Here is a 143813-nt window from a genome sequence, read left to right on the forward strand (position 1 = left end):
TTCCTATCATCATTAGCATGACCACATGCCATGATAACATCTGGCTTTCATCGTTTCTGACACCAATGGCCATGCTGGATGGGAATGATGGGAGCTGAAATCCAGAAACATCTGGATGGACATTCACCGGCTGCCCCATCCCTATAGTAGAAGTTAAAACTCCAACTGGTGAGAGAATGGACCTGTGACCAATGCATGTGCCTAAACTCTAAGGGATCACACAGCATGCAGCCTGCCATTTTATCTACTCCTGCTTCAGAGCTGCACTTTGAACTATTGGTACCCCACTGCAGAGTAAAGGGATGCGGGTGGCGCTGTGATCTAAACCACTGAGCCTCTTGGGCTTGCCATTTGGAAGGTTGGCGGTTCAAATCCCCGTGATGGAGTGAGCTCCCATTGCTCTGTCCCAGCTCCTGCCAACCTAGCAATTTGAAAGCATGCCAGTGAAAGTAGATAAATAGGTACCACTCTGTCGGGAAGGTAAACGGTGTTTCCATGCACTCTGGCTTCCATCACGGTGTCTCCTTGTGCCAGAAGCGGTTTAGTCATGCAGGCCACATGTCCCAGAAAGCTGTCTGTTGACAAACACCAGCTCCCTTGGCCTGAAAGTGAGATGAGCGCCACACCTCATAGTCACCTTTGACTGGACTTAACCGTCCAGGGGTTCTTTACCTTTACCTATCCCACTGTAGGACCACAATCTTTTCCTGAGGTGTTTGGAGAGTAAACGAATGCCCAGCGCATAAGGCCCAGATGACGCTGGAATGATGCCACGATGCGAAACGGTAGCAATGTGCAAATAGCCAATCTAGGCGCAGTAAGCAAGGCTGGTAGTCGGTTAATGGGAACTGTTTAGCCCAATGACTTTATGGCCTGCGTTCCAGGCACTGCACCTCAGGCCAAGCCAGATATCATATCACGTTTCCGCAAAGTGCTACTGCTTGTGCATTTGCTTCTCCTTCATTAAGTGCTACTGCAAGACGGGGAGTTAATAGCATGAAATAAATATCTAGCCATATTACAGACCTGCTGCCGTGAGCAAGCGTTTGCCCTTTCATCCTATCAGCTGGGAGGTGGGGTGTGTGTGTGTATGTGGATTTGCTTTGGGAAACACAATATTGCTCTAAAAACATCTTATCGTGCCCTTTTAATATAATGCCTGGGGGAAGGAAGCCACACTGGCAACCGTGAAGTGTTTGGCAATACACCCGTCTAAATGCTCCTATAACTATTATTATTATTATTCCATTTCCCCCGCCCCTTGGCTCTGCTGGAGGGGGGAATGTTGATGGATCATCACAGGAACATAGGAATAAGCTTTCAACCAAGGCCATGTTCACATCATACATTTAAAGCACTATGATAGCACTTTAATCAGCCAGGGCTTCCTTCAAAGAATTCTGGGAAGCTTCCTTTGTTTAAAAAGTTGAGAGCTGTTAGGAGACCCCTGTTTCCCTCACAGATCTGCAACTGGCAGAGTGGTTCAATGGTCAATCCCTCTTCCCAGGGAACTCTGGTGTTCTTCCCAAGTTTTCTGCTTAGCCAGCATTCTGTGGCTGTGTGCTGAACATGATCAGTCTTTACTGGGCTATTTCTGGAGTTCCTGCAAACTTGGGGTTTCCAGCAAGCCTGCTGAAGCCTTCCTCCTATGCATCGGAGGTGCTATTTTGGCCACCTGAGCAGTACTGCTCCCTGGATTTCTGGAGGTGGAGACTGTGGAGGCAGATCACTAGGGGAAGGTAGGGCAAAGCCCTATCATTATTCTTTCACACCCTAAGATCCAAAGCTAGACTACAGCTGCCACCTTCATACATTTCCTCTCATTCAAAAACTCCCAGGTGGCTTTTCCATCTCTTTCTCTTGGTGTAAGCAGAACTGGGGGGGGGGGGGGATCACAGCATGGTGCTGTGGTCTAAACCACTGAGACTCTTGGGCTTGCCAATAGGAAGGGTGGCAGTTTGAATCCGAGCGACGGTGATGAGCTCCTGTTGATCTGTCCCAGCTCCTGCCAACCTAGCAGTTCGAAAGCAAGCCTGTGCAAGTAGATAAATAGGCACCACTGCGGCAGGGCAGCCTCCATTTTGTTTTGTTTTTTAAAATTAAACAATTTGGATTGTCATATTTCCTTCCCTCTTGAGAAGTGGGCTCGTTTGCTCAGCTGAGGGTTTTTTCCAAAGGGCAGATTGAAAACCTGAGGTATGGGGACAAATATGGCGAAATGACCAATTGCTGACATTTCTGAAGCACCAGGAACTAGCAGGGAGTATATTGTGGGACAAGGGTGGTGCTGTGGTCTAAACCACGGACCCTCTCTTGGGCTTGCGAATCAGAAGATCGGCAGATCGAATCCCCGCGATTCTAGCAGTTTGAAAGCACGCCAGTGCAAGTAGATAAATAGGTACCACCTTGGCAGGAAGGTAAACGGTGTTTCCATGCACTCATGATGGCTTCCATCATGGTGTTCCGTTGCGCCAGAAGCGGTTTAGCCATGCTGGCCACATGAGTCAGAAAGCTGTCTGTGGCCAAACACCGGCTCCCTCGGCCTAAAGCAAGATGAGCGCTGCCACCCCGTAGTTAGCTTTGACTGGACTTAACCGTCCAGGGGTCCTTTCCCTTTTTTGCCTAATGCTGACACCTAGAAGTGGACATATCTAGGGGTTGGTTAGGCTGGCCCCCGCAAAGGATGCAGACCCAGGGAGGCGCAAAAATTGTCCCTCTTCACCCTTGTCTCAGAGTGCCTGATGGCGGAGGAGAGGAGGAAGGGCAGAGGAGACACAACCTCAGTGGCAGCGGAGGAAGTCACTGGCGGAGTGCGAAAAGAGACAAAAAGCAATTTTTTGAGTTTCTGGGCCATGGTCTCTCCCAGCTTTAGAGGCTGTGATGCCAAGAGTGCAAGGAAGCCAGCCTAGGTTCACCTCTGCCTAGACATTCTAGGTATCCAACTTTTCTCCTCAGTGGTTGGGTCTGAAATATTTGATGCTTGTGTTTGAGAATAACTTTTAAGTGCCCCCTCTATATTTGCAAGGGACGCGGGTGGCGCTGTGGGTTAAACCACAGAGCCTAGGACTTGCCGATCAGAAGGTCGGCAGTTCGAATCCCCGTGACGGGGTGAGCTCCCGTTGCTCGGTCCCTGCTCCTGCCAACCTAGCAGTTCGAAGTGCAAGTAGATAAATAGGTACCACTCCGGCGGGAAGGTAAACGGCGTTTCCATGCGCTGCTCTGGTTCACCAGAAGCGGCTTAGTCATGCTGGCTACATGACCCGGAAGCTGTACGCTGGCTCCCTCGGCCAATAAAGTGAGATGAGCACCGCAACCCCAGAGTCGGCCATGACTGGACCTAATGGTCAGGGGTCCCTTTACCTATATTTGTAAGGGAGGAGGATGGGGAGAATACCAGAAAAAGTCACCTCTGCCTCCTAACTGCTCACCACCATACAAGCTCCAACATTTACCAGCCACCACTGAGCAGAGGGAATGATGAGATATTTTATTCTTCAGCTTGACTTTTTCTTTTTTAAAGAGTTCTTAGCTCCGGCTAAGTCTCCAAAATGTCTGCGCCCGACAGTTATTTCTCCAAAGTTATTATGTGTTCTTTTCTGAAACAACTGATAAAACCAAACTTTTAAAGTAGGGGGGTCTTGATCTTTTAGATCAATTAACCAGGTCAATTAACCCGATGCAGGATAGGTTTGCGGAGAGGCTAGATTAATTGTGCAAATTAATGGAAAACGTTGATGTGGGTGAGAGTGTTCTGAAGAGCAGTATGGGGGGAAAATTGTGATAAAAGAGGATGTTTTAGAGCTAACTGCCAAATTACAAGCTTAATTAGAGCCATATGCCATTCCTAGAGAGTTCAGAAAAATGTGTGGGAGATTGCAGTCCAATACAACTAGCAAGCATAGGGTTATTTTGTGCATGAAGGGGATAAAGGACCAGAGAGTTGTATTGCTACATATACTCCGCTAGGTCACGTCCACTCTCCTCTGGAGAGGAAGGAAGTGAAGTCTTTCTACTTCCTTTCTCCATCTCTCTGTGCATCATGTAACGAAGAAAGGCATGTGTAAGCTTGCTCCTGAGTTTACAGCACGTGTTTGGAAATGTATTCTGTATTTGCGACCCAACAGTGTTCTGCCTGTGTTTCTCCTTGAAGCTGCATGGAACAACACATGTATCAGACCTATTAATCTGCAAGGAAAGCATTTTAAACTGTGTGGTCTGTTCCTTTCAATAGGGGTAGAAAGCTGGGAGCATTGTAAAAGGTATAAAAAGGTCTAACAACATATATTCAGGCATCTGAAGGCAGTCCTGTTTAGGGAAGTTTTTAACGTCTGATGTTTTATCTTGTATTTAGTATTCTGTTAAAAATGTTGTTGTTGTTGTTGTTTTCCTAATGTTCTATTGCTGTTCAACATTTTTTGAGTTTAATAATCTGCTACTGACGCTCTCTGTATGCAAGCCCCACATTTTGAATCCAGGCATCCAGACGTTTATTTTTGTTGCTCACCTGCACACGTGGCTCCATAGGGATACATAATTCCCCACTAAATGAAACTCTTAAACATTTGAGAAAATTTAAATGATGGAATTTTAAACAGAAAAATTCACCCTAGATACAATTGGCCCCCTTATCTGAGTATCAGAAGACTAACAGTGTAAGATGTTGTTGTTTTTAATAGGGGGGGGGGGATTTTGTATTTTTATGTTGTGAATCACACTGTGATGATCAGATGAAGAGCAGTACACAAATGTAATTAATGATGATGATGATGATGATGATGATGATGATTATGAAATTACAGATCTGTCAAACTAACCAGTCCCAGGTTAATTGACAGCACTGCAGAACATCCCAGGTCCCACCTCTGGCATCTTCAGGTAGGGATGGGAAAGACACCTGTCTGAAACTCTAGAGCAGGGGTGTCAAACTCAAATTCATCGGGGGCCGTATCAGCAGTTTGGTCACCCTCAAAGGGCCGGTTGTATCTGTAAGACTTACAGTACAGGAGAGAAGGGTTCAGGCAGCCGTTGGATCTGTCACATCACAGGATGGCATGCGCTCAATATAAAAACAAGTGGAGGTTTCCTGAATGCATGTAAAGTGGAGGTTTCCTGTGTAGAACGGCCGGCGCCGCTAGAGGGCAGACGTTCTCTGGCTTGTAGGCTGCCGCGCATGCGCTGAAGAGGCGGCTTTCTTGTGTCAAAAAAAAAAGCGAGAATAAAAGGTGAAGGCTGGCGGCCGGCGGCAGCTACACTGGCCACATGACGAGGTCTGGCGGGCCGGATTCGGCCCGCAGGCCTTGTGTTTGACACCCGTGCTCTAGAGAGATGCTATTGGTCTTAGAGAGATGCTGCCAGTCAGTTCAGGTGCTACTAAGCTTAGATTGTCCAATGGTCTACTTCTGTATAACACAGCTTCTTATGATCCAAGGAGTGAGGAACCTGTGACTCTCCACATGTTAGGAACTTAGGAACCTGCCTTATACTGAGCCAGACCCTTGGCCCATATGCCTTGATAATGTCTACCCTGACTGGCAGTGGCTTTCTAGGGTTTTAGACAGAGTTTTCTTCCAGTCCTGCCTGGAGATGACAGGGATTGAACCTGGGACCGTTTGCATGCAAAGCAGATGTTCTACCACTGAGCTATGACCCTTCTGCAAATGTTGAACTCTAGTTGCTTAAGTGCAGCTCCTGTTATCCTGGGATTCTGGCTGCGACCGATGGGAGTTCGAGTCGAGCATCAGGGTTCCCCATCCCTGGACAATTTAGTTGACAAATAACCTGGATTTCCAAAAAAGGAATAACTCAGGGAAATCAAACAATGTTGGGACAAGAGGATTGGCAACTGATTAGCGTACTGAAAGCAGACAGTAAGGAATGGTCATTTATTTATTTTACAACAGAGGGAAGGAAGCAGCGGGGCGTTCCAGAGATCAGTATTTCTGAATGGTGCTAGACAACATATTCATATATCTAGACAGTGATAGAAACACACGATATATAAGCTTGTTGCTAATGGCTCCTTAAACCAAGGTTACAATCACAAAAATGGAACATTTAGTTGCTGTGATTGATTCTCAGTTAAACATCTGGCTAGTTCGGATGACAACCATGAGGTAGGTTAAGAACTCGGAGAACTTAAAGAAAAGTCACTTGATCCAATACAAATATATTGGCCTATTCTGACCTCTCTTTCTTAATGATGGCACAGACTATTTAAAATGTGGCTGATAGTCAGGTGCAAAATGCCTGGCGCCTGCCTAATTTCGAACGCTGTTCCTAGAACAGCGAACCAGTGGCCCTCCAGATGTTGTTGCACTATAACTCCCATTATCCAGAACCATGGGTCATGCTGGCTGCAGCTGATGGGAGTTGGAGTCCAGTAACATATGGACTCTGTCTTTGTCATAAATGATCTGGTGTCAGAGGGAAGCAGTGAGATAGTCAGATCTGCAGACAACACTAAATTATGCAGGATGCTGAAATCCAAAGCAGACTATGGAAAACTCCCAAGGATTCTTCTAGTCTGAATGAATGGACAACAGCATGGCAGATGAGATTAGCTAGAAGGAAGTGTAAAGTGCTACACAAAATTAATAATAATAATATTAATAACCAGAAAATGAATCTGATATAAAGAAATAAGTTTTAGGATAGTGGATATTTCAGTGCAAACAGCAATTCAGGTGTTCAGGTTTTTTTTAAAAAAGGGCAGTTGTTGGGAATGATAGGGAAAGAGATTGAAAATGAAACTGCCACTATTGGTAATGCTTTTATATAAATCTACAATGCATGTTCATATAGATTACTATATACAGCTCTCTGGTTGACCTATCTCAGCAGCGATGTTTAGCAGAGCAGAAAAAGGAGAAACTGAAATGATCGAGGGGCTGGCACACCTTTTGCATTTTTAAAAAAAGAAAGGCTAAAATGTCTAGTTACTTTATGGTTTGGTGGGGAGAAAGGTTTATATCATTACAAATGGGACCAGGAGAGCAAATAAGGCTTTTTCTCATATTCAAAAGGCAAAGGGAAACCTGACCATTAGGTCCAGTCGTGGCTGACTCTGGGGTTGCGGTGCTCATCTCGCTTTATTGGCCAAGGGAGCCGGCGTACAGCTTCTGGGTCATGTGGCCAGCATGACTAAGCCGCTTCTGGCGAACCAGAGCAGCGCACGGAAACGCCGTTTACCTTCCCGCTGGAGCAGTACCTATTTATCTACTTGCACTTTTGACATGCTTTCGAAATGCCAGGTTGGCAGGAGCAGGAACCGAGCAACGGGAGCTCACCCTGTTGCGGGGATTCGAACCGCTGACCTTCTGATCGGCAAGTCCTAGGCTCTGTGGTTTAACCCACAGCGCCACCCACGTCCCATTTTCTCATATTAGATGGACCCAATAAAGATGATTGAGAGCAGGTTCAGAACTGAGAAAAGGACATACTATTTCACATAATGCACAGCGAACTGGAGAATGCAGAGACAGCGACTCACTAAAATGGTAAAAAAACAACACCGCACATTATCAGGCAAATTCATGAGAAATAGGTCTATTAGTGGTTCTTGGTGTGATGGTAGTTAAATGTAGCCTGCATGTTTAGAAGGAGTATACCTCTGAATACCGGGTGCTGGTGGGACATACAACGGATGGATGTTGCCTTTGTGCTCTGCTCTGCTTGTGCAGGTGATAAATGTTTGGGCACTGGAAGAAATGCTTCTCTTGTATAAATAGCAGTGGAGGGGAAGCTACCCATCTACCCCGTGGGGAGGCGGGTTTAACCCTTTCCTCCTTGCACACAGCCTCGAAATAAATCTCTCTGCAGCTGCTGTCTGCATTTCCAGGAAAGCTCCCATTGGCACCAATGGAGGCTTCCCTAGAAAAGCAAGCAGTGGGGTAGAGGGATTTTTGTCCAGGCTGTGGCAGGGAGGGAAAGAGTGAAACCCTTCTCCCCACAGGGTGGCTTCCCCTCAGCCTGCTGTTTACTTTAGAGTCTCACGATTTACCTCAGGTCTAGTGTGGTCCCAAGTTCCCCATGCCCGTGGATGTGCCTCAACAGGGAGTTTCTGAGTCGCCTCACCCGTAAGGGGAAGCTGTATTGCCACAGCAACTTGCCGTCAGGTGGCAGCCAGCTGATGATTCGATGCAGGAGATGGGCAAAAGAAAGATGGGGGCAGACGAAAGCACAGATGTCGCGGGACTTTTTCTTTTCCATTCTCTTCTCTCTCCCTGCTCTGTGTCGTTTTTCTCTTCACAGACATTTCAAGTAGCACCGGGTGGGAGAAAAACAGCCACCGGGGTTGGATAGTGGACCACTCTGGATAAGACGCTGGGCCCTCGCCTCCCGCCTCACAAACGAAAGCAGACTGCTTGTAAAACAGGGGTATAAACTCACCATACAATACATATAATGGGAAACATACCACACTTATAAAACATTAAGAGAGGAGGTTAGGGGTGATGTTGCCTTGCATTTCAGAGGCATATCAGAACTCCTAAGCGTAATGATGTTAGGATATATGGTACCTGAGATTCCCACCTTCCCACGTACATTTTCCTACATTTTCCTTTGCTCGTGGGGAAATCCCTAAAAATGCTTGTAGGAATTCTGCCGCACGTGTTTACAGTTAGGCTACTGACACGCGCAACCACGAAACCGTACTGTTGTCAACTCTGGGACTTCCAGAAATTAAACAAGGTTGTGGTAGGTTTTATTGCCGGGTTTGGGGTGGGGTAGCTAAATCATGGCAGGCGTTAAGATGCTAATAACATAGGCAGGCTCTCTAAGATGGAAGACACACCAGGGACTGTTGCGCTGCTTAGATCAGCCGATGCTGACAGGGTTGGTAGAGGGGAGTGGATTAAAAGCAGGATGCTGGCATCAGGGAATTTTTTTGCCATGGTGAATGTGTGAACATGGGGTTACAGGGCGGGTTAATGAGTAAAAGTCACAGAATCCAATTCTCTCTAGTGGCATCAGTCATGAGGACCGCAAGCTTGGCATCTTGATCCCATCTTATCCCACGCCAGGTGAAAGTGTTGGAATTTTGCGTAAGTTTTGAAGTGTGGCCTAAACATACAGACCATACATTTAAAGCACCCCCAAAACATTTGTTAAAAAACCCGAGGCATTTTTGTTGGGGATTGTAAGGAAAGGCCAAAAACGCTGAAAAACATCTTCATGTATGCAACAACGGCCACGAGAGTTCTGGTAGCACAAGGATGGAAGACTGAAGAAACCCCAACTAAAGAATCATGACAAGAAAAATTGACAGACTATGCAGAACTGGCAAAACTGACACATAAGGATAACTGTGACTTTAAAGATGAATGGGAACCCTTTAAAAAGTATCTGGAGATGCAACAAAGTGAACTGGACTCCTTGGCAGGTTTTGAATAAACATTCACAAACCTTTTATTGATAATAATCAGCTAAATAGTTTGAGGATCTATACAACTTTGTAACATGCAGAAAACAGCAGTCTCAGAGAAACCAAAGACTGGAACTGAGGGAAGTCGGGGGGGCGGGGCGGGTATTGTGTGGGAGGGTGGGGGGAGGGAGGAAAAATGGGGGCAAAACAAGGGTGATATGTTTTTGGATAATATGTCTTGTTTAATTTCGATTTTTTTTTTAAAGCACCCCCAAAAGAATCATGGGAATTGTACTTTGCCCCTTGCAGGGCTACAGTTCCAAGCACCCTTAACAAACTACAGTTCCCAGGATTCTGTCGGGGGGCAGAATGCACTCTAAATGTGCTTTACATATATGATGCGTATGAAGCCTTTAACCTTATCAAAACCTTATCACTAGGAATCTCAACCTGTGTGGTACCCAATTTCAATTATGTGTTTGCATACAACTATTTCCTCCTCTAAAATGACCAGCTACAAAGGACTTCTCCAATTTCAGCAGTGTTGTAGAAGAAAAAAAACTCAGGTTCAGTATTACCAATCAGGAATGGGAAAAGCTGTACTGGTTGAAATTTCCTCAGCTACTATTAGAGGGAAGAACTTTCAGAGGAAAACGGAAGCTCCTTTCTTGCTTTCCAGCCCACCAGTGTGTCTGTATTTTAAAGCTAAGCAATAAAAAGAAAATTGCGACAGTGCCATTGCTTTGACCCACCAAAAGGCACCGCACAACATGCATTTCAGGTCCTGACCTACCCAACGGTCTAGTAGGGGATCTTTGGAACTTGTTTTTCGAAAGCTTTTTAATGATAAGAATGCTGCTCACATTTATTTTCTTTGAGATTTAATGCCCTCATTTCAATGAATGTGCCCCATACAGAAAAAACTTTCTCCAGATATTTAGAGCAGTCAAACTAGTTCTTTGAAAAAAATCACTTAAGTTGACCAGCAACCAAGCCTATTAAACACAGTATAATCAAAAATCTGTAATTAGTGGCAAAACATGAACATCAGAAGGTGATGTTCATAGTATGGGGGGGGGGGGAGATTTCCTATTATAGTGACATATTTATTCAAAACGAAATTAAAAAAGTCCTTCATCACCACTGGTTTTCAGTGTATCTGAAGAAGTGTGCATGCACACGAAAGCTCATAGCAATAACAAACTTAGTTGGTCTCTAAGGTGGTACTGGAAGGAATTTTTTTATTTTGTTTTGACCAAGGCAGACCAACACGGCTACCTACGTGTAACTATATTTATTAAAGGTGTTAAAAGCTCTGCTAGTTACTTGCTTTTTTATTTTGAAACATTTGAATAGCTTGATTTAATTACAAAATATGCACAGTTCTAATTTTAGATCATGTTTTTGATTCGGCAATTCCTATGTTTAGCAAAATGTTGCCTTAAATTTTGTTAACTTATGGAGAGAGGGGAGGGAAGGGGGGACGGGACACAACCTATTAAACAAAGTTACCAATTCCATAAAGAGGGAGATTTGAATTAAGCAGACTACTGCCCAAAGAATGGGTACCTGGAAGTCCAGTTGAAATGAAACAAACATGTTTGGGATCAGTGTGTCTCACAAATGTCTAGAATCAAGTGATGTAATTCTGCAAATTCCAAGCATTAACTCCTTATGTTCCATGCAGAATGTAAAACAAAATGTCTTTGTGAAGCATTTCCTAATAAAAACAGTTCCTTTTCTTGTTTTATATCTGAATTGTTGAAATTCAGTTTGTAATCAAATTAAGATTAAGGTATGTTAGAGTTTAAATGCCTCATTAGAGCAAAAAATACTATGTTTTATATAATGGGTATTTTAATGCAGTGTACATGTTTTCCTCAAACTCACAGCAAATGTTTTGTAATTAGAAAGTTACTTTTTTTAAATGTTGATGAATTTATACCTTCCGGTGGGTCAATTTCAAAACAGTAGAACTGAAAGCAATGTGCTAGAAATTAAGAGATCTTTGGAAAATCCGTTAAAGGTAGCTAAAATATAAGCAGGAATATCTGATTTGTGGTTTTTTGTGTGTGATTTCATGCTCTTTATTCAGCTCATAGTGGTGAGGAGGAATCAGAGTATCTGATTTGTAATAAATTTGCACCTTTTCCCATTGTTATGATAAACTCCTAATGTCTTATTGTGAAGGTGGTGAGAAAACAGTTTTGATAATAACAGCCATGCCATGTTTATGAAATATGGAAATAAGTTGTTGACACCTGAAAACCAATGGGGACAACATGGAGAGATGGTATTACGAATAGATATAAAAAGAAACCAGGAAAGAAAACATCCTAATGGAAAATGGTTCAAAATAATAACTTCAGTAGAAAAATCACTCAGGGTTTTCCACTTGAAGGCACTCTCATTTAAATGGACTATTCTCTTTCAGCTGTCTAGAGTGACTTTCAGTAATGTAATCAAGTTAAAATAACTATGAAAGGAATAGAGGAAACCCTGAATTAAACTGAGGACAAGAGTGAAATCTGTTTATTGGTTGTAGTATCCAAAACTGGAGTTCTGGTTCAGTTAGTGGCAACATTGCTCTTTAAGGAAGTGGGGGGGGGGAGGATTAAAGGAAAGGGGAGGAGGGATATTAATTCACTAAAATATGCAGTGATCAAATTTTAAGCCTCCATCTTTTCTGTGCTACTTTTTTGCACTGAATGACTACAGATTGACTCTCCTCGAAAATGCTTTAGCTGCCTCTTCTCTGAGCATTCCCTAAATATCATGTATTTGGAGGAGACATTGATTTTTCCCCCTTCAAAACTGAAGTCTTTCCTCTTTGGTTGGAAAAAATAAGTATTTAGGCATCTTAAAAGGTCAGCAAATTTATTGCAGCATAAGCTTTTGCAATTGGCATCTATATATGGATTTTAATTTTTTAATTTTTAAGAAACAGTTTTACACATTTGGGTCAAAATGTTAAGATTGTTTTAAGGCTGTTTACTCTGACTTCATAATATATGCAATGACTTCAGAATAAATGCATGGTGCACACACATTAAGATAAACCAAAACAATCAAGAATATTAAATGAGAATGTATAAATGACTTTTATTTTAAATTAGGATATGTATTCCTCTAGTGTGTACTTTTTTTGTCTGTACATTTAAAATCTGGTGTGTATTTTTTAAATACAGATTAGTAACTTGTGTTTGACAAAAGCAATTAAAGATAGCTTAGATTATGCAGTTGAAAGGACCAACAGGCATGTAGATAAAATTCCTCTTGATTACAAGCAACTGTTCTTTAAAGGGAGGGAACAATGAATGATAGAAAAATATTTGAGATTTTAATCAGGAGGGTAAGGCTGGTTTTGGTAGTTATTTCAAAGATAGGATCTCCGTGTTTTCATGCTGTAATGTGCATTTAAAAGGGTCTGCCTACTAGAGCAGAGAGAATATATAAACTTCATTCTATTCTATATTTTTAATTGGGTTGAGAAAGTTGCTAGGTTTCAAGATTTCTCCAAACAATCTTTAATATTTGCATGTTCATAGACATTTCTGAAGTAAAACAATTGTAGAAATAAATGTTTTTAGGGAAGTTGCAAAATTGTTCTGTTCTAGAATTGGATACTCATTCATAAATATCTATACTAGTTAAGGACAGAAAAAGTGCATCTATCCATCGAACAATAACCCCCAAGAGAAAAAGTTTAAATATTTCTTAATATATCTTTATCTCCAAGCCTTGGAACGATTTTGTTTGTTTGTTCTTTTTAAAACTAATCAAAGGAGCGTTTTCATTTTAAGCACATGACCTGGGCTGCAATCGAAACCTGATCTGGTCGGTCACTCTGACTTTCTTAAAGGCTCAAAAACAAATAAATGGCTACGGAAGATCTCCGTGCAAGGAAAACACGTGGCATTTAGGGGATTATGCTTCTATTTACACACAACGTGGGTCTTGCTAATAATGTATCTCCGGAATGTTTTAAAAAGATCAAAGTCCAGCGACTACCATTTCCCCCACTTAAATGGCTAAGTACCTATTTTTCTAGAGCAGAATTTAATTTTAGCAGTGGTGGCGTGCCTCACATTTCTCGTTCGATCAGGAGAATCGATCTTTCCCACTCACTTCACGTTTGTGATATGTGTGTGTGTGCATTTTAAAGGAATGTTTGTTCTTAAGAAAAGAAAAACGGGAGGGGGGGGAGAGAGGAATCAGAAACCTGATGATGCTGATAACTCAAATCCTTCCATTCACAACTCTGCGCAATGCAAGCTTCCGAACGAAATAGTTCTGCTCCAGCCGGCTTTTCTTTTCTCTTTCTTCCTTTTTTTTTGGCCATGCACACGCGGACACTCCCCCAGCAGCCATTTAAAGGGCCAGCACATTCCGGCGAGACCACCTCTCCCGCCCCATCCCCCACCTTGCCATTTCCCTCCCACCCCCTCCTCCGCCCCCCAGAGCTCCCTTGGATTGGTGGGTTGTGACTGGCATGCTTTAAAGATTCCTCCCCCCACCACAACCACCTTCCGCCCCCCATCCCTCCTGGATAATGGCAGGGACCAGCGTTGCAGAGGGACAATTGGCGCCTCTTCACAGCCAACTTGGCTATTACGCACACACACACACCCTTTAATTTCACCCCCCTCCTCCTCTGGAAAGGAGGCATTAAAAGTGAGGGGGAGGCGGGTGGAAAAGGGCTGCGAGCCACCATCTTCCCCTTTGTCCCCCACTCCCTGCTCAGGAAACCATCCTTCGGCTGCTGATCCCTGGCAGAAAGTGACTGAAATAGATTTTGGCGACTTCGCGCGCCTCGCCAAAGGCGCACCGCTAGCTATCCATGCCCCGTTTTGCACAGGGGGGACTTACTTCCGAGTAAGCGTGCCGTAGGATCGGGCCGTTAAGAAATAAGGGGGGGGGTTTCCCCTCAGATCTCCAGGGTTTTAAACTAGAGCATCGGGGCAATAAAACCAAACTTTACCCCCCTCTCTTTTATTTCAATAAATTGATCCAGATCTTCCCCCACCCCAAAAAGAACGCGCATGGAAGGATGACTTTAAAAAGAAGGAGGAAGAGGAATCGGGGGAGACGGGGCGCACATGTTGCCTCGTGCGAGACAAGGGTTAAGCGGAAGCAGCCGTCCAATCGGCGCCCTTTTGGTTGGTGGAGAAATATATATTTAATTTCGATGGCTTCCCACCGATGTCCATTCATGGAACCAAATGCCTGCTAGCGCAATATTGCAGGCACCGTGTCCAACAGCCGCCCTCGCCCTTTCCTAGACCCTAAACTCCTCTTGCCCTTTTGCTGATATGTGAGGTATTTATTGACTAACCAAAACAAAAACAGGAGACCTACAAATGTTTAGGAGGAAAACTACTAATCGAAAAGTTGCAAGGCAAAGGAGAGCGGGCAGCATTGCGTTTGCATTCCATCTATTTGGAGCGAGCTGCTGCCTAGTGAGTACACAACATTATCATCATCATCATTATTATTTCAGAAAGTTCTAACAGGGTTGATACATGGTTATTATTGTGGTTATTAAATCGCTTTTATGCTTGCGGAGGAGAAGCACCAGCTGGATGGCAAGAGGAGGAGAAGTGCCCATTTCAGATTCGTGCGTTTACAACGCACCCGCCACATTTTCTTAAGAAACGCTAGCGTGACATTTAAAGTTCGCAAACGTGTGAACCTTTCTTTCTGGCCCGCGGGATGCACAAATGAAGATCGTGTGCTGCGGTATCACAGCCACCCACATGACGTTTCCATTTTATATCTTATCTATCTATCATCTGCATATATCTATTATACTGTATATATCTATGTGTGTGTGTGTTGGGGATTCGACAGTAGTTCTACAATTACTATTGCACTAATAATGCCTCCCCAACTCTTCCCACAAACCAAATTCCAATATGGCTCTCGTCCATGCTCACCACCCCCCACGATCGCATCTGGTCATCTTCGCCTTTTTTTCTCTTCAACCCCCCCCCTTCCTAAGGCGATCCCCAAATCGCGCGGATGGGCAGAGCGAAGCTCCGGGTGCACCGCGCGCGCTTAGCTTGCGCGCCTGCTTGCTCTCCTTCCTTCCTCCGCCCTCTTTCCTCGGGGCGAGCCAGAGCGCCCTTTGAATTAAGTTTACACCCAGAAAATCTCATTCAAACTCTTTAAGAAGAAGCTCATGGCTCACGAGGGGGAGGGGTGGGAGAACCGGCTGGGGGAAGAGGGGGGAGGGGGGTCGCGATGGGGGTTGGGTCTCGTCGCAGCCCTCCAGCAAAAGCGGTGGGGTGGGGAGGAGGCGAGAGAGGTGGTCCTACTACACAGATTTGGATTCTACAAGGAAATGGAGAAAACGGGTTGTTGTTTTTAAGAGGAGGGAAGGAAAGATGTGCAAAATGTAAATAAAATATTTGCAGTTGGGGGGGGGTAGAAAAAAAAAGAGGGCGAGCAATGGAAAACTGCCGCGCCTCTGCACATGAGCGCGTCTGTCGGTGCGTGCGCGCCCCTCCCCTCGCAGGGGTGGTCCCTTTTTGGGGCTCCACCACGTGGCTTCCTCTTGCAAACATTTTCACTCATTTTTCCAGGTCGATTTTATTTAGGGGCGGCGCCAAAGGCTGCCTTCAGCCTCAGAGACGTCCTATGTGGTGTGTGTGTGAGTGTGTGCGAGTGTGACACATGAGCTGCGACTCAAAAGGAGTTGGGGGGCCGCTGGAAAAGGAAAAAAAAAAAAAGAGCCATTTTCCCAAGACCGCCATAGCAAGTTGCATCCAGCCCCACCAGCCCCATTGATTCCGTAAAACAGGGAACATTTCCCCCCCTCTTTCCTCTTAGATCACCCCCACCTTTCCTCCCCACACCCAAAATAACAGGATTTTCCTACTTGCTGGGCCTACAAGATTGAATAAGAAACTTTTTTTTCAAAAAAAAAAAGAAGAGGTAGGATATTTTTTTTAAAGAATCTGTTGAAAGTTTCACACCCACCCCCCTACCATCGCCCTCCTTTCCCCACCCCGGTGTGTGAGATAATATATTTTCCCTCCCACCTCCCGTGACTCCCTCCCTTTTTGGACCTACCCCACATTTTGTGCAAAACGCACCAGCCATGAACAAGCTGTATATTGGGAACCTCAACGAGAACGTGACTCCGGCGGATCTGGAGAAAGTCTTCAACGACCACAAGATCTCCTTCAGTGGCCAGTTCTTGGTGAAATCTGGCTACGCCTTTGTCGACTGCCCAGATGAGCAATGGGCCATGAAAGCCATCGAAACTTTTTCTGGTAAGCCAATGGATCTCTCTTGTCTCTTCTCCACCCCATCCCCCCGCTCTCTCCTTCTGAAGCCGTAGTGGGTTTAGGTTTTTTTTTTTGTTTTTGTGGGTTTTTTTGTGGATTTTTAAAAAATTTATAGATCCAAACACATTTCTTTTTTTAAAACAACAACAGCAGCAGTTAACTACCTAGCGCTCCCAGTTCTGGCGACCCTCTTTTCCCTTTCCAAGATCCACACAATGTGGTTTTGCAAAGATGCGTTCAGTCACACTTCTCCGGTACTCGTGCGTCTTCCGCCCTGTTTCTTTTCTACCTCTGGAGTGTCATCAATGAAAGTTCACTTTCGTTTCGTATTTCTCCCCCATTACCCTCCCATCCGCAACTTGGGGTAGTTGGGGACACACACACACACAGCTTTGCTCCCCCCCCTTCCCCCTGTCTATCTGACCCCGAGTCGAGAACCATGTCTTGTGTGTCTTGCGTAATACACAACTTGTAGGGCCTAGGATTTCTCCATCTGCTTCCAGTGGATTTCTAGATTCTTTTATTTGTTTGAATTCCTCCTCCCTCCCACCCAGAATATTTCCTCTTCTATCATAGTGGATCCCCCTTAAACCGTCGCCTTTTTTTTAGCATTCACCTTTTTATATATATATATAAAAAGGGTAAAATTTGGCAGACCCCCTCGCAACGTGAAAACGCGCACACCAAAAGGGCGAGGATGACAGTTTTCTCTTTTGCTCCCGGGTAGTCTTTGGACGCCCCCTTCCCACAAATCAGCCCCCGCTCTCTCTGGAGATGAAAGGGGGGGAATCAAATCAAAATATTAAGCCCCTTTCCCTTAATTCGAGGTTCCATGATCAACCCCCCCCCCCGGCCTCGGTGGTTCGTCTTGCAAGGCCATTTGGGTTTTGCCATGGGATCAAATTCTCTATTTCTGTCCTTTAAAAGAGTGTGAGGTGCTTTGTGGGATGGGAGAGGGGCTCCTCTGGAAGTGGGAGGTGGGGAGGGAAGACGGGAGTTGTTGGACTTTGGCCATTTTGATTTTAAACTGGGTTTTCCTGGGGCATGTGATGTGTGTATTAGCGCGAAGGTCGCCATGCTGCTAAGAGATTGAGAAGAAGCAGAGAGGAACTAGCAAGCAAAGCTGATGTTGCCTTTTGCTGGGGGAAAATCTCTTTTGCCCTCTTACTCGAAAGGAACACATCAGAATTTAGTTTCCCCATTCTTTTCTAGATTCACGTTCTTCCCAGCTGAATACAGTTTTCATGGATTTTCTCATTTATTTTTTAAAAAAAGATACAGCCGAACAAGTTGAGGTGGAATAAATCGACGGAGGAGGCCTTGCAAATCTTAAATATGCCTTTCCTGTGATTAAATAGATCTTCCAGCATGTGAAGGAGGAATGAATTGAATGTGCAAAAAGTAGGGTCATGGGGAAACCTCCATTATTGGTTTCTTCCATTGTTTAGTCCCCTCAATTTGAAATCCAGTTTTTTGTTTTATCCAGAGGAAAACGCACCTCTCAAGGCAGTGGGATTTCTGGTGAAGGCAATCTGAATTCCCCAATAAAATTGAATTAAAATATGAGGAATGGGAGCAAAAGTTGAGCTGTATGTGAGAATTGTGTCCAGGTTTCCTTATGTACATGTTTTTTTTTAAAAAGACACTTGTGTTTTTAGGCAAAGTGGAGCTGCATGGAAAACAACTTGAGATTGAACACTCAGTACCTAAAAAGCAAAGGTAATCCAGTTGTTTAATTTCTTTAAAAATTTCCATGTTGAGAAAATTCCATGTTTGCTTAAAGGAAAAGAAGAAAACCGTGTTTTTAAAATTCCCCAGAGTTGTGCAGGCAAAACTAGGTGTATTAGCATTTTCAATCTCTGCTTTGAAAGGAAACTATTTTGAAGAGAGCAGAAAACAAAATTGGTGGCTAATTTGATCCACACCCCCATCCAAATTCCTAGAGTTACTTTTGCAGAGCAATCCTATGCAAGAAGGTGGTGCAAATTGGTGTAAATTAAGCTGTCATAAAGTCACACCAAATCCAAACCCTGTTTAGCAGTGGGGCTGCTGCTCTGCTTAATCCTGAAGGAGGGGAAAACTTCTAAAATAGTGCTTTTACACTGTATTGCCAGATCACGTGGCTGAGCCAAATGGGTTTAGGATCCTGCCTTAAGCCCCTTTCTCTGGTCCCACCCCCACCACGCCCCTTTTGGGGAGACTTGCACAAACCTCAACTCATCCAGACTGAGCAACTTACTCTGATGTATCTTCAGCTTAGCCAGGGTTAGGGCCTTGAGTCTTCTGTATCCTAAGCGGCTCATCCTGGTGGATCTTGCCTATAGGATTGCCCCCTTAAAGTACCAGAGGGAAAAGAGATAAAATAAGAATACAGTATATTCAGAGGGAATTTGAAAATTGGGAGGCAGAGGTGCTCTTCTGTAAATTTCAGGGCCATTTACTGTAAATAAATACCTACTTGAACAGACTTTCCTCTGCAATGCAACCTTTTAATGCTTTGTTTTATTTTCCCTCCTAAAATTAATCAAGCTGGTCCAGGTTCTTGAAATGAAAATAATTTGCTGCCCCTCTGAATAATTCTCAGACTTTACACCTTGGTGGAGATGTAGCTATCTCATCATGCTTTAATGTGGTATTAACATATTCAATATGTGTACTTGCTTCTTGTACAATGGTTTGGTTGCCTGGATTAAAAATGGCAGTTTTGGATAGGCATGGTGAAGCAAAAATCACATGGTGTAGAGAAAAGTTACAATTACTCTTCATTCCTGTGAAATGAAGGAGACACAAGCATCATAATGCGCTGTTCCACCAGAATTCAGTGTGAATTTGTGTTTTCCAGGCAGTTGTTTAAAAAATAAAGGAGGTGGGATGAAATATGAGTGTTTGTTACTATATAGTTCAATATATTCTGTTTTGTGATTCACATCACAAGTTCTCTTTCTCCTTTTGGGGAGTGTAGATATCTTGGACTTTCAAACTTTGTAGCAGAATGTGCTGATGGAGGATACCATTTCTTTTTTATGAATGATTTCCTTCAGCTCCCTCTGCATTGGAAGGCTCCCGAAATCTATTCGATAATTTATTTTATTGTAGCAACAGGCATGGGCCTTGTGTAATGGGTGATCAATAGTGCTTGTAACTGTCTTTGTGGCATGGTACACAGTGAAGCTGTGGTTTTAAATGACAATTGGGAGAAAGATTTTTGGGCAGGCAATTCTAGAATGAAACAAAGCAAAATAAACATTTGGGAGCTGGGATTGGGTGTTGGAGGGAGAGAAAAGGAACTTGATTATTCTTGTTTCCTGTTCAGCGCTTTCAAAAAAGCCTGTCAGTTGTGTAAAAATTTGATGATTTTGAGGAGTTGCTGATTCTCTTAAGTCTTGCTAAGTAATGCTAAGAAATCTACCATATACAAATTAATCACTTGAAAGATTTTGTAATTCAAAGCACATTGTGGTTATATGGGTGTAAGTAGGAAGAAAAATTAAACCTGGTAGTAGACTTGACGCAGAGAAATCAAACAGATCCCAGACGACTTATCACTGGGGTATATTTTCACCTCCATGCATCTAAACATCTGCCTTCTTAATAGTCAGTGGCCATGTTGGAGTTTTCAAAGTCTTCCTTAGAAGAGTTGGTCTGACGTCATCTGTTGCATGCCAGGATTTTATTTGTAGGTTCCCTTAAAATACATTTTTAACCTTGTGCTCAGGATGTGTGATAAAGTGACTTCAATAGTTTCCCAACAGGGACTTTGCATTTCTTTCCTATAGAAGTGAGAGTAAAAATGTTGAATCTTTTGGGCAAGGTATTAAGGGCAAGAAAGGAGAGCCTGTATTTCATACAAGATCACTTTTCCATTGATAAAAATGTATACTCTGCTAGCTTGAATTTTTACAGGGTTAGGGTGTTTCCTTTCACTTGTATCGAGACTTGATTTTCTTGTTTGGGGATGATACCCTACTAGTTAATTAAATATGATTAGCATAGTCTCAATAACTGTGAGAGTTGTTTCCCCCTTCTCTCCAAATCTTTTTTAAAAAGTCACCTTTTAAGTGGAAGAAAATTCTAGCCAAACAGAGGCATGGTGATCTGTATCCTTTCAGTTGTTTTTTTTAATGAAGTAAAACCACAGTTAAAAATAAATAAAGCTTGGCTTATTTCTTGAGCCTCATTTACTAGAAGTTGCCCCAAAATACTCAGATTTGAAAGGAAGGATTTCTAGGAATGATTATAATCTACACTGCCATTGACATGGCATGCCTACCATTTATAAACTCTTGCCACCTGGCTATCTTAAATAGTAATTAAAACATGTGCTGGATGTGCTACTAGCCTCTGTTAAAATGGTTGGTCCTGGGTATATCTAGAAGGGCTTATCTCCACCACAATTGTGAATGATTTCAGCTAGTTTTTAATAAATTGGTTGTTGCAGGATGTTATATTTTTTAAAAATGAAGCTCAAAAAATACCAAGTTGAAATACCAAGCACAGAGTTAACATTTTCTTAATATATGAGATGCACAGATGGATAAGTAAATTTGCGATTTCCTACTTAGAAAAACTGAACTACATACAAGTAAAGCACTTACTTAATGAGAAGTCTTGTTGGGTCTTTCTGGGACTGCAATATCTCTACTTAATCTTGACATTCTTGTTAAAAGTTGCATTTACTTACAAGAAAGTACTCCTGAGTTGCAACATGAGTGTAGATTTATATATATTTAAAAAGACTTTGTGTGTTTGGCGTGTGTGTTTTCAGTTATAACTTCATTGAAAAAAGGACATGGGGAGATTTTCTTTTGCAATTTTATTCCTTAAAAGTCAGCAAATTCCTTTGGTGGCGGAAAGGGTTAATTAAAACAACCTCGAAGATGTTTTAAGGACTCAAGAATGTTAAGAAATGTTTGGAGGTTAGGGGTGGGGTTGTCTCAGACTGAAAAGATTGAAGTGGATAGAATTGTGGGGTGGGGTGGGGGACCAGGACAAATGTGAATGGATAAGAACGAGAGGAGGGAAAATTAAGTGAATCCATCAAGCAAACATTCCAAATATGAAAGACTGGAAGTGACTAGCATAGAGAGAATGAAATTTAGTAACTAAGGAAACAGTGATTATACCTCTGTAGTCAAAATTCTAACAAATAGGGACATGTTGCATGTGATGGTTTTAAGGCAGTTTATCAACAGGTATAGCTAAGCTATGTTATTCACAGAAGTAGCACACTTATTTATTAGGATTTTTGTTGTTGTTTGGGGTTAACTTCTGTAGAATTATGAGAAAACTTGCTTAAGGCATCTCGTCAATACATGTGCAGTTTCTTAAGTTAGGCTCTTTTTAACAGAATGTGTGAAAGCTTAGATCCTGTAGTAGATGTGTAGTTTTCTACAAATTTAGCTGAAGATCCTGTGTCTGTGAGCTTTTTATCCTTACAGCAAACAAGGAACTAACAGGGCAATCCTATGCATGCCTACTCAGAAGGAAGTCACATTGAGTTTAATGGAGCTTATTCCCAGGAAGATTGTGTGTAGAGGTTTGCAGCCTTAAGTTTAATGGGAGAATCTACAAAAAAACATTTGCTTTAATTTGTTACTGTTCAGTTCCCAGCAAAAGGGTTAACTTTACACTTGTTTTGCATCAAAAGGAAAGAAAGTTGGAATCATGCTAAAAGCTTTCACTTAAATGAGCTTAAACATACTATTTCAAAATGGTTCTGTTTTGCTTTTTGCATACCTATTTTGGTAGATTTACCTGTTTGGTATTGCTTCATTTTTATTTATTTTTTTGGTTACAGGCAACAGTGTCTTTCCTAGTGAATTGTTGAGGGTATAAAAGTAAGCTCATAAAATGAAACGGGTATTAGGGACAGGAAAGGCAGAAATGACGTGTAGACTTAAAATCTCTTTTGCGATACAGTGGTCCCTCGAGTTACATACGCTTCAGGTTACAGACTCCGCTAACCCAAAAATAGTACCTCGGGTTAAGAACTTTACCTCAGGATGAGAACAGAAATCGTGCTCCGGTGCTGTGGCAGCAGTTGGAGGCCCCATTAGCTAAAGTGGTGCTTCAAGTTAAGAACAGTTTCAGGTTAAGAACGGACCTCCAGAACGAATTAAGTACTTAACCTGAGGTACCACTGTATTGACTGGTTTCCAATCCAGGAACTGTTCATAGAGTTAAAGATGTGCCCCAAAAGTAGCCCTACTTAGAGGCAATAAAAATGGGAAAAGGTTGGTGTGAAGCAGTTACCCCTAAGTGGCTAGAGAGTCAACATGTGACAAGGAAAGTTTCAGGTCTTGCTTCATTGCTGGATCGCTTCTATTGATCCCATGCTGGATACTTTTTCTGCATGGCGCACTGCAAATTCACATGAGTGAGATCCCACGGATCAAGAAAAGTATGTCTTGTCTTCAGCTTGGACCTGGTACCTTTTGAGCAATGTGAATTGATTGGATCTTCCTGGTTGAAAATTTTAAAGTTAGACAGGCAAAGGCAATCCAAACCTATGCATTTTACTCAGAAGTAAGTCCCAATATGTTCGGTAGGGCTAAGTCTCAGGGAAAGTGCAGCCTTAGTAGAATTCTAAGCACCTGTTTAGTTCTTAAAAGTTTCAACTGAAGAGGGGAACTAAGGGGGCAGTTTTTCACTGGTTAGAAAAGTGTTCATATTTTACATAAAGGAAAAATAGAAGTTTTAGGAGAATTCACAAGTAATTCTTGTTTTGCATTTGCAGGGAAACATACCTCAAATGATAAATGCCATTCTTCCCGTGCTCCTTTTTATGTATTCATTTCCCCCAAAACTTCCCAAAATACCCAGAAAAATTATCCAATTTTCAGAATTGTGGCAGCAAACAGTTGGGAAAGTTTGGGAAATGGCAGAGATTCTTGAAAAAAATAAGACAAATTTAGCGTTTAAAAACCCCAAGCACCTAAGAGAGAGAATAAACTCCACGTTCCCTTATAGGAGGTTCTATTTATTGGGAGCTAATAACTAGCCTGCTCAGGAGATACATGCTGACTTTATGAGTTGAATGCGTTTCCCTTGGTGACACCACAAAAGATTTCTTAAGTCTTAATTCCTTTGCACACTTACCTGGGAGTCAGCCCCACTGAGCATAGTAGGGCTTGCCTCCAAGGAAATGTGCAGGTTTACAAATACAGATTGCATGGCATGCCCTATTAAATTTAGTGAACTTTTTGGGGGGGTTTAAAGAGAGGGGGAAGCATTGGTGGGAAAGTTCAGAGTTTCCTGAAAGTGTAGTGACACTTGCAACAAAGCAGCAAATATTTGCTTTAGAAGAGGCGTGGAATGATAATTGGTTCTAGAAGTTGTGATACCTAAGAGTTGTAGCCCTCTAAAAAGATGGTGTGGTAAAGATTTGGGAAAAGAAAGTGGAGCTTCTTACTTGTACAGTGGTACCTTGGGTTAAGTACTTCATTGGTTCTGGAGGTCCGTTCTTAACCTGAAACTGTTCTTAACCTGAAGCACCACTTTAGCTAATGGGGCCTCCTGCTACTGCCATGCTGCCGGAGCATGATTTCTGTTCTCATCCTGAGGTAAATTTCTTAACCCGAGGTACTATTTCTGGGTTAGCGGAGTCAGTAACCTGAAGCATATGTAACCCGAGGTACCACTGTAATTTGTTTTCAGCTTTACACCACACACTGTATAGTTAAATGGCAGTGTCCGTGATTCCTGGGGTCTAAGATGCTGCATTTATGAAAAGAGGAAGGTACTTGTGCATATTGGTGAGGCAGAACTTTGAAAACCAGGATCCTTTACCCAGGACAGGGGAATTGTGCCCTTTTCTTTTGGAGCAGTCGATTCCCCCACTTTGCATCTTGCTGCTTGAGAAACATTAGCCCCATGTCTTTCCTTGGGTTTGCCAAATGGTTCTTTGGGTCCTGTTGTCATGTGCAGTTCTCTGCATATTTGAGGACCTCTGACTTAGAATAGGCCAGGATGATGGTTTGGGTTTGGATGTGTGGGTATTCTTACCACAAGCCAGTGCGTATTTAGCTAGGAGTAACCCTTGTTTGTGGACGCAGGCGGCGCTGTGGTCTAAACCACAGAGCCTAGGGCTTGCCGATCAGAAGGTCGGCGGTTCGAATCCCTGCGACGGGGTGAGCTCCCGTTTCTCGGTCCCTGCTCTTGCCCACCTAGCAGTTCGAAAGCACCTTAAAGTGCAAGTAGATAAATAGGTACCGTTCTGGCGGGAAGCTAAACGGCGTTTCTGTTCGCTGTTCTGGTTCGGCAGAAGCGGTATAGTCATTCTGGCCACATGAACTGGAAGCTGTCTGCGGACAAACGCCGGCTCCCTCTGCCTATAGAGTGAGATGAGCGCACAACCCCAGAGTCGTCTGCGACAGGACCTAACGGTCCTTTACCTTTAAACCTCATTTTACTTAGTCGGATGCAGTTCTGAGTAAACAATTTGGTATTGTGTTTTGGAGTAGGGTTCAGCTGTAGCAGCCCAGTTGTGTAACAAATAGGACTTCCCTTTCCTCCCCTCCCCAGTAGCAAGGAAGCAGAATCCCATCATAATGGGATTATAAATAACAGAACCTGCTATTCCCAAGGAAGATAGTACAGTGGTACCTCGGGTTACAGATGCTTCAGGTTACAGACTCTGCTAATCCAGAAATAGTACCTCGCGTTGAGACCTTTACCTCAGGATGAGAATAGAAATTGTGTGCCAGCAGTGCGGCAGTAGCATGAGGCCCCATTAGCTAAAGTGGTACCTCAGGTTAAGAACAGTTTCAGGTTAATAACAGACCTCTGGAACGAATTAAGTTCTTAACCCGAGGTACCACTGTAGTGCATTAGTGAACTAGACGACCCATAGGGTCCCTTCCAACTCTACAATTCTATGATGCATTTGGTAGTGTTTTTGCCATTCTGTGGGATGAGCAGTGTCTATCTGAATCTCAGTGTCCCTTTTTCTTATTGCTTGTCTTAATACTTGAGTTTTGTTTTGAAGGCTGTGGCTCTGCTAGGAGAAGGTGGGCAACTTGTTTGGCACCAAGATCATTCATGCGTTCTCATCTTCAATTCCAGCATATCTTAGCGTTGCTGATAGAAAGTCCCCCATCTGAGACCTTGGAGAGATGTGGCCACTCATTTTAGACCATCATGGACCAGTGGTCTGACTCATAGATATAAGGCCCTCTTCCTACATTAAAGTGGTGGTGGTCCTATTTTATGAAGTTCTGGTGGGACATGTCAATGGCTTCAGGTTTCAGGAATTCTTGCAGTTGTAAAGGGTATGGAAACCAAGCCTTGTGGGGAACAGTTGAGGGAACTGGGTATGTTTAGTCTGGTAAAGAGGAGACTGAGAGGAGATATGATAGTCATCTTCAGATATCAAAATGGCTGTTTTCTCCTGCTGCGGAGGGTAGGATCTGAATCAGTAGACTCCTTCCTTGGAGGTTTTTAAGCAGAGGTTAGGTGGCCTTCTGTCATGGATGCTTTCATTGAGATTCCTGCATTGCAGGAGGTTGGGCTAGATGACCCTGGGGACCCCTTTGAATGCTACATTTCTGTGCTCTCTAATGCTGCATTTATTTGGTGTATTAGAGCAAGAGAAAAAAGTTAGGATTCTATCCCAAGTGATGCAAAGGAGCTCCACTTTCCTTTCAGCCGAGTGCTTAAGAACATCTTCTTTAATATCACTTTTTTGAAGTCTGTAGTCAAAGGTGTTTAAAAACCTCTGCTGGACGCTTGATTAATGGAACAATCCAGCTAAGAAGATTCAGATTTAAGATTGGGTTTAAATCAGTTTATGCTTCAGCAGCTAGTAAGACATTCGATGTACACACAAGCTTCGTATATACAGTATACCTTGGTTCTCGAACGTAATCCGTTCCGGAAGTCCGTTCGACTTCTGAAAACATTCGAAAACCAAGGCACTGCTTCTGATTGGCTGCAGGAGCTTCTTTCAGCCAATCGGAAGCCGCATCAGATGCTCAGCTTCCAAAAAAGTTCGCAAACCGGAACACTCACTTCCAGGTTTGCAGTGTTTGGGAGCCAAAACATTCAAGTCGCAAGGCGTTCGACAACCAAGGTACGATCGTATGTGTAAAGCGCTTTTAAAGCACATTGCTTTCCTTCAAAGAATCCCGGGAACCATAGTATACCCCTCACAGAACTACAGTTCTCAATCCTTAATGAGCTATAGGATTCTTTGGAGCAAAACAAAGTTCTTTAAATGCATGGTGTATATGCAGAACACGTCACCATTAAATCTCTGGGATTTAAGCCCTGGTCTCATTTATTTCACTGGGACTTAGGCATGTTTTTCCTCTGGGATGAAAGAGGAATTCAAGACAAATATTTTGTCTAGATCTGAATAGACATTTCTTTTTCTGCGGCTTTTGCTGATCCCACTTCCCAACTAATGCAGAATACGTATGTATGACAAAATTGCCTCCTGACAATCTTAGGAAAGAGGTTGAATCAAAAACATGTTTTGTCTTGATCCAGCCTTGCGTTGAACCTTCCAGAAGACTAACTCAGCTTGTGCAAATTCACTGACTTTGGGCTGGGGGAAAAAGTTTACATGAACCTGTACAAGATTGGTTGGAAGCCAATAAGATACAGAATCGCCTTGAGGAATCTTGAGAGTCAGATTCCTGCTATTTGCATAGTCTTGGGCGAGTCACTATTTCTCATTCTGAGATCCCCATCAGCAAAACAGAAATAATTCTGACTTACCTCTAAGGAGAATTACGAGAACACAAACAAGAGTAAGAATCTAGAGAGCTGGCCAGTTAGAGAGCTAGATAGCCCAATAGTTAAAAGATGGTTGTAGAAGAATGGTGCTTCTGAGGGTTGTGGCTTTAGTAAGTGAATTAACAAAAAGGCAGATCTTTCAAACATCTCTACTTTCCACTGAGCGGTGGTGCATGAAGTTTACTGGTAAAAAAATTCCAGCATACAGTAATATGCTGTAATGTTGTTGTTTTAGTTAAATAAATTGTTTAAATTGTTATTCAGGAAATGATTATTTTTCTCCTTCCAATAAAGTACAGCAGAAAAGTTGTCCAAATATACACAATTAACTTATTAAACCTCACAATAATTTCATAATTATCTATGTATTTCTAAAAGTATAACCAAATCAGTAATTGAATCCTTAATGAGCTATAGGATTCTTTGGAGCAAAACAAAGTTCTTTAAATGCATGGTGTGTATGCAGAACACGTCACCAGGTCCTGTTGCTAGAGTTGTGTTTGGGACCCCTGGCCTCTCACACAAGCCAAATTCAGCTGTCTCCGGGGTTATTGTGTTAAAGGATCCTACCAGCGACCCTGCCCCCTTCCATCCAAGCACATGGGTCCAGGTTCCTGTAAGGAAGATAACGCGGGTGATGCTGTGGTCTAAACCAGTGTTCCCCAACCTTGGGCCTCCAGCTGTTTTTGGACTACAACTCCCATCATCCCTCGCTAGCAAGACCAGTGGTCAAGGATGATGGGAATTGTAGTCCAAAAACAGCTGGAGGCCCAAGGTTGGGGAACACTGGTCTAAACCACTGAGCCTCTTGTGCTCGCTCGTCGGAAGGTTGGAGGTTCGAATCCCTGTGATGGAGTGAGCTCCCATTGCTCTGTCCCAGCTCCTGCCAACCTAGCAGTTTGAAAGCACGCCAGTGCAAGTAGATAAATAGGTACCGCTCCGGCGGGAAGGTAAACGGTGTTTCCATGCGCTCTGGCACTCCTCACGGTCCTCCGACGCCAGTAGCGGTTTAGTCATGCTGGCCACTTGACCTCCCGGAAAGCTGTCTGTGGACAAATGCCGGCTCCCTCGGCCCGAAAGCGAGATGAGCGCCGCAACACCGTAGTCGCCTTTGACTGGATTTAACTGTTCTGGGGTTCTTTACCTTTACAGAAGGCTAGCATTCAGTGAGTGTACACACACAGTGTGCTTCTTGCCCTGAACACAATAAGTAGACATTAATGACTTCAGTTAAGCATTCTAAACTCAAAATGATTTTGAAAAATTGTAAGGAATTGCCAGTTGCCAGGACAAATACATGTGCAGGTGTTAAGTCTTGTCTGCAGTCATCCATATGACATCGAAACAGATTTGCAAAGCTTTTTGCATTACATTTTCATCTCACATTCACAGGTTATACCGGAGCTCAGAGCCTTAAGATCATTTTTCCATAGTGTCTGCTGTGACTGAGACAGACGGAGATTACTGCACTATTGTCAATAAATGATATGAATGGGGAGCATACATTATTGACTTAGGAAGCCTAGCCCTGGACAAAGTTTGAGATTGCTAATGTAGAGCTTGGGACACAGTCTGTGCAAGTTTGTGTACACAGAGCTGCAAAATCTGAGAACAGTAGAAGTGAAGTCCCCCCTGGGTTTACTCTTTCTGGGTAGTTTTCCACTATCTAACAAGTTGAGAATAGCTAGAGGCCAAAGGAACAGAACTCCCAATCAGATTTTCATATCAATTAAGATGTATTGCGTGGATTCAAAGCCACGTTCATTCAGCACACCTGAATAAGACTTCTGGATTGCATTGCCTATCTATCAGCATAGTTTTAAAAAGTAATTAAATGTATAAACAGGTGATGGAAAAAATAAACGAGCAATTTGTTTGCAAAGAGAGAGAAAAGAGTAAGTTGTCACAATCAGTAAAGAGAACAGCTATGTAATGTATTAAGTAATAATAAAACATATCAAGAGGGAAAGGATATGTGGTTTATAATTACAAAGCATAAAAGGTAAAGGTAAAGGGACCCCTGACCATTAGGTCCAGTCGTGGCCGACTCTGGGGTTGCGGCGCTCATCTTGCTTTATTGGCCGAGGGAGCCGGCGTACAGCTTCTGGGTCATGTGGCCAGCATGACTAAGCCACTTCTGGAGAACCAGAGCAGCGCACGGAAACGCCGTTTACCTTCCCACCGGAGCGGTACCTATTTATCTACTTGCACTTGACGTGCTTTCGAACTGCTAGGTTGGCAGGAGCAGGGACTGAGGAACGGGAGCTCACCCCGTCGTGGGGATTCGAACCGCCGACCTTCTGATCGGCAAGTCCTAGGCTCTGTGGTTTAAACCACAGCACCACCCGTGTCCCCAATTACAAAGCTGTGCTGGCCCCGGGGGGGGGGAGGTACTAATACCGTAGCCGAAGTTCAGTCCAGAGTCACTAGCAGGGTAGACGAACACTGGATGAGACGCGAGGTCCGAAACAGGGAGCCAGGCAGGGGAACAGGAACGCTGGAAGGGCAGCAGCAGGAAGCCAGGCGGGAAACAGGAACACTGGTAGAGCAGAAGCAGGGAGCCAGGCGGGGAACAGGAACACTGGTGGGTCAACAGCGGGCAGCCGGGCGAGGAACAGGAACACCGGAGAGTCAGGAGCAGGAAGCCGAGCGAGGAACAGGAACACCGGAGAGTCAGGAGCAGGAAGCCGGGCGAGGAACAGGCACACTGGGAGTGCAGATCTAGGTCTGGGTAAAGCAGGTACTCCACAACGACGTTGCTCCCGCAACCTGGGACCGGGCTGCCTGACCTTTATCTTCTTCTAAGGCCGGGGGCGGTCCCGGCCCCCAGGAGCCCCACCTCTCCTGGCCTTAAGGCGAGCACTCCTCCTGGGAGAGACCAGTTCCCTTCGCCTCTCTGCCCTAAGCCTCTGCAGTTCAGGAGAGGCCGAAGGGTTACTGGGCCCCGGGGGAGGCTCACCTGTAGCCACTGAGTCCTCCAGCACCTCTGGGGCCAGAATGGTCTCACCTGGTGCCTGCCCCTGAGGATCTGTCACAGGTGCAGGCTCCTCAGCATCTAGGCCTTGCCCCAGTTCAGCCAGCCCTGGAGGCGGGGACTCCTGTGCCGGCTGGGATTCCTCCGGTTCACTCTCAGCCTCGGAATCCCAGGCAATCACAAAAGCATACCATGGCCTAAATACAAACAACTGCAAGTTTTTATTTCAAAAAATATATATACAGAGCATTATATAGCATTTATAAACAACTTAATGTTTTTTAAACCTCTAAGCAATGTGCAGTTTAAAAAAATCGATATTGTTAAAACAAAAATGCTCCCCCAAAACAATAAAACTGCAGTATAAAAGAGCATATAAAATCAAATGAAACAGGAAGTCATGGGCCACAAACACATAAAATACTGTCCTGTCTGATGGGTCAGGGAAAGTGAAGACATTGAAAGCAACTTGTGGTTGCTGGTTCACGTATGGCAGAGAGGGAAGGGCGGTCCAAAATACAGGGGCAATAGGAGAAAACACCCATTTTCAGCTCACTGCCCTGTGATGTCAGGAGTAAAAATTTCCCCGATCTAAGTGATCTTACAGGTGCAGGTGGTCTTTCGGGCAGTCTAGTTCCCAAGTTTTTCCGGGCTTTTATATGCTAATATAAAAGATCTTGGACATGGCCTGGAAAGTGTTTGGGTATTGAATTTTATCCATAGAGCCCAGATAGCAAATTAGAACTTCACAAGAAGCTGTGTCAATTGGTGATCAAAGCAACTGCTTACAGCATGAGAGCAAGTAGGGAAATACATAAAGCATCACAAATGGATAAGTCAATTGATGTTCAATGCGCCCACCCAAACATACACACCAGAGTTTTAGCTGGCCAGTCACAACTAACTGCTTCCCAAAAGGGCAGGGTTTCTTGAATCCTGACAAGACAGAAGTACTGTTTTTGGGGGACAGGAGGCAGGCAGGTGTGGAGGATTCCCTGGTCCTGAATAGGGTAACTGTGCCCCTGAAGGACCAGGTACGCAGCCTGGGAGTCATTTTGGACTCACAGCTGTCCATGGAGGCACAGTTCAAATCTGTGTCCGGGGCAGCTGTCTACCAACTCCATCTGGTACGCAGGTTGAGACCCTACCTGCCTGCAGACTGTCTCGCCAGAGTGGTGCATGCTCTGGTTATCTCCCGCTCGGACTACTGCAATGCACTCTACGTGGGGCTACCTTTGAAGGTGACCTGGAAACTACAACTAATCCAGAACGCTGCAGCTAGACTGGTGACTGGGAGCGACCGCTGAGACCACATAACACCGGTCATTGGCTCCTAGTACGTTTCCAAGCACAATTCAAAGTATTGGTGCTGACCTTTAAAGCCCTAAACGGCCTCGGTCCAGTATATCTGAAGGAGCGTCTCCACTCCCATTGTTCTATCGAGACACTGAGGTCCAGCACCAAGGGCCTTCTGGCGGTTCCCTCCTTGACCACTGGTCTTGCTAGCGAGGAATGATGGGAGTTGTAGTCCAAAAACAGCTGGAGGCCCAAGGTTGGGGAACACTGGTCTAAACCACTGAGCCTAGGGCTTGCCTATCGGAAGGTCGGTGGTTCGAATCCCCACAATGGGGTGAGCTCCCATTGCTCGGTCCCAGCTCCTGCCAACCTAGCAGTTCAAAAGCATGTCAAACTGCAAGGAGATAAATAGGTACCGCTCCAGTGGGAAGGTAAATGGTGTTTCCGTGTGCTGCTCTGGTTTCACCAGAAGTGGTTTAGTCATGCTGGCCACATGACCCGGAAAAACTGGCTGCGGACAAACACCGGCTCCCTCGGCCAGTAATGCGAGATGATCGCCGCAACCCCAGTGTCGTTCACGACTGGACTTAACTGTTTTGGCTCCTGAACGCCGCAAACCCGGAAGTGACTGTTCTGGTTTGTGGACGTTCTTTGGAACCCAAACATCCAATGGAGCTTCTGCATCTTCTGATTGGCTGCAGGAGCTTCCTGCAGCTAATCAGAAGCCGTGCTTTGGTTTCTGAAGGTTTAGGAAGTCAAACGGACCTCTGGAATGGATACCGTTCGACTTCCAAGGTACGAGTGTACTTGATTTTGACCAAACTAAGTCGTCTGAAGTATATTTTTCTCTAGGAACTTTAAAAAAACAACTACCAGTGCCCTAGTACCTAGGTGGGATACCTGTGGCCTGTAGATGTTAGACATGTCCAATAATCTTTGTCTATGCTGCCTGGGAATGATGGAAGCTGGTGCCCAACAATACTGACATAGCTACTGGCTGCCCATCCCCGCCCTGTGGTGGTTAATGGAGCTAGAGCGAGGATGGGGCCCTGTTGGTTTTTAAAGTCTGGATGAAACCTTCCTTGGAGGGGTGACTCATGGGTGCTGAAACTGACTCATCTTGAAAGAAAGTGCTGAGAAACACCGTGGCAGTTTCTCAAATCTTCAGACATTACCTTGGGCGTTGGCCTCAGCTGACTGTGGCGAAGCTGGCAAGGGACCTCCTCTCAATTTGCCTTGAGAAGAGTCTTTTTTGGCGGTCTCTTGTAGGGATGAGCGCTCCAGGGTGTGGGGTGTGAAGGGTGGGCAGCTCATCATCACTGACGACAAAGGCGCTAGCCAGTTGATTCCTGCGATGGTTGCTCAACTCTATCCCAGGGAGCGCTTCTTGATCGCAACAGCCTCATTATACAGTCATACCTTGGAAGTCAAACGGAATCCATTCCAGAAGTCCGTTCGACTTCCAAAATGTTCGGAAACCAAAGCGCGGCTTCTGATTGGCTGCAGGAAGCTCCTGCAGCCAATCGGAAACCCTGTCAGACGTCCGGCTTCCGAAGAACGTTTACAAACCGGAGCACTCACTTCTGGGTTTGCTGCGTTTGGGAACCAAAACGTCCAATTGCCAAGGCGTTTGACAACCAAGGTATGACTGTACAGTGGTACCTCGGGTTACATACGCTTCAGGTTACATACGCTTCAGGTTACAGACTCCGCTAACCCAGAAATAGTGCTTCAGGTTAAGAACTTTGCTTCAGGATGAGAACAGAAATCGTGCTCCGGCGGCGCGGCAGCAGCAGGAGGCCCCATTAGCTCAAGTGGTGCTTCAGGTTAAGAACAGTTTCAGGTTAAGAACGGACCTCCGGAACGAATTAAGTACTTAACCCGAGGTAACATTATATAGGGGAAAGAACCTCCATTTCCTCAGCAATGGTGCATTGCCATTTTGGTGCTCGAAAAAGTCAAGGAAGCTTGCCAAACAGGTGGGCTTTCTTGAAGAACGTTGCATGGACGCCGTGCTACAAACAAGCAACGACCATCCACACACGTACGACGCCACAAATGTCTCGATATGTGGAGTATGTTGCGAATGGCTAAAGCCAAATCTCAGGCAGCCAGGAATGTTCATCACCCATTATTTTAGCCTGGCAGCTGACCACACGTGGTTTTCCGCATCTCACAGAAATGTAGTTGTGGTGGTGGTGGTGATGATAAGAAAGCATCCCATCTGCTCTCGGGTGGCTTGAGTGGTAGATCTTGCCCAGAAGAATAAGCACCCTGGGTGACTGGCTAATGGCTACCCTCCATCATCTGATCCCTTCCGTGCAGTGAATTATTGTCACCTTGTAACATAGCCTTTTGGGATCAGCTGTCAGACCACCAGTATTCATTTCAGCCCTGGGACCGCAGCTTGGACTGGCTATTTTCAATCAGCATGCAAAATGTGCCTTTCCACAGCTCTGCATTGTTTCCTACTGGGAGACGCAGACCATCGGTCCACCCCTCTTCTGGTTTTGCTCCCCAACAACGCTGTAGCACCCACCTTTTCTCGTTTCATGGCCTGTGTGATGTGTCCCACTGCTGCCCCCAAGATCTCCTTCATCTCCTTGCCCGGCTTCTGTCAACACCGGGTCCTGTGGATTTCCATCGTGCGCTTGTGAAATTCCGACTTAATTCATAAAAGTCCAGTGACTTGGAAAAACGAAAGGAACCACAACAGGCAAAGCTCAAGTTTGTTTTTTAAAATGGAGGTGAGGAGGAGGAGGAGGGTACCCCAAGCGCCCTTTTGCTCTTTCAGGAAATGGGTCATTTGTTTTATTGCAGCTGATACTTGAGAGCCATGACATGATCAGGAACGAAGTGAATTAGCTGCGTTTACGGCACATTGAGGTGGGCACAGTGGATCTGAAATAACACGCAGTGGTGGCAGAAACAAAAATGGGAGGGAGGGTGTTGTCGCAGATTAACTTTAAGTAAGTAGCAAAGTAAGTGTGTGCATGTGTTGTCGTGTCAACCCGGCTGGCTGCAGAGTTATAAGCGAAACTCGGGCTTCCCAAACCTGCAGACAAAAGTCCATTTGCAGAAATAGATTTGGTGTGTGCAGATTTGCTGTACAGTGGTACCTCGGATTACATACGCTTCAGGTTACAGACTCCGCTAACCCAGAAATAGTGCTTCAGGTTAAGAACTTTGCTTCAGGATGAGAACAGAAATCGTGCTCCGGCGGCACGGCAGCAGCAGGAGGCCCCATTAGCTAAAGTGGTGCTTCAGGTTAAGAACAGTTTCAGGTTAAGAACGGACCTCCGGAACGAATTAAGTACTTAACCCGAGGTACCACTGTACTAGGTGTGCGAAAAGGATGGCTGTGTGTAGAGGGGCTGGGATTACCCCAACCGGCAAGCTGGCAATGCCTCGTCCCATTTGTATCCTTGTGTGGAAGCTCTCCCTTACCTTCGTTGACCGATGAAGGAAGTGTGTGTTGATGGTTAAAACCCTTTTGGCATGCCTGCTTTTTCAAAGCGGTCTTCACGTTTTGGCAAGTCTTGGTGGCCTTCTAAAATTTATGTTAACAGGGGCCGGCCAGTTTTGCTCTGGGGTTCGGTGGTGCTCAGACCCCCCCCCCCAAAGCCCAGAGCAACTGATAAGGAAACCTCTAAACTTGGGGAAATGTGGGTGGGTGGGTTGTCACCAGTGTTCAAAATTAGTGGGGTGCCAGGTGCATTTTGCGACTGGCAACGGGTCCAATTGCGACCAGAGAAGATCTCTGGATGCCAGGCTGGTTACTGGGGAAAGCAAAATGTTACTTAGAAGAAGGATCTGACATATTTTCTCTGAAGCTTGAATTCTTTTTTTATCCTAGATTGTTTTATTGGATGTTTTAACGTGTTGTAAACCGCTTTGAGATTTCCCCCCTTTAAAATATATAGCCGCACCTTGGTTGCCGAATGGCTTAATTGCCGAACATTTCGGCTGCCGAACGTAGAAAACCCAGAAGTGAGTGTTCTGGTTTTTGAACGTTTTTTGGAAGCTGAACGTCTAACATGGCTTCTGCGGCTTCTGATTGAGTCCAGGAAGCCCCTGCAGCCAATCGGAAGCCGCCCCTTGGTTTTCGAACGGTTTCAGGAGTCGAACGGACTCCCAGAACGGATTAAGTTTGACAACCAAGGTACAACTGTAAAGCGGTATATTATTATTATTATTATTATTATTATTATTATTATTATTATTATTATTATGAACTGCAGCAAAAGGCACCTAGACATTCTGTTGTGGCTACCGTAACCTAGGTTTAAGGTACCATTTGGCGATTAGCTTATATGTCTGAGTTTCTAACACTCGTTTATATAGTCTGGGAGTTCTCTGGGAGCACATCTTGTAGCTGAAGCCACAGGTAGTGACAGAGGCTAGAAGCAACTTTTCCCAGGGATACCCTTGCCATTGCAACACATGCAATGGATTGGATGATGCTACTGTGCTCTAGGCAGGCCCGTACCTTAAGGCTGGCCTGGAAGCTACCACTAGTGTAGAATGCTACAGGAGGCAACACTATTTCAGCACTTGCTAAACAAAACAAAACCCATTTATTTTTCCAGGTCTTCGCCAGCAGTTCATACCAATTTGTTCTAAATTTTGTCGTGGTCGACTGCTTTTATGAGTGTTATTATACGTGTGCTGGTTTTATGGCAACTTTTAAAAGTGCCGTACAGCTATCTTTGGTTTTAATGAAAGTGTGGCATCAAAAACATTTTAATTAAATAAAGATAATATATAGAACAAGCGATTACATCAGGATTTTAAATTTGGTTGGGGTTGGGAGTTTGAATTTGCTTCTCCCTCCTGAGGAATTACCTGAATGATGAGTTTGTGTGAGAAAAGAATAAAGTTTAGAAGAGGGGGGTAGAAGAATTTCAGGATTTCAGAAAAGTGGATATACTAACAGTGAACTCATCCTCCCAAGCGCTGATCTTTAGGTAGCTAAAACAGCATCATCCGCACAAGAAATATATATATATATATATATATATATATATTTACAAATATATATAATTACACCACACAAGAAATATATATAATTATATATATATAATTAAATATATATAATTACACTGAGGGTTGTGGGTTCGAGTCCCACGTTGGTCAAAAGATTCCTTCATTGCAGGGGTTGGACTAGATGACCCTTGTGGTTCCTTCCAGCTCTGTGATCACTAGGCTTGGGAGAATCTCTCCCCACTGCTCTAACTCCACCCGGCTGCCTATTTAGGATTCAACATGGTTAGTGTCCACGAAATAAAAAGGTAAAGGTACCCCTGCCCGTATGGGCCAGTCGTGACCGACTCTGGGGTTGCGCGCCCATCTCGCTTAAGAGGCCGGGGGCCAGCGCTGTCTGAAGACACTTCCGGGCCACATGGCCAGCGTGACGAAGCTGCTCCGGCGAACCAGCACCAGAGCAGCACACGGAAACGCCGTTTACCTTCCCGCTATAAAGCGGTACCTATTTATCTACTTGCACTTAGGGGTGCTTTCGAACTGCTAGGTGGGCAGGAGCTGGAACCGAACGATGGGAGCTCACCCCACCGCGGGGATTCGAACTGCCGACCATACGATCGGCAAGTCCTAGGCTCTGTGGTTTAACCCACAGCGCCACCCGTGTCCCTTAGTGTCCACGAAATACTGTTGGGCAAAACTGGAAACCTAGAATTAGGGGAATGGAGAATATTTGGGACGTTATCATGACTGCCTGGCTCAAACTCTGGACAGGAGTGCTCTGCGCTGCAACAATTTGTTGCAAGATGTGCATAAAAGCCACCTTCCTTTGAAAGACATGGGTGAGCACTTCATTTCCTGGGCCAATCAAGGCACGTATATACAGTGGTACCGTGGTTCTCAAACTTAATCCGTTATGGAAGTCCGTTCCAAAACCAAGGCGCTTTCCCATAGAAAGTAATGCAAAACGGATTAATCTGTTCCACACTTTTAAAAACAACGCCTAAAACAGCAATTTAACATGAATATTACTATCTAATGAGACCATTGATCCATAAAATGAAAGCAATAAACAATGTACTGCAGTCACACAATCAAGCAATCAGTAGCTGAACTGGGTTCCACACAGTCACAAAAACAAAACAAAAAAGAGCCACGAAAACGCAAAATAAATCACACAAACAGACAGACCTCAGCGTAACACTCAAAACAGAAGCGTGGCACTCAGAACAGAGCACGTTTGACATCTGAAAAAAGTTCGCAAACCGGAACACTTACTTACTTACTTACCGAAACACTGGGTTTGCAGTGTTTGGGTTCCAAGTTGTTTGAGTACCAAGGCGTTTGAGAACCAAGGTACCACTGTATATAAAAAAATACACCGTCCCCCCCTGCCCAGCCCAGCCAAACAGGTCAAGAGAGAGAGGACCGGAAAGCTGTCTTCCTCCAAGCTGCCTGCCTGCCTCTGCTTCGGAAAGCCGGCCTCGCGCTTTGAGAAACTTGGCTTTATTCACAGGGGAGTGAGAGAATAAAAGAGAGAGAGAGAGACCGCAGTGTTCTGTGCCGTGGATGGGATTTGCAGCCTGGCACGTGCCCGCCTTTCAGCTGCAGCTGGCTTCCCCCAGAGCCCTGCCAAGTCCGGGCAGCTCCGTGGCTTCCTGTGGGATTGCAACATCCAGTGGCTGCGGGCTGCCACCCTCCTTTCCTAAACACTGCCCCTGATGCCTGGGAGGAGGAGCTCCCTCGGAAAGACCTGGCAAGGCTGCTCCTGCAGCACGCGCGCCGGTACCGCTCGTTCCTTCCAACATGCAATGGCCTCCAGTACAACTAACTTGGCAGCTGGCATGCTCCAGTTCTTTCCTATTAATGCCGATCACAGCTGACTGACTGTGTGTGTGTGTGTGTGTGTGTCTCCACCCGCCTCCTGTCCGTAGATACCAGTCGCTTTCATTTCACGTTGCAATTAGCGTTGAACTTCTCTTAAACACCCACCGATCAGTTCAGGATCCTATACAGTGGTACCTCGGGTTACAGACGCTTCAGGTTACAGATGCTTCAGGTTACAGACTCCGCTAGCCCAGAAATAGTACCTCGGATTAAGAACTTTACCTCAGCGGGAGGCCCCATTAGCTAAAGTGGTACCTCAAGTTAAGAACAGTTTCAGGCTAAGAACGGACCTCTGGAACAAGTTAAGTTCTTAACCCAAGGTACCACTGTAGTTTGAATGTCCAAAACTAACGTTTAAAAAATCCAGCCTAACCAGAGAACGATCCCGGCTGTTAGGGACACCTGTTGTCAGAAGTTGTGTGAAGAAAGCCATTGTACACGCTGGGAGGGGAATGGGCAGATTGGCGTGCGTTAAACGTCTGCTCCCGAGATCCAGTTATCAACAGACTTGGATTTATTTTGGCAGGGGCTGGATGGAGGCGACGAAAGAGGCAGAAGAAAAGGGGAGGGTGGAGGAGCACTACAGTTGTACTTTGGCTCCCGAACGCCTTGGGAGTTGAACGTTCCGGTTTTCGAACGTTCTTTTGGAAACTGAACGTCCGATGGGGCTTCCAACTGCCTGCAGGAGCTTCCTGCAGCAAATCAGAAGCCGTGCTTTGGTTTCTGAACATTTCAGAAGTCAAACGGACTTCTGGAACGGATTCATTCGACTTCTGAGGTACGGCTGTATTTAAATAGGGAAACGGTTCTTTGGCATGTTGGGGGAAATTAAGTTTGCATCTTAACTTCTTCATTGTGTCGTATCCGGCTCCTATTGCTCCCCATTTTATCCTCACATCCACCCTGCAAGGTGGGTCAGGCTGTAAGTGAGTGACTGGCCCAAGATCACCCAGTTTCACGGCCGAGGGGGGATTCGAACCGTGTTCTCCCAGGTCTTAGTCCAGCACTTCAACCACTGCACCATACTGTTTATAACACTGTACATAAAACCACCGGGGAAGGTTGACTGGAGATTTGCGCTAAGGTGTCCTCATCAGGCTGATGATGCTCAGCTCTCTGTCTTTTGTACTTCCATTCGATCCCATGGATAGTTCTAAAATGGTGTCTGAAGTGCATAATGCATTTGATGTGAAGCCTAGCCTGTTGGTTGGTTGATTCTGCGGTGAAGGGCCTGTTCTGGATGGGGTTTTACTCCCTGTTTGATATATCAACTGTATGTCTATATATAACAGTGGCAGATATATAAGCTAATTGCCAAACGGCACCTTCAACATATGTTCGCCACAATGGAATGTCTAGCTGCCACCCCCCCCCCATTTTGTTGTTGTTGTTAATTTATTGTCTACACCATTTTATATTTCAAAAGGGGGGCGGGATCTCGAAGCGGTTTACAGCACATTAAACCATCAAATAAAACAATCCAGAATAAAGCAAAATTCAAGCCTTGAGGGATCCTTCTCTGAGGTGACATTTTGCTTTCCCCATATTTAGTTACCTGCTTAATTCATATAGCTGCCCCATAGCAGAAGTACTCTAGGAAGCCAGTGTGGTCAGAGCATCAGGCTAGGAGCTGGGAGATCAGGATTCAAATCCCCACTCAGTCATGAGGCTCACTTGGGTGACCTTGGAGTCAGCGTCGCAGCCTCTGACTCTTACCTCACAGGGTTGTCGTAAAAAAAAATGTATAAATGCTGACAACTGGGAAACACTGGCCTGCGGGCGCTCCAGTTGGAGAACAGCCTTTACCAAAGGTGTCATGGGCTTTGAAGACCCTCGAACTCAGGACGCAAGGGAGAAATGTGCCAAGAGGAAGGCACGCTTGGCAAATCTACAACTCCCGCCCGGAAACCAGTGTCCTCACTGTGGAAGGACGTGTGGATCCAGAATTGGTCTCTACAGTCACTTATGGACTCATTGCTAAAACCGTGTTTATGGAAGACAATCTTACTTGGCTACGAGTGATCGTCAAAGAAAAAGAGGGATTAACTGAGGAGGGGGGGGTAAACCATGTACTCCTTGGGATATAAATGGAATAAAAGAGCTCTTCCGCTTACCTGCTGAAGAAAGCTGGAGAGGTCAGCCAGGTGGAGATGTCAGTCGCCAACCTGGCATTCAGAGATCACCATGTGGTCACAAGTATTATTAGTATTTATTGAATTTATATACAGCCCTATACCTGGGTGTCTCACAGAATAAAATGAAGATATAAAACCACAAAATACATAATAAAAATAAAAACAGCTACCCATTAGCCCCCCCTTCACAAAAAAATACATTTTAAAAGGGCATAGGATGTAAAACAGATCAGCCAAAGACCTGGTTAAAAAGGAACGTTTTTGTCTGGCGCCTAAAGGTGTGTAACGAAGGCGCCAGGCGAACTTCCCTGGGGAGAGCATTCCACAGACGGGGAGCCACTGCAGAGAGGGCCCTGTTTTTGTGTTGCCATCCTCCAGACCTCTTGAGGAGAAGGCGCACGAAGAAGAGCCACAGAAGATGATCTCAGGGTCCAGGTAGGTTCATATGGAAAGAGGCGGTCCTTGAGGTATTGCGGTCCTGAGCTGTTTAAGGCTGAAAACCAGCATTTTGAATTGGGCCCGGAAACTAATTGGTAGCCAGTGCAGTCGGACCAGGATCAGTGTAATATGCTCAAGCCGTCTTGCTCCGGTGAGCAACCTGGCCGCTGAAGTCTGCACCAGCTGAAGTTTCCGAACCGTCTTCAGAGGCAGCCCTACGTATACTGCATTGCAGTAATCTAACCTTGAGGTTACCAGCAATTAGAATCACAAAACACACCTGGTGCCTGGTTGTACCCTCTCAGAAGCACTATGTTAATGGCATTGAGGGTTAGGGGTCGTTCTTTTGTACCTGTTCCCGGCCTTGCCCACCCTGGAAGCCAGGCTGCATGGACGCCTGCCATCATCCGGCAGGGCACTTCTTAGGTTATGCTCTTAATGTTCCTTGTTGGCTGCTTGGCACTGAATGGGAAGCATCCTTGTCCTGAATGGACAAACAAATGAATAAATAAATAAATAAATGCATTGCAGCCACAGACCAATGAAATTTGATAAGACACAGAAGGAAATGCATAAATAGAATACTGTTGAATTTCCAGAGGTACCAAAAGGAAGTCCTTACTTTACCGTCTCCTCCTTAATTTGTATTGACAGTGGAAGGGATTTAGCTCACTTAACTACTAATACAAATAGAGTAATGTAATCAATTAAACAGGGGGGAAAAACAATTTCCAGTGGATCTTCCTGGTTGAGTTCTTAATAAAAAAAGAGTCGGCCTCTCTTTGGACTCCCTATACAAATTATATGGATTCTCTCTCTCATTCCACAAGGACAAAGTTGTTCGCTAGGCGGAATCTTATTAAATTGGCCAGAGGCTGGTTGCTCGCTTGTGTAGAGAGTGATACAAGGAGAGAAGTGATATTTATATATTTCTTGTTTAAATTTATACCCCACCCTTCCATCAAGATTCATGAACCCTGGGCAAGGAATGACATGAAAGACTCATAAAACCGCAGTCGATAAAATCAACTCAGGCAGTTAAATCTGTCAAATGCTTACAATAAAACAGGAGCACGCGTACACACATACCAATTTACAAGTGATGCATTTGGCAAGCTCTTCACAAAGGCCCAGGCGAAGAGAAGTCCCCCCCCCCCCTCGGCTGGCACCGATAGATGAACAATGATGGTGCTGGCTGTACCTCGAGGGGGAGGGAATTCCGTAGCCAAGGTGCCATCACGAAAAAGGCCCTGTATCATGAGCTTTGCCTAGTGATGGAGTAATGGGCTGAGTCTCTACTGCAAATGCTAATCCATAGGCAGAACTTATACGAAGTGGATTGCAGCTGCATCTGTCCATACCTGGACCTGGGAGCTCATGAAGGTTGACACGCTGAGAATGGGTATTTCAAATGAACTCCCCACTTTCACATTGAGGTATCCCAGCCTTGTCAACGAGCCCACAAAAGGTTCCATCCTGCACAGATGCTTACTAGCCAGCAGAAGAGAGGTGGAGAAGTAACAGCCTACTTGGCTTCTATGTTGGGTGCAGAAAAGTCCCGTTCTCCTGTTGCCACCATCCAGACCTCCATTCGAGGTGGCACATGGAGGAAAGCCTTGGACAGTGATACCATGCCTCCAGAATAGGCCCAGAGAGTATCTTGTGTGCACCATATTTAGAAGGACACCCTACTGACCTTTGTAAGTTCTCCATCTTGCTGACCTTACTTGAGCTGAAAGCCTCTCTTTATCAGTTCAGCTGATAAGTGGCAGAGGAAGGACGCATGGTCTCTTCCAGATTGCCATGTAGTGTTGCTTGTTTCTTTTTTTGGCATGGCATGCAAGGGCAGAGATGCCATTTTCCTTTGAGTTGGGCATTGATGTTGGTTTTGCATGCTCAGGAATTGGCTGGCCTCTTCTCCTTGTCCTGCAACAGCCCAAAGGAGCTCCCTTCCACTTGCCCAAAGTATAGTGGTACCTCGGGTTACATACGCTTCAGGTTACATACGCTTCAGGTTACAGACTCCGCTAACCCAGAAATAGTGCTTCAGGTTAAGAACTTTGCTTCAGGATGAGAACAGAAATCGTGCTCTGGTGGCGCGGCAGCAGCAGGAGGCCCCATTAGCTAAAGTGGTGCTTCAGGTTAAGAACAGTTTCAGGTTAAGAACGGACCTCCGGAACGAATTAAGTATTTAACCCGAGGTACCACTGTGAACACCTAACCTGGGGAGGAAACCTCTTTGAACTCTGGAGGACTTACTTTTGAGTAGATATGCATAAATAAAATAGCTCTCTTTTCTTTCCTGCATTAAGTACTTAACCCGAGGTACCCCTGTACCTAGCTTCCTCGGGAGGCAGCAACCATTGCTTTAACCCAGGCATAGGCAATCTCAGCCCTCCAGATGTTTTGGGACTACAGTTCCCATCATCCCTGACCACCTGTCCTGTTAGCTAGGGATCTTAGGAGTTGTAGTCCCAAAAATCTGGAGAGCCGAGTTTGCCTGTGCCTGCTTTAACCAAGTGAGCTGGTGTTCAGAGCAAATACACTCTTTGTTGCTTATTTCATCTGGTATATATATATATATATATATATATATATATATATATATATGCATTTTAAGTTGCAATCTTGGCATTGTGGAACTAAACTGGTATTCCATGAGATGATTAGAGGCTTAACCTGCCTGCTTGAATAACTTTTTGTGTATATGTTTACAGAAAACATGCGCTCCGAACTGCTTAGGAAACCCAACCGAAGGCGGCGCAAACGATACGTTAAATTTCTAGACCAGGGAGTCGGCTTTATTTCAGGTTCCGTTATAAGTCATATACCTCCATCCATGTGGATCACAGCCTTGAAACTTGTTGTTAGCATGTCTAGAGTAATAAGAAAGAAATGCCTCTTAAGGGTGTGCAATATTGCTCCCCAGCACCACTAATGCTAAGCACAGGCAAACCCATTTTGCATGGAGCACTGGATCTTGCTGGATCCAATTGTGTGCTACCCTCTAGGCTGCAGCACTTCCCTTTCTGCCTCTAGGGCAAAGGGAGAGATGGCTGCCTTGCCAGGTTCTCAGGGAATCCTCCCAGCCGCTGCTGCTTGGTGTATCCTGATATATTTCCTGCATGTTACACATGCAGAAACGCCCCCTCACTACATCTGGCATCAAAAATAGCAGTGCTTATTTATTTTAACTTTCCATGGCAACGTATAGGCTTGGAGGATGGGGTTAGCTCGCATTTCAGAGCTCACCGCTACATATGAATTTTGAGGAAGAATTTCCTCTGATCAGATTGTTGCTAACCTGGAGCCTTTTTCGAAGTCTGGTTTATGATAGATCACAATACGCTCAAGTCTTTGCTAATCTGTTCTCCACCCCTCTCCCCTTCCATTCTTTGCCACACGTTGTCTCCTTTTCTCTCCTGATCATGTTCTCTTCCTTAAAGGCCTTGTTTGCACATCACGGTATGGCACAGTCTAATTTGAACAATCGTTAAATTGTGAACGGGATGTGGGTGGCGCTGTGGGTTAAACCACAGAGCCTAGGGCTTGCTGATCAGAAGGTTGGAGGTTCGAACCCCCGCGACAGGGTGAGCTCCCGTTGCTCGGTCCCTGCTCCTGCCAACCTAGCAGTTCGAAAGCACGTCAAAGTGCAAGTAGATAAATAGATACCGCTCCGGCTGGAAGGTAAATACCGTTTCCGTGCGCTGCTCTGGTTCGCCAGAAGCGGCTTAGTCATGCTGGCCACATGACCCGGAAGCTGTACGCCGGCTCCCTCGGCCAGTAAAGTGAGATGAGCGCCGGAACCCCAGAGTTGTTCGCAACTGGACCTAATGGTCAGGGGTCCCTTTACCTTTACCTAAATTGTGAAACGTGTCCCCCTTGCCCCATGTTGCGTGAGTCCCTGTGGCTGCCCCCCGCCACCGCCCCAACTTCCTGTGGCACCCTTAGTGTGGGAAAACACTGGGCATCTTCATTTGGTCACAAGTGGTTGATGGTGAATTTCTAACACTGCTTTAACACCAGAAAGTTCTTCCTGAGTCGGCACCTCCTTTCTTAAGAAGCTATCCCTGTTCCCACATTTTAGCTCCCTACCCACATTGTTCCAGTTGCCCTCCGTGAGTTGATCTTCTGAACTGAGGACCCCCCTGGGCGCCTGATATTTCAGGGTTCGAAAACACACATGTAGTGATGTATGGAAGTGAGAGCTGGACCATAAAGAAGGCTGATCGCCAAAGAATTGATGCTTTTGAATTATGGTGCTGGAGGAGACTCTTGAGAGTCCCACGGACTGCAAGAAGATCAAACCTCTCCATTCTGAAGGAAATCAGCCCTGAGTGCTCACTGGAAGGACAGGTCCTGAAGCTGAGGCTCCAATACTTTGGCCACCTCATGAGAAGAGAAGACTCCCTGGAAAAGACCCTGATGTTGGGAAAGATGGAGGGCACAAGGAGAAGGGGACGACGGAGGACGAGATGGTTGGACAGCGTTCTCAAAGCTACCAGCATGAGTTTGACCAAACTGTGGGAGGCAGTGGAAGACAGGCGTGCCTGGCATGCTCTGGTCCATGGGGTCACGAAGAGTCGGACACGACTAAACAACAACAAAAAACACACATGAGGCCTCATTGAGTCAGAAGATCACCCTCCCAACTTGTTGGGGCAGCAGTGGAGATGGAGCGAGACCATAAAGTCCGTCCAAATCATGAAGTCCTGTAGAGGGGCTACTGATTCTCCGGTCTGCTGCGTCTCTGTAAAGAATTCTAAAAAGCTCCTGAGTCGGGAGGACCCCGTGTTTGGTGTGTCCGCCAGCACAAGTTGCTGCACTCTTTTATTGCCCTTTCCGAATGCACGGTGGAGACTTGCTTGCATTTGGGGGTTTCTCGACAACAGGAGTTTTCCCCTTGTTGCAATTGGCAACTGTGCTCACCAGCTTCCCCTTTCCCCCACCCCCCAGCAAGGAGTTGGTGCTTAGTATGCAATATCCACGTATTTTAAGGGAAGTGAGAATATGCTTTGTCTGTAGCTATGTGGGAGAAGGATCATAGCTCAGTAGTGGAGCGTCTGCTTTGCCTGCAGAATGAAATCTGGGGTAATGGCAGACCAGAAGAGGGCATTCCATTTGACACTTCCTAAGTTGTGAAATTCCCTTCCCACAGAAGTGCATCTTACATCTTATAGTTTCTGTTGCATGCTCCTCTTTGCTCCACCCTTCAACACTTGAGTATATTTGCGGGACCTGCCTTCTTCCTGTCTGTAATTCCTTGTGTCTGGACAGGCATCTCCCCAGTTACACGGGGGTTATGTCCCCCGGTACTATGCGTATACATGAAATCGCGTATAGTGGGGGACACCCTCCAAACCGCCAGACTCCTCCCCCCCAAAAATCCACCAAATTCCACCGCAACCCTATCCTCCAAACCTTCTTTCTCAAACTCCCAACTCTCCACAGGCCTCAAATGTTGGTGCAAAGGCTCATGGGATTACTAGCCATTTTACTGCTCTTTTGGTGCCATTTTGGCAGTTTCCCCGCTCTTTTTGGGCCGTTTTCATGCCTTTTCACAGTTTAAACCAATTTCTTTTGGTGCCACGTGTGTATGCGGTCGCACACAAATCTCATGCACATGATTTGTTTTGAGTGGTTTTTAATATAGATTTTAACATTGTTGTAATTTTTGCTAATATTTTACGGTGACGGGCAGGTCAGAGATGATGGTGGTGATAATAATAGCAATAAATAATAATAATAATTTATTATTTATGCCCTGCCCATATGGCTGGGTTTCCCCATGATGGTAATTATTACAAGTGTATGGTTATTTGCCATCCTGTCCTCCAGAGTCCCTGCTCTAGGAGATTATGTTGGTATCTGGGGCTCTCCCTTAGGTGGGTTATTGCACTACAACAAATATTTTCTTTGTGTGCACATTTGTGGGGGGGGGGATGGAGGAGTAAGCTTCGAGGGAGCATAGGATATCAGCTAAACTGGCCAATCCTCATTTCCTCCCTCACCATGTACCAACCCCTCCCATTCTGACACCGCCCCTCCCAGCATTGGCATAACACACTGATTTAAAGCGATACCGCCGTGAAGCTGTCACAGCCTGGAGTTACGCCAGCATATGGGATTCACTTGCAATCCTATCCTTGCCCAGCTGCCGTAACTCCAAGGATAAGTTAGCACATTTGGGTGGAGGGGGGAGAAGGAAGGAAGGAAGGAGAAACTAATTTTGTGGCACTCAGTCGGAATGCCGTGATGGAGCAGTCGGGAGCGAGGGCTTGGCATGAGATAAGGGGTTTTTTGTGCATGGCAGAAGGCCAGAACATGGGCTCCGATCTGCCAAATTCAGACTACCCAGATAAAGTACTACTTCCTCTTCCAGCCATGTTGCTTTATGTCTTAGTTCCTTTTTCCTGTGGCGAGTCAATCTTTCACCCTCACCAAAAAAAACCAAAAAACCCCAAACCCCAAACTCGGTCGTTGTCCCGTCCCCCCCACTGCGTCTCCCCTCTGTTACAAAATCCTTTGCCATCCCCGATCCCTGGCGCAATCCACACCTCTGGGGATGTGCTGGTTCTGTTCAAAATTTCCCAGTTAAACAAGGACAATAGCATCCTTCTTGGTGCAGCTGGAATGCAGCATACATGTGTTGGTTTTTAAAATTTAAATTCCTGCCATATCATTTGACTAGATCTGACAGATGAGAATCTAGTGTATTTGAGAGTAAAACAAAAGTGTGTGTGTGTGTGTGTGTGTAACTGAGACTGGCTGACTGAAAAAGAGATTTATGTGGCCACTTGTTCATGATCGTTGCTGTTGGAGACATTCAGAACCAGATAAGTAAATGTTTCTTATTTTAGACTTCTCGGTTTCCTTCACACACGCAGAAAAGGAGACTTGCAGAAATCATACTGAGCTCTTTATTTGCTTGCAATATCACCTCCCTTTTTCACAACTCAGCTTTCTGTGCACCGAAGCCATCCTTGGAACAGAACCATCCACAGTGGAGGTGTAGCTCCAATCCAATCTTTAAGATGCTTGTAGAGAAATGGCCGAAGAGACGAGGCTTTGGAGCATTGGAACAGCTGGATGTGAAGTCTGGTGCCTGCAGGTGGCAAGCTGCCTTGAAGCTGACCTGTTATCTAATATTACAGCACCAGCGCTTCATGGGGCTGACTCGTAGTTCAGCGACAGAGCATCTGCTTTGCATGCCAAAGTTTTGATCACAGGTATCTCCATGCGGGTGGTGCTGTGGGTTAAACCACAGAGCCTAGGACTTGCCGATCAGAAGGTCAGCGGTTTGAATCCCCGCGACGGGGTGAGCTCCCGTTGCTCGGTCCCTGCTCCTGCCAACCTAGCAGTTTGAAAGCACTTCAAAGTGCAAGTAGATAAATAGGTACCACTCCGGTGGGATGGTAAACAGCGTTTCCGTGCGCTGCTCTGCTTTGCCAGAAGCGGCTTAGTCATGCTGGCCACATGACCCGGAAGCTGTACGCTGGCTCCCTCGGCCAATAAAGCGAGATGAGCACCGCAACCCCAGAGACTGGACCTAATGGTCAGGGGTCCCTTTACCTTTGCCTGTCTCCAGGTTGGGCTGAGAGAGCTTTTCCTTCCTGAAACCCTGGAGAGTCGCTGCCAGTCAGTGTAGGCAGAATGGAACTAGATGGACCAGTGGTTCTGACTCTGTATAAAGCACCTACCTATGTCCCTGTGCATTTTTGTCCCAGAGTGGACTAAAATTATTTATCCCTGTTTGTTTCTTGTTCAGACCACTCACTGGATCGCTTCTGGTTTGGCACACAGTGCTAGAAACTCAGATATATAAGCTAGGCGCCAAATGGCTCCTTAAACCAAGGTTGCTGTTGCCAAAACAGAATGTCTAGTTGCCATTTTGGGGCAGGACGGCTCCATAAAGTTATTTTTCAAAAGATGGATTGACTGCGATTGATTCTCAGTTAAACATCTGTTCAGATGGCAACCTTGAGCTAGGTTAAGAGCTTTGAGAACTTAAAAGAGGAAAAGTCACTTGATCTAGGGACCGTCCACATATATATTGGCCTATTCCAACCTCTTTTTGCTTAACGGTGACTGCACCTGCTGAGGCTGCACAGAAAAAGCAATGTGGTTCCTGAAATTCATTCTGATGGTGCAGATAAAATATAACCAATCGATTTCTACAGAATGGGGTATTAATGTATGAAAACAGTCCATACCCAAGGATCCCCAGGCATTCACCTCCAAATGGTGGAGCTGTCAGGCGTTATCCTGGTGCCCAGGCATCTTCACTTGGTCACAAGTGGCCAATTTGTTGTTGTTATTGTTTAGTCGTTTAGTCGTGTCCAACTCTTCGTGACCCCATGGACCAGAGCACGCCAGGCACTCCTGTCTTCCACTGCCTCCCACAGTTTGGTCAAACTCATGCTGGTAGCTTCGAGAACACTGTCCAACCATCTTGTCCTCTGTCGTCCCCTTCTCCTTGTGCCCTCCATCTTCCCCAACATCAGGGTCTTTTCCAGGGAGTCTTCTCTTCTCATGAGGTGGCCAAAGTATTGGAGCCTCAGCTTCAGGATCTGTCCTTCCAGTGAGCACTCTGGGCTGATTTCCTTCAGAATGGATAGGTTTGATCTTCTTGCAGTCCATGGGACTCTCAGGAGCCTCCTCCAGCACCATAATTCAAAAGCATCAATTCGTTGGCGATCAGCCTTCTTTATGGTCCAGCTCTCACTTCCATACATCACTACTGGGAAAACCATGGCTTCAACTATACGGACCTTTGTTGGCAAGGTGATGTCTCTTAAGTGGCCAATAGTCAGGTGTAAAATGCGCCTGGCTAATTTCGAACACTGTTGGCACACCTGTGAACCAGTTTGGTGCTGCAGTGCATGCTTAAGCTGACCATGTGGTAGTAGAATAATTTCATAGCTCCAGCGTGGAAGTGTTTTTTTTTTGTTACCATTGGCGGGGAGGAGGGGGAATCAGACAAGAGTAGGCTACAGACTGGCCCTACTCCAACTACATTAAGAGCATGTACCCAAAGGCTTGGGTTACAGCACAATGGCATATATGCTTCCTTGGAAGTGCTCACTGTGACTTGCCCATTGGTGTGGTTAGGTCATTTTACACTCTAGATTTAATAATCTTATGCCATAGCAGAGCTCTTTCATGGGTCATCTATACAGTGATACCTCGGGTTAGATACGCTTCAGGTTACAGACTCTGCTAACCCAGAAATAGTACCTCGGGTTAAGAACTTTGCTTCAGGATGAGTACAGAAATCATGCTCCGGCGGCGCGGCAGTAGCGGGAGGCCCCATTAGCTAAAGTGGTGCTTCAGGTTAAGAACAGTTTCAGGTTAAGAACAGACCTCTGGAACAAGTTAAGTTCTTAACCCGAGGTACCACTATATTACTTCACCTGTTCAAAATGTGGGAAGCCCGCACTGCTACATTGGCCGGGGGGGGGGGGGAGGGGAGTTCCTGCTTATTCTGCTGCGTGTCTGCTCCAAAACCCTACCCTGATAGCGCTGCTGGATTTACTCCATAGTAAATGTACCATACTTTTCCTTGTATAAGACTAGGGGTTTTTTTACTCTAAAATAAGGTTACAAATTGGTGGGCGTCTTATAAGTGCACATGCAGGACGGGTGATTGGTTGCAGCCGCGAGCGGGAGCTTTTCAGCAGCGATTGGGTGGGTGATTTGTGGCTGCGTTAAGGGCTGCTGTGGATTGGCTGCTGCTGCGACAATTGTCCATGCAATTGGCGGGCAGACGCTTGTTTTATTCTGCGACGCATGCCATTGGCAGCGTTTGTGAGTCGGGTGAGTGATTTTCGGCATTCCCCTCCGAAAAAGCTCAGCAACTCTGGGCCATCTCCCCCCATTTTCTTAAATTGGAATCCCCAAAAGTAGGGGGCGTTTTATACACGGGGGTGTCTTATACACGGAAAAGTACGGTACTTAGGATTGACATCTCAGGCAACCTCTTTGCCCAGGAGTAAAAGACCTGCTGTTATGTGGTCAATGTGGTTTCAAGTCCACTGAGCCTAAGGCTGCAATGAAGTATAGTGGTACCTTGGGTTACATACGCTTCAGGTTACAGAACTTTGCTTCAGGATGAGAACAGAAATCGTGCTCTGGCAGCGCGGCGGCAGCAGGAGGCCCCATTAGCTACAGTGGTGCTTCAGGTTAAGAACAGTTTCAGGTTAAGAATGGACCTCCGGAACGAATTAAGTATTTAACCCGAGATACCACTGTAAACACCTAACCTGGGAAGGCAATCGCTTTGAACTCTGGAGGACTTACTTTTGAGTAGATATGCATAGCTCTCTTTCTTTCCTGCATAGGAAAGAGATCCCAAAGGATTACCATCTCTTTGGCGTATCACAAAGCACAGTTGAGGTACATTGATCCGAATGGGAATTTTGAATCAAATGTGTGTGGTTTGCAAAGCTGACTCACTCATTTGAGCAAGCTAAAAAAAATCAAGCGGACCCCAAGTTTCTTTTAATTTTTATTTTCTTTACTTGGCGACTAGGTTTCCTTATTCTATATGTTTCTGTATTTTATTGGACTTGCAATGTACATGCAATAAGTACTTAAGGTAAATTGCAAAATGAGGGCGCACAGAATATGAAGGAATTCCCAGTTCCAAGCCTTGCCCTTTTAGAAGGGATTTTTTTTTCTGAACTGTTCCCCCCCCCCCATTTTGTTGCTTTCCCCACTTAGGCAGATGTACCCCGTCTTTGGGCACCGAGGCCATTAATTGTATTTTTCTTTTTAAAACAACAACCCCAAACCATGGTGACTTTGGGTAGCTCTGCCAGGATCTCCAGTGGAAAATGAGAAATGAAAAGGAAACCAAAAATGTGTTTCTCATTGGAATGGAGGGGTCTTGTCCCATTTTTGATCCCCCTCCCCTTTTTGGTGGGGGGATGGAAATTGTAATGAAATCTCTTGCTTGAATGCTGTTCCATGTCCCCAAATGAATGGAGGAGCCATTGTTTAAGGAGTCTGGAATGCAAGGAATGCTGTACTATAGGAATGGGTCAGAGGGATTTAAGTTGATAGAGGAAAACATGTGGCGAACCAATTCCTACCTCAGCCAGTTCGGCCAGACATCTTTTAGGCTGTGCAAAAACCTGAGCTGAGAAACTTAAATTCTGCACTCGGTTGTATAGGACTAAAATTTATTTATTTTGACTCTCTTCCCCCCCTGTTTCTGTTATTTTTAATCAATTTTAAGCAGTGCGATTAATCAAGTAAAAGATTTTGTTGAAATGTGCCCTTCTAGTTAACGTGGTAAGCGGCTCCTTTCTTCCTCTCGAGATTTTCTTGGACAAAAAAAAAAAAAAGACCCTTCGAAGGCTGGCCTTTGGTTCCCAGTCTGTTTCTGAAAGCCGCCTGAAAGCTTTGTGTACTTCAGGGTGAAACTGTGAGGCTTTTCATTCTCATCCCAGGCAATGGAAGCTGGCAAATCCTCACTTGAGGAAAATGGCAGTATGTTTTTAAAAACTGGATCTTCAGCAATATCAGCAGTCTTTAAACTCGGCTAACCTTTCCTTTGCCATGGGGGGAAGCCATTTTAAATGCCTGTCTCTACACACAAAGCACACACAGACAGGTGAGACCCTGTGGATTATCTAGTCCAACCCCCTGCAGTGCAGGAATACGCAGCTGTCCCTTATGGGGATTTGAACCCGCAACCTTAGTGCTGCGAGCACTGCATTTGATCAAACTGAGCTATAATGAGGTGGGAATGTGGACTGCTCCTGTTCAGGGTTCCGGCCAGCCATTTCCCTTTCCAGGAAACAATTACAGTCATACCTCGGCTTCCAAACGTCTTGGGAGTCAAATGTTTCAGCTCCTGAACGATCAAAAACCAGAAGTGAGTGTTCCGGTTTTCTAACATTCTTTTGGAAGCCGAACGTCCGAGAGGGCTTCCGATTGGCTGCAGCCAATCGGAAGCCGCGCTTCAGAAGTTGAACGGACGACTATTCCATTCCAACTCCAGTTTTCCATCTGTCTGCTCCTTCTTTCCCCTGTCAAATCAGCTGTGAGGATTTTTCACACACACTATTAAGATGTGGGTTTTGTTTTGTTTTTTAGTTAAAAGTTTTTAAAATATTTCTGCAAACCTAGGGGTTCATCTAGGCATGCTAATGAATGGATGGTGCTGATTTTTGGCTGCTTAAGCAGCAGCACTCGTGAGAATGGGTTCCATCATTGCTACATGGGATGTTAAAGGCAACATGGTTTTTCCAACGGCAAATGGCGCCCGCTGTGCATTAAATTCTGAGGCTTCTCATACTTGTTTGCTTGCTTGTTTAGAAAATGTTTTTATACCATCCTTCAACATTTCCGATTTCAGAGGAGCATGCAATGTACAGTCGTACCTCTACTTACATATCCCTCTGGATATGGAATCTTAGTGTTACGGCCATGGCAAACTAGAAGTGTATGCTTCCATGTTTTGCCGTGCGCACATGCGCAGAAGCGTGCTTCTATTTCCGTTATTTTCAGGGTGCGAACGGACCTCCGGAACGAATTACGTTCGTATCCGGAGGGTCCACTGTATAACCAACACAACAGCAGCACTCCCAGTCAACAAAAAGCAGCAGAGAAAATCTTAAAACAGACTAAACTTCGCTTTGGGAAATTTGCTCTGATGAGAAAGCCCTTATAGTTGATCTTGGTACCTCTAATGATTCATGCCTTCTGCTGAGTCAGGACACTGTCCCATCTAGCTTGAATACTGCCCACACCAGGTTAGCTTCAGCCTTTTGAGACCCACTTTTAACCCCTGCATGTATTTAGGGACCTGTTTCTTAATCTTTTGCCATGACGACAAAGTGGCCCTCAACACAGCAGATGTTGAGATTTTGCAAATATGCAGAGGCCTCCATGGGTCCCATTCCTGATATTTCCTGATACTGTTAGGAGAGAAATATTATCTGAAATCTTGGAGAGCCACTGGTCTCGGTTCCCCACTGCAAAATGGCAATATTTTACCTCTGTTGACCAGTCTACCCATTAGGGGTTCAAGTTCCAGAACTGCTTGAGCTCAGTGCCTCTTTTTCACAGGTTTAACCACTATTGGTAAGGAACTGTAGCACATGAAGAATGCAATTAGAATGGGGATAAGTGCTGAGGTAGTTGAACCTTGCGTGTAAATGGTCCACGCAAAGGGGAGTTGCGTGTTTCCTGGGTGTAGATATTGGGAAGGGTGGGTGGGTCGGCTGAGGAGCTCAGAGGAATGATAGACCCAGACAGATAAAATATGAACAACCAAAAACTTTGGCAGGATTAGAGTAACGCTTGTACAGTCGTATCTTGGGTAATGAACGCCTTGTGAGTCGAACATTTTGGCTCCCAAATGCCACAAACCCATAAGTGAGTGTTCCGGTTTGCGAACATTTTTTGGAACCTAAACATCCGACGCAGCTTCCAATTGGTTGCAGGAGCTTCCTGCAGCCAATCAGAAGCCGTGCTTTGGTTTCTGAACATTTTGGAAGTTGGAATGAACTTCCAGAACAGATTCCGTTTGACTTCCGAGGTACCACTGTAATGTATTAAAAACTAAGGTAATGATGGATTATTTTAAGAATAGAGAAAATATATGATGCAGTAGAAAATGTTTGATGATGGAAACCGTGGAGGGAAGTCTAAGAATTCAGGGAATCCTAAATGTTGATGATTATGATCAATGTTTGAATTTAAATGTATAATGTAAAATTGAATAGAAAAGATTAAAAAACAAGATAGATAAAATACGATTTGCACGTGGAGGATAGTCACAGAAGATAGCGAATGATTCGCATGGCCACAGATCTGTTACGGTATTTGCATGTCACCAGCCCTGGATCGCAGCTGCTTGTTGAATTGAGGAATGTCCACAAAGTCAAATGTTCCACCTGTACTTGTATGTGGCAGCTGCCACCGAAGGATGGGATAATTTTGGCTCTGAAAATTCCCAAAGATTCTATTTTGGGAAGCAGGAGTCGTAAGTAGGAGCAAAATCAGGAAAAGAGATGTCTGCTTGTTGCTCTCGGGTTGGCACGCTTATTAAAATTCTCCGCTGCCGTTACTCTTCTTTAATTTCTTTCTTCTCGGCCTCCCATCTCTCCCAGCCATTAAAAATGAGAGCATGTTTTATAGACAGCCCTTAGGCTCTTTATAGAGATCCTCTCTCTCTTTATTGACCCCCTGAGATTCAAACTGACGCTCTGCGAGTGTAATTTTGCTCGCCCCATCTCCTTCCGATGGATGCGATTTTCAGAATGCTCTGGAGAGCCAGACAGGAGACGGAGGACTCAGATCCCGAAGACTTTGGAAGCATTAGGAGACAGAATATGATGTCTCGGGTTTTCCTACAGGATGTGGTAAAAGCTAGGAGACCAAGGGAGCAAGGGGGATGGGGTTGGTATGGTTGATGGATGCTCTTTTGACTCGTGCTGTGATGACCCAACATTTTGGAACAGCTGTCAAATAATCCACCTTGCGGAATAATTTAATACCAGGTTGAGCCACTTGTTCGCATTCAAAGCTGGAGGGACTGCTGCAACAAAGTGGGCATGGTTTGTGGCGGCGGCAGCTGCTACCCCGAATTTAAAACAATAAATTAGAATTTTACAAAATTAGAAGTTTACAAAATTAGGGAGCCAACGTGAAATGCCCAAATTGGAACGGGAGTTGTGGCACCATTCCAAGATCCCCAATGTTTATGATGTAAGAATATATGAAATAAGAATGTGCATTTTGGTGGTGATAGTAAGATGGTAGCCTATCATTAGTTATTGGAGAAGTCATTACTGTATTGAAAGCGTGTTTGCGGATTAAACCATACTGTGCAAGCGTCCCAATGGCATGAGCAGGTAAGCAGATGAGGAAAGGAAAGCACAACGTTATCTCCAAAGAGCCAGCGTGGTGTAGTGGTTAGGAGCGGTTGACTCGTAATCTGGTGAACCGGGTTCGAGTCTCCGCTCCTCTACATGCAGCTGCTGGGTGACCTTGGGTTAGTCACATTTCTCTGAAGTCTCTCAGACTCACTCACTTCACAGAATGTTTGTTGGGGGGGAGGAAGGGAAAGGAGATTGTTAGCCGCTCTGAGACTCCTTAGGGTAGTGCTAAAGTTGGATATCAAATCCAAACTCTTCTTCTTCTTCCAAAGCCCAGGGTTTTGTCTTTCTTCTCCCTGACAAGCTAGGATTCACAAACCAACAGTAAACCTTGGTTGTGCCTGGCAGGCAATCCCAGGAACAACTCATAATCCGGGTTTTGAGGTAACACTAAAGTTATCTCCCTTGACCTGGTTTGTTTATCTGATTTATGCAGAGGGAAGATTCCAAAATGGGAACAACTGGGATTTCTACACTTTGTGGTTTATTAAGCCAAGGCTCTTTGTCATATGCAAACATGGGCAATGGAAGGCCCCATCTGCACTGTACGTTTAAAGCACTTTCACACCGCTTTAACTGTCATGGCTCCATATATATATATATGTGTTTTTGTCATGTGTCATGTCTCTTTTCCAACACATGAAAGAAACAGGACACGAAATTAATTTTGCTGATTCCAAATTGCTCTTTAACATGGAACATCACCACAAGAGAATAATCATGGAAGCCATCGAGATAGAGAAACACCCTCACAACATGAACAAGCGTGACGACACGTCCCGCCTGCCAGACATCTGGAAATTAGCCCTCCCCACAAAAACCGACACCAGAACCAGAGGCACACAGAACGCCGTCACCAATCAACCACACCAGACCCAAACCCAGACCCTCTCCACAGACATATTACAGACTCCATCCAGTAGCCAAACTATAGTGGCACCTCCGGATGCTGCACCCCCCTGCAATCCCTACACAGATCTGGCTGGCACAAGGCACAAAACCACAGCTCGCCCCTATACACGAAGCCAAGCCAGAGCACAACTAAATGCAGCACAGCCATCTTCTCAGAAAAACTCTTCACAAGCTCAAGAGGTCAAGACACAAAAGCTTTAGCAACTAATCTACACTTAATGACCCACCCAGTGGTATTCAGAATATCACTCATGAAATCACTCAAGATATCCCTCAAGTAATTAAGGAACAAAAGAAGAAGAGGCACACTAATCTAGGAACTTCCTCTCTGCCCAGAACGTTGGAGGCTATACACCACACCCCTCAACAGTATTTATAGGAACTCAAACACCAGATTCTGCTCTGTTCCAGTAACAAGAAGCCGAAAGCACCAGCCTGAAGATGACGAGTGAGACCTCGTCGAAACGTCGCACAGACACCCCAACTCTTACACGGGAAGACACCCGAAGACACCAAAACCTGCATATATATATATATATATATATCTGTAATTTATGAAGGATTCTGAGCATTGTAAAGAGACCCCTTTTCGCCTCACAGAGCTACAATTCCCAACGGTTCTTGGGTAGAGGGATTGATGGTTAAACCACTCTGGGAATAGTAGGGGAATGAAGGGGCGGTCTCCTGAGAACTCTCAGAAGCCTTAACAAACTACAGTTCCCAGGGTTCTTTGAGGGAAGGCATGGCTGTTTAAATGCTGCTTTACATGTATATGACAGATGCAGAATGTGGCACATAGAGACATGAATTTTGGAGGTCAAACCTGTTACGGTTGGTCATTTGTCAACATTTTAAGACTGTTGCCAAACAACCTGTCGTCCTCCCCTTCCTGTTTTTCCTGTTGACTTTACTCCAAAATGTGTATTGCATTCAATTAGAAGCTGAAATAGTTGTTTGCTTGGAACTCAGAGCCTTCTTCAGGCACAGAAGGAAAATAGCTGGCAGGTAAAGGTAAAGGACCCCTGGACGGTTAAGTCCAGTCAAAGGCGACTATGAGGTTGCAGCTCTCATCTCACTTTCAGGCCCAGGGAGCCGCCGTTTGTCCACAGACAGCTTTCTGGGTCATGTGGCCAGCAGGATTAAACTGCTTCTGGTGCAACGGAACACGCTGACAGAAGCCAGAGTGCACGGAAATTCGGTTTACCTTCCCGCCACAGCGTTACCTGTTTATCTACTTGCACTGGTGTGCTTTTGAACTGCTAGGTTGGCAGGAGCTGGGACAGAGCAATGGGAGCTCTCTCCATCACGGGGATTCGAACTGCCGACCTTCTGATCTCCAAGCCCAAGAGGCTCAGTGGTTTAGACCACAGCGCCACCTCCATCCTTAAAGAACTCAAAGCCGCCTTCAGGCGCAGAAGGGAAATAGTTGTCATGGAGCATTGGACCCCTGCAATTTCTGGCAGGAAGAAGCCTCAGCATTGGCCAGCTCTAGTGTATAAATACTTGGAGCCTGATCGTCTGCTTTTGTCGGATCAACAGGCAGGTTACTTGCTGCTGTCGGCTTCGAGCTTGCGGCTCAAGGATCTTTAACTGGAATGTCTAACAGGGGTCAGCAAGCTTTTTCAGCAGGGGGCCGGTCCACTGTCCCTCAGAACTTGTGGGGGGCCGGACTATATTTTGAAAAGAAGAAAAGGAACAAATTTCTATGCCCCACAAATAAACCAGAGATGCATTTTAAATAAAAGCACACATTCTACTAATGTAAAAACACGCTTATTCCCAGACCATCTGCAGTCCGGATTTAGAAGGCGATTGGGCCGGATCCAGCCCCTGGGCCTTAGTTTCCCTACCCATGGTCTAGATCATTGGTTCTCAACCTGTGGTTGCCCAGATGTTGTTGGACTACAACTCCCATCATCCCTGAGCTCTGGCTTTGCTAGCTAGGGGTGATGGGAGTTGTAGTTCAACAACATCTGGGGAACCACAGGTTGAGAAAGGCTGGTCTAGATGCTAGCCTTAGCTTCACCCTGTCGCCCACAAGTTAACAGCCATCAAACGGAAGTTAGGCAAGCCTTATCTTCTGAGCATGCCTGGAGAGGTTAACACCACTGTATATCAGTGCCTCTAATCCATGCTAAATCCCTGAGGCATCCCAGCAGCACTTCCTGATCAAGTGAATCGGGGCCTAGTAAGACCAATGGGGTCGCACCCCCTCAGTCCAGGACTACAAGTAAATTGTCTGTCTGAATGACAAAATCTGTCTCTGTCCACTTGCAAAGACTGGAACCAGATTGCTTATAGACAGGAATTAGCAAACAAAAAAGTTTAATACATGAGTGCCTGGGCCAGATATATGAGTGTATGCTTTCAGAACAAACAAACAACAACGATTTTATTATTTATACCCTGCCCAACTGGCTGGGTTCCCCCAGCCACTCTGGGCATCTTCCAGCACGTATAAAAATGTAATAAAACACCAAACATTTAAAAAAAACTTCTCAATATAGGGCTGCCTTCAGACGACTTCTAAAAGTTATGTAGTTCTTTATGTCCTTGACAACTGACGGGAGGGCGTTCCACAGGGCGGGCGCCACCACCGAGAAGGCCTTCTGCGTGGCTCCCTGTAACCTCATTTCTCACAGTGAGGGAACTGCCAGAAGGCCCTTGGAGCTGGAGACGCTCCTTTAGGTATACAGGGCCGAGGCTGTTTAGGGCTTTAGAAGTCAGCAACAACACTGTGAATTGTGCTCTGAAACATAGGGGGAGCCAGTGAAAATCCTTTAGGACCGGTGTTATATGGTCTCCCGGCGGCTGCTCCCAGTCACCAGTCCAGATTAGTTGTAATTTCCAAGTGGGTAGCCCCACGTAGAGTGCATTGCAGTAGTCCTAGTGGGAGATAACCAGAGCATGTACCACTCTGGCGAGATATGCTCACCTAGCTGACCAACCCATGCTGAGTTCGAAACTGGCTGATGGTGTCCTGGTTCTCCTGGATTAGGTGATGACGGCTCGAATTCTGACTGCAGCCTGAGTCCTTTTAAAGTAGCTGGTAATTCTTCCCTGAGAAAGGAGGGAGATGGTGCATGTCTTTCTGAGTATCTTGACTGCCTGAAACAGGCAACAGTAGCGCTCTCCTTATCTGACCAGATATGACCTGGCAGTGGACTGGACGTGTCTGGTGCAGGACCGGCCATGCATACAGCCCGTTGGGTTGGACGCGAGGCATTTTTATCTGTAAAATGAGTTTCCAGAGTCTTTTAAAAGCCAATTAAGTCCATAAGCCTCTGGGGGCAGACGATCTTAATAAGTTTGTTGCAGAGGTCTGGCGCACACCGTACAAGTGCTAAGTTCATGGGCACTGTTCATGGGTATGCAAACGTTGAATGCACCAGATTCATTCTAGCTTCTTATTATTTTGTAATCTGTAGACAGCCTTCTTTTACAGTATACGTGGAGCAGCCTTGAGGTCCTCTCTAGAGAATCTTGTAGCATTGTTGTCAGACGTAATTTTCAGATTGGTTTTCTAGTACAGGATTATTGTTCCTGGGATTTGTGGAGGTGCGGAATTTGTGTTTATTTGATTTTTGCACGTGGAAATGTATTTTCATTTTGTAAATGGATCAGAGAGGAAATGTCCTTCATAGGGCAGCCTCGAAATCTTCAAAAGAAACACTAAAAATGGTTTGGGGCACAATTGCAGATCAAGACCGAGGAAAGCTTCATCTGTTGAATTTCTGCATGTCATAAAGATGTTTAAGGTCACAGGAGCCTTATCAGATGTTAATCCTACAGTACAATAATTAAAATTATGTGAACCGCCCTGAGACCTTCGGGTATAGGGCGGTATAGAAAACAAACAAACAAACAAATAATATTTATCCTTTGTTTTAGGAGCCGCAAAATTCAGATAAGGAACATCCCCCCTCAGTTACGATGGGAGGTAAGTGAGGTCTCTGACAAGTGCGTAGTCTTAGCATCTGTGTCTGAAATGTCTTTTTAATAAACTGGAAGCTGCATGCTGGATGAGTGAGCTTTGGGATACTTTGAGATGTGTGAATGGGGCAGAGCAATGGAGATTATTAGATTTTTCCGATTCCCTTCCGTTGCAAAGAAAAGAATCCCTCTGGAGCGAAAGGAAAGAGACCAGATTAAATGGAGTTTCCCTCTTGCAACGCATGCATTTCCTAAACAATGGTGCATGCTACTTAGCTAATCTAACCGCTGAAATGCAGAGGCATGCTTACATACCGTATGAGTACATTTTCAGGTTTTTTGAGCTCCGCTTTGAGACCTTGGCTCCATCTTCAGTATAGATTTAAGAAAGTAACCTTGCCTCTTCAAACACTCAGGGCACCCTCTAAAGAATCCGGGGAACTGTGGCTTGTTAGGGGTGCTGAGAGTTGTCAGGATATTCCTATTTCCCATCACACGGAGCTACAATTATCCAACTGGTCATCAATCCCTCTTCCCAGGGAACTCTGGGAATTGTAGTTCTGGAAGTGGAATAGGGGGGTCTCCTAGCAACTCACAGCACACTTTACAAGCTCCAGACTCCCCAGGGTGGTGGTGTTTTTTTTTGGGGGGGGGGGGAGGCACGACCTTAAATGTACAATGCAAGTGAGTTCTTCGTCTCCTGTGGGCTGTTGTTGTTTCGTCCTTCATTTTTGGTGCTTCCTTTCCTGATTTTTACCTTTGGTGAAATTTTCTGTGTAACTCTTTCTCTTTATTTCTCTTCCACAAACCACTTCTTTTTGTTTCTTCCACATTTGAATAGGTTCTGGATGGTTTGCTAGCTCAGTATGGTACTGTGGAAAACTGTGAACAAGGTAACGACCTTTGAGATGTTTCAGAGAATGTATATGGGTGGGCCTTGGAGCAAAAGACAGGAACCAGACCAGGGCAATGGATGAAATAGGCTGTAACCACTGAGCCTCTTGGGCTTGCCGATCAGAAGGTCGGTGGTTCAAATCCCCACAATGCGGTGAACTCCCATTGCTCTGTCCCAGCTCCTGCCAACCTAGCAGTTCGAAAGCACACCAGTGCAAGTAGATAAATAGGTACTGTTGCGGTGGGAAGGTAAACGGTGTTTCTGTGCGCTCTGGTTTCCATCACGGTGTCCTGTTGTGCCAGAAGCGGTTTAGTCTTGCTGGCCACATGACCTAGAAAGCTGTCTGTGGACGAACGCCGGCTCCCTCAGCCTGAAAACAAGATGAGCACCACAACCCCATAGTCACCTTTGACTGGACCTAACCATCCAGGGGTCCTGTACCTTTTTTTTACCTTTAATCATAGAATTGTAGGGTGGGGACCTTGAGGAGCATCTAGTCCAACCCCCTGCGATGCAGGAATCTCAACAGACTCAATACCTGACAGATGACATTCCGACCCCTTTGCTATTCATTCATTCATTCATTCATTCATTCATTCACCAGATTTCTGGACTGCTGTTCCTTACACATAGCGATCTCAGGGTGTGAGGTTACAGCATAACATACTGCATAGACTCAGCTCAGGATAGAATTTGTGGCATATGGTTAAGGGTGAAATGCATATTCATAAACCGACACATGTTATAACTCTAGCAGAAGATCTCAAACCTCTTTGTGGTATGCGTGTATGAATACATGTGAGTGCTGGACATGTGTGTGGGTTCAGACACATATATGTCACCGCATACAACAGGGGCTGCAATAATGCCACACACAATACCTAGCGGAAATGGCAGGGTTCGTTGTGGGTCCTTCTTAGCCCAGGGCTGTCAGCAGGTGCCTGGTGATCCTGACACCACTCCTGTGGTGCAATCTGCTGGAATTGTGAAAAAACAAACTTCTTTAAGCTCAAGCCCTTGCTTTCTCTCATGCGTGGTGAGGATTGAGCTTGTTTTATACAGAGTTATTTTGATCGATGATATGGGTGCCTGCTTTAGCTAACCGAGATTTCTTCTTCCTCCTCGTGCAAGTGAATACGGACAGTGAGACGGCGGTTGTCAACGTCACCTACTCCAACCGGGAGCAGACCAGACAGTGAGTTTTTTAAGTACCTTATTGGCTTGTAATTGTTATCTGACTTGGTCCTTGGGTGTGTTCACAATTCTGTGCAGGGCTTCGAATTCTGTGGCTGGCAAAAAAAACCCCCAAAATACATTTGCTGCTGCCTGCCTCCTTAATTTATTTCTGTTGCAAAGTCTGTGACTTGTTTATTACAGTGGTACCTCGGTTTACGAACTTAATCCGTTCCGGAAGTCCGTTCTTAAACGGAGGCGCTGTCCCTAATGAGGCCTCCCGCCGCTGGTGCCCTTCCACCATTCGGATTCCGTTCTTAGACCGAGGTATAGTTCGCAAACTGGGACACTACTTCTGGTTTTGCGGAGTTTGTAAACTGAATCGTTCGTAAGCAGGGCTGTTCTTAAACCGAGGTACCACTGTATTTATTTAAGTGCATTTATATGTCTCATCCCCCCAAAAAGTGATATCAAAGCAATGTTTGGACTGTAACACAGTTGATTAACATTTTCTTCCTCTTCTGGGGACAACATTCTCAGGGTTGTGTGACAGTGGTGACTTAGTCTCCCAAATAGAGGCAAACAGCCCTCTCCTCAATTGATCTGTGCAGGTCAGCTAAGGAGGTGATCTATCTGATGGCTGGAGAGGGGAGGGGTGGTTCGCCTCTCCATGCAAATACTGGGCTGGACAGGGAGGTTTAAAGCTCTCTTCCCACCTCAGCAATGGTTGGCTTTCTGCAGCATGAGAAACGGCAGAAGAACACCACAGGGAGGCTATTTGGGTGACCATGACTGGGCTTGTAAAAAGCGATTGAGCAAAAACATGGCAGTTCATCACCAAACTCTGAGCACAGAAGCATCTCTCCCCCTGCCATGATGCAATGTGTAGAAATAGCGGGGGTTGCAGCAGCATTAAAAGAAAAAAAGAATTGCAGTATCAGATTTAAAGGTAGCAGCAGCCGCCGCCATGTGTTGGGATGCTGGGATGTGTTACCAGGTTGTCCCATAATGTGGCCTTGTTAATGGTAACACCCCCATCTATAGGTGGCTGTGCGGAACTGCAGCCCATTGCTAAAATTATACTCCGGCCTTGCTTTCTTAAGGCATGTTGTAATCCTAGATCTCTGATGATTTTACCTCAAATACAGTGATACCTCAGGTTACATACGCTTCAGGTTACATACGCTTCTGGTTACAGACTCCGCTAACCCAGAAATAGTGCTTCAGGTTAAGAACTTTGCTTCAGGATGAGAACAGGAATCGTGCTCCAGCGACGCAGCAGCAGGAGGCCCCATTAACTAAAGTGGTGCTTCAGGTTAAGAACAGTTTCAGGTTAAGAACGGACCTCCAGAATGAATTAAGTATTTAACCTGAGGTACCACTGTAAATAAATAAAGAAGCTTGTTTGTTTGTTTGTTTGTTTGTGGTAAACGCCTTAGAGATCTAGGATTACAGCATGCCTTAAGAAAGCAAGGCCAGAGAATGAGTGTGTGTGTGTATGTATATGTATACATGCACACATACCCCGTATGTTTCCGTGTATAAGACTAGGTTTTATTCCTTAAAAATAATGTCAAAAATTAGGGGGCATCTTATAGATGGGGGCATCTTATAGACGGAAAAAATACGGGTGTGTGGGTGTATTCCTTCATTCATTCTCCACCTCCAAAACCGTTTCATCACATTTAGTTTAAGGTGAAATATACATCTTGACAAAATCTTAACGTGTAGCGATAAAAAACGTCAGGGTATGAAGCGATTTTTTAAAAATGCCATTACTGATGGCTATTTCAAATTAATGGTGGTGGAGGGGAGAGAACTGCCCATATATCAGCTTCCTTTCCCTTTGTCAGAAGTGAATAAGGAAAGAGCAAAAAAAAAAAAAAATCACTGGAAAGCAGCTGTGGCAATCGGAAGAGGGAAGAGGGCTTGTGGGTTTCAACAGGGGATGGGGGCAGATGCAGGAGGAACCTTCTGGCTTTTCAAAATGGCCTTGTTGCTATATGTTCTTGGCTGCTTTATATATCAGCCTTGCCATGACTCCATCCCTTTTTATTTACTATAATAATATAGCATGTGGTGCGTCTCATAGTGAAGCCTCTGGTGTGTGAATTGGCAGAGCTGGTGTGGTGGTGGCGTGGAACAGAGAGTAGTTTGAAGTCCAGCTTCTGTGAGGGAAGGAAAAGTTGTCAGCTGGTTGGGGATTAAAACCTCAGGACAAGCTGAGGAGTGGTCCAGGGCAAAACTGCACACAGTAGTAGTAGGGTTTGATTTCACATGCAGATTTTAACTAACCAGACAGTTCTTTTGACTGCAGATGTGCTGATTTTAGTTTTAAGTGGAGTTAATTGAGCGGCTTCTCTCTCTGTGTATCTGTCTGTCTTGTCTTCAGAGCCATTATGAAACTAAACGGCCACCAACTGGAAAACCACGCACTGAAGGTCTCCTACATCCCCGATGAACAAACTGCCCAGGGTGCAGAGAATGGGCGCCGAGGGGGCTTTGGATCACGGGGCGCCCCGAGGCAAGGTTCACCCGTGGCTTCAGGAGCACCCGTGAAACAGCAGCCAGTAGACATTCCCCTCCGCCTTCTCGTTCCCACCCAGTATGTGGGAGCCATCATTGGCAAAGAAGGTGCCACCATCCGCAACATCACCAAGCAGACGCAGTCCAAGTAAGGCCCTGCTAGCTTAGCAAGTGTTTCCATAGCAACCCCGCTTGCTTACTGCTACACCTTTGCACTGATTTGTTGCCGGTAGTGTGCTAGGGGCTGCATGGGACACAAGGCCAGCCCTATCGTTGGGCAGAGTGAGATGTCTGCCTCAGACACTGGGTGGTGAGGTGCTGGAAGGCACAGTGGTGTGTGTGCCAGGCAAGCTGTGTCGCATCCCTTTGGATGTCCTGCAGGGCTTAGGCAGAGTGGAAGGCCCTGTCCTGTTGACGCTGTTGAAGCCCAGTTGGTATATGGGAGGCGCCATCTTCTCCTTCTCCCTAGGCAAATAAAGCAACTTGGAGTATGCTCTGGTGGAAACTTAGCCCAGAAGGATTTAAGCTGTTAAGACTGGAGGGTCAGAGGCCTGGGGATTGGGATTCAGAGAACCAAAGTGTGCCTGCTCTTGGGCCTAGAAGGCACCTCAGGCTGCAGATGTGGGTGCTGTTAAGGGTGGCACATTGGGACATTTATTTATTTACAAGGGTGTGTATGTGTCTTTATATAATATATACGTGTCTTGTGTGTGTATACACACGCACACATTCTTGACCTGCCACAGGATATTTTCAGTGATGGTCCCCCGTTTGTGGAGTGCCATACCCTGTGAGGTACATATGTTCCCCTCATTGTTACCTGGCTCATGGAGACCCAGCCCACTGGGAAATGATATATTATTTCGTTTTTTGTGCTACCCTTTCTCTAAGAAAACAATTTCCTCTTTCCCTTTCCCCTCACTGCAGCCTCATGACATAGCTTAAGATGAGAGACAGGGACTAGCCCAGGAACTAACCCAGTGAGCTTGATGGCTGAGGAGGAGTTTTAACGCAGGCCACCTCAGTCCCAGTCCCAGAGCTCCATTGTTCATTGTTCGAGATTCAAAATTACTTCTACTGCAGAAATGTTCCTTTACTGTATGTCTAAGAAGGCCTGCAAATGGCCTTGTTCTTGCCCAGGGAGTTTTACAGATCTTCCTGAGGTTGACAAGATGGATATGGAAGGGAGAAAAGAGAAGGATTGTAAGATTTGTAGTAAAGATGGAGAGCCTGGGCAGAGGCAGAGGAGCAGCCAAGGGGAGTCAAGTTTCTGAAGCATCTGTTGGGTGGACTTTGGGTTTCTGGTTCTTTGGGCGCATGCTGTGGTCCTCCTTTTCCGAGTTTTGCTACTCAAGCATCTGGCTCTTCTCTCCCTTCCCTGCAGAATCGACGTGCACCGGAAGGAAAACGCCGGGGCAGCAGAGAAAGCGATCAGTATCCATTCGACCCCAGAGGGCTGTTCTGCCGCTTGCAAGATGATTTTGGAAATCATGCAGAAGGAGGCAAAAGACACCAAGACGTAAGGCTGTGGGCTATCGTTGGCACAAAGTGTGGTGTTGGCTTATTGGATAGTTGTTTATTTCCTTGACATCTGATGGGAGGGCGTTCCACAGGGCAGGCGCCACTACCGAGAAGGCCCTCTGCCTGGTTCCCTGTAACCTCACTTCTCGCGGTGAGGGAACCGCCAGAAGGCCCTCGGAGCTGGACCTCAGTGTCTGTGCTGAGTGATGGGGGTGGAGATGCTCCTTCAGGTATACAGGACTGAGGCCGCTTAGGGCTTTAAAGAGCAGCACCAACACTTTGGATTATGTTTGGAAACATACTGGGAGCCAATGTAGGTCTTTCAGGACTGCTGTTATATGGTTTCAGCTGCCACTCCCAGTCACCAGTCTAGCTGCCGCATTCTAGATTAGTTGTAGTTTCCGGGTTACCTTCAAAGGTAGCCCCACGTAGAGCGCATTGCAGTAGTCCAAGCGGGAGATAACTAGAGCATGCACTACTCTGACGAGACAGTCCACCTACAGCTTCCAGAAGAGGCCTGTCTATTCAGGGGTTGGTGTCCCAAAGTGTAAGAGGTTGCCTGGAATTGACCTCAGGAGCATGTCAGAATGTGAGAGTCCAATCCTCTGATTTCACCCCTTCCCCCCCAACTTCTCCCCCCTCACACAGGGCTGATGAAGTGCCCCTGAAAATCCTAGCCCATAACAACTTTGTGGGACGGCTGATCGGCAAAGAAGGCCGCAACTTGAAGAAGGTGGAGCAGGACACAGAGACAAAGATCACCATCTCTTCGTAAGGCTTTCTTCTCCATTCTGTCCTCTCACCCCCTTTCATTTTGACCCCCTTTTTATATATAAAAAAGTATTGTATTCAAATTGGGCTGTCTTCACACTAGGGCGCTATGGAGTGTTGAATCTTTTTCCCTTCATCCACACAGGAGCAGTTTCTATTTTATTCCTTCATAATCTACCTCAAGAGTTTCCCGCCAATACTGTTGGGCAAGGGGTATATTTGTACCGTGTGTTGTTGTCCTCTCCCCTCAGTTAGTTACTTCCCTGCCCACCATAAGTCCTGGAAACTTGAGGTGCATTGTGGGCCAGTGTGCACTCACTTAAAAAAAAAAAGTTGTGTTTTTTTTGAAAGACGTATTTTGCACGAAGCAGCAGTCAACATTGAAATGAGATTATGCATGTTGCTCCAAGTTAGGCAAGGATTTGGGGACACTTGCATGAAAGGCTGATGCTTCCTTTCCTCCCCAGGCTGCAGGATTTGACCCTGTACAACCCTGAAAGGACCATCACTGTGAAGGGCTCCATTGAGAACTGCTGCAAAGCCGAGCAAGAGATCATGAAGAAAGTGAGAGAAGCCTATGAGAACGATGTGGCGGCTATGAGTGTGAGTCTGCTTATGTTGCACCTTCTCTGGGCATTCAGAAGCTCTAAAGACAGCCCATCTAGGGCTACTGCTGTCTGTCTTGGAATCGCCGGCTTTCCATCAAAAGGCTCTGAAATCCATTCAGCTGCTTTGTATGAATATGTTATCCTTCAAAAGCCATTCCCTAGTTGGTTGTGGACCTGGGAATCTTAATTCTTAGGCCAGGCATTCCCAACCGTCAGCCCTCCAGATGTTTTGGACTACAACTCCCATCATCCCTGACCATTGGTCCTGTTAGCTAGGGATCATGGGAGTTGTAGGCCAAAACTTCTGGAGGGCTGACGGTTGGGGATGCCTGTCTTAGGCCTTGGGTTCTGCATTGTTACTTTGAATAGCATTGGTTCCTCCCTGCCATACTTACTTTTCCTTTTATAGGTTATAATCTTATGACAGATAAAGTAAGGTGCAGATGGGCAGGTGCGATGATAGAAATTCTTGTGGACTAGAAACTTTTGCTAACTTGGTTGCAACATTATAATAAGTTAAGTGGTCAAAAGAGAGGCTGCTAAGTGACAAGGTGGAGGAATAACTTTTAAGAAGGAAATATGTTCATTTCTCTTGATTTGAAGCAGAGGCTCTGAAACAGAGAAGGTTGGTCGCAAATGAACCCACCAATTATTCATTCATTCATTCATACCCCGCCCATCTAGCTGGGTTTGCCCAGCCACTCTGAGCGGCTACCAACAGAATTAAAAGCACAATAAAGCACCAGTCATTAAAAACTTCCCTAAACAGGGTTGTCTTCAGATGTCTTCTAAAAGTCAGATAGTTGTTTATTTCCTTGACATCTAACGGGAGGGCGTTCTACAGGGTGGGCGCCACTGCCAAGAAGGCCCTAGTAGTAGTAGTAGCAATATTTAATATTGACATAGGGCTTTTTGAATGTTTGGATTGCAGTAATCTTTACAATAATCAGTAGGCGTTGTTATTCTCACTCTATGGTCGATGGAGACTGAGAAAGACTTAATTCTGATGTATTGGTTGCATATGGGGAATCAGTCTCTGGCTTAATGAACACAGGCAATGGGATATTAATGCCCAGTGTGCAAATAATGGGCAGCCCTTTTGATTCTCCTTTGGCACAAGTGAACAAAAAAGCCAGGAAGCCACAGTTAACCGCAGCTTCCTGTTAACACGCAAAGCGGGAGCTATGGTTGATAGCTTCGAAACAAGCCAGAATTCATAAGTCAACCTTACGCTGTGTTGTAAAGCTGGCTTCTGATCCTGGCTTGCTTGGATGCCATGAACTGAAGTTCCCAATTAGAAGGTAACAGGAAGCTGTGGTTGATTGCAACTTCCTGTCTTCTCCTGCACTCATGCGAAGGCAGGAGGAAAGCCGCAGCAAAGGGGTTATGTGCAAGTGTGCACAACCTGGATTATTAAGCTAGAACATGAATATCTGCACCAGGCCAATGTCATACCATGGTTTGGCAAACAGCAGCATCTCTGTGGGTTTCCGAGCTCCTACTTCTTCCATCTTGCACCTGGGCTCCCTCCTCTCTGGTTTTTGCTAGCCATAGTTTGCGGTGAAGCCTGAATTTTCAATCTCAGGTTAGCTCCTTACCTCCAGACCTCTAGAGTGCAAACAGCTGTTCCAAGATTAACACCCACCGTAGCTTGACACTGACTGTAGTTAGCAAGAAGCAGGAAGTGGAGGGAGGGGTATGTGGCATTTGCCTCCTAGGTGGGTCATAAGGAAAGGGTTAAATGCGTGTGATGTGATTGGCCAGAGAGAAACTGAAAGGAGGAGTTAAGAGTGAGAGTTGGAGTGGTGTGAAAGTCAGTTGAGAGTTGAAGAAGGAAGAGGGAGGTTAAGTCTGTGGGTTGGCCGAGTTGTGTGGTGAGGGAGTGAGAGGAATTGTTAGGTGGAGTCAGATAGATAGTTGGAATAATCAGTTTAAAGTTGTTAGGAACGTATAGGACAGTTAAGGAATTAAGAATAAGAATCTGCCAAGAAAAATTAACTGAAACCATAAGCTTGTTCATGCCTATAAAATAAACTTGATTATTTGTTAATGTTAACAACTGTCTGGACTCCGTGTGTACCCGTGAGGAGAAACGGGTTGGGGGCAGCGAAGAAAGCAATCACAGTGGTGGCACAGGGTCAATAGACCGTCAAACGTCCGGGGGCCCTGTGTGTTCGCCACAGGGACCTATGCATGTGAATGGAGAAAGGAGGTTGTCCAAGGCCCATAAGTCTGCAGTGTTGCCCTTCATTGCCAAATTGTGTGAGTTGCACCACGGTGGCTTGCCTAAAGCCACCTGAGGAATTCCAAGAGTGACGTGAGCTTGCTTCCGAGTTCTCTGCTCCCACTTTATAGCTTGTGCTGCACCGTGCTTCATAATAATAATAATAATAATAATAATAATAATAATAATAATAATAAATGTTTCGGGTTCACTGCTTTGGGGTTGCGGAACAGTTTCTCTTTGTTTACCTTGAGCAGCTGAAACCTGGGTGCATGATGGAAAGTGGCAATGTGCTAAAGTGTGTTTTGGTCCCCTAATTACTGTACAGACGCCACCTGTGCTCAAACGTGTTTCCATGGGTGCAGAAGTTTATTATACAGAGCCTTTGGCTGCTTTCTTGGCTGTCTAAAGCAGGACAAATTGATTAAACCAGTTTGCAAAAAGTAAGACAAAACCGCTGCACTGCGAGAAGTGTTTCAGCGCTGACAGCGAATTCACAGTAAAAATGAATATTTTGCTTGCCATATTACATTTTCTCGCTCTCTTTTTCTTTTAGCTACAGTCGCACCTGATACCTGGGCTGAACCTAGCTGCCGTTGGCCTCTTTCCTGCCTCTTCCAATGCGGTGCCTCCTCCCCCAAGTAGTGTCTCTGGAGCAGCCCCATACAGCTCTTTTTTGGTAAGCTTGAGCTCAACCTACGCAAAACATGCACTAGCATAGAGCTTTCCTTTTCCTGTAGTGTGTGTGAGCTTCAGACAAAATCACACGCAAGTTCTGCCAAAACAAACAAGCCCATGCACTAAACATTCTGTGACATCATAGCAAGTCAGCCAATGGTGGGTGCATGGCAGACAACAGTTTCAAACCTAGCAGTTTGGGATATCCCGTTGGACTGATACTGACTGGTGACCCCAGAAACTTTTATCTCGGCAGCCTCCTGAGCAAGAGACGGTGCACGTCTTCATTCCTGCCCAGGCTGTGGGTGCGATCATCGGCAAGAAGGGACAGCACATCAAACAGCTCTCCAGATTCGCAAGTGCCTCCATTAAGGTGCCCGTTCCATTCTGTTTAATCCCTATTGTTTGATGCAAGCCATGATGGTGCTAGAAAACAAAGTAGGCACCCCGGGGTCCCATTTGAACTTCAGGGGAGTTGTGGAAGAACAACCTGGAATCAGAGAGTTGTAGAGTCCAATCCCTTGCAGTGCAGGAAAACGCAGCTGTCCCATCAGGGATGGAACCTGCAACCTTGGGATTATCAGCACCATGCTCTAACCAACTGAGCTATCCAAGCTGATCGGCATCATTTGGTTCATGCAGGAGCTTTCCAGTGGATTATGCCATTACACTTGTGTTGATGCAGCTTAGTGGCACTGTCTGTTCTGCTTCCTATGCTAGAGAGTTTCTTAAAATGTGCAGCAAATCTTTTTTTTAGAAAGGCGCAGCCAGTTTGCCAAGAGTGATGCAAATTTCCTTTTATTTCTTCCCACCCCCCTGTTAGCAAAGTCAGGTAAATAACACAGAGAATGCCCAGAGAGAGAAGAAATCCTGAGGAAACTGAACAGAAACAGTGTATAATTTAATAAGAAAGGAACAGAGAAGTTGTGTCCATCTTGGTTCAGGCCTTGTGCATGGCAGGTACCTGCCCATTGCCTGCCTGCTTAAAGGAGAATTGTGGGGCTACCTCAAAGAGCCCTTTTGCAAAGTGCTTTAAGATAGCCTGCCTACTTGTCAGGTTTGGCATGTGAGGCCAATACTGCGAAGGATCTGGCTCTGAGCCAAAAGTATTCCTCACCCCTGGTCCACATGGACTGTCAGCTGTTTTCTAGGTTGGAGAGGCTTTTTCTTGTCCTACCTGGATATGCCAGGAATATGATCGGGGACCTTCTTTCTGCAACCAAAGCATGCACTCCACCAGTGAGCTGTGGCCCTTCTCTAATTGATTTCTGCAGCTGTCTTGCCCTGGGCTCCTTTAGAGGAAGGTGTAGGGCATGCCATCTAATAAATAACAATCACAATAATTGCCATCAGGAATGGATGGATCATCCTTTGGCTCAGTTCAGCCTGAACTCAGTATCTTGGGAGTAGAGGGATGGGGAATGAATCCCAGGCTTTGCTGATAAATGGCTCTTCTGTTCTTCCTCTTGTGTCCTTCAGATTGCTCCTCCAGAGACGCCAGATTCCAAAGTGCGAATGGTGATCATCACTGGACCACCGGAAGCCCAATTCAAGGTTTCTTTCCTCCCTTCTTACAGATCAGTGGCCACAGGGGGACTTAAACATGATTACATGCATCATCTTCATTATTTACTGAGTGCCGTTACTCAGACCCTGTCGCAGGCTTCAAATAGGCATCCAGTTGGCCACTGTGAGATCAGTTTGCAGAACCAGATGTTACCGTTACTGGTTTTTTATCATTATTTAATCACCACGATTGTGTCACAATCCATATGCACAATGCTTTACAGAGTAACACAAGCAGAGAGAGAGAGAGAGAGGTCTCTGCCCTGAGGAGATTACCATCCACATTTCAATAATAAGGGAAGCAACAGTCAGAAAAATGAACTGTATTTTTTGGCAAAGGGTGTTTAGGGAGATAACAGAAGTCACTGGGTTAAAGCTGACCAAAAGTCCAGAGGTAGCATTATTATCACTTTACGATGGAGTGGAAGATTTGCAGGCTAGGAAGGACTTGCTCACAAATTTATTGACAGCTGCACGGATTATGATAGCTAGGAAGTGGAAGGGGCAAGCAGAATATAAAATGGAAGAATGGTACAAAGAGGTGTGGGGTATAGCTATTAATGATAAATTAACATGTGCCATTAAGGTAAAACGGGGAATACGCAGGAGAAATGATTTTGGGAAGATGTGGAGGGTGTTTGTAGAATTTGTACTGTTAAAACAGAAAGGGGTCAAACCATCGCAAGAGGCATTGGAATTTTGGGAGGTTGGATAGTTACAATGGGGTACAGATTTTTATTCTTATTTATTTATGATTATTTATTGGGGTTTTTGTCATGGAGCTCTCAGTGAGCAACAAGACAGCAACTAACTCAACGGCGGTGTGGCTGACACTAAGCTCTAGGCGTGCCCCTCCCTTCTAGCCTCTCACTCTGGATCTCTCCCAGGCAGATGAAGGCTGTGTCGAAGGGGGTGGGCTCCTCCTTTGGACTTGTCTGGCCTGTTGCTCAGCAATGTGCAGGACCCTCCTCAAGTAGGGAGGAAAGACAGCAGGACTTGGGACTTGTCTTAGTCACATGCATTGACTCTCAGCTTCCAATCCTGGAGGGCTCGCCTTCTCCTGACCCTTCCTTGATCACTCAAGTCTCCCATTTCTATCAGCTCCCAGCTTGTCCCATCTGCTGACTGCTCCTCAGTGGCCCACCACCAGGCTCCACGCTCTCAGGTGTCATATTTGGTGCCCTCCCTGGGGGGCTGTTGGGCTGGCAGCTCCCCCCACTCCTCCCCAACCAGCCTGTCCCTGAAAGTTTTAAAATACAGTGGTACCTCGCGTTACATACACTTCAGGTTACATACGCTTCAGGTTACAGACTCCGCTAACCTAGAAATAATACCTCGGGTTAAGAACTTTGCTTCAGGATGAGAACAGAAATCACGCGGCGGTGGCAGCGGGAGGCCCCATTAACTAAAGTGGTGCTTCAAGTTAAGAACAGTTTCAGGTTGAGTACGGACCTCCGGAACAAATTAAGTACTTAACCCAAGGTACCACTGTACAGTTGTACCTTGGTTTTCGAACAACTTAGTTCTCAAAACATTTTGGCTCCCGAATGCCGCAAACACGGAAGTCAGTATTCTGGTTTGCAAACTATTTTTGGAAGCCAAACATCCTCCGCAGGTTCCGATTGACTGCAGAAACTGTGTTTTGGTTTCCGAACGTTTCGGAAGCTGAACAGACTTCTGGAACGGATTCCGTTCGACTTCCAAGGTATGACTGTATAACCAGTGCTGAGTCTCTTAGGCTGGGACAAGGCCAGGGATGTCCCCGGAACTGGTCGATTAATATCCTCCTGGTCTCTTCATTTCCTCCCCACCCTTCAGGCTCAAGGGCGGATTTATGGCAAGCTTAAAGAGGAAAACTTTTTTGGCCCCAAAGAAGAAGTGAAGCTAGAGACGCACATCCGAGTCCCCGCTTCGGCCGCAGGGAGAGTCATTGGCAAAGGAGGCAAAACGGTAAGTCAGGACTGCTGAGGTCTGGTTTGGGGTCAGACCACTGGCACTGCCATGACCCAAGATGGCGTGTGGAGTGTGTCTCACAGTGATGGTGTTTGCTTATTATTGATTATTACTTATTGAGAGCCTGCAAGCATGCTATAAGTTAAAGCTGGGACATGGTTCACACTTTGACACCTGCCAAGTGTTTAGAAGTGGTTGAATCCTAACAGAACTAGACCATAGTTTCGCCCCCCCACATCATATTTTCTTCTCTATTAACATATATAACATACATAATCTATACATTCTTCTATCCAATCTCATTTCACTAATACAATAGCTGACTTCCCCCTACCTCTTTACGGCTTCATCATTTCTCTTTAATTCCTTATCTTTGTACTGTGTTCTAGCAAACTTTCATCCTTCTCTTTATATAATATCTTTCCTCTGCTATGTTTTTGTGAAATTTACTCTAGGCACATCCAAGTATTACTTTGGGAATCATACTTAATTTTTAAAACAATCCCATTCTTTCTCGATTTTTATGTTTGAGTGATTTCTTATTGCTTCTGTCAGAAACACAATGACAGACCATAGTTTCTTATGATACCGGAATCAACACTGTCTTGACAAAAAGGGGCATGCAAGTGACTAGCAAGGAATGTTTTGAAGTCATGCCTGGAAGTGTTTTGCCAACAGTGGTTTGGGCATAACGTAACAGTTTGTGGTGTTACATTTGCACTGACAAAACCATTGTTTGGGGTGATGCTGTGCCCTCATAGGGTACTGTTTAGAACAGCGTCCAGAAATATTAGGGGAGAAGGAGGAAGAAACCTCTAAAACCATAATTTGCATGCCTGAAACACAAACCATGAAGTTTTAACTATGGTTAGTTGAAAGCGTGGTTACCTTTGAACCCAGTCTTATTTTTAAGAGTCTGTAGGAGTAAGTGGAAGGGACTGATAGGGTTTAAGTTACAGAATACAGAATAAGATGGTTTAAGTGAACCTTGAGCGCAGGCAAGCTTGAAGTTCTCTTGTTAGCCTTATTAAAGTGGAGTGAAGCTGGATTGCAGGAGCGGCAGCAGTGCAGGAGAAATGAATCAGGGCTACTTCGTTTCATAAAATCAAAATGCAATTAAGCATTACTGTCTTTCCAATCGACAGGTCAACGAGCTGCAGAACCTGACAGCAGCAGAAGTAGTTGTCCCGCGGGACCAAACTCCCGATGAGAACGAGCAAGTCATTGTCAAAATCATCGGACACTTCTACGCCAGCCAGGTAGGGGCCACAATAGATCATTCTTGCCATTTTGGCGTGGGTGGAAGAGGATAAATAAGAACTGGACTAAAGACTTCCCCCACCTGATAGTGCTGGACTCTTAAGTCCCATCAACTCCAGCCTGCGTAGCCTGGGGATAATGGGAATTTAAGTCCCAACAAAATCTGGAGGGCATCAGTTTGGAAAAAGCTGGTTTAGCAGTATCAGAAGACCCATTCCCAGGTTAAAAACACAGTTCGTTACGCCCAGCAAGGACAAATTGTAGTTCATAGTTTATTGACACAAGCAAAGATCAACCCTTGGTTTCTGAACCTAACTTATTCCAATCACCATGGTTTAAACCAGGGGTCCGCAAACGTTTTCAGCAGGGGGCCGGTCCACTGTCCCTCAGACCTTGAGGGGCCGGACTATATTTTTTGGGAGGAAATGAATGAATTCCTATGCCCCACAAATAACCCAGAGATGCATTTTAAATAAAAGGACACATTCTACTCATGTAAAAACACGCTGATTCCCAGACCGTCTGCAGGCTGGATTTAGAAGGCGATTGGGTCGGATCCGGCCTCCGGGCCTTAGTTTGCCTACCCATGGTTTATTAAACTAACAGCAGGAATCTGGTACATGCCAAGGAAGAGAGGAAGCGATTAAGCCTAAGACTGGAGTAACCTCTTTCCAAAGTGCTTAAATATTGTTTTATGTTATGTTCAGGAAGCCTATGTGCAATTTAAATGGTCAGTGGGTTTTCTGTAAAGGAGCAGAAACTTAAGATTCCTTACACTGACTGACAGCAGCCTCTCTGGGGGCTCAGACAAGGGGACATTTCTTGCCCAAACTCCAACTGTCAGGGATTGAACGTGGGATCTTTCTGGTTGCTCCAGAAATCCCAAACCAGAAAACCAAGAGCAAACCTTGGCTACAGACTGTGGTTTGTTGAGACCGAAGTCGATTGCAAACCATGGTTTGGATGTGGGGCTAAGCCAGGGATCATGGTTTGCTTCATCCCAGTGCAAATGAGTGTGGCAGGCACAATAAGCCGTGGTTTGTTTATTTCTTGAGTGTAGTTATAATCCTCCCTTCACGCAAAGGCCCCATGGTGGAAAATGCACACACATACAGTCAACCTCGGTTCCTGAACGCCTCTGTTATCGTACGTTTTGGCTCCCAAAAACTTGGAAGTAACTGCTCTGGTTTTCGACTGATTTTCGAAAGCTGAACATCTGACGCGGCTTCCATTTTGAGTTTCCCTATTGTATTGAGGCTTCTGCTTTCAGTTTTTGGTTGTCGAACATTGCGGAAGTCAAACAGTCTTCCGGAACGGATTACGTTTGACAACTGAGGTTTGACTGTACTTACATGGAGATCTTGAAAGCATGAGCCAGATTAGAAGGTGAGGGGGCATTCTTTTTTCTTTTCTTTAAATAAATGTAGATTCAGAAAGGTAGCCGTGTTGGTCTGACACAGTCGAAATAAAAATAAATAAATAAAAAATTGTCCAGTAGCACCTTATAGACCAACTAAGTTTGTTCTGGTATAAGCTTTTGTGTGCTTGCACACATCTTCAGATACGAAGAAGGTACTTGAAGAAGTGTGCATGCACACCAAAGCTTATACCAGAACAAACTTAGTTGGTCTATAAGGTGCTACTGGACAATTATTTTTATTTATTTTTTTTATTTAAATAAATGTGTTTTGGTATTAATTTTCAATAAAATCAATGGGAGCAGGCATTCCCCAGACATTTGGGACCCAAGTTGTTTGGGGCTATACACATAACATTGGGAAGGTGTTACCTCCTTCCTTCCTCAGATCTCACATTGATCAATTAGTTTGAACAAACAAAAGTGCCTAAATTTCATGTGAATGGGAGGGACAAGGAAGCGAGGTGGCTCTCTCTGCTCCCAACAGCTGCCTCAGTCCAAGTTGGTTTTGTGGATTTTAGAGCTCGGTATTACAGTGGTATCTCTGGTTACGTACTTAATTCATTCCGGAGGTCCGTTCTTAACCTGAAACTGTTCTTAACCTGAAGCACCACTTTAGCTAATGGGGCCTCCTGCTGCCGCCACACCACCAGAGCACAATTTCTGTTCTCATCCTGAAGCAAAGTTCTTAACCCGAGGTAATATTTCTGGGTTAGCGGAGTCTGTAACCTGAAGTGTATGTAACCCAGGGTACCACTCTACACAACTCCCCAGCACCTTAAGATCCCACTTCCAGCCTGGAAGATTCAGGAACTCTTGACTCCTTCAGATACAGACATACCTTGGATCCCAAACACCTTGGTACTTGGATGTTTTGGCTACCAAACGCTGCAAACCTGGAAGTCAGTGTTACGGTTTGCAAACATTCTTTCATTTCTGCGGCTTCCGATTGGCTGCAGAAGCTTCCTGCAACCAATCAGAAGCCGCACTTTTGTTTCCAAATGTTTTGGAAGTCGAACGGACTTCCAGGACGGATTCCGGTCGACTTCCAAGGTACGACTGTACTTAATGGAGTTTGTCAGCCCCAGCCAGCACAGGTAATGGGAGTTGTGGTCCCGAACATCTGGCAGTCACCCAGTCGGGGAAGGTTGATCCACCATATCAGGTCAGTGCCATTGTTGTAAATCTGTTTGCCCTCTCTCTCAACCCCCTCCCCGAATCTTTTTCTTGCCAGATGGCACAACGCAAAATACGCGATATCCTCGCTCAGGTGAAACAACAGCATCAGAAGGGGCAGAACAGCCAGACGCAAACACGGAGGAAATAGGAAGTTTCTTTACCCCGGGTGTGTGAAAGAGAAAACAAAAGAGAGAGAGAGAGAGAGAGAGAGAGGAAGTGATGGACGAACGGACGACATTGACAACGGATGAAACAAAGCCAAGCCGAAAGAGTGATGAGCTGTTGATTCAGACCCCTAAGAGTGGCTGGGAATCAGTTTACCGTAGGAGGGCATTAGTAACTTTCTTGTAGACGGGTGACGTAATGTCTCACGAGCCAAAGGCAGCGTGCGATTGGCTCCTCGGTCATGCTGTGTGTATATATAATATATATATATGTGTGTGTATGTGTGTTTATTCCTCAGGCATGCAGCACGTATGTATGTAAGGATGTATGTATGTATGTGTATGTATATTTATATATACACACATAAATATGGAGCGGGGAGGGGAATTGGATCGGCCAATAGAAAAGAAAAATCCTAATCGGATCCCATAGTCTGTCAGTCTGTCACAATCCAGTAGCTTGAGGGGGCGGGAGCGTTCTCCCATGCAGTTTGCTGTGCTTTTTACCAGACAAAGGGCAGAGCAAAGGCATGTCAATCACACCCCCTCTCCCCCCAATCAAAAACACTTTTAGGGATTTATTTGGGAAACTTAATCTGCCCTCAACATCCCCATGTTGAAAAAACAAAAGCCACATTAGTTTTCCCAGTCAGCGGGAGAAGGAAAATGGAGTGGGACCAGATTCTCTAGGGTTATCCAACGAACTTTTCTACCTGTTTTTTGGATGACCCAAGTTCTGTTTGAGTTGGTGGTTGTGGAACTCTGTGAGGCCTGGTTGTCAGGGTTTCTTCTTGCGGCCGTGTGCCCAAATAACTGGAGCTGCCGAGTGTTTTGTCCCGGGAGAAGACGCTTCGGCTGACCGCGCCGCCATCAGGAAAGCAGCCTGACTCCAAAGGCAAGTGGAGTCGCCATGTTTTCCACCCCACAACTTCACCTTGCTTGGTCATGGCAGCTTTCATCTCTAGGTTTCTGGTGGCGCTCGGCTCCGTACCAGTTTCCAGAACTGAAAATTGCTCTGCCAGCCCCACTTCTCAGGTTTTCCCTCACTTTGCTGCGGCCCTGAGTTAAGACTCCCAGCAGGCTTCCGCAACCTTGCGCCCCCTAGGTGTTGTTTTTTGGACTACACCTCCCACAACCACTGACCTTTGGCCATGCTGGCTAGGGCTGATGGGAAATGGAGGTGAAAACGTCTGAAGGGGGGCACCATGTGGGGAAGGATGACTTGCAGGGTTGCACAAGTAGGTTGGGGGTTATCTGGACCCATGCGCCCCCATCTTGTGTATACCTGCCCTAAAAGTAAAACCAGCTCCCAACTTTTCATCCCAATGGCACACAGATGTCGTTGAGAGGTTTCCTCAAAATATATTTTGAGCAGAGAATTCTACCCACATATTAAGGCTTCCTCCACCCCTTCTTTCTTAGAAATTGTCAACCGATGGGGAGGGTTTTGTTCTCCTTCAATTGGCCACCGCATAATCCCAGTTGTCCTAAAAACAAAAAGACGTAGGGAGGGAAAACAAGGCAATAACCCTGTCTTTTCAGAAGTCTCCCCCCTAGATACCACACAATGGCTTGATTCAAACATTGATACCAAACCATGGTTTATAGTAGCAATAAAGGAAAAGCCACACGATGGTTTGAGCTTCCTGACATAGAGAAAAATGATGGTTTAGAGTTCCTTGTCTGTTTCCTGCTTCCATTTTTTCTGTGCCAGGACCTCCAGAGCTGGAGAAAGGGTTGTAGCTATGTTCCAGCAATTCAGATAAATTACAAAACATGATTTGTCAGGGCAGACAGTACAGTGGTACCTTGGTTTACAACCATAATCCATTCCGGAGGTCCGTTTGTAAACCAAAACAGGTTTTAACCCAAGGCACGCTTAGACCAATGGGGCCTCCAAAAATTTTTTGTTCGTAATCCAAAAAAAAAAAGGGGTTGTAATCCAAAAAAAGGTTGCAACCCGGGACACGCACTTCCGGTTTTGACGTGTTTGTAATCCAAAACGTATGCAAACCGAGACATGTACAAACCAAGGTACCACTGTATGTCAAACCAAAGTTGAGCTTCCTTAGACTACAACCCCTTAGTCGCTTGCCTGGGAGTAAGCCCTATTAAACTCAGTGGGATTTCCTTCTGAGTAAACACATACAAGATTGTACTGTTAACCATGTATTTGGTGTGGTATCTGAATTGAGCCAGCTTCCTTGAAAAGTCTCCAATTTCCTTAATTAATTAAGGAGATAAGTGCATTCTTTCTCCCTCTCTCTCTTTCCCCCCTGACCCAACTGCTGTTAAGACAGGGAAAGTATTGAAATAATTAGAAAATCAAGCAATGGGGAAGCATGTCAAGATTTTAATCCACCAAAGTCAGCAAATACTCAATTAGGAGTCCTGGTGGAGTGAAATGCAAAACATCGCTGATAAAAGACAGAAATCATGGGAATGTGTCCCAGAAAATTAGAATACTCATGAAATATCAAGTCACCAGATTTAAATATATCCAGTTCGATTTTTTTAAAGAAGAAGCTGTGGCTTGAACCCAGAGAAGCTTCCTGCAATTGTGGAAGCGTCTCTTGATCTGACTCACTCAGCTTTTTGCTTTTTGGGGGGGGGGGCAGATTTTTTATAAGAAACATCCAAACTTGGGTTTTTTAAAAAAACGCACCATCTGATTCTTATAAAAATCCAAGGTTGCAAACCAAATTTTAGTCATGAAGAGCAGATATGACTGAGCAAGTTTTTAATTTTTGCTGAAAACGTATGAATTTTTTTTTAACCTAAGGGTTAAGTAAGCTAAGGCGGCTTTGTCTTTTTATTTTTGTTTTTAAGAAAGGTTATTTTATACTCCGGTGCCACTCTCTTGAATTTGTGGGTGTAAATTTTGATGCTGCAGTCCAGACCCACATCAAACTAAAATGAAATAAAACCTCTTTCCTGCATTAAACGCACACAATCCCCGTAATTCCAAGGGACACTCTAGGGTTTATGCTTCTGCCTGCAGCTGACATGCCTCTCACACTAGCCAGACACTCTCCAGAGAAAAATTGAGCATGCTTAAATCCTAATGAAATCACTGCAGCTTAAACCTATGCAGTGTTCTCTGGAATGTCCCTTCCTAGAGACTTTAAATGGATGTCAAGGTCTTTGCTAGGGAGCAAAGCCGACTGCAATCCTCTGGGGAATAGCCATCTGCTCCCAGGTTCTGTTGAACAGAAGCTATAGTTGCCCCACCCCCGGTCACCTCTGGCAAATTACCTCCTGCTCTAGGATAGACCTGTAGCCAGCTGGTGGCTTAAATGCACATAAGCAGCCTTGGGTGGAGTAGGAAGAGGGTGTATTCATGGACCTGTCCCTGCTTAGGGGACTTGTGCCCCAGGGGGCACAGTGGAGACAAGCGGAGGTCACACAGAGACCGCGCTGGGAATTCCTGCTTCTGCCCTTGATGGCCCAAACCCCCAAAAGGTCTTTGTACAACGTAGCAATGCTAGATCAATGGAAGGTGGTTGTTGTTTTTAAATACACACAGGTCCTTAGATTGCATGACACGTGAGCCATAGCCTGGCTTTAAAACCACACCCTTGGGGTTGGGGTGGAACAGAAGAATAGAAATTGGTTGACATGTTGGCGAAAATTTCTCAGGCCAGAATCCCATGATTTCAGGCACCCACCCAGCCTATGAGAATTAGATCCCCAAATCCTCTTTGGTTAATTCCAGAACAGGTCAGGGTTTCAGAAGTTCCTCCCCATCGCAGTGCTGCGTTACTTAGAGAGATCTTGGCCGGGGAGCTCCACCTGTTGAGGGTCCATCTCTAATCACTTTTGGTATCACGTTGCCCTACTTTCAAGGAACCTCAGTGCTTAGTTATACCAAAAAGAAGGGAAAGATGTCTGCCCTGACCCAGAGAACCTGAAAGCCGAGTGTGTCAGGGCAAATGGCTTCCTCCTTGATCTTAATTCGTATGTTTGAAATGGGTGACCCTGGGGACTTATATGGTGAAAACCTGTGCGTGTCTACTCAGTGGTAAGCCCCATTTAGTTCAATGGGACTTGCTCCTAGGTGTGCATGTGTAGGATAGCATTATCAAGGACCTTGAACCCCAGGATTAAATTACCACCCGCCCCGGGTACTGCTGTAGAAAACAAACCAATGTGTCTGAATCCCGCTCCCAGGGAAATGGAGGAGTCCAGTATGAACAAAAAACCCCATTATATTTGGATTTCGATCTGGGGGTTGGGAAGGGAGGGAAAACCGGGGGGTGGGGTGGGGTTTAAAACCGAAACCAAAAGTAATGTTTTCTTGAGAATTGGAATGACTTGATTTTGGGGAGGGGGGAGGGAAAGATCTTTTCTGCCACAGGAATGTCGAACGTCTTTATGAGGCGATACCAAATATAGACATCAGAAGAATGTAATGTGGTTACTGATCCCAGTCACTCTTACGCGAACTTTAAAAAGAAAGAGAGAGAGAAAAATGTGTTATACAAATATGAATACAATGGATTTGTGAGTATCTGTGAAGGACAGGAAACTGCCGGCCTGGCAGCCAGATTACCGAACAAAGTTTTGTCTCTGCGTTCAGTCAGGCACTTGATGGGTTCAATCTCGCTGTTCCCCTGAAGAAGACCCACCCAATCCCCACAGTGCTCCAGAGAGCTTCAAACTTAGGTGAATCCAGTGCTAATTTTCCTGCCATTTGGATTCAAAATGGATTTGCAGCAGTATCATCCAAAGTATGCTTCTGGGTGTGTTTACGTTCCCCTGTTAACCTAAAAGACCTGCAGGCCTGACTCCCCGCTGTGTAGAATAAGCCCTGCCCACTCACGAGCTTCTAAGAAGGCTTAACTCCTGGTCCGTGTGCATAGGATTGGGACCTACACAGGTTTACATGCAAGCGAGTTCCACTCAAGTTCAGTTGCTCTTTCTTCCAAGTAAGTGTGCATAGGATTTCCATTCTTGTGGCACACCCGATGTTGCTTAGTCTTAAAAGAGCAGGGCGAGCTGCCAAGTCGCCTTTGCAGAGGCAACTGGGGAAAGCAATGTACCAGTCTGCGTACAAATTAGTCGTTTCTTGCACATCTGTCATCCCCAGGGCAGTTCTAAGTAGTGAGCATGGACAACAAAACTAGCCCAAGAGGAATCATTATGTGTCCAAGGCAGAGAGCTAACTATATGACTTTCTCACTTGGGTGGAACACCATGCCCAAAGATCTCAATTCCATTCAGAGGCTGCTGCAATGGTCCTTTCAATCCGAATGTGCAAATTCTGGGGAAATCAAGATTTCTGGGTTTTAAGCTCTCTCAACTTGGGAATCAAATTGCATAGAAATAATTGAGATTTAGTCTAGAGGCATATTTGACCTGCTTTTTGAAGCTAACACCATGATCTTAAGCCAAGCACATTGACATCAGCATGGGTTTAGGGTCATGCTGGATCAAATTTTGCCGTCCCTGAAAGAAGGGCAGAGAAAAAGAGTTCTGTGGGGCAAAGCAATCTTTGCATTGCAATGGACATCTATATTAGCAGAGACAAGACTTCTGTTCTAATTTGACTCGCTGGATGGCCAGGTTTAACCAATACCTTTGGGACTGGGCCTGTTTGGATTGAGCAACAGCAGGCAAATCGAGTTCCAATGTGTTTTCCACGTTCCTAATGTTCGACTGACAACTTTGAATTTTAGATTGAAGCGGCTGCATGGATCTTGCTGTTTACACTGAAGCAATTTCTGTCCTTTTTTATGCCTTCCAACAAAGAGACGTGTGCAGGAAGGTCAGGCATTGCTGTGTGTTTTAAGGGAAAAGGATGGGGAAAATAGGAAAAAAAGAAAAATGAGAGGAAAATGTGGAGGGAAAAAAGCTACCTCAAGGTATGAAGTTACCTCAGCAATTGTTTTGTTTTTGGGCTTGCTGATATTTTATATAAAAGCTGATAGTCTTGAATATTTTATTTTTTTAATGAAAAGAGAAGTTAAGTTTCATAATTTCTTATGAGCCAGAAGTTGTTATGCAGGTCGGCAGTGTTATGAGCTCTCTATGGAGAACGACAGAGACTTCAGACGTAGCGGAAAAGATGGCAGATCTCTCTCCACCCCTAAAAACAACAGTTCGGCCTTTGCCTTACTCCGAGAATCAAATAGTAATTTTCAGCCCCTCAAAAATATGGCTGGTTTAGGATCTGCACCTTTTGATTACAGTGTCCAAATTGTTAAAATTTGTGTGATTAGACGCCACCCTCAAAAAGGCATATGTAAGAAAAGCAAACACCAGACTGCAGTCGAGAGTCTCGTCCTGATTTAAATTCTCTTAATTTGGATGTTGGGGTGAGTTTACTTGATCAATGTAGGTGGTTGTAGCTCTGTGGTTGGTTGCTTGGATTAAAGTTCAGGCCTGTTTATTCTCTCCAGATTTGGATATCAATGGTTTTTGCTGTTTGGCCTGCAAAAGGTGGGATTTCTCAGCCATGTTTTCCATCAGTAGGTGTTGCTGCTTGCACAGATAATGGCATTCTAGCAATAAAATGCAAAGAGAAGTCACTTGAAAACAGCTGGTCCATGGTTGATTGTCTAGGCGAGGGAGATGGTAGCTTCCTCAGCCTCATGGGACCAGACCGTGCTTAATTTATACAAGTGGCCAAGTGAGGAAACCACCAGAGACACCACACAATTGAGGGTCTTTGGTTGCATAAACTCAGCCTTCACTGCAGCAAAACCAGAGAAATCAAAATGGAGGTTTGAGTTAGCCGAGGATTCGGAGGCTGATGATGATCAAGGAGCTACACAGGTCGGGAACAAAAGTTAAGAATCAGAACCCAACTCTTGACCTTGTAAACATTTGACCCTCTTTTCCGCTATGGTGCTGTGACATATTTTACAAAGATTACCTCAGTTTTACTGAGGAGAAGCAGGCCGTTATTTTTTTTAAGAAAAGAAAAAGAAATGGGAGCCAATTTTCGGTGTGGTTTTTGTACCTTCTCAAGGATGAAAAGCGCAACCCCAACTGACGTTATTTGAAAAGGTTTGTGGAGGGTGTTTTGTTTTTTTAAAGGAAGTTGCGTTTGCTACTCTCCATTGCACTTGGAGCAGAAAGCCCTCTGAATGTGTAATTTTCATCTGTTGTAAATGAATTCATGAGAGGCCAGCTTGACACAGATACTTCTACCCAGAGGCTCCTTTACTCACATATAAACTGGGAATTCTGGGTTTTTGAGGGTTGCTGTATTGGGCTGCTCAATGTATCTTTGCTCTTTTTAAAAAAAAAGTAACTACCCTTTTCTGTAGAGATTATAGAGACTGAGAAGAACAGCTCCCAAATTTCCCAGCTTCTAGAATCATCAAGTAGTATCAGATTTTCCTTTCGACAACACATACAGCTAACCATATGGCTCTCTAATCTGCTTTTTTGACTGGAAAACTTTGATGTTAGCCCATGATCAATGTTATGGGGTGGTGGTTTTTTTCTTTTTCTTTTTTCTTTTGGCCCCTTTTATCAGCTTAGGAAAGTTGCAAGATGCTCTCTTGTTAGGAAAGGAAACCAGGAATGGTTTATAAAATTAGGAAGGGGGGGAGGAGAGTATTGTTTCAAATGCATCTTATCTATTCAGGGGCATTGCTAGATCCTTAAAAAATAGTACTTGGGCCATGCCACAAATTTGCATATGCTTAAATACGTAGAGATGCAAATTCAGGCCTACTTTTCAGAATGTAAGCAAAGAAAGGCGCTTTTAAAAGTTTTAAAAAGGAGGTGGGAGGGTCAGGGAATCTGGGGTGTTTTGCAAAAGACCTGGGGCAGAGGGGCCCCCGGTCACCCCCAATATCACCCCTGCATCTGTTCTTTTCCCTACAGAAGGTGGGTGGGTGGTAAATCACTTTCCTTCTTTTGAAAAATAAATCTCTCACTTCTCTGCTTTTAATACAGACTTGCATAGACCAGTTTTTAATGATTATTATTCAGACATCAGCCATGACGAATAAAGTGGGTGTTTTGTTTGTCAACAGCAAGCAATTTTGGGTATTTGGTTCAAACTGCAATCTTAGGAGAGGTGGGGGACACACACACACATCCCTCTCCCGACACTCTTAGAATCTAATTGTTGCTGTGTGCAGTTTTTTTAAAAAATTCTAGACAAAATGGATAAATGTTTGTTCTGGGTGGGGTGGTTGCCATTTTCCAAATAGGCATAGAATTAACCATCAGAACCAGGCAGCTTCAACACCCTGGCTTTTGGGTGTTCAAATCATTGGCAATGCAGGGATCCTGTAAACTTCCATGATAGTTTTAACAGGCCGTGATTGGAAGATGGGAGCTTCTGTACGTGATGGGGCAGGGAGGGGCACTGGGTCTGTTTTTAACTATCAAATGTAGATGATGACTAGATATTGCAGTGACGAGAGTTCTGTACAAAGCTGGTAAAATGTTAAGGTTTTTGCTTTCAGTAATTTGTTGCTTTTTTGTGGTTGTTCATGCACAGCCATTGGAGTCCAGTCGCACTATGTTGTGCCACTAAGGCCTGGCATTTATTTCCGCCACCAAATTGTGAGTTTTGCACAGAGTTTTGCCTCTCTTTCTTTAATGTCCACATTTGTCGTTTGGATTGCCTCGAACGCTTTTGAAATTTTTGTTCCATGACTTAACAGCTCCCAGTTTTACAGCTTCTGGGAAGCAGAATCCACCGCAAATTTCTAACATACTAGGAGTGTGTTCGTGGCTTCAGTTGAGATGAGAATTTGACATTGGACCTGGCGCCTATTTGCTGTTTCGATCTGCCTGTTCCTGCCCTTCTTCCCCCAGGACCTCAAGTTGATTCCTTCCTCCTCCTACAATCATTTTTTATTTCAAAAATGGGGCTGAGATTGCTGTAACGGGGTACTGAGGGCTTTGAGTTCTCCCCCAAAGTACTAACTCCAGCTTTACCTCAAACTCTGATTGGTAAACAGCCAGGAAAGTGCTGAAAATCCCACTGGCTTCTCTTAAAAATAAATTTTAAAAATGTTTGAACAAGCTCTCTGACAGAAAGAGTGCTGGGAATATAGGACCCCTCAGCCATTTCCCACCCATTGTCAAAAGTTAAATATGGGTTTAACATGATTGTGTAACATGAGTAGCTTGGGAAACCACTTTTATTTTTGCTTATTTGTTTCTTTCTAACCATTGAGCGGTCTGAAAATGGCTCGGAGACAGTATGCAGAAAATCTGTAACATGTTTTCTGTGTGGCAAAAGCCTACTTGGCAAGCCAAGGAAAAGCGACTCCTTTCCAAAAGGGAGGGAACGAAAAATTATTTTTGCTGGTTACGTTAATACCTCAGCCTATCACTGTGAGCTTAACCTGGAAAGCTAGGTGCATTGGGACTCCACAAGAGCACGGTTTGACCCGTTCGCTGCCATTTTAATTGTAGTTTAGTGTGCATCCTATTTTGCCCCAAGAGTGAGGGTGCCTGTTCAGTGCTGCTATGCCATCTTGGCTATGCATAACAAGAAGCAGGGCATTTAGTATGCTGAAGTCCTTCTGAACTTGATAGGAAGCAAGTATATTTTCAAAGTCCGATGGGCATAACTAACAGACCCTTAAGAGAGCAGGAAATGTCATCCTTAGCTCAACACAACTGCAAATCCAAGCCAACATAACTGTCATGGTTCCCTCTCCCAGCCCATTGCGCCCTGGGAAGTGTAGTTATTTGAGGAGCCTAGAGAACTCTTAATCAAAGAGCTCTCAGCTCCACCAGAAAACGTTGGAGATGAGGATGATGCTTTTAAACAGGCACAGAACGCTGCAGTTTGTTAACAGATGCTGAGCATTGATAGGAGACCCCTCTAAGACCCCAAATCCCAGAGTGGTTTAACACTCAACCTCTCTTCCCTGGGAATTGTAGGTTTGTGAAGAGTGTCAGGGTCTCCTAACCATGTTCAGCACCCTTAACAAACTACAGTTCTTGAAACATAAAGAGTGTGGATGAAGCCTTTCATATCTTCATCCAGCCTTGTGCAAATTAAGCTGGTATAAATACCTCACTCAGGCTGTGTTATGGGGAACTTGGAGGGCTCAGAAGAGGCCGACAAGATTTCCCAAAGGACGGCTTGATTGCTAATACCCACCTTACCTTGCACTGAGGTGGGGGGACCTGTGTTCTAAGATGCGCTCTCCGTTTAATGTGGGGCATTAATGCGGTCGTGCCTAGCAAGTATCCCCCGCAAATATAATGTGCACCCGCTAGAATGTGCCCCAGCATCCTCTGCAATGTGCTGGGGTTCGGTGTCAGGCATGCCAGGATTGCTTGGCAAACTCAGACCTGTTCAGGCACCCTAGCCTTTGCACAATGGTGGGAGAATATCCTTACTGGCCCCTTCCCCTCTGCCATATGCCCACCAGCTACAGGGAGGGACCGATTGAGAAAGAACAAGCCTCCTCTTTTAGGATTTGACATAAATGGAATTCATTGGCAAGCTGGTTTGGTTTTTCCTTACCCTTAAAGGCCGGCTGGAGAGGAGGAACGGGGTGGTGGAGAAACTTAAAGACTTCAGGGGCATAAATGACTTAGGGGTGATCAGGGCAGGGCAGGGCAGGGAGCTGTGAAAAGCAAATAACCCTATGACCATTGGAACTTACACCCAGGGTATTTCTGGTGGTTGTTTTTAAAGCATGCATTTAAGCAGTGCCAGAAGGTCTGGAAGCCTTAACCTGAGAGTGTCCTTCCAGATTCTTAGCGAATATGTGGAATATTCACAGCCTACACTACAGTTAATATTAGGTTGGGGTTTCTGTGTGGAGTTCTAAAGGTAGTGGGGTGCAGTGGAACTCTTAACGGCTAATATGTTTTGGAAAATTGACTTTGTGCTCGCACTTTGGTTCTCCTAGGACCAAATCTGGAATGTTTTTAAATGGAATCTGGTCCAAGGGCCAGATTACTTTCTTCTTTTTTCATTTTTTTCCCTTATATGCCTTCTGAAGATTTCTCAAGGTATCCCGAGTCTTAGGTCACCCAGAAGTACTGGCATATCCAAAAACGGTTGCTTAACTTGCTTTAGAATTAAAAAAACAAGGCTTTGGAATCCAGACCCATAGCCGTGAAGAGGAATTAGACTCGGGTGGTCATAAGGATCCCAGAGTTATTCATCTGACCTGGCTTTTTTCTTTTTGAAAGATGGGAACAAAACAAGGTCTTTCTTTTTTAAAAGATGTGTGCCAGATATGAATTTGGCTTTTCAAAAAGTTTTTGAAATTGAAGAGGCTCTGTCATAACCTTATTACTTGGAGGGTACACAGGTGTTAATAGCTATGAAATTTACACATGCATATACTACCTCAAAGTTCACAGTAAGATACGAATTCTAGAAGAGTGTGTGTGTGTGTGTGTGTGTGTGAGAGAGAGAGAGAGAGAGAGAGAGAGAGAGAGAATTATCCACACTCTGAGGCTGTTTCCCTACATAAGCCTTGAAGAAGATGGAAAAAAGAATCCTAGGATTGTTTGGCTACCACCATTTCCCCTTAAATTGGGACAGCTACCTCAAGGAAGAGTAGTAAAGATAACTTATGCAGTGGAATGGTGGCTTCTCTTAATTTTTGCCATAGCTGCACCGCAAACTCTTACCCTTCGCTTTAGTTCTGGTGCAGTGGGATCCAGTAAAACTGGCTTAGTGGCAGTGTCTGGCCAAAATACAGCAGCGGCCCAAAAGCTCACGAGCATGTCACCTGTGAATTCTGCTCTCTTTCTCGAGAACTTTGTAAGTTCCTCAACAAGGAAACTCCTGTGGTGCAAGCCGAAACTCCAGTTTTCATGGCCGACATGTGTTATTCTGAAAATCGGCAACATTAGCCATAGCTGCTCAGAGATTACCTTCCACTTAATCCCGTGGCAGCTGGCATTGCTTGGCATGGATTTGAGGGGCAGGGTATATAGAAACATAGGAAGCTGCCTTACACCAAGTAAGGCCAATGGTTCATCTAGGTCAGAATTATCTACAACACTGACAGGTAGCAGTTCTTCAGGGTTGCAGGCAGGAGTCTTACCTGGAGATGCCAGAGATTATACCTGGGGCTTCCTGTATGCAAGACACAGGCTACATCCATCCTGGGACAGGGGCTTCGAGTTTTAAGGACCTGTGCCTTTGTTCTGTCCTTTCCTTGAGTCTCAAGCTTGGGTCTTGAGCTGTTTTTGGGCTACAACTCCCATCATCCCTAGCTAGCAGATCCGGTGGTCAGGGATGATGGGAATTGTAGTAAAAAAACCAAAAACTGGCGACCCAAGCTTGGAAAACACTGCTCTCTAGACCATAACAGACCTCTCTTATTTCACAGTTGAATTGATTCACATGCCAGAAGCACATGATCTCTGTTGCTTTTCATTGAAAGGCTCTCCAGTCTGCTCAGTCTGTTACATAGTTCAGTTACAACATCAGTGGGAATAAGCCGGTCGCTAGCAGCTGAAATTTCCAGGCCATGTGCTATGATAATGTTAATAAACAGAGACACCCCACCCCAGCCTCCTGTTTGAATCAGAGAGTTTTTCTAATAGCTTCAAGAAGCAACAAGCTGGATCCTGCTGCACCAAACCTGGAGAAGAGAGGGAGGAAGCCATTACCCCTTTATCTGTAGCTCTCCCCCCCCCCCCAGAAGAACTCGGAAACATGAAGACATTACTGTACAGATCTTGACTTAAGTTCCTTGGGAAGACAGGTTGAAAATGCATAGGGGGCAGTGTTGGTGCATCCTGTTTTTCAGCCCAGGAACAACAACTGAAAATGCAAACAACGAATTTTAGTAAACAGGCTGGTTAGCTTAGTCCAAGGCGTTGTGCCAACTGGAATTTTCTGTAATAAGGCCACGTTGGATGAGAGGGATCATCTGCCAGCAGCTGCATGGAAGGTCCGTTCAGATGAAAGAGTTTGACTTGCACACTGCCAGCTGAGAATTGACCCAGGAGTTCTTCTGTAGTAGTTCTATACTGAACAGAACTGGTGGGAGGCAAGACGTTTGGCCATGTCTTGTGAAAGCAGGGAAGATTCAGATAAGGTGGATGTAGGCCATATTTTACTCATCAGTAGCTTAAATCACTGTGTGCATGTGAGCCACAGAGGAAGCTGAACATTCAAGTGACGTTTTAGCAAGCATCCGTAGTAAGAATGAATGCAAGTGGTGTCCCTTATGCGGGAGAGTATAGACAAACCCTGCAGCATTCAGCTTAAACATGTTGGAAGCTGATTGTAAGAATCTGCAAAGGGTGAGAATCACTTGCTTTCTAATAGGCAAAATACGATGGTACATCCCCATTTGTTCCGTTCACACCCTGGCTTAAATTTTGGCTACACAACCTTCTTGAAAATAATAATAATACAGTGTTAGTCTTCTCACTCCTTTAAATCTGTATTTGAATCCTGCGTCTTTGTCATCGGTTACAGAATCTTTTTACACGTTTGACTTTTTGAAAGCTAAATTATCTCCCTTGGTTTGCGGTTGGGTGTACAGGCAACAGAGGGCAGCCGTGTCAGGCAAGGGTTGATTTGATACAAGTGGCATTCAAAACATGAAGCGCATCTAGCTGGAATGGCAGTGACGGTAAACTAAGTAGTAGTTATGGGGAGAATGTCAGAAAGAAGGTAAGATTCCTGTCACTGGTCCCTGCCTACAATATATAGCATTCCCCCCGCCCCCCAAAAAAGGCATGTGCTATTTGATGGAATGACTGGTTTACACAATTTTCAGGGAAACTGGCATCTTTTGGGCATTTTGTTGCCTACATACAAGATAACAACCATTTGGTGCAGGTGTCTGATTTAAACTACGCAACTATTAGATATCCTGAAGCGGGGGAGGGACGGAGGGACCCACTTATTCCTTCAAAATACCCTTATACTGAATATAATAAGCTGGCCTAGCCTTATCTGCCTCCCAAGGGTGGTGCAATGGCCAAACAGAGCAGGTCATGGAACAATACCTTCCGCTTCTTTGATTCTGTAATCGCAAAGGGAATACAGAATTAATTTCCTGGCCGTGCCTATAAAAATGGAACTCTCTCAACCAGGATTTAGCTGTCCGGAAATCTAAACAGTTGCCCTGTGCTAGAGTGGCAGAATCAAAGAGTGCCTAATATGTAGGGTGGAGAATTTGAGGTTGTGTGTGCATTTTTAGTTGGTGGTATGAGTACCGCGCTCACCCACTGAACACCGGCAGCACCCATTTTAGATATAAAATCCTACTTGCACCTGTGGATGCCGTTAGCCAGATCAGGGTCTGCTGTCTGCTTCCAAAAAGCAGAAACTTGGATGAACCAGCTTGAGTCTAGCCCTAGCACCACTGCTTTAAAACAGCGGTGCCTGAGTAGTAAAAGAGTTCTGTAGGACTCGAAAGCTCACTTCTAGCCTTTCAAATGCCTGCCCTGGTCCAGCATTTCTCCAGCAATAGGAATCCTAAGTCACGGCTTCCTTAAATCTGACACTCTCCCTTTTAATCAGGGTGATTTCGTGCACTGCATGTACATGATGGAAGAGGGAAAAGACACCCCCCCCCAAGACCAGCCTGTGCCTTGGCTTAGTTCAGGTTGAGTGCCACCCCCCCACCTCCCCAAGCCTCTCAGCCAGCGTTATCAAGCAGCACCCCAAAGTGCCTGTTTGAGCTGCATGTCATGCCAGCCTAAAGGGCATGACGACCATATATACATATAATATGAATGAATATAACCAATTCATGTTTGTTTATCTACCTCTTAGCACCAATAGATTAAAAAAAAAATAAAAGTAAATAGGGTAGTGGATAATACAACATGCTGTGTAGTGTAGGGAGAAAAATACTTCTGTTTTTTTTCCAAAGAAATAATTGTTCTGCTTAATAAATAAATAAATAAATGAACTAGAAATGGCGGGCGCACTCTGCATTTTAAAGCAGACTTGGGGGAATTTGTAGAGGGCTGTGGAATGATGGGCTAGAGGCAAGGTGTGTTTGCAGATAAAAGATGCTTGGTGCGGCCGACGTGTTTCCGCAACGGGCGCATCGCAGAGCAAGCCGCAGTCTTGATTCCTGCTACGGAATCACTGGGACAAGTCGCTGGCCCAGATCCAAAGAACAACGGGGGCAGGGTGTGGGGCGTGTTCAAGCTGTGTGTGTGTGTGCACGCCCAGGAACATCAGGAGTGAGCAGGGTAGGCGCATACAGAAAACCACCAAGTCTGTGGCTTCTACAGGTTAGATTGCGTTTATTGCTGGGACAGAGAATCGCGGCTGCTCGGGCATCCGTCTGTAAAATGGCGGCAAAATAATCCCTTGCCGCTTTGCTGTGAGGGAGGGTAAAGGCAACAGAGACTGGGAAGCAGTTTCTCTATTGAGGAACTAATTCACAACCACAAGCTATTTTGACAACAATGCTCTCTGGGCAGCTGCTGGTATTCCACCAAGGCTGCATTGCCCAACTCCCCTCTACAAGTCAATTAACCCTGGTTTTTAAAGTGTGTGTTAGTTTGTAAGAGCCCCGCAACCTCAACTGTTTCGTCCCCCCTTTTATGACTTTGTTTTAAATGCACCACCTGATTACTCGTTTCTCCTCTTTCCTAACAAAACCCCATCGTAAGTCCCCACTCCCATTTTCTTTCCACGATCTTGGCGTAAGCGCTGACAAGAGTTGAGACAGCTATCCAGCAGTGATTGATTGAATTGTGCCTTAGATCCACAAGTGCATAGTCTTTTGCAAATCTTTTCCTCGTTTGAGGGTACTGAACACACACACACACACACACACACACCAACAACCTCCTCACTAGATCTGTGTCAATGGTTAATTGAAATAACTTGAACTGGGGGGTGGGGGTAGGAAGGACTCGTAAGAATTGTTTTGTTGGATGAGAGTCCATAAGTCCAGCTTTAGGCTAGCAGTCTTGATTCCAACTGTAACAACTTAGATGGCTCTGGGAAGATCGGAGCGAGAAATGACAGTCATTTTCTAGCCACCTGTTGTTTTGCCACCAGCATCAGAAATACTGCCTCTGAACATGGAAGGGTTAGTTTAGTTAACCTGGTAAATGTCTCTAATCTTTCTCTGAAGCCATCTCGGGTGTGAAAAAACTCAAGAAGTTTACTTCTTTCAGTTACTTTGCTGGAGACCTTGTATTAAAGCTATTTTGCTACTTGGGTGTAGGTCCCAATTCCTTCAGAGCAATCGGTTGTTAAAACGATTTTATGACAAGTCACATGTATATGCAACGAGGTTATGTGAATTGGGGGGGTGATCTGTTTGCCGTACAATATTATAAGGACATGTAAAAAAAACAACAACAGCGTCCACTGTTTTCTCTTTTTTATTCTAAGCCATTGAAATCATCACAAATTCAGACTAAATCTGAAAGGCTGTGCTCTTAACAATTGTTTTCCTCCCTTTTGGTCAACTGTATTAAAAAAAAAGTTGTTTGTTTTTGTTTGTTTTTTTAATCTTTTCTCTCTTTCAATTCCCCTTTCTGTTCTTAGACTCCTTGTCTATTGCATGAGGCAGGTTAGTTGGCTCACATCCAAAGTTGCGACTACAGATGGACTGCGAGCTCCATTTTTACTTCCAGCTTGGTTATTGCCACAAACTGCTTTACTCCACTGTTTCATTTTTTTTTAATAAAACAGAAAAAAATCATATTTTAATTTGTGCCCTGATTTAATATTCAAATCATTATTAATGGTGCTTTTCATGTGCTTTCATCCTTACAACATCCCTATAAGGCAGGGTGGGGGAACTTTTCCAGACCAAGGGCATCTCTGAACATACATTCCCTGAGTTTGATGGGGAACCGCAACCGACAAACCATGGCTGCATGCAAAATGCCTAGCCCAATTTAGCAGCTACAACCCTACGTGATTAGAGCCAGTAAATCACTTTGGGAATAGGGAGTGAAGTTCTGACTTCAATATTCCTCTTCCCCTGCAAAAAAAAAAAAGTTGACCAGGGTATTATCACTGACCACCTCTGACTAGGGCTACAGTTCCATTGGCTGATCTTCTCAACTATGGTTCAGTTGAGTCTGTTCCAATCACCCCATAAAAGGTATGCCTCTCTTTTTTTGTCGGGTTAGAACATTTCAGACAAAGTATCCCAAAGACCATTCTTGGGAGCAAGTCTGCAAATAGAAGATCGTTCGGGACCAGCGTCCCTCGCTCCAGGCCTGCTGCAGCTGGCTAGACACCACCCTCCCAATCGCCTTGCACAGGAAGGGAATAATACGAGACAGCTCAGTAATATTTCTAAAGGCTCTGGAGTCAGGAGGGCGTCTCCAAGTTGGGCCTTCTCACCACCCCTTTCAAGGCAGTGAGCAAAACTCCTGTAATGAGGCATTAACCACTCCCTGCACCCACTGAGTCAATCCCTTCCTACTAGATTTTATCATCCATGATGGGCTGAGTTCAAGAGGGAATGCACTCAGCCTCATGGCCACAAGTATCCTGTCCATGCCATCATCCCCTGGAATTGGTCCCCCAACAGTGCTGCTCATGGGATCTCTCAACAGACCTGGACTAACTGGCATGAGTGAGTTTTTTGCCCTCAAAAGTGCCTTGCAGATTTTTCACAGCAGGCTACTGAGTGGTCTATTGCAAATGAAGAGGTACCAACCAATTTAACAGTCTCTAGACAGCTCTGTTGAGCGATTCACTCAGGAAGCAACGGGGGGCTGAGATACATATATGCTCTTTGGTACAGGCACATGAAAGGTGAGGCTGTGTACTTGCACCTCTATGTGGTCGGATTCAAGCCACGACTTGTACCACCTGTGCTCCAGTTGTTGTCTAGCTTGCTTCATTGCCCAGAGGGCCTCAGAAAACCACAAATTCCTGAATTACTTGTGGTCAGACAGGGAGCTTCGGCATGATTGTGCCAATGGCCTTCTCTCCATCTCAGTATTCCACTGTGAAACGAGTGCCTTGACAGGAGCACCAGTCATACTGCCTGGAAAATTCCCCCAAAGCATTCAGGAATACCTCAGACTCTATCTGTCTCCAACTTAACTGGTCCTACAGACCTGGGGGTGGGGGCAATAACAGCCAGGCCAATCCACAACAGAAAGCAATCTGCCCATGTGAAAATAGGGTGATGGCTGCCCACTCACCAGATCCTTGCCAATCCCCTATGTGGCAAAAACAGACCCAGTGTATATAACCTATGACATATGTCAGGTGCACGTTGTACTGAAACAGCTCCATGGTTGTCATGGAAAGCCATGAAGTCCAGAACCAACACCAAACCAGAGATTGACCTCAAGAGAGGGAGGTGGTTGGGCAGCAGGATAGTGCAGATAAGATCCCCGTTGTGCCAGACACCAAGTACAAATGTTCACATTGAGTTCCCTGAGGGACTGGCCTTGTGTTGGGTATGACAGGACTTCTGGATGACAGCTGTGTGTCACCTTGTCCCTCTGACCTTGACTGATACTGCACAAAATACCCAGGTGGACAAAGCTGGGTAGGGTCAGCCGCCGCTACCTGCTTGCCCTCCTGGGTCTCCGTAACATGCACCAGGTAGACCATCTCAGCCATGATCAGATCATGGCTGAGTTCTTTTCTGGACTCACCCGGTGTAAGCCAATAGTGTCACCAGGTCAGCATAGGTACTAAAGTCTACTGAACAGCTGAACAGGGACAACTAACATCAAGAGTCTGGCTTCCCACTCTCCTATGATGATGTCGCCTACTGCCTTTTCCATAGCTCTCTTCCCCAAGAACACTGGATCTTCCCTACCTGTTCCCTCTGACCCAGACTTGTCTTTTGTTTGCTGTGTTTGGCTTTCTCCACTCCCAACGCAACTGCTCAACTCCACCAAAGGAGAACCAAAGCTCTTCCCACCCTCTCCAGTTAGGAGTTACGGGAGGGACAAGATAATAGTATCCTACTCTGTGGGAGGATACTGTGCCCCAAGTGCAAGTGAACAACTGCCCTGTGAAAAGTGCAAAAGGGTCTAACCACCTCAAAGTTCACTCCAAACTAGCTCCTTACCCCTCCTTAGCCAAGAACCTTCCCACTTGCACCAGGGGCTTGACTGTCATTCAGAACCCATATGCAGCCTCAAACTCCATTCCACCTTCTATCATTAAGGCTGTCTATCACAAAAATGTACCACGGGTTCTTGTTCCTGCCCCTTGTCTCCCCAAAGGAGTGGTTCCCTTTGGTGTCTCCCCTTTGAGGTTGTCCCCACTGGAGTCGGCCCACAGCTGACTCCCTTTTTTAATCTCTTTCAACCCAGTTAGCTGATAATTATGCTCTGAGGATCAGGGGCTTGCACTCACTCCCTTCAACACAGCCTCCTTCTGTTGCATAAAAAAGATCAGAAAAAGCAACCTGAAATAAAAACCAGAGTGGAAAGGAAAGATGGGTCAGCATTCACAGGTTTGCTTCATGGTTTTAGCTGGCTTTAAAAACAGCCAGGAAGAAGAGTGTGTTTGTGGCAATCCATGGCACTTTAAATACGCATTTCACAGTAGGGTCCTGTTGCGAGAAACCCCCTAACAGGGAAGTCCCACAAAAGATGATATTAAGCAAGAGCTCTGGTTTTCAGTCAGTGGCTTTTGGCTGCTTTTGTGGCTCCAGTCAGTTGCTTGTTCCAAGATAATCAAGAGTCCCTTCAGGTGAGCCCATTGCACTTGAAAGATGCCCTCTAGGGGATTCAGGAGCAGTAGAGTTGAAATACGGCAGTCAAGCCTTTGTGTAGCATTTCATCCTGTTCTTAAAGTAATGTAAAGCCAGTTTGAACCGGACCTGCTCCTGAGTATTGGCCCGGAATCTGCCGTAAGTCTTCTCGACGTCAGCCTCTCGTGTGTTTTTCGCACTGCCGTGTGGCTGGTGACCGACGACAACATGATTGCAGGAGCCGACTCGCAAAATCCCCAGTCCATCCATAAAATATTCTGAAGGGAAGATTGGGGCGAGAGAAGTCAGTGGACTAGGGTTAGGAAACCTCTGAGCCTCCAGCTCTTGCTGGACTACAACTCCCATCATCCCTGACCATTGGCCATGCTGGCTTCGGCTGACATGAGTTGGAGTCCAGCAACACTTGGGGGGGGGGGGGCAGTCACAGGCTCCCCATCCCTGCAGTAAGTAAATCACTTAGACGACATACTTTTGAATAAGAGACCTCCGTTCATACTTGTTCTCTGCATGTAGGAAGCACATGGAGCAGGGCCGCAACTCCTGGCCAACCTACACATTAAACGTAGATGTCTACCCTTCCCACAGACATCTGGTTTGCTCCTGTGTGAACTTGATTCTGGATTATCATTAGATGGGCCTTTGGCCTAATCCAGTAGGCTTTTCTTAAATGCTTATGATGGCCATGCCAAGAGCAGAGGGCATTGTGCAGGCTACCCCCTTTCAGATGCCTGTGTATTAGGGAGTGTGGGTGACCACTGGGATAAGATAACTTAGCAAGCCAGCCTTCTCAAAGGCTTTCAAAGCAGAGGATCAACAGTAATCTCTTGGGGATGTTTTCATTCTGGGCTTGATGGCCTACACCACCCCCCTCCAACTATATGATTCTATGAAAAGGAAGACAGGAAACTCAATTTGCAATGCTCATTCTGACCTCACCTGGAAAATTAGCTTCTGAAAAAGACAGGGTTTCAAACAGGTGGGGGGCTTCTAGCCTGGGCGCAAGTCTCATTTTGACCCATGGGGCCTTTCCTCTCCAAACCACACCCACCTGCCCCTACGCCACGGGGGACCAGTGACATAGCATGGGTTGCCAGTGCCCGGGGGGGTGTGGGAGGTAGGGAAACGGACGGAGTACCCATGCACATCCAACTGCCTAATGGCGCCCACATCACCCAGGAGATTGCAGCCACAGAGATGAGAAAAGAAGAGTCGATCCTTTATCTGGAGAGGTCACTTCCTGGTTCGTATGGAGAAGCTACTTTTAAACAGAGTCCAGCAATGGAAGCAAGCAGCTGTATTGAGGCAGCACCGGGTTGAAATTTTGTGCCCAGGGCAACTGCCCCTCTGCCCCCCCCAACTATGCCACTATAAGGTGACGTCAGGTAGAGACCTACTTACTTTCCGCTGGTAAAAGGTAAAGAACCCCTGGACCGTTAAGTCCAGTCAAAAGGAAATATGGGGTTGTGGCACTCATCTCACTTCAGGCTGAAGGAGCCGGCGTTTGTCCACAGACAGCTTTCTGGGTCGTGTGGCCAGCATGACTAAACTGCTTCTGGAGCAATGGGACACTGTGATGGAAACCAGAGCACATGGAAACGCCGTTTACCTTCCCGCCGCAGTGGTACCTATTTATCTACTTGAACTGGTGTGCTTTCAAACTGCTAAGTTGGCAGGAACTGGGACAGAGCAATGGGAGCTCACCCCGTCGCAGGCGGGGATTCGAACCGGCGACCTTCTGATTGGCAAGCCCAAGAGGCTTGGTGCTTTAGACCACAGCGGCACCAGGGACAATGTTAGCACTATATATAATCTGGAGGTTTGTGGAGTGGGTGGGGCATGTGACCTTACCTGAGTGAGCCACCCTTTGCAGCTTAGGGTCAAACCCAACACGCCTGCTCTCCTCAGTACGAGCGAGGAAGAAGTTGACTACGCCGCTGGCGACCACACAATTGGGAAAGCCTTTCAAGCGGTGGTAAGAGCCATATCGGATGTGCAGACAACTGCTGTCCTCTCCTTCCTCATAGATGACCTTAAACTTGTAGTCATTGCCACCAACGCTGCCTCCGACCTATAAACCACACAGGCACCTATCAGCACTTGACAGACTTCACCATGGTACTGCTGCCATTGAAACGCCAAGTCCTTTCCACAGCAGGGTTGGGGAAGCTGTAGATATTGTGGGGCTCCAACTCCCCTATCCCTGACCACTGGCCATGCTGGCTGGAGGTGGAGTCTAGCAATATTTGGAGGTCCAACACTTCCCCATCCCTGGACTAAAGGATGCACCCAACTAATTGGACAGCTGGTTACATATTAAAACTGGCAATTATTTCTAGAAGAAGAATCTGGACAGACTACAGATGGAAGGATATTCTCACATGGAGTCTTCAAAGATGATGCTTGCATGTGACACGTGGATGCAATCTCCGAAAACGAAAAATGCTTCCGAACGGCCATTTTCTTAACCACGTGCAAATTTATACAGATTTCGCTGAGCAGTTAAATGCATGCAGATAATTGGCCTGCAATCTTACACATTCTTACCAGACCTACTGAGCACAGTGGAACTTGCTTCTGAGTAAACACGCACAGGATTGTGGTGTAAGATTTCTTCAACTAGGTTACAGCTGCAACCTAAAAGCACAGCCTCCTTACGTGCTATGGATTCAGAAAGGGACCCAAAAGTTGTTAGGAGCAACCGTTCGTTAACCTCTCAGACCCATTCCAGTTGTGTGGCTTGTTCTAGGAATGCAGGAAAAATATCTACACTGGCCAGAGTTGGGTTGGGAGGCTAGTGGACAGCATGGCAAAAAAATACATACCACATCCAAGTTGCTGTTCTCCAACACTTCCACTAGTTTCTCGATCTTGGTGTTTGCGGTGAACACGAAATCATCATCCACCCAGAGGTAGTATTTGGTCGTGACCTGAGAGATGGCCAGGTTCCTTCCTGCAAACCAGCCCTGAGGAAGTGAATCAGGAAGGAGTATCAGGCTATGTCAGTGGTGTGTTTTTGTTAGGGAGCTCTTTCCACAGCAGAATATCTGCCTCCACCCCCTGCATAAAATTCAGCCTGTCAGTTGGATGCTACACCTGATGTTTCCATATAAGGCTTTAGGACAGCCTTTCTTGGTGGCCTTCCCGAATATAACGGAAAAGTTAATAATAGATACAATAAATTGGAAGAAAAGGGATAAGTTGAATAAAAAGGGATGGACAACGGAAACCAGAAAAGGGCAGGGAGGAGTCAAGGGATTCTGAGAATCCTAAATGTAAAGGTAATTGATACATTTAAATTGAAATTTGTTATGTAAAATTTAATAAAAAAGATTTTTATGTTTAATTTTAAAAGGGAATGAGACAGACTGGGGAATTGGGAATGCCAAAATCCAGGGAGAAAGGCAGGTGATAAATTTGAATGCATCCCTCCTTACACACACAAACCCAGGTATCTGTCAGAGGAAAACAGTTCTGCTTGCTTGGAGTGAGGCACAGAAACAAAGACAATAAGCAGCGTGAGCCATTTTCATGGAAATCACAGGCAGGTCATCCAACCCCCCCCCAAGTATGTCTGAAACACTAAGCTTAGAACTAGACATATCCCCCCTAGATCCTAGAATGAACACGTTCACATTGGACTATGCCACCGATGTTGGAAGGCTTCAGAGCAGGGTTTCCGAAACTCCAGCTGTTCTGGACTACAGTTCCCACCATCCCTGACCACTGGGTCCTTTTAGCTAGAGACCAGAGGGACATCACCCAGCTGTGAGTCGTGAAGGCCGCTCCCTGCAAGGCCCTTTCCACCTGGCCTAGCGGGTGGGGCCCAGACTCACCAGCTCTTCTAAAGAAGCACCTAGTGAGAATGGAGGGACATCGCTATGCCTGACAGCAAACCCTAACTATTGGATTCTTTTGGCCCATCTTTTTGTGCCTGCCAAACAGCCGTGTCATGCTTACGATAACATTTTAAGGTAGAAGGACCCCTGACCATTAGGTCCAGTCATGGCCGACTCTGGGGTTGCAGTGCTCATCTCGCTTTATTGGCCGAGGGAGCCGGCGTACAGCTTCCGGGTCATGTGGCCAGCATGACTAAGCCGCTTCTGGCGAACCAGAGCAGCGCACGGAAATGCCGTTTACCTTCCCGCCAGAGCGGTACCTATTTATCTACTTGCACTTCTTTTATCCTCTTGTTAATTATGCTGTTTTAAATGTGCTTTTTATATTTGACTTCACTTAGCAATGGTGTTTTTTTTTTAAAAAAAATGTTTTAAGGTTTTATTTGGTTGACTTTTGTTTATGTTAAATACGTCTTCTGTAGTTGACCTCTCCTTTGTAATGTTTCATTTTGAAATCTTTAAGATAATATTTTAGTTTTCTGTTAATTATGTTGCTTTGACTGTATACTCTATATATTTGACTTTCTTCAGATGGATTTATTGATGTTTTAATATTCTGTTAACCGCTTTGACATTTTTCTTAAAAATATAAAGCGGTATAGAAATGAAATAAATAGTAAATAATAATGATGGGAGTTGCAGTCCAAAAAAACCTTCCAAAGCCGCTTACAATTAACATCCAAATATTTCAATAAATGGTATTTTTTTTAAAAAAAAGCAATATAAAAATGTAAGTTTTCACAATTCTACTCACAGGCCAATAGTTGGTGGCAGATGGCCCGGGAGATAGGTGGGTGGGAAAAGTGTGGACAGTTCAGCTCAAATAAGCTCTGGGTCTCTCTCTTTTTTACTCAACACATACACTCTCCTCCTACTCCATCTCACAGGGCAGTTAGTGGCAAATGGCCCTGCCTGGGGAGGGAAGCAGAGAAAGGCATTCTCCCCCAGCCCTGCAAGATCCTCTTTCCATGTTGCCTCTCTTCTCGTAAGTGCTCTCAACTATTTTAGTTGGGACACAGAGGACACCAAAATACAGTGGTACCTTGGTTCTCAAACACCTTGGTACTCAAACAACTTGGAACCCAAACACTGCAAACCTGGAAGTAAGTGTTCCAGTTTGCGAACTTTTTTCAGAAGCCAAACGTTCTCCGTTTTGAGTGTTACACTTCCGTTTTGAGTGCCACACTTCCAATTTGAGTGTAACACTGAGGTCTATCTGTTTTTGCTATTTATTTTGCGTTTCTGTAGTGCTTTTTTGTTTCGTTTTTGTGACTGTGTGGAACCCAGTTCAGCTGCTGATTGATTGTGTGACTGCGGTACATTGTTTGTTGCTTTCATTTTATGGATCAATGGTCTTGTTAGATAGTAAAATTCATGTTAAATTGCAGTTTTAGGGGTCGTTTTTAAAAGTCTGGAACGGATTAATCCATTTTTGCATTACTTTTTATGGGAAAGCGTGCCTTGGTTTTGGAACGCTTTGGTTTTGGAACAGACTTCCGGAACGGATTAAGATAGAGAACCATGGTACCAGTGTACTGTTCAGAGAATGAGAAGCCCTGGACTCTGGGTGTTTTGGAAGATGACAGAACAAAAGGAGGCATTGAGAAAAAGAGAAGGCAGGAGTCGAGGGCAAGGATGTGGAGAGTTTCACAAGCCCTTAGAGAGACATCAACACCATACACTTTAAAGTGGCATAAAGAATGCTTTAAATGTCGTGGCTGTCGTGATTGACCGACCAGTGTAGCTCTGTAAGGGTATTAGGAGTCTCCTGATGTCCTTTGGAGAATCATAGAATCATAGAGTTGGAATAAACCACAAGGGCCATCGAGTCCAACCCCCTGCCAAGCAGGAAACACCATCAGAGCACTCCTGACATATGGTTGTCAAGCCTCTGCTTAAAGACCTCCAAAGTAGGAGACTCCACCACACTCCTTGGCAGAAAATTCCACTGTCGAACAGCTCTTACTGTCAGGAAGTTCTTCCTAATGTTTAGGTGGAATCTTCTTTCTTGTAGTTTGGATCCATTGCTGCGTGTCCGCTTCTCTGGAGCAGCAGAAAACAACCTTTCTCCCTCCTCTATGTGCCATCCTTTTATATATTTGAACATGGCTATCATATCACCCCTTAACCTCCTCTTCTCCAGGCTAAACATGCCCAGCTCCCTTAGCCGTTCCTCATAAGGCATTGTTTCCAGGCCTTTGACCATTTTGGTTGCCCTCCTCTGGACATGTTCCAGTTTGTCAGTGTCCTTCTTGAATTGTGGTGCCCAGAACTGGACACAGTACTCCAGGCGAGGTCTGACCAGAGCAGAATACAGTGGCACTATTACTTCCCTTGATCTAGATGATATACTCCTATTGATGAGGCCCAGAATTGCATTGGCTTTTTTAGCTGCCGCGTCACACTGTTGGCTCATGTCAAGTTTGTGGTCAACCAAGACTCCTAGATCCTTTTCACATGTACTGCTCTCAAGCCAGGTGTCACCCATCTTGTATTTGTGCCTCTCATTTTTTTTGCCCAAGTGCAATACTTTACATTTCTCCCTGTTAAAATTCATCTTGTTTGTTTTTGCCCAGTTCTCTAATCTGTCAAGGCAGTGTTTTTCAACCACTGTTCCGCGGCACACTAGTGTGCCGCGAGATGTTGCCTGGTGTGCCGTGGGAAAAATTGAAAAATTCGAAAGATTTAAAAATAAAGTATTTTATAATTTTTCACATTTCTGTTTACTTACTATTTCATAATAAAGTAATTATAAAATACTTTCTTTGTGTTTATTTGATTCCTATTCAAGAGAATTACTTTATATATAGTCAATATAGGCACAGAGTTAATTTTTTTAACATTTTCTAATGGTGGTGTGCCTCGTGATTTTTTTTCATGAAACAAGTGTGCCTTTGCCAAAAAAAGGTTGAAAAACACTGTGTCAAGGTCGTTTTGAAGTGTGATCCTGTCCTCTGGGGTATTAGCCACCCCTCCCAGTTTGGTGTCATCTGCAAATTTGATCAGGATGCCCTTGAGTCCATCATCCAAGTCATTGATAAAGATGTTGAATAAGACCGGGCCCAAGACAGAACCCTGTGGCACCCCACTAGTCACTCTTCTCCAGGATGAAGAGGAACCATTGATGAGCACCCTTTGGGTTCGGTCAGTCAGCCAGTTACAAATCCACTGAGTGGTAGCATAGTCAAGACCGCATTTTACCAGCTTCTTTACAAGAATATCATGGGGCACCTTGTCAAATGCCTTGCTGAAATCAAGGTAGGCTACATCCACTGCGTTCCCTTCATCTACCAGGCTTGTAATTCTGTCAAAAAACGAGATCAGGTTAGTCTGACATGACTTATTTTTCAGAAATCCATGCTGACTATTGGTGATCACAGCATTCCTTTCTAGGTGCTCACAGACTGTTTGCTTAATGATCTGCTCCAGAATCTTCCCTGGTATTGATGTCAGACTGACTGGGTGGTAATTATTTGGGTCCTCTCTTTTCCCCTTTTTGAAAATAGGGACAACATTTGCCCTCCTCCAGTCTGCCGGGACTTCGCTTGTTCTCCAGGAATTCTCAAAGATGACTGCCAGTGGTTCTGAGATCACATCTGCCAGTTCTTTTAATACTCTTGGATGCAGTTCATCTGGTCCTGGAGACTTGAATACATCTAAACTAGCCAAGTATTCTTGTACTATCTCCTTAGTTATTCTGGGCTGTGTTTCCTTTCCTGAATCATTTGCTCCAAATTCTTTGAGTTGGGCATTGCTTTCTTTATCGGAGAAGACTGAGGCAAAGAAGGCATTGAGGAGTTCAGCCCTTTCTGTGTCCCCTGTTTGCATTTCACCATCTTCTCCTCTGAGTGACCCCACTGTTTCTTTGTTCTTCCTTTTGCTACGAACATACCCATAAAAGCCTTTTTTGTTGCTTTTAACCTCTCTAGCAAGCCTGAGTTCATTCTGTGCTTTAGCTTTTCTGACTTTGTGCCTACATGTGCTGGCTATTTGTTTGAATTCCTCTTTGGTGGTTTCCCCCCTTTTCCATTTTTTGTACACATCCTTTTTTAATCTTAACTCAGTTAAAAGTTCTTTAGATAGCCACCCTGGCTTCTTTAGGCACCTTCCATGTTTCCGTCTCATTGGTATTGCCTGACGTTGTGCTTTTACTATCTCCCTCTTAACAAACTCCCAGCCATCATGAACTCCCTTTCCTTTTAGTATTACTGTCCATGGGATCTCACCCAGCACTTCCCTAAGTTTTATGAAGTCGGCTTTCTGAAAGTCAAGAAATTGAGTCCTAGTATGCTTGGCTGCTCCTTTCCGCTGTATAGTAAACTTCAGAAGAGCATGATCACTCGCGCCTAATGATCCTTCCACTTCTACCCCACTAACCAGGTCATCAACATTGGTTAGGACCAGATCTAAAATGGCTGTTCCTCTTGTTGCTTCTCCCACTTTCTGGACAATGAAGTTGTCTGCAAGGCCAGTGAGGAATCTGTTTGACCTTATGCTCTTGGCTGAGTTTGACATCCAACAAATATCTGGGTAATTGAAGTCCCCCATTACTAATATCTCCCTTCCTTTTGCATGCTTGGCCATCTGTTCCAGGAAGGCATCATCTATGTCCTCCGTTTGGCTTGGGGATCTATAGTAAACTCCCACAATGAGGTCTCTGTTATTCTTCTCTCCCTTAATTTTGACCCAAATGCTCTCACTTTGGCTTTGAGGTTCTAAATCTTGGATCTCTTCACAGGTATACACATCCCTGACATATAACGCCACTCCTCCTCCTTTCTTGTCTGGTCTGTTTCTCTGAAATAGATTGTATCCCCCCATTATTACATTCCAATCGTGGGACTTATCCCACCAGGTTTCAGTGATGCCTATTATGGCATATTTAGTTTGCTGTACCAAGAGCTCAAGCTCATCTTGTTTATTTCCCATGCTTTGCGCATTAGTGTACAGACATTGAAGTCCATTAATCATTCCCCCGTGTCTCTTATTTAAGGATTTTTTCCTCCCACCACTAGGTCTGCGTGCTGTTTGCTCCATTTGGTCTATGACATTTGGATGATCATCTTCATCAATTGATAGACTCCTACCTTCAGGAGCACTGTCTCCCTCCTCCACATTAGTCAGTTTAAAGCCCTCCTGATGAGGTTTCTGAGATTTTTGGCAAAAACATTTCTCCCAACCGTTGTGAGGTGCAGCCCATCACTTGCCAGAAGTCCATCTTCAAGAAACTGCAGTCCGTGATCTAAGAATCCAAACCGTTCCTGTTTACACCATTTGTGAAGCCAGCTGTTCACTTCCACTATTTTTCCCTCTCTCCCTGGGCCACGTCGTTTAACTGGGAGGACAGATGAGATGACAATTTGTGCATTTAGTTGCTTCAATTTCCTGCCGAGAGCCTCGTAGTCTCTTTTCATCTTCTGGAGGCTATTGCTTGCAGTGTCATTGGTTCCCACATGAACCAAGAGGAAGGGGTATTTGTCAGTGGGTTTTATGATTCCTCTCTCTCCCCCACCTCCTTTGGCTGTGCGTCAGCAGAACAAAGCAATCATAGAGTCCCTTATCAGTTTAAGAGCATTTAATGATCACAGCAAAAGAACACAGCAGCCATTCTCTGAGTGAAGGTGCTTCCAATTAAGTTGTCCCCCCCCCCATAAGTCATCATCACTTCCCCTTCTGGCAACCTGATCTCGCAACCACTGAGCCTTCTGCGTAGCAACTTTATCAGCTTACCTTGCCCGTGGAGAGATAGGCTGGACACTCTCAAACAAAGAGGAGTCGGTTATCTCTTTCTCTCCCTATTCTGCTGCTTCTAGCTGTTCCCCTCTCAGCTCTGCCCAGCTGTTGCTTTCCAAACAATGTCCCTCTACAAACCGATTCTCTAGATCTATACTGCTCCACTGTTCCTGAGCAGCTTCAGGATCCTGATCATGAGCAGGAAGAGGGGGAGGTTCCCACCATTCCTCATCAGTGCTATAATCCTCAGTCTGGTCTCTGACACCTGACAACTCTCAGCACCCTTCACAAACTTCACCTCCTAGGATTCTTCGGGGGAAGCTATGTCTGTAAAAATGATATGATACTGCTTTAAATTTATAGCGCAAACTAGCAAATTAAGAGGGAATCGTCTCTCTTAATAGCTAGGAACTAGGCACAAAGTCTGGAAGTTCAGCATACACCTGGGGCAGGGAACCCCAGTGTTATAGTGCTTATTAGAATCACAGAACTGTAGAGCTAGAAGAGAACCCCAAGGGTCATCAAGCCCAACCCCCTGCAACGGAGGATTCTTTGCCCAATGCGGGGCTCAAACCCACAACCCTGAAATTATGAGCCTTGTGCTATAGTGCAGGCATAGGCAAACTCGGCCCTCCAGATGTTTTGAGACAACAATTCCCATCATCCCTGACCGCTGGTCCTGTTGGCTAGAGATGATGGGAGTTGTAGTCCCAAAACATCTGGAGGACCGAGTTTGCCTATGCCTGCTCTAGTGACTGAGCTATCTGGCTTGGTTGTTGGGACTGCAGCTCCCATAAGCCCCAGCCAGCATGGCCAATGGTCAGGAATGATGGGAGTTGTAGTCCAGCAACATCTACAGGGCCACCAGGTTCCCCATCCCTAGCATACATCATGGCCCATCGAGCTTCTCCATGTCACCTGCCACACTGCTGTCAGAAAGGCCCAGGATTGGTTCACTTGACCAGGAGCTGGGAAATCCCTCTCAGTAGTGGAAGAAGCCACATCTGCACATGTCGGTAGGTACCTTTCCAAAGGGCATAATGTACTGCTCAACGTTGGCTTGTTGAATCATCTCAGGGTGTTCGCTGTCGTCTGCCACAATGACCTTCATATTTGGATAATACTGCCGTATGCTCTCAAGGAGGACCCTAAGCTTGTGGTAGCGCAAGAAAGTCTTGGTTGTGATGGTCACCATATTGCTGATGTTGTAATCTGAGGGACAAAGAAAGGGAAGGAAGAGTGAGGCAACACACTCAACAACCCACGTGGGTTTGTTTCCCACGACTGTACTCTAGGAGTCTTGTATTCAGCCTCTCATTCAAGTACAGTGGTACCTCGGGTTACATACGCTTCAGGTTACATATGCTTCAGGTTACAGACGCCGCTAACCCAGAAATAGTACCTCAGGTTAAGAACATTGCTTCAGGATGAGAACAGAAATCGTGCTCCAGCGGCGTGGCCACAGCTGGAGGCCCCATTAGCTAAAGTGGTGCTTCAGGTTAAGAACAGTTTCAGGTTAAGAACGGACCTCCGAAACAAATTAAGTTCTTAACCCAAGGTACCATTATAGAAACATTTCCTACCACAACCCAGAGTAGGCCTCTTCCTTGAAGGTTCTGTTCCTGAGCCACTGTTTTCACTCTGGGTGCCTGCTTAGGTCACCTTCTGCAGAGTTGAAGTACCTTCTCTTCCCTACCACAGAAGTAGCCCATGTGGTGCCCTCTATCAGCCCAGACCCCCCAAGTGTCCCTATTTTCCAGGGCCTGTCTGGATTTACAGGAAGCCGCCCTGGTTTCTGATTTGATCCGATCCTGGAATGCCCTGCTTTCCCTTTGGACGCCCCTGTTTTCACCACAGAAACGTTGGAGGGCCTGGAGTTATGCAACTCCCAAGACAAGGAGATTAGTAACTACACAACATTTTGAAGACATTTGAAGGCAGCCCTGTATAGAGATTTTTTTTAATGTTTTAATATGCTTTTATATATGTTGGGAGCCACTCATAATAATAATTACCCTTATGGAATAGGACATCCCTATTTTCATCGGAGAAACGTTGGAGGGCATGTCAGCCCCAACTAGTGAAGTCAATGGTCAGGGATGATGAGAGCTATAGACCAACATTTGCAAGGCACCACACTGATTACTCCTGCCCCACCATAAAATGTTTGTGTCTGCATTGAGGTGTTCTGTTTGATCTTTCTACAAGATGTAATAAATAAAAATAATAACAATAATAAATTATTTATACCCCGCCCATCTGGCTGGGTTTCCCCAGCCACTCTGGGCGGCTCCCAACAGAATATTAAAACATAATAAAACATCAAACATAAAAACTTCCCTAAACAGGGCTGCCTTCAGATAGCTATCTGACTTCCACAGGTCAGGTGCCACTACCAAGAAGGCCCTCTGCTTGGTTCCCTGTAAGTGTAACCTCACTTTTTGCAGGGAGGGAACTGCCAGAAGGCCCTCGGCGCTGGACCTCAGTGTCTGGGCTGAACAATGGGGGTGGAGATGCTCCTTCAGGTATACTGGGCCGACACCATTTAGGGCACGCACCCCCAACCTTCACCCCTCCAGATGTTTTGGACTACAATTGCCATCATCCCTGACCACTGGTCCTGTTAGCTAGGGATCATGGGAGTTGTAGGCAAAAATATCTGGAGGGCTGCAGGTTGGGGATGCCGGATTTAGGGCTTTAAAGGTCAGCACCAACACTTTGAATTATTTTATTTTATTTTAGTTTAGTTTATTTATACCCCGCCCTCCCTGGCCAAGACCGGGCTCAGGGCGGCTAACATCAAGTATAAAAACAATTGATTAAAATACAACATAAAAACAGGATTAAAGTACAACTTAAAATCCAGCCTCATTTCAGTGGAAACCCACTGTGCTCAGAATTGTGCTCGGAAACGTACTGGGAGCCAATATAGGTCTTTCAGGACCGGTGTTATATGGTCTTGGTGGCCATGCCCAGTCACCAGTCTAGCTGCAGCATATCTTTATGCTGCACATCTATTTTGTTTTTCTGCCAGAACCCCAAGATCCATCTACAAAGGACATATATTTAGCATTAAGGAATTCTGAGCCCAGGAATTTGTTTTGAGTACCAGAACTGAGCTCACAGTCCTTCCACAGAGAAATCCATTACAGGCTGCAACCACCCCTGCCTCCCGTCATTTCAGCAGTATGATTTGAGGCGGTAGGTGGAAGCATTATTTTGTTGTTGCTGTTCTTCAGGATTAGGTGTCAGAAACCTTTGTTGTTTGGCTTAAAGTCATCCAGAGACCTACCTTCTACCCACCTCTGGTTAAGAGAGCCAATAAAGGTGTTACGTCATCATGGTTTTGCTATTTGAATGGGCATCAGAAGCTCACCTGGCCCTGGGTCAAACAGCTTAGGAAGGCCCGGCTGTCGGATGGTCACAGGAAACCTCACCTGATGAGTCCCCATGGTAAATGTCACTGGAAAGCAATGGATAGGTCGGTCAGCAGTTGTCCGTTTCTTGGCTTCCATAGTTCAGATGGCACTTGGGACCATAAACCCCCCCACTTATAGGAATATGCAAGCCATACTCCAAAAGTGGTGGAATCCACCCTTCTGTTTTAAGTGTCTCTTAGCAGGCAATGCCCATGTCTTTTAAAAGATCAGTCTGGATAGCTCAGTTGGCTAAAGCATGGTGCTGACAATGCCAAGGTTGCAGGTTCGATCCTCGTAGGGGAGAGCTGCATATTCCTGCATTGCAGGAAGTTAGACTAAATGATCAGGGTCCCTTCCAACTTTACAGTTCTATAATTCTGTGATTCTAAGGTACAAAACCAGCATGTGAGTAGTGAACGCGGGAGAAGGCTGCCTTCTGAAAAAGAAACACTGGCTGTTTATTTTGACCCTTGATGATGGGGTAAGTGAGCAGTTATATTGGGGAGTAAAGGTAAAGGGACCCCTGAACATTAGGTCCAGTCGTGGCCGACTCTGGGGTTGCGGTGCTCATCTCGCTTTATTGGCTGAGGGAGCAGGCATACAGCTTCCGGGTCATGTGGCCAGCATGACTAAGCTGCTTCTGGCAAACCAGAGCAGCACACGGAAACGCTGTTTACCTTCCTGCCGGAGCAGTACCTATTTATCTACTTGCACTTTGAGATGCTTCCAAACTGCTAGGTGGGCAGGAGCAGGGACTGAGCAACGGGAGCTCACCCTGTCGCGGGGATTCAAATCGCCAACCTTCTGATCGGCAAGTCCTAGGCTCTGTAGTTTAAGCTACAGCGCCACCCACATCCATCTTGCACATAAAGTGCAATAATATAGACGGAAGTCCCAATAAATCAGTTCATTCATAAAGACCAAATATCTGCTAGTTTCTGTTCCACATATGTTCATGAAGTCCAAATTGGAGCCTACTACAGTTCCACAGTGTTGACAAGGATTTCCGGAATAATGCCTTGTTTTGCTCTCATGGGCTTCATCAGTGGTACATATTCTAAGTAATATAACTGAATATAATTCTACATATTTTAACAAATTAAAATTAAATAAGATTAAGATTATATAGACTATATAGACACTGTAACAGTTGTTATTCACTGCAGAAACCAGCGTGTTATAAATTCTATTATCTTGATACTTCATATATGGCATGTACTTTATAGCACAATTGTTTACATAATTTTAATTAGGCTCCAATTTGGACTTTATGAACATATGTGGAACAGAAACTAGCAGATATAAGCTGATTTATTGGGACTTCCGTTTATATTATTGCACTGTATGTGTTGTTTATGTGCAAGATAACATTTGATATTGTGATAAGAATATATAGAAGAGTATTGTTTATGTGAATGCACAGTCGGTTACATCTTGTGGTAACTGCAACCCAGCAGCACCCAAGAAGGTCACAGGTTTCCTATTGATGCTTTCAAAGTCTTATCATAATGTTGTCCTAATCAAGTGGTATTTTATCCTTTGGCAACCATATGCCACCAAGGTTCAAAGTCTTGTCATAATGTTGTCCTAGTCAAGTGGTACTTTATCCTTTGGCAACCATATGCCACCAAGGTTACAAGGCAATCATTAACCTCACAATATTATTGGAAACTTCCTTATACTTATAAGGGACGCGGGTGGCGCTGTGGTTTAAACCACAGCCTCTTCGGCTTGCTGATTGGAAGGTTGGCGGTTCAAATCCTTGCGACGGGGTGAGCTCCTGTTGCTCTGTCCCAGCTCCTGCCAAGCTAGCAGTTCAAAAGCACACCAGTGCAAGTGGATAAATAGGTACCGCTACCTACCTAGGACGCGGGTGGCGCTGTGGGTAAAAGCCTCAGCGCCTAGGGCTTGCCGATCAAAAGGTCGGCGGTTCGAATCCCTGCGGCGGGGTGCGCTCCCGCTGCTCGGTCCCAGCGCCTGCCAACCTAGCAGTTCGAAAGCACCCCCGGGTGCAAGTAGATAAATAGGTACCGCTTACCAGCGGGAAGGTAAACGGCGTTCCGTGTGCTGCGCTGGCTCGCCAGATGCAGCTTTGTCACGCTGGCCACGTGACCCGGAAGTGTCTCCGGACAGCGCTGGCCCCCGGCCAATAGAGTGAGATGGGCGCACAAACCCCAGAGTCTGTCAAGACTGGCCCGTTCGGGCAGGGGTACCTTTACCTTTTACGGCGGGAAGGTAAATGGCTTTTCCGTGTGCTCTGGCTTCCACCAGGGTGTTCTGTTGCACCAGAAGCAGTTTAGTCATGCTGGCCACACAACCCAGAAAGCTGTCTATGGACAAACGCCAGTTCCCTCGGCCTGAAAGCGAGATGAGCACTGCAACCCCATAGTCACCTTTGACCGGGCTTAACCGTCCAGGGGTCCTTCACCTTACCTTTTTCCTTACATTTGCAAATCTAAGCCTTTTAAAAAATGCCAGGACTTTGAACCTTGGACCATACACACCCAAACCATGTTCCCCATCACTGAAGTATGGTCCACACCCAGTCAATCAAAGATTTGTAGAGCTGGAAGGGACCGCAAGGTCATCAACCCCCTGCAATGCAGAAACCTATCATTTTCTCTGCTTTCAGTGCTATTTAGAGGGTGCCTATTTTAATCAACCATCTCAAATGTGAGTTCTGACTGGGCAGCAATATTCTTCCACAAAACTTTTCCAATCCCCCACCCCCACGTCTTCAAAACGAGGAGGACAAGCCATTTTCAACATCGCAAAGCATTTTATCAAGAAATAAAGCAAGATCTGAAAAGATAGTAATTCGCTGCCTCCTTGTGGCATTCGTTCAAAAGGGAGAATGGCTGCAACGCTGCTCAAAAGCGTCTTGCAATAATTATAACACGGATTTCAGGCTGGTGAAGTCAAAGGCCAATCAATGCTTGTCCCGCAATAGCAATCCAACTCACCCAGATCCACAACATCGAGTAGATACTCTGTATTTGTGTACGTGATGTGTTCCAGGATGTAATTCAGTAGCTTCACATGGGGAGTAGAGATGGTCAGCTTCTTTTCCCCTCGCCCACCTACCACGTCTTGGGATACATCAGCCAGGGTGTTGAGAGCACCAAATGAAGCTTGTAGGATCACCTGGAGATTTTGGGTCCCAAAAAAAGTCTTAGGAGCAAATAAAAGCCCTCCATTTTCATCTAAATCAGGTGATACACAAACGGACATCAGCAGGAAATGGGGGGTAAACAGAAGGTCAGAAATCAGGGGATGTCCAGTTCTGAGTACCACAATTTAAGAAGGATGCTGACAAGCTGGAATGTGCACAGAGGAGGGCGATTGGAAGATCAAGGGTCCGGAAACCAAGCCTTATGAGGAACAGTTGAAGGAGCTGGGTAGGTTTAGCCTGGAAAAGAGGAGACTGGGAGGAGATACGATAGCCATCTTCTAAGATCTTAAGGGCTGTCACATGGAGGATGGAGCAAGGCCTGTTCTGGAAGGCAGGACTCCCATGGCTTCAAGTTACAAGGAAGGAGGTTCAGACACAACTCCAGAAGACATTTCTGACAGCAAGCTGTTCGACAGTGGGACAGACTCCCTTGGGAAGTTGTGGACTCTAATTCCTTGGAGGTTTGTAAGCAGAGTTTGGATCCTCATGAGAAGAGAAGACTCCCTGGAAAAGACCCTGATGCTGGGAAAGATTGAGGGCACAAGGAGAAGGGGACGACAGAGGACGAGATGGTTGGACAGTGTTCTCGAAGCTACCAGCATGAGTTTGACCAAACTACGGGAGGCAGTGGAAGACAGGAGTGCCTGGCGTGCTTTGGTCCACGAGGTCACGAAGAGTCGGAAACAACTAAACAACTAAACAACAACAACATGTCATGGATGATCTAGTTGAGATGCCTGACTTGCAGAATATGGATTATTATTTTGATTGGAATGTAACTGGATTAAATTAGATTTTGGAAGCAGAATTAAAAGAATTTACCAAACCTGTAATTCTAGCACATGTGGGGGGGGGGACCAAAATTATAGAACTGGAAAGTTGATTACTTGATGTTTGATATTTGATTTGGTATTGTGATTTGATATGGATATAATGAGGCTTATTTTGGATGCTTGTAATTGAATACTAATAATTTTTTTAAAAGTAGCCGTGTTGGAAGGATTTTTTTTTTAAAGATTCCTAAATTGTGTGTGGGGGTGGTGGTGGGTTGGACTAGATGACCCTTGGAATCCCTTCCAACTCCATGATCTATGAGAGCTCTGTGAGTAAGCTTTGTGAGCTGGGTGTTTACCAGCGGTGGTGCGTTTCCATGTGGAGGCATTTTTATTTTGTGTCACCTATTTTGTACTAAGAAAGACCCATTTCTAAAATGTGAAAAGGAGCTACTGGTACTTGAGAAATATGCCTTAAAAAAAGAAGAAGCAGTGGAATAAATAATGTTTTCTTCCTCTGGCAACAAAATGTTTTAGATGGGTCATGGATGCCTCAGGGAAACAACATTCAAGACCCAACCAGCTTTCAGAGCCTGGGGAATCTGGACTGCTAGTTTTGTATGTCCCATGCTTGTCACCAGATACAATCTCAACCATGCTATCCATACCATTGTTATGCATTGATTCTTTCAGCTGCGTTGTCTGATAATTCAGAAAGTGGGAGCATATAATGAAACATAATTAATGAAAACACAGGGGGCAAGTAGGGGGCGCATCAGAAGATGGCTGACAATAACATCTCTCCGACCCACACGAGGTATTTTGGAGGCTATGATGGGAGTAATTAGCCTCCCTACCCCCCCCAAAGGATTGGGGGGGACTGCCCTTGCCTGCTGTGCCCTATACCACCCCCGAATTTGTGGGGATGGGGGCACTAGGCACAAAGCCCTCCTGTGGGATTTCGGCGCTCCTGGACGCCATCTCTGATTCGCGCCACTAGCTGCAAGAAATTCAAAAGAAACAATTTGGATGAAGGAATGCACATATTTCAAGGAAGGAGGGGGAGCAAAGATTGCTAACAGAAGAGATCTCTGATAAATCAAGATGAGTCGGAGGAACAAGCATAGATTATGAGAAGATACGCCAAGACTCAGTATGGCAAAGGGGCTGATGGGGGGGGGACTTTCATTTCTTTCTTTTATGTGATTAAACAAGAACCCCCCCCCCCAAGTCAGGAATGTCGATTTAAGGACTTAAGCTGTGGATTTAAGGCTGTGTGGAGATAAACTTTCGAACCAAAGCATGTTTTAAGAAGAGTGTGGAATGTATAAGAGCTTTGGAATGACGCAGTTAAAAATATCGTTGCCATATTGGGAAGTTCTGTCGGAGGACTTAAGTCTGAGAGGAGAAGTAGAGAAATAGAGCTGTTTGTATATTGTGGATGAAACTCCTCAGAGGGACTTAAGATCGACAGTTCTGTAATGAATGATGGAAAGAGCGATGTTACCTATGAAGGCGATGTTATATGGAAACCATCTCGATTTGAGGATTGGAAGAACGGAAAATTCACACAGGATTATTATTGGTGTTTATCGGCTTAAGGAGACTATCAGAAGAGATCATAAAGGAAAAGGAGAAAATATATGAACAAGATGTGATGTGGAAACAGCAAGATAAGACTGCATAGAATTATGAACTCTGTTTGGACTGATTTGGACATTAACGCAGTAGCAAGAAGATGATCAGAATCCCCCTTCGGATCTTGAAATATGGGTCCCCTCAACAAAATTTAAAATTCGGCTTTGTAATTCGGAATTTATGTGATGTGATTTAATTTGATTTGATTGGCTGGTTAATAAAAATTATTTTTTAAAAAAATTAATGAAAACACAAAGTTACCTGGAGGTTTTCTGTACTTGCTCCATGGAAACCAAGCCCTTTAAGAACAAAAGCAAGCACAGGTCTGGCATTAACCATCTTCCAATTTTCCGTTCCCCACACCCTGACAAGTCCAGCAAAGCTTGATTTACGGAGTTAGCTGCAATACTCTCCCAAGAAAGAAACAATTGAGCCCAAACCAGCATGCTAAGAAGACAAAAAGCTATAAGCACTCTTAAGGAAAGTGGCCACTGTGTCCAAAAGTTTGAAAGGAAATAAAATTGTTTCAGTTTGTGAACACCAGCATTTCTGTGACCTTTGAACTGCTTGTCTAATTTTTCACTCTCTAGCCTCAGTTTGCCAATCACAGGCTCCTTAGATGCCAAGAGGACCTAAAACCGAACACCAAACATAGGGCTTTGTGTGACATGTTTGCTTGTTCAGTACAGTGGTGCCTCGCAAGACGAAATTAATTCGTTCCGCAAGTTTTTTCTTCTTGCGAGTTTTTCATCTTGCGAAGCACGGTTTCCCATAGGAATGCATTGAAAATCAATCAATGCGTTCCTATGGAGACCGTCCGGGGACAGAGGGGAAGCGCCGCTCTGTCCCCTCTTTTGAAGCAAGGGGCTGCGGGGAGAAGATAGCTTCTCCCCGCCGCTCCTTGCTTCAAAAGAGGTCCGGGGAGAGAGGGGAAGACGCGCTGCGCTTCCCGCTGTCCCCGGACCTGGGGCTGCGGGGAGAAGATCGCTTCTCCCCGCCGCCCCTTGCTTCAAAAGAGGTCCGGGGACAGTGGGGAAGACCCGCTGTCCACGGAGCTTGCGGGGCAAGCTTCGTTTTGCGAAGCAAGCCCATAGGGAAATTCGTCTTGCGAGGCAACTCGAAAACAAAAAACCTTTCGTTTTGCGAGTTTTTCGTCTCGCGAGGCGTTCGTCTTACGGGGCACACCACTGTATTAAAGAACTGTTTGTTCTGTATTAAGGAACACAGACACACATGGTATGGGTGCCCTGTCTGTGGTCTCCTTGATACCAAGTGAAATGTCAACTAGTCAGCTTAGAATTTCTGCAGTACAGAACCAGCTAAAGCCTTAGGTCAGGGGTTGGCTAACTACGGTCCGCAGGCCAGATCCGGGCCAATTGCCCTCCGGATCCGGCCCACGGACGTTCCGTGGATTGGCGATTCTGTTTGTTAATTTTTTTATCGTCATTTCCCCCCCGAAGTGCCATTTCCACCCTCAAAAAAAAAGTTTACTGACCCCTGCCTTAGGTCAATAACCTTTATTAACTGTTTAATGTTTCCAAATGTCATTCAGCTACGTCTGTTAACATACCTGGAATTACCATGGTGTGCAAAGGCATCACCTCAGCTCCTTGAATCGGATAGCTTAAAGGGGTGTTTGGCTGAGCAATAAGGACATCTTTTGTCTCGAAGGGATGCCTAGGTCAAAGCAAAGAGACAGGACTTGAGTCTTCAGAAGCCATGTTGCGAGTGTGGGAATCACAGGCAAGGAAACTGTTTAAAAAGTAAAATAAAAAATAGCCCACCTGCCCAAAATACACACTTTGAGCAGAGCAACTGGCCCCGTTTTCTCTGGGATAATTAACTTGCAGGCTTGAACAACATCACAATACTGTACAGCGACTAGGTCTAATTATAGATCATAACAAAGGCTGCGTAGAAACTGACAACTTAAAATACAGCCAGGCCATTCTTTTTCTCAAGTAGGATTGAAGGCGATTTGTGGGAAAATGCGTCAGAACACAGTATTTCACAAGGCAAGGCAGGTTACATATTTATTGTGCTTAGCGACATGCACGCACCACTTTCCAAATCAGAGGTGGGAGTGCGTGAGATACAGAATAAATGCAAATGTGTAAACAGCCGCAAAGAGTTATTCCCCCCCCCCCCCCAGAATTCTCCTCAGGCATAGTGGTTTGACAAAAAATCCCTCTGGGAATTGTAGCTCTGTGTGGGGAACAGGGGTCTCCTGACTACTCTCAGCAGCCTTAATGAACTAGAGCTCTCATAATTGGGGGGAGGGGGGAGGGAGAGCCATAACTGTTAATGTGGCATAATCGGCAAGGGGCTTTGAGGTGCTTTCGAACTGCTAGGTTGGCAGGAGCAAGGACCGAGCAACGGGAGCTCACCCCGTCGTGGGGATTCGAACCGCCGACCTTCTGATTGGCAAGTCCTAGGCTCTGTGGTTTAGCCCACAGCACCAACCATGTCCCTCTGTTTTTCCTATTTTCATCCAAAAAATGTTGGAAGGTATGGAGTTATGCAACCCTCGAGTCAATGAGATAAGTAACTAGACAACCTTTAGAAGAAATCTGAACGGAGCCCTGCATAGGGTATGTTCAAATTTGTTTAATGTCTTATTGTGTTTTCATATATGTTGGAAGCAACCCAGTCAGATGGGTGGGGAATAATAATAGTAAAATAGTAATAGTAAAAGGACGTCCCTGTTTTCATTGCAGGGTATGATTAGTGCCTGAAATATATATTGTGAATGTGGCCCATGTTCCAGCTAATACAACATGCTGTTCTCACAACGTCTCTCTGGTAATCCTATAAACCGCACAAGAGCACCCACAGACCCTCATGACTAACACACCTTTGCCTCAGGAGTTGTCAGCCACATTTTCCACAAGAGAGACTCAATACTTCAGGCCTGGAAGGATAAACCTTCGCCACCTATTACACAATGGACTGAAGAACTAAATGCTCTTGCTACATGTGAACATATTATTATGGGTTTGCGTGTGCCTTGACTCACCCGACGGCTAAATTCCTCTCTCTAATAGTGCTGGATCTACTGGGTGTTAACCAAAGCTTGAAGTATTAAGACGGGCTGCCAGGTGCTGAATTTAACAGTGTCAAAACACAGCCCAGGTTTCCTGCCCCCTACCAGGAAATTGCTTGGGAGAAAATGGGCCATTAGAAGGGACCAAAGACAGGCAGCAGAGCCATGAGCTAAGAAGGCAAAGGGGTGCGGCCCCTCCTCCCTGAACTCTGTGTTATTTCGCAGAGACAAAGGTGAGTAGCAGTCGTAGTAGAGGTTTAAGATTACAGTTTCTCTGTAATGTGAAATGGTGCATTTTGGTAAACGCAGCAAGCTGAAGGGGGGGGGCAGTTGGAATTCAAGGCTGCAGGAATGGGAGAAACGGAACCCTCCTGGGGTGTAACGCTGTAAGCTCCTCCATTATAGGCTCAGGTTGTATATGTGTGTAAATAAACCATATATACTAAAGACACCCCGGTCTCCGCTGTGCCTCATTTCCAAAGGAAACACGAACCCTGAGTGAGAGCCCAGACCCTTGGAATCCCGCACTGCTGTGGGGATTGGTGTTTATAAAAAGCATTGTCACAAGCCACCTCAATTTCACTTGGCTACCTACAAAGACATTTGGATGGCGTATATCAGTTTGTATGTGTAACTTCCGTACATCCGGAATGTACGGAAGTGAGAGCTGGACCATAAAGAAGGCTGATCGCCGAAGAATTGGTACTTTTGAATTATGGTGCTGGAGGAGAGTCCCATGGACTGCAAGAAGATCAAACCTCTCCATTCTGAAGGAAATCAGCCCTGAGTGCTCACTGGAAGGACAGATCCTGAAGCTGAGGCTCCAACACTTTGGCCACCTCATGAGAAGAGAAGAAGAAGAAGAAGAGTTTGGATTTGATATCCCACTTTATCACTACCCGAAGGAGTCTCAAAGCGGCTAACATTCTCCTTTCCCTTCCTCCCCCACAACAAACACTCTGTGAGGTGAGTGAGGCTGAGAGACTTCAGAGAAGTGTGACTGGCCCAAGGTCACCCAGCAGCTGCATGTGGAGGAGCGGAGACACGAACCCGGTTTCCCAGATTACGTGACTACCGCTCTTAACCACTACACCACACTGGCTCTCTGGAAAAGACTCCCTGGAAAAGACCCTGATGGTGGGGAAGATGGAAGGCACAAGGAGAAGGGGACACCAGAGGACGAGATGGTTGGATAGTGTTCTCGAAGCTACCAGCATGAGTTTGACCAAACTGCGGGAGGCAGTGGAAGACAGAAGTGCCTGGGGTGCTCTGGTCCAGGGGGTCACGAAGAGTCGGACATGACTAAACGACTAAACAACAACAACATGTGTAACTTAAAATGGATGAAGAGATGCTAATTGTATATGTTATTGCAAACCAGTGGGCTTTTCCTCTCCCTGTTTTCCCCTTCTCCTGCTTTCTCTTTATTTATTTATTTATAAATTTGCAAAAAAAGTTAATTAATTAAAAAATGAAAAGGGGTGCGCAAATAAGGAGAACTAAGCCAAATCTTCTCCATTATCTCAGTTCCCTCAAGCATGTCTCCTTCCATTCTGTTTCCCTTCCTACGCCTGCTAGTGCCAACTGGCAATTTCCCCTATAACCAGGCATGGGAAACCTAGAGATATAAAATTTCCGGAAATTTTGAAGCCATGAGAAAACAAACGTCCGTCCGCCTTGTCCCCCCCCCCCCCGAGAAAATGAAAATTTTGGAAAAATTGAAAAACAAAGTTCACTGTGGAGTAGTTTTACAAATTGCATGAAACACAGTGTATATAAAAGTATTATGCATGCAATAAAACAGGTAACCCCCCCTTTCCCTCAAAAGCAACAAAAAAGCAAGAAACCATCAACATAAAAAATAATCAGATTTGCCCCTCAGCACCAACAGCAAATAAAGTTAAGGTCCACCTCAATATTTAAGCTCCATAGAAGGTCTACCCTTTGAGTAGTGTTTTCTTTGAAGAAACAAAAACAAAAACAAAACCAAGACACAACATATACATGCAGTTTATTCTATCTCATTTTCTGAACTACTGCTATCATTTTCGATTTCTTCTTCCTCTTCCTCTTTGTCATTTTCCTCATGGACTTCTAAAAAATGGCCTTGGGGAAAAACGGGGGGAAACCTGCCCCCCCATTTTTCCAGTTTTCCCCCCAGGCCTTCCCATCTTTACTTGAGGACAGCCGGGGCAAAGCATGAGGCAATTTTTTTTTTGCATGCCAGGCCCAGAGGTAACCAACATCCAGTTACTGAATACTGTAGTATGTTGCACTAAGGCTCAAACTCTGTTTGAAAGGAAAATGAGTGTGTGTGTGTGTGTTTTAAATTGAATTTGTTATTATATATTATAAATCTCTAGCAACCTGTGGTGCTCTGAAATGTTTCTGCACAGCAACTCCCATCATCCCTGCTCAATGTTGGTGGGGATGATGGGAGTTTGCATCCAAAAGCATGACAAACTAACTTTTAGTACTATTAACTTTTAGAACTGAATGTCATCAGATGCGATGATAGCTGCTGGATTTTGATTTGGGGACCCTCATTTGTAAAGGAGCATTCGTTTCAAGGAAGAGCGCAAATGAACCTCATAGAATTACGTTGGTTTCAAGAGGCTTTTAACGGTTGGTCCAGGTTTTATTTTGAGATGCTGTTGCTGCTGGGGAAAGTGGCATTTATATGGGAGACCAAGTTAATTATAACTGCAAGGAACTGGAGCTTTTGGGAAAGTACTGCATGGACCTCTAAAATTCTGATGTGGAGGCAACAACATTTTTTTTGCCTAATCCAGATATAGGGAACCTGTGACACTCCAGTTGTGATTGCCCCTATCCCAGAACATCAACTATGCTGGCTGGGGCTGATGGGAGCTAGAGTACAATTTCAGCAGGGAGGCAGGTGAACACAGGTTCCCCATCCCTGGTCAAATCCATGAAGATAACCCTTATGACCCACCACAACCCTTCCAGTTACGTTGTAAAGTTCTTGAAAATGCAGTTCTGGTTCACGTGGATAAGTTAACATTACCTTCGCTGATAATCCACAAATTCCTTCTCGCGCCTTTCTGTGACAGCAGCAAGCTTATCCTTATCAATATAGTTCCCCAACTGATAGACTGTCAGCTTTTTGGCTCCGACACACTCGCAGCGGTTTTTTGGTCCTAGCCTGTTTTGGACAGGGAGGAAAGGGGCAAGCCGGAGAGAAAAAAAATAAAAGTTAAGGGCCATTAATATAAAATAAAGTTACCTTTTGTGAGTAGCTGCACAACATCTTACATTATAAGGAGACCCAACCATGCTTGAAATCGTATAAAATAAAAGGAATTGTCCACAAAGTATAAAACTTAAAGAGAATTTAAGAAAAATGTTCTTATAGTAAATACATATTTGTATATTGCGTGGACAGGCGGAGTGCCCCCAACCCCAGGCGACCCCCAAGCGGAATAATGACTCAAGACAACGTGCTATGGGATTAAAATTGGCCACAACTTTATTAAATTCCAGATGTAGGGAGACCTTGGCTCAGGCACTGGGCGTTTATCCTTCCCAGGCCCCACCTGTGGATCTGGGAGACATCAGGGTTATCCAGAATGTGTGGGGATTGGGCTGGCTCTGGAGAATGTATATTCAAGCAGAGAGCCCCCCCCCCCGTTTCGCCACCATTGGAGGGGAGAGCAATGACAACCTCTTGGCGTATGGCCAATGCCTTCCCTCAAGACCCTTTTAACGGGGAACCCTGGGATCACCGCCGCAAGGGGGGGGCGTGGGTCACCGCTTCCATTTAGGAAGATAGACTAAAGGATTCCGTCCAAGGCCTGAAACCGCCAAAGTTGTGACGTTTTGCTACGGGAAAGGCAATACCTGCCAATGCAGGAAAATTCCTTTCCGGCCCTTCAACAGCGACCCTCACGTAGTAGCGCCTGCGTACCTGTGGAGAAGAGGTTAACCTGCCAAAGAAGACTTAACTGAGGGAGGGCAGGGTGGGAGAAGCTCTGGAGCCAACTGATCTTCGGAGGTAGGATTCACCTTCTGTTGTGTGGGCAGGGTGGTCCCTCCCCTTACCTGGCTGATTCCCTGGCAACGCCTCCCCAGGCGGGACTGGGCGATTGGCTGAGGTAGGCGGAGACCTCCAAGTATCCAGCCTGGGGAGGATGAAGCCAGCCCGAACTACCAGGAGCCGCACTGGGATCCGGGGGGCTGTGCGCGACCACGCAAAAGGCGCCCCCCCATTTGATGTGGGGAGCGGTCATTCCAGAAATGCTACAAGAACACAGTTTGCAACAAAAAGAGAACACACATTTATTGGCAGGGAACACTGGAACTATTGGCCGTTAATAGTTTCTCCACTGGCAACTCTCTGTGTAAAAAGATAGATGGAGAATATTCTTTTATGATTATCTTGGGGAAGTCCACCAAAATTTGTTGCACATGGCTATCACATTTGTTCAGAAAATTAGGCCAAGTGGCAGGATCACTGTAGTTCAAATGACAATTTCTTTTATAAAAAAATATACACACAGTGGCATAAAAATATGTTGAAGCAGTTTGCGTGCCAGGGCGCAGTCCTACCCACCCTCTGGGAGCCAAACCACGGATCAAGGAAATCACATGACAATATATTTGGGATTAAAATGGCCACAACTTTATTAAAAATTTCAGATGTAGGAAACCTTGGCTTAGGCATTGGGTGTGTATTCCTCTCAGCCCCTCGCTGTGTTCTCTCTGTTGGGGGTCTGAGGCAAGACAGGGTCAGTTGGGAACATGGGGACACTGCAAAATGTGTGTTTACACAGCTGGCCCCCCTTCCGCGTTGCTGAGGTAAATTCTATGGCCCAGTGATGTGCGTTTGTGGTCAGAGACTCCCCTCAAGACCCCTTTAACGGGGAACCCCGATATTGCCTCTGCAAATGGAGAAAGTCACCACACCACCCCTTCGATTGTTGGACTAAAGGTTTCCGCCCAAGGCCTAAAACCGCCAGAGTTGAGACAATTGCTACAGGGAAGGCAAAACCTGCAGAACAGGGAAAATTCCTTCCCTGTTCTGAAAAAACAGAAACCATCGACCGAATGTAGCAACACCCATGTACCCGGAAAGGAGAAAGGTTAGCCTGTAAGAAAGGGTACAATTAGAGGGAGAGCCTAGGGGGTGATGATGCTCCAGGGTTGACTGCGCCACAAACCTCGTCCAACATCTCGTGAGCATTACAGCAATAAAAACACAAAACCGTGCAATAAAAACCATTAAAAGGTGAAAACAGACTTCAAGTAGCCATTGCAGAAGGTGCAGTCTTTATTGCCTGGAGGAACAGAAGTTTTCAGCAGGCAATTAAAAGTTGACACAGAAAGTTCTTCCTGAGTTTATTGGCAGAGTATTGCACAGGACTGGGCTGAATACACTAAAGCAGGGGTCAGCAACCTTTTTCAGCAGGGGGCCAGTCCACAATCCCTCAGACCATGTGGTGGGCCAGACTATTTTTTTTTGGGGGGGGGGAATGAACGAATTCCTATGCCCCACAAATAACCCAGAGATGCATTTTAAATAAAAGCACACATTCTACTCATGTAAAAACACCAGACAGGCCCCACAAATAACCCAGAGATGCATTTTAAATACAGTGGCGCCTCGCAAGACAAAATTAATTCATTCCGCAAGTTTTTTCTTCTTACGAGTTTTTCGTCTTGCGAAGCACGGTTTCCCATAGGAATGCATTGAAAATCAATCAATGTGTTCCTATGGAGACCGTCCGGGGAGAGAGGGGAAGTGCCGCGCGCCTTCCCCTCTGTCCCCGGACCTGTTTAAAGCAAGGGGCGGTGGGGAGAAGATTGCTTCTCCCCGTTGCCCCGCAATCTCTGGGGACAGAAGGGAAGGCGCGCACGCCTTCCCCTCTGTCCCTGGACCTGTTTTAAAGCAAGGGAAGGGGCAGCGGGGAGAATCGCTTCTCCCCGTTGCCGCCCCTTGGTTCAAAAGGGGTCCGGGGAGAGAGGGGAAGGCGCGCGCGCCTTCCCCTCTGTCCCCGGAGATTGCGGGGCTGGCAACGGGGAGAAGCGATCTTCTCCCCGCTGCCCCTTGCTTCAAAAGAGGTCCGGGGACAGCGGGGAAGACGCACTGCACTTCCCCGCTATCCCCGGAGCTTGTGGGGCAAGCTTCGTTTTGCGAAGCAAGCCCATAGGGAAATGCATCTTGCGAAGCGGCTAAGAAAACGAAAAACTCCTTCGTCTAGCGAGTTTTTCATCTTCCGAGGCGTTCATCTTGCGGGGTACCACTGTAAAAGGACACATTCTACTCATGTAAAAACATGCTGAATCCTGGACCCTCCATGGGCCGGATTGAGAAGGCGATTGGGCTGCACCCGGCCCCTGGGCCTCAGGTTGCCTATCCCTGCACTAAAGGCTCATTTTCTTGCTGTTGTCAAAAGAGCCTCAGCGATGACATTTCTGCCAGTGATCTCTGTGATCAAGCTGGGATATAAGAGCTCAGGCAACCTCTGACACACCCTGGCATTATAGCATTTTCAGATGCGTTGAGTTTCAATCCTTGATCCTGAAGAACTTAATTTGGTTTGTATTCTAGGGCCAAGTTATGTTCTGAAAACTGTTCAACTTCTAAGGCAGTATGCAAAACTGTCATTTCAGTTTCAGTCTTAGTTTGATTTTTGGAACTACTTTTGCTTAGTTGTAGCTGGAGACACTTAAAAAAAAAGCACTGTCTTGTTCAGATTTTGCCTTTTCCTTTCCAACCCTTTTGTTTCTGATACTAGGCACCAGACATCCCCATCCCCATTCCCCATCTGGTATGATGTATTTAATTGTAATAAACTGAATGAAGTACAAATAAATAAAGCAAACTCAGAATAGAACTGAAAACTCTGGTTTCCAAACTAGCTTTGAGTGTATACAAAAATACACGAACAATATTTACGAATTCCCAATCACAACAAGAACAGCACAGGAGTCGCTATTCCTTGAATGAATGTGTAATCAGATTTTGGCATAAATTCTGGATTTGTTCCAAATCTATTAAATATTTAGGTATGTTAATACCAAGAGATATAACACAGTCACAGGTAATATAAATTAATAAAAGAGGTTTCTTCAGATATTGATAGGTGGGAATCACTGAACTTTACCCTTTGGGCAAGGGTGAGTGCATGAGTATTATTCCCAGATTTATTTATATTCTGAAATGACTTCCAGTTTTTATATGTGGATCATATTTCCAAAAGATAAAGTGCCTGTTTAGGAAATGTCTTTGGGGCTCAACAACACCAAGAATATCCCTGCAGAGAATGCAGTTACAAATTCAAGAATTTGGAACTACACCACTATACCAAGTATTAAATATTGGAAACCCATTGCTGGTCTTAATTTTTTGACATGGACAACGCTAGAATATACCTTTAGTTGGTTGGACAATACTAGGATCAAAATATTTGAAATCCCAGGCGACTCTGGAAACGACAAACTCAGTTAGGAGGATATGGAATATACTGTCTATATGACAACACTCGCAACTTATGATCAGACTTATGCTTACAGACGTAGGCTTTGGATAAATATGAGAACATTTGGAATGAATTTATACAGAGTGTAGTAGACTATCATTATCTACATAAGTACTAGGATAATAACATCGTATATAAGAATGTATGGGTGTACGTTACATTGTGTTTTTGTACATTTTGTTCATTTGCGTTTTGTTCCTTTCCACACATTTTTGTTCTTTTTTCTTTCCTTATTTTTCTCCCTCTGCCCCCCACCCCCGGTATCACTTTATATCTTCATAACTGACATTATTTCAATAAATTAATACCAAAACAAGAGCATAGGAGCCACTTAGAAGATCCAAATGCTTCTATGATAGCCGATATAAAAATCCTAACGTGCCAGGGAACAACCAGCAAAGTGAGCTTGTCAGATGCATATTCATCACCCAGAAACGATTGCCTCACAAGGAAGTCAATGACAATTTTATGACACTGCTGCGATTTTGGGGGCAGGGCTGTGTTTGGTCTGCATGATGCCAAAGTCCCTTCCAATTCCTGGGGTCCCGGATATTGCAATGGTTAAAATCGAACGGAGAATTCCATTGCTGAACTAGTCAAGCTAGTTTCTTTGGAAGCTTGTGAAGGGCAAAAGCCAGCGGCCACGTGAGCCGAGAGGAAGCTAGGAGTTGGGAGGCAGAAGCTGAGAGTCAGAGCTGTGTTTTGACTTAATAAAGTTTGAAAATAATAAAGCAAACAAGCTGACAGTCACCAAGGAGGAAGAGGAAGGACTGCAGTGCTTGTGATGGGCTGAAAACTTGCTTTAAAGGAATAAGTTGTTAACTGCGCTGTAGAAGTGTAACAGCTTATTCCTTTGAAGCAAGTCTGAAGCAAGTAGTAGTAGTAGTAATAATAATAAATTATTATTTTTATCCCGCCCATTTGGCTGGGTTTCCCCAGCCACTCTGGGGGTCTCCCAACAGAATATTAAAACATGATAAAACTTCAAACATTAAAAACCTCCCTAAACAGGGCTGCCTTCAGATGTCTTCTAAAGTCAGATAGTTGCTTATTGCCTTGACATCTGATGGGAGGGCGTTCCACAGGGTGGGCGCTACTACCGGGAAGGCCCTCTGCCTGGTTTCCTGTAACTTGGCTTCTCGTAGTGAGGGAACCGCCAGAAGGCCCTTGGCACTGGACCTCAGTGTCCAGGCTGAACAATGGGGGTGGAGACGCTCCTTCGGGTATACTATACAGTGGACCCTCTGGTTACAAATTTAATTCGTTTTGGGGGTCCGTGTGTATTATGTATTGAAGTTCTCACCCTGGCCACCAGGGGTATTGTGTATATAGTTTTCACTCAGGTCCACGTAAGTTAATTTAGGTGGGAAACCCTGGGGTGTTGTTGTTACAATGTTGACAGCCGGCTGCCTATAAAAGCAGGCCGGCTGAGCTGTTTGCTGTTCAGTTCAGTTCCAGCTTACTTATAAAGAACTACTTGGAGAAATCTCTGTGTCGTCTGCTATGTCAACCCACAACTTAAACCCACCCCGAAAAAATCTGTCACCAGAAGTGTCGCTTCTGCGCATGTGCAAGAGAAAAACCCAGAAAAGTACACTTCTGGGTTTGCCACTTTTGCAACTCGAAAATTACATATACAGAGCAGTACGTAACACGAGGGTCCACTGTATTAAACAAACAAGCTGAAGAAGTATCTGAAGAAGTGTGCATGCACACGAAAGCTCATACCAAGAACTAACTTAGTTGGTCTTTAAGGTGCTACTGGAAGGAATTTTTTTATTTAAACAAGCTGACTGTCACTGTACACCAAAAGGCCTGAATGAAGCACTTGTGATGGGCTGAAAACTTGCTTCAAAGGAATAAGTTGTTAACTGTACTGTAGAAGTGTAACAGCTTATTGCTTTGAAGCAAGTTTGAAGCAAGTGGTCCTCCTTTCCAGTAAATCAGTGTTTCTCAAGCTTTCTGATGTGATGGACCAGCAAACCCCACCTCCCTCCAACTGCAGGGTCTGGTACCCTTAAGCATCCCATCTAACCTGGGTTGTGGTAAAATAACCAGGGACCAGCAGCTGATGTCCCTGCCCACAGACCACTATTCTGAGTAGCAACTGCAGCACCAGAAACAGTTTGGTCCTGCTGGCCACACAACCCGGAAAGCTGTCTGTGGACAAACGCCGGCTCCCTTGGCCTGAAAGCGAGATGAGCATCGCAACCCCATAGTCACCTTTGACTGGACTTAACCATCCAGGGGTCCTTTACCTTTTTAACCTAGTAAATATAACAGTTTCATCCATGGTTGGTGCCTATGATATAGAACTCAGAGGGTTGCAGTACTGACCTTTGAGGGGTACAGTTTTATACCGATTAGTTTTTGTTATATTTCATACGTTTCTGTTATTTTACTTCATATTTTGAAGAATATCATAATTTTAAAAGTAATCCACAATTAGAATTCTTTTTATGTATGCAGTTTTTGTCATATTTTATAAATTTCTGATGAAATTCTCCCAAATATAAAAAGTAAAATATAATTTTTGAAGTGATTAATAATTAGAATCGTCTTTTTCTGCATATATGAAATAGACCGTAGAGTTGATTGTTGGTTATGCAATGTATACGTAAAAAGTGAAAATGTACCTAATTTTAAATCTTAGTCACATCTTAATCTTATTTTTTAAAATGTATTCATTTTTCTAGTGAGCTGTGGCCGAGAGAAACCATCACAATTCATAAGATTATTCAAAATTATCTCTGTGCTAAAACATTTCCTTTTGCATTTGAGAAATATAATGAAAGATTGTTGCATTACTTATTCTTGCAATTCAAAATAAATTTAGCAGTTTTAAGTTTTGTGCTTTTCTCTTTATTTTTTCTTTTCTTTTTTTAACAAGACACCTGTTTTGAAAACTGAAGTTAGCAGGGGGGGGGGGGAAACTGAGCAGGGGTCACAAGTAGTTAGCCTTGACTAGGGTGGAGAATAGCATAGCATCAACATTGGCTTAATCACACAGTGAAAAGCAACATTTAAACTGAAAGATTTGGGATTCCGAAGTGAGGGAGAGTTGGATTTCCCTGGTCTCATGCCTTAAAAAAGAAAGAAAAAACTTTAAAAATAAGAAATTGCGTTTGCAGAGCTTACCAAATTCCATCAAACAAGAACATGGACTTGTATTTTTCTTCTGGCAAAAGCTTCAAGGACAATGGAGTTTCATCCCACCCCAGTTTGATATCAGTTAGCCGCCCTTTCATCATGGAGACATAGAATACAACACATAAACTGAAGATTATCACACAGATGCACTTGAGTCTGTAAGAAAGCAGAGGACAGGATCAGTTTCCAAGCCAGCCCAGTGTTTACTGTTCAGCTAAATGTTCTTATAAGGTACCAATATTGTTTGTTGTCACAGTGCATACAATGTAATAAATCTGGCTCCCGAGAATTCACTCCCTTAAATTCAGTGAATTACCTTTTTGCAGATTAAAAGTCAAGCAGTCACAGCTGGGAAGTTGTCACTGCAAATAAGAAAATGCAGCTTGCAACATACTGTATTTTTCACTCCATAAGATGCACTTTTTTCTTCCTAAAAAGTAAGGGGAAATGTCTGTGCATCTTATGGAGTGAATGCATGGTTCCTGGAGATGAATTGCCCAGGGGCAAAAAGCAGATCATGCTTTTTTTTTTTTTTTTTTGAAAGAGGGAAATGGGTGTTGAAACAAAGCCGCGGATCGTTTGCTGATCAGGGAGAGAGATAAGGAACCCTAGAGATAAAGCAGGCTGCCTGGGAGGGGGCCACAATGGTGCAAAAACCTGGTGACAAAGCACAGATCCACATGCATCCTCAGAATTTTTGCATTGGGTCACCCCAAACTCACCGTCAAATCACATGTCTGTGGCCACAGCATGAACCACAAAAATCATACATCCACTGTTTCGTTCAGAATACTTTTTTTCCTTGTTTTCCTTCTCTAAAAACTAAGTGCGTCTTATGGAGGGAAAAATATGGTACTTATCCTTTGTATGTTCTTATAAGCCAGTATGCGAATAATCATACCAGTTCCAAAACCTTTGGGGGGGGGAGGGCGAGTCTTACATTTCAGAATACTACTCTTGGCATTTCAGAATATTTGCAATCTTCACATTCGGAATTTTACTTATGGTTCATCCATACCATCCCACTTATTATGGGTTGTGAGCCCTTGTGCCTGCATTAATTCTTCCTTGTTCAAAGGGCTTTCTTAAAGTTCTGCTGTCCTACAATTTCTCCTTTCGAAAACTGAAAATTCCCTATGCTTTGAAAATACAAATAGGAGTATTACATTGATTCCATGTCCCTGGGTGCCTCTTAGTTATTGTGCACAACCCCATATTAAATTAGTAGGAGAAGTTGGCATTTGATTCCCCACCTCCAGCTCCAAAATGTCTTGGGGTGACCTTCATAAAAGCAGGAAAAGGGATCATTTTAAATTTTACAAGCGGTTACAATAACATTTTCTTTTTCTAACACCCAGAAAATGGTAACTTGCATGTGGCAAAAACTGCATTTTGGATCCTATTTACGTGTGTAATTTCTGATCGTTATGTGTATGCATTATACAAGCGGCACATACCTCTCCCACCACATGCAACCAAAGTCAAAGATATTTGCCATTCACCTTTGTTTAACATGCAGATGGAAACAAAGATAACACTCAAAAGAAACTTCTATGCATATCAGAAAATGATTTTGTATCACCGAGTTTGATAAAACCTCCTGCACGGGAAAACCAACAGTTTTAAAGTTAAACACATAAAACAAGCGCCTGAAATTCTCTGCAATTCCAAATCCCAGCTGAAGTCCCAAATGCCAAGAAAATGGGATGGTGTGCAGAAAAGTCTCCAGGCAAATGGGCATCATTATTCTTCGCAGGACTTTGTGTTTTCAGCCAACCTTCAATTTGCAAGAGTTGCAGCTCTTAAGAAATAGCCCCACCACAGCAACCCCCTCCTCATTCAGCTATCCAACACAAATGACAACCCAAAAGCCACACGGTAGGCTAACAATATGAGTACAACACTTTTACATCACTACTGAATTGTATCTTAATTTACAATCAGATAGCGTACAATATATACATGGTAACACCAACTAATGTTAAAGGAAGATAGGGCTTAATTTCCATTAGCAACGGCTTGATTTGTAATAGCTTGATTTGCAATAGCTTGTGTCATGTATGCATAAGGAAGTGTCAGGCAGGTAAAAGAAAGGTTAACAAAATATGGTCCAAGAAAAGAACAAAGGAGAGAATAAGGAAGTCAGTTGTATAAGGTAAAGAAGGTGAAGCTGCCTGTTGATTGAAAGAGGGACGGGTGTAGCTAAAGTATAAAATTGCTTGCCAAGTGCTATGTAGGTGGGCCAGTCTTTGGGAATTATCCCGCTGGCTGCCTCTGCGCAGAATACAATAAACTCTTTTCTCTGAGGAAGTCCGTTCCCTGGTGATCTTTGTCTCCTCCGTGTTCCAAGAGTTCAGCGGGCGAATGAGCTCAGGCTCAAGGATCCAGAAGTAAGGCTTCAATGTGAGTTAAGAAAATGTCCCAAAGTAAGGGATTTTTTTTTTTGGCTAGTATCACATCACAGAGAAGCACTCGAGCTTGACACAACATGCCTTCCAAGTTAAGTGTAAAAGTCGCATTTCCTCATAGGTAAAAATCCACTTGTATTGGAAAGAAACTGGAGCCCTTCATGTTATTCCCTCTTCTTTTATTTTTGCATAAAGAACCCCAAGCACCACATAAGTATTTCAAAAGCCACTCACCTCCATAACTTCTGGAGGAACTGAAAACAACCCGCTTCCATTCTGAGAAAACTCCCCACTGGAGAAGAGCCAAGCATAGACCTCTCAACTCCACTAAGACAGGTCAGTCAGAACAATATATTTGCATCTCCTACTGAAGAATAACATGCTCCACCTCCAGCCCCAGAGGTGCAGCCTCCAAGCACCTGTGAGCCTCCAACCCCACCCAGCCACAGGTGTGGCAAATAACATTATTAAGATAATGCACATTGCAAGCTAATCTCACAGAGGTTTTACCTTTTGTTGTGACCCAATGCCTTGAACACCTCTGGGTCACTGTAAGAACATTGTAAGAGCCTGCCGGATCGGGCCAATCCCCCTTCTAGCCTTGCATCCTGTTCTCACACTGGCCGACCTGATGCCTGCAAGAAACCCCCTATAGGACCTCCCTTTCTACTTGCACTAGCTAGAAACGTATTTTTAGGGTGTTTCCAGGTGGGATTGAGTCACATATTGGCAAATTCAGGTTGTGCAATGAAGATTCAGCAGTTATTAAGTATAGTAGGAGATGGGATACCACAGGAAAAGAATATTCTTTTATGCAACTGCAGCAGCCAGGTTACTCCTTGCAAAGAACTGGAAAGGAAATTATATACCCACAAAAGAGGATTGGCTGTATAAATTAACAGAATTTATAGAATTGGCAAAATTAACTGCGGCAATAAGACCAGAAATTAAGGTCACAATGGTTATGGTTTGAAATGTACATGAGTAAACACTGCTCTAAAAACATGCTGATATGTTTAGACTAAGCTCGTAAAGTTGTATTGATAACATAATAGTATACTAAAAGAAATAATGTAGTGATACATGATTTGCAATGTAAATAAGAACTTGAATGATGAGTACTGGTGGAGGGAAGTCACAAAGGTGTATTATCACCCACTATTTTATGTACTTCTTTCTTACCTTAACTTTTCTCTTTCATTTTTCTTCTTATCCTTTCGTTGTTGTTGTTATTTTTTGTTGTTATTATGTTATTAAAAAAAGAAAAGAAGAAGATTCAGCAGATGCCGTCCATTTTCACCCTTAAACACCTGCTGAAAACTTTTCTATGCTGCCAAGCTTATGCGGGCAATTAAGGAAATGCCTTAATAGTTAGTCAATGGTCATTGATTTTAAACTTTGATATGGCTTTTTTCCCTATATGAACATTGCTGTTGTAAGCCACTTTGATTTTTTAATAATATACCATTATCTAAATATTTTTATACCTAAATGAAGTAGATCTCATGCAGCGAATGTGTTTCCCTCTTAGGAAAACAAAATGGTGTTTTTGTGATAAGGGCAACACACTGGAAAGTTGCAACATTGTATGATCGCTGTGCAAACAAATGAGAATGAGGGTGCAATAAATAGCTGACCTCATCTAACATCCCTACAAATTTTGTTGCAAACAAGTAAGGACAAATGCTCAATAAATGGGTTATCTGGTTAAAGCAACCTTGGATTAGGAAATAAGAGAACACTGAAGAAGTGGATAATGAAGTTAAATAAAGTGTTGGGTAAATTGCAGAAAGATCTGTGGGATGTGATAGACAGATAGCAGGCAACTACAACAGTCCTAGAGTGGACATGCAAAGGGATGTTTGGTCCAGCCAGTTGGAACTTCCTGCTTCCTCCTGGGCTGGGACAAACTTCCTTTAGCATGTGACTAGAGGTGGGCGTGACCTTACCTGCCCAGGTAACAAAAAGGCAAGACAGGCAGCACACTCTCCCTTCTCCATCTTGCTTTCGTCATGTGAGCTGCAGTGACTGCTAGTCTGCAGTTACTGGGACTAACCCTCATATGGGGTAGTTCCACATGTATATGCTATATGGGGTAGTTCCACATGTATATGCTCTGTAACTAAGTCTGCCTTCAGAGATCCATCTGTGAACTGAATGTGTGAGTAAACTTCATTTATATACTTTACATAAGATTGTGTCTTGTCTATTCTTTTTAAGAGGGATATAAGGGAATTACCAGGAATCTAATATTAAGAGGCTTAAGTAAGAATGCAACCAGCTATCCACTGTGTGTTTAAAAGGGGAATGTAAAACTCTGCTAAGTAAAGGAACTTGCAAACACAAAATTTCACTAATATTTCATCATTTCTGCCTCCTATAAATCTTCTTTTCCTATGCTCCCCCACAGATCTTCCACTTCCTTTATTGTTTTTAAAGAAGCAGAAAAGCTACTCCACCCTACTTCTGCACTATGTATGTACCTCTGTTGCACAGGAGTGGATTGTTGACCAATTTGTGGCCGATTCAATGACTAAAACATCCGCTGGAAATTCAATGAACAAGTTCAACTGGTAGCTTGCTGGGTCAACCAGGCAACACTGTCACAGCCTTGTTGAAGAAGAAGAGTTTGGATTTGATATCCCGCCTTTCACTCCCCTTCAGGAGTCTCAAAGCGGCTTACATTCTCCTTTCCCTTCCTCCCCCACAACAAATACTCTGTGAGGTGAGTGAGGCTGAGAGACTTCAGAGAAGTGTGACTGGCCCAAGGTCACCCAGCAGCTGCATGTGGAGGGGCGGGGAAGTGAACCTGGTTCACCAGATTATGAGACTACCGCTCTTAAACACTACACCACACTGGCTCTTGTTGTTTGGTTGTGGCCTGTGTTCCATTGATACAGTGGTGCCTCGCAAGACGAAAAGAATCCGTTCTGTGATTCTCTTCGTCTAGCGGTTTTTTCGTCTTGCGAAGCAAGCCCATTGACGGATTAGCGCTTTTAGCGGCTTTTAGCGGCTTATCTGCTGATCGGATCAGCCAATAAGCGGCTTAGCAGCTTAGAAAAAGGGGGGGGAGGAAAAAAAACCCACAGGAACTCGCAAGGCATTGTCGTCTTGCGAAGCAAGCCCATAGGAAATTCGTTTTGCGAAGCACCTCCAAAACGGAAAACTCTTTCGTCTAGCGAGTTTTCCGTCTTGCGAGGCATTCGTCTTGCGGGGCACCACTGTATATGGCATTTCCAAGCTGTTGCATCTTTCTAACGAAACAAACTTACATGTTTCTGTGGTTTTTAAACTTTTGGAGGGCTAAAAATGTACTGTATTTTTTGCACTATAACACTCACTTTTTTCCTCCTAGAAAGTAAGGGGAAATGTCTGTGCGTGTTATGGAGCGAATGCCTACAGATGGTGGGGGCATCTGCTGCAGTCGTGAGCAGAGGATCCATGGTTCCCCTTCCTTCCCTCCTCCGTGGCTTGCTTTGAAACAGCAAAGCGGGAGAAGAGCTGCTGAGTGTTGAGGAGAGAGGGACAGAGAACCTGCTTGCTTTAAAGGAGCAAAGCGGGAGAGGAGAGGAGCCGCTTACACGGGTCACCCCAAATTCACCAGCAGATCACATAGCATGTCCATGGCTACAGCTTGCACCAAAAAAATCACGCACCCACTGTTGCCTGGGGCCGCAGTGGTGCAAAAACGTGGTTACAAAGCATGGATCCACATGGATCCTCAGGATTTTTGCATTGGGTTACCCCAAACTCACCGTCAGATCACATGTCTGTGGCCACAGCATGAACCACAAAAATCATACATCCACTGTTTCATTTAGAATATTTTTTTCTTGTTTTCCTCTAAAAACTACATGCGTGTTATGGTCGGGTGCGTGTTATAGAGCGAAAAATACGGTAACTTGAAAGGGTTGAGGGAAATACACTTTGTAAGAGCTTAAAAAAAGAAAAGAATGTTGAATGATTTATTATGTTTTTATATATGTTGGGAGCTGCCCAGAGTGGCTTGGGTAACCCAGCCAGATGGGTGGGGTATAAATAATGGAAAAAATTGTCTCTATTTTAAATAGAGAAATGCTGTGCAGCTAGCATCCCAGGAGAATTCATTTCTGCAGAACAAAGAGAGAGAGAGAAAGAGAGAGGCCACAATGGCTGAAGCCATCCAGCCCCCTGCCAGGACCACCTTGAGACCACAATGCCTTAGAAACTGAGGACTGATTCACATGTCACAGTAAACCAGAAAAGGCCTAGGTTCCTTTCTGCACTATGCATTTAAAGCAGCATCACACCACTTTAAACAGTCATGGCTCCCCCCCCCCATAGGATGCTGGGAACCTGTAGTTTAAATATAATGGGAGTTGTGAGGAGATCCCCCACTATTCCGCTCACAGAACTCCAGAACTTGTAGGTGGAATATTGAGGCATCTTCTCACAACTCTGAACAAACTACAGTTCCCAGCATTCTTTGGGAGAGGGAAGTCACATGACTCTTTAAAATGGCCGCTGGTCTGGCTTGTTCAACAATGGCAACTCTTCCATTAGGTTGCTGCGTCCAGGACCCCAGGAATTAGAAGGGACTCAGGTGTCATACAAACTGACCCTGCAAAACTTACATTATTACTAAGCCCAGGGAGCGAATATGTTGTAAAACCTTCTTTCCAAAGCAGCTGAGTGTGCTCAATATACAGTACTTTTCCTTGCAGGAGGGCTCCAGAAGCCAGCTGGCAGGAGGAGGCCGTAGGGCTGCTCCAAAGGAGTCAGAAGAGGCCTGGATCTTTTGCCTCAGGCCTGCTTTCAAGAGCTGCACATTGGCCTAGTTTCCTGCTCCTCCATCAGATGTTGTTGGGGAATGCAGCAGAGGGAGTGGACCTACAACTTGTTTTTCTTCTTTTGTTCAGTGCAGCCTTCTTTTGTTCTTTTGTTCAGTCCAGCCTTGTTTTGTTCAGTGCAGCCAAACCTTGTTTCGAATACATTCAACGAGCCATAGTTATATAGGGTTGGCATACAAAAAATAAAATTCCTGGCACCTGGAGCTTTTTGGGAGGGGAAACCTAACCTAAGCTTTTTGAGCTGTTTCTGCTGATTTTTCCATCGTGTTGACACACATTCGGGTTTCCCCTGACATTTTGCCGATTTGGCAAATTTTTCCCCTGACGCTGTTTTTACACCCCAAAACAAGGACATGTTAGGAATTCTCCTGACGTATGGTAAGCCTATAGTATTATAGATTTATAACTAAGTGCAGGAGGAGGATATCCGGCATTTCATAACCTCCAACATCTCTCCAATGAAAATAGGGACCCCCCATGCCATAATGAATTTTACTATTTGAAATTTTACTATTTATACCCTACACATCTTACCGGGTTGCCCCAGTGTTACGGAAAAATCTAGGTGGGAGGCTGCTCAGTTACCCAGCTTGTTGGGCAGAGCCCGTGGGTCCCTGCGGAATAAAGGAACGATTCCAGCCAACCAGAGCAAATAGCTGTAGACCAAAGTTTATTGCGCAATAGGTTCAAAGAGGAAATTTGAACCCTGAGGATGGGGTGACAAAGACTTTTAAAACTTTCCCACCATATCCCAGAATACAGTTCGTACAGCATCATTGCTACATCATTGCTACATCACTGACATGTCACAAAAGGGGAGGGGTTAACTTTGGCAAACATGTCCAGACAAGTCCTTGGTACAAGATTAGCATAAGCAGACATGGCAGGGCAAGACTCAGGTATGAGATTAGCCACAGGCAAACACCTCTGAAGTCCCACCACCCAAAGTACAATAGAACTTGATTTGCATGTCTAGCCCCTTGGCAAGTTTGGTGATGGGATTAGGCTTTCCTTGGCCAACAATCAGCTCAGCAACTGTCACCTCTGGGAACTTCCTGGAGTCCTTTTTCAAGGGGAAAATACCGTAGCTTTGGAATGGAGGGAACTGGCAAAGGAGTTGATTTTATATTATTTTTAAAGCTAGGTAACTTCCTTGAGCTGTCAAGTTGAAAGGATACACTTTTGTAATTTCTGTAACACCCAGCCACTCTGGACCGTTTCCAACATCTATAGAAACATAATAATCAAGCATAAAAAACCCCTCCCTAAACAGGATTGCCTTCAGAAGGCTCAGGGGATGGCGGTGGGTCAGATAACTCTATACGCTCCAACATTTCTCCCATGTTCTCTTAAAATGGCAATGGCATCCGTATGAAAGGTGCCGGAACTGAGTTCTGGCTGAGAAAAAACGATGTTTATAGTTATATTAAATTCTTTATATATTTGCATACACAGTGGTACTTTGGTTCTCAAATTTAGTCCGTTCCGGAAGTATGTTCCAAAACCAAAGTGTTCCAAAACCAAGGCACGCTTTCTCATAGAAAGTAATACAAAATGGATTAATCTGTTCCAGACTTTTAAAAACAATCCCGTAAACAACGGTTTAACATGAATTTTACTGTCTAATGAGACCATTGATCCTTGTGTCTATATTCATTAATGAGAAATGCTTCAGGAGTAATCCCCAAGGAAAAAATCTGCTGCCTTACTGGAGTCCCTAAGATGGTTGGATGGTGCTTTATACACCTCCTTCCAGCAACTCCTGCAGCCAAGCTGGTGCCAAACATATTGCTCTGCTTTCCTTTGAACCACGTCAGCAAGGCAGCTGAGGACCTCTATAAACAATGCCCAGGCTTGTACCCTGGAGAGGTCACTTCACTTTCACTTCACTCCCGGATATGAAACTCCATTGTCTTTCGAGATAGATGGGTGCCAACAATTCCCTATTAATCTAGGCTGTGTACACTTTTATGATTTAAAACTATTCATTGGCTGAGAGCTGATTCTTCAATTCCGGCAACAGCAAGTCAAGAGAGTCAACATATTACAACATGGCACCACCCGAATCCCGTTCCACCCGCTGAAAGGGCAGGCGGAAGTACAGATGGCAGGATTTTCCCTAGCATTAATTCCGGGTATTGTATTCTTGGGAGAAAAGCAATGACAAACCTAGACAGCATCTTAAAAAACAGAGGCATCACCTTGCCAACAATGGTCAGTATAGTAAAAGCTATGGTTTTCCCAGTAGTGATGTATGGAAGTGAGAGCTGGACCATAAAGAAGGCTGATCACTGAAGAATTGATGCTTTTGAATTATGATGATGGAGGAGACTCTTGAGAGTCCCATGGACTGCAAGAAGATCAAACGTATCCATTCTTAAGGAAATCAGCCCTGAGTGTTCACTGGAAGGACAGATCCTGAAGCTGTAGCAGGAACCCCCCCACCCCAATCATTCTGTTTGTACAAACTTCACACACTCACACTCGCACACTACATACGCCACATTTCTGTTATAAATTCATAGAAAAATCAACCATACATCGGATTTGCACTGTTCCATTTTTATTTTACTCCATATGACAAGGACTATCAAAGGGGGGTGGCTTGGTTCTGGTCAGCCATAATCCCTTCACCATCCCAGCACATCCACAGGAGCCCTGCCCAGTTGCTATGCCAACCCTGATGATCCCAGACAGAAGACAATCAAGATCACAAAGAACTTGCATATGGGAGTGGATTCAGCATGGACTGAAACAAAGGACAATGATCAGATCTTCCCTCTGGGGGCAGGAAACTGCCAACTCCCCTTTGTCTCCTGGAAGTGACTCATGGGGAGTGGGAAAGGAGGAACCAGTCAGGTGACAGGACACTCAGGTTACCACCAACTCCTCCCTCAACACCTCCTTTCTGTAATGTATGCATGATGTCAACCCCTCCTTTCTGTAATGTATGCATGATGTTTCTGGGGGTGGGCTTGACCTAGAGGAGGGGAATTTCAAAAGTTTTTATAAGGTCTTGCACACCATCTTTCTGGGTCTTTCCTCTCTCCTGCAAGTGAGGGGAACACCCTGTTGCAACAGTTCAATAAAGGTCAAGCCTACAGGCTGCTGTTTTGCTCCAAGTTATCCTGGTTGGTGTCTTTGTTTTTGTCCAAGGGAGCCCTCGGATTTTTCCGGTAACAAAGCTGAGGCTCCAATACTTTGGCCACCTCTTGAGAAGAGAAGACTCCCTGGAAAAGACCCTGGTGTTGGGAAAGATGGAAGGCACAAGGAGAAGGGGACGACAGAGGGCGAGATGGTTGGACAGTGTTCTCGAAGCTACCAGCATGAGTTTGACCAAACTGCGGGAGGCAGTGGAGGACAGGAGTGCCTGGCGTGCTCTGGTCCATGGGGTCATGAAGAGTCGGACACGACTAAATAACAACAACATTGTGGAAAGTGGCTGAACTGGCCCAGGATCTGCTGAGCGCCTTTGCTGTCACTTGACCGTGCTTGACCTGACTCTTTCGGGCTAATATAGTGCAAGCCAAGGGTTTGCCCGCCCATCCCTCGCCTTCTGTCCCAGCCAGCATGAGCAGGGGGGCAGTCGATGCAGTAGTAGTTATGATGTTCTGCCATGCTGCCTGGCCAGTTAAGATTGCTCCGACACTTATTTCACCACTATGACCTCTCCCCCATTCCTCACAGCATCCTGCATTGCTGGCCTATTTTGTCACCATTCCTGGTTCTTTGTTCGTGCGATAATCTGATGTTGAAGCCATTTATCTCAGCCTTCAAAATGTGTTCGTGGGGAAAACAAATAGTGTTTCAAAAGAGAGTGGGCTACCTTTGATCCTGTGAAGGCTTCTATTGTGTGCAAACCAACCCAACTTAAAATATAACTAGTCATGCGACAGAGAACTGTGACTTTCAGTGACATGGCTCCAGTTTCTCATACATATTTTTTTTTTTAAAAAAGCAACCTCTCTCTTAATGCCCTTGAAGCTGACCCAGAAACTCCAGCGGGTGCAGAATGCTGCAGCGAGGCTCCTCACGGGGTCTCTGCCATGGGAGCATATTCACTCAGTGCTTTTCAAACTGCACTGGCTCCCGGTGGAGTACAGGGTCAGATTTAAGGTGCTGCTTTTGACCTTTAAAGCCCTTCACGGCCTAGGACCCTCGTACCTACAGGACCGCCTCTCCCGGTATGCCCCACGGAGAGCCTCAAGGTCCATAAATAGCAACACCCTAGTGGTCCCGGGCCCTAAGGAAGTTAGATTGGCTTCAACCAGAGCCAGGGCCTTTTCAACACTGACCCCGGCCTGGTGGAATGCTCTGTCTCATGAGACCAGGGCCCTGCAGGATCTGATTTCTTTCCGCAGGGACTGTAAGACAGAGTTGTTCCGCCTGGCCTTTGGCTTGGAGCCAATTTGATTCCCTCCCTCTCTTTCTTTTTTCCTTTCCTTCTCCTCCTGCGAGGAGACTACATTTTAATATTTTAATGTTTCAATATTTTAATGTTGTATTTTAATTTTGTTTTTAAGTTGTAATCATTCAACTTGTTTTTATTATTGCTTGTAAGCCGCTCTGAGCCCGGCCTTGGCTGGGGAGGGCGGGGTATAAATAAAAATTATCATTATTATTAATTAAAACATTATAGGGTTGATTTTGGACCTCTTATTACTATGGGCTAGAGGAGTACTCCCCTGCCTTTATGGAATGGTGACCCAAATGCATTAGCTGAGATTCCTGTATTGCAGGGGGTTGGACTAGATGTCCCTTAGGGTCCCTTCCAACTCTATGTGGCTATGATTCTATGAAATTCACTTGGTGCGGCGAGTGACTCGCTGTTCCATGGTCACATGAATTTTGATCCTTAGGTCTTCACCAGACCTTGGCTCTGTGCCATTCAACTGCAAGCTTGCCTGTTTCGTAACCCTAACTTGAGAAATCAAAGCAAAAGATTTACTTAAGACTCCTCTTAATGTGGAGATTGTTGAAATACTTATAATTTGTAACTAATTCAACAAATTCCACATTAAGAGTTATAATACTTACAAAGCTATTCACAGTTTTTTTATGGTAATGTAAGGATACCAGCTATCTGATTACAGGATTTTGCTTCCAAAGCGCGCGCGCGCGCTCTCTCTCTCTCTCTCTCTCTATATATATATATTCGGAAAAGGTGTGGTGACAGAAGCAGTGCTAGATATAACAAATGATGAACATTTTTAATAGCTTTATTCGTATTAAAGTATATTTTGGCAAGTTAACAGCAGGATGGCTGATCTTGCATTTTGTTAATAGAGGGTTTGATGAATGGCAGAAACAGGCTCAGGTCATTACTAATACATAGGTGTGTCAAAATAAGATATTATTTTGAGAAGCAAACTTCACATCACCCTCAGCTGAAATCTTCCCTAACACTGGTGGAAGATCTGGTGAAGTAATTTTCTTGCAATTCTCCAGTGTTAAAATGTAAGATTCGTGGTTTTCTGTGGTGGTGTTAAAAGTTCCAACACAGCATTATAATAGGCCAAGAAAACGAACTGTCGTAAGAGGTATTCATCATACCACGTAAGGACTAAAAGCAGTACTTATCTTGGGTTTACTTATAAAATCAACACTCTACTTGCCGAGGCCTCTTGACCCTGTTGCGGGCCACAACACTCTTTCTCTCACACATTTATTTCTATTGAATGAATGAATGAATGAATGAATCTTTATTTGCATCGGCCATGGCAACAAAACAAAAGTGTGATAAACAAAGAACAGAAATAAAAAGTCGGTTATATAAAACACACTTTACGGTCCTGAATCATTTATTTCTGTTTCTTTTGAGTGTGTTCCAGCAATATATAGCCATACTTTTTTAGCCTGCAGTAGGGCAGGCACAAATTTA

General features: G+C 45.0%; 2 protein-coding genes across 6 annotated transcripts; one reads left to right on the forward strand and one right to left on the reverse strand.

Moving 5' to 3' along the window:
• The first annotated feature begins 15952 nt into the window (after positions 1-15952).
• Positions 15953-86016, forward strand: IGF2BP1 (insulin like growth factor 2 mRNA binding protein 1). Of its 4 annotated transcripts, none has more exons than XM_082194394.1 (15): positions 15953-16641; positions 18315-18375; positions 60798-60846; positions 61681-61732; positions 62866-62929; positions 65300-65581; positions 66818-66952; positions 67603-67725; positions 68193-68328; positions 71120-71236; positions 71492-71608; positions 72715-72789; positions 74620-74751; positions 75900-76013; positions 78666-86016. In XM_082194394.1, exons 1-15 carry the CDS (start codon positions 16467-16469, stop codon positions 78756-78758), a joined length of 1725 nt encoding a protein of 574 aa, XP_082050520.1. In that variant the 5' UTR covers positions 15953-16466; the 3' UTR covers positions 78759-86016. The 4 variants fall into 4 exon arrangements, with proteins under 4 accessions (XP_082050520.1, XP_082050519.1, XP_082050522.1 ...); XM_082194393.1 differs by having other exon boundaries at positions 15961-16641; positions 71114-71236; XM_082194396.1 differs by lacking the exons at positions 15953-16641; positions 18315-18375; positions 60798-60846 and adding an exon at positions 61447-61463 and having other exon boundaries at positions 61679-61732; positions 71114-71236.
• A 12136-nt stretch (positions 86017-98152) lies between these two features.
• B4GALNT2 (beta-1,4-N-acetyl-galactosaminyltransferase 2 (SID blood group)) lies at positions 98153-133753 on the reverse strand. Of its 2 annotated transcripts, none has more exons than XM_082194413.1 (11): positions 133614-133753; positions 130684-130851; positions 123072-123209; positions 118571-118677; positions 117262-117299; positions 114381-114561; positions 111375-111461; positions 109023-109210; positions 101192-101332; positions 100218-100437; positions 98153-98626 (listed from the first exon to the last, which is right to left on the reverse strand). In XM_082194413.1, exons 2-11 carry the CDS (start codon positions 130794-130796, stop codon positions 98415-98417), a joined length of 1425 nt encoding a protein of 474 aa, XP_082050539.1. In that variant the 5' UTR covers positions 130797-130851; positions 133614-133753; the 3' UTR covers positions 98153-98414. The 2 variants fall into 2 exon arrangements, with proteins under 2 accessions (XP_082050539.1, XP_082050538.1); XM_082194412.1 differs by lacking the exon at positions 133614-133753 and adding an exon at positions 133338-133484.
• Positions 133754-143813: the final 10060 nt, after the last annotated feature.

The sequence above is a fragment of the Podarcis vaucheri genome, assembly GCF_965113315.1.
Source record: "Podarcis vaucheri genome assembly, chromosome: 13".
NCBI lineage: Eukaryota > Metazoa > Chordata > Lepidosauria > Squamata > Lacertidae > Podarcis > Podarcis vaucheri.

Excerpts from the sequence above, each read along its gene's own strand:
- B4GALNT2 (XM_082194412.1), bottom strand. The coding sequence starts at position 133,414 with ATGCTTGGCTCTTCTCCAGTGGGGAGTTTTCTCAGAATGGAAGCGGGT. Across the intron at positions 130,852-133,337 it reads TTCCTCCAGAAGTTATGGAG|ACTCAAGTGCATCTGTGTGA; the intron begins GTGAGTGGCTTT and ends GCTTTCTTACAG. Across the intron at positions 100,438-101,191 it reads AGAACAGCAACTTGGATGTG|GTCGGAGGCAGCGTTGGTGG; the intron begins GTATGTATTTTT and ends TGTGGTTTATAG.
- IGF2BP1 (XM_082194393.1), top strand. The coding sequence starts at position 16,467 with ATGAACAAGCTGTATATTGGGAACCTCAACGAGAACGTGACTCCGGCG. Across the intron at positions 67,726-68,192 it reads ACAAAGATCACCATCTCTTC|GCTGCAGGATTTGACCCTGT; the intron begins GTAAGGCTTTCT and ends TTTCCTCCCCAG. Across the intron at positions 76,014-78,665 it reads GACACTTCTACGCCAGCCAG|ATGGCACAACGCAAAATACG; the intron begins GTAGGGGCCACA and ends TTTTCTTGCCAG.